Genomic DNA, 118,616 nt, shown 5'->3' with positions numbered 1-118,616 from the left:
GTGTACTCTGCCAACCTCTGCCACTGCACTTTGCCACTCATATCTGGTGTCACAATAGCGTGCCTTTAAAAAGAAAAAAAGATTTTGACTGTAATCTAATAGCAGTCAGTGTCCTTCAAACGGGTGTCAGGCCTGAAGACATAGTTGACTGGCTAACACAGGACACCCAATCTTCTACAGCTTCCGCTTGGACCCTTGACGCACCATCCTCCTCCAGCTTAGCTTCGGGCACTTCTCAAGTTACCACTCACCCGCCTGCCACCACCACCAACACTAGCACCACAGCCGCTTCACTTTATCTGTCAGAGGAGTTATTTACACATCTGTTTGAAGAAATGAGTGATGCGCAACCATTATTGCCAGAGGATGTAGATAACAGGGATATGTCTCAGTCAGGCAGCATTACACACATGGAGATACGGTGTGATGATGATGATGTTGTACCCGCTGCTGCTTCCTTTGCTGAGTTGTCAGATACAAGTGAAGCAGGTGATGATGACGATGCATCCCTGGATGTCACGTGGGTGCCCGCTCGGCAAGAAGAAGAACTGGGCGAAAGTTCAGATGGGGAGACAGAGAGGAGGAGGAGGAGACAAGTTGGAAGCAGGGGGAGGTCGTCGCAAGGAGCTGGTGGCACAGTCAGACAGCATGCATCGGCACCCGGAGTCAGCCCAACAGCACGCCAATCAACGCATGCTGTTGCCACCACCAGAATGCCGTCATTGCAGAGCTCAGCAGTGTGGAATTTGTTTGGGGTGTCTGCCTCTGACAACAGAGATGCCATTTGCAACCTGTGCCAAAAGAAACTGAGTGGTGGGAAGTCCAACACCCACCTAGGTACAACTGCTTTGCGTAGGCACATGATCGCACATCACAAACGCCTATGGGATCAACACATGAGTACAAGCAGCACAAAAAATCAAAGCCGCCATCCTCATCCTGGTCCAGCATCTTCAGCCACGTCAACCACTGCTGTCCTCCCTGCCCCCTCTCAACCATCCGCCACTCCGTCTCTCGCCTTGAGCAGTTCCCGCTCATCTGCCCACAGTCAGGTGTCTGTCAAGGACATGTTTGAGCGTAATAAGCCAATGTCAGAAAGTCACCCCCTTGCCCGGCGTCTGACAGCTGGCTTGTCTGAACTATTAGCCCGCCAGCTATTACCATGCAAGCTGGTGGAGTCTGAGGCGTTCAAAAAATTTGTAGCTATTGGGACACCGCAGTGGAAGGTACCCGGACTAAATTTCTTTTCACAAAAGGCAATCCCCAACCTGTACTCGATTGTGCAAAAGGAAGTAATGGCATGTCTGGCACACAGTGTTGGGGCAAGGGTCCATCTGACCACTGAAACCTGCTGACGGCTGACAAGCATGGAATGCGTGGCTCTGCAGAGGAGTTGGTGACACCGCCACGACTTGTAGGCAGGCCTCTACTCCTCCTACTCCATCCTCTTCCATAACCTCCTCGGCTGAGTCCTCTTCTGCTGCTGCATCTTGCTCCGCATCAACGGCACCCCCCCAGCACCCCAGGTACTATTCCACATCCCGGATATGGCAGTGTCACGCTGTCTTGGGTTTGACTTGCTTGAAAGCAGAGAGTCACACCGGACAAGCACTCCTGTCTGCCCTGAACGCACAGGTGGAAAAGTGGCTGACTCTGCAGCATCTGGAGATCGGCAAAGTGGTTTGTGACAACGGAACAAATTTGTTGGCGGCATTGAAGTTGGGCAAGTTGACACATGTGCCGTGCATGGCACATGTGTGTAATCTGATCGTACAACGCTTTGTGCATAAGTACACAGGTTTACAGGACGTCCTGAAGCAGGCCAGGAAGGTGTGTGGCCATTTCAGGCGTTCCTACACGGCCATGGCGCACTTTGCAGATATCCAGTGGCGAAACAACATGCCAGTGAGGCGCTTGATTTGCGACAGCCCGACATGTTGGAATTCAACACTCCTAATGTTCGACGGCCTGCTACAACAAGAAAAAGCCGTTAATGAATATTTGTATGACCGGGGTGCTAGGACAGCCTCTGGGGAGCTGGGATTTTTTTTGCCACGTTACTGGACGCTCCTGCGCAATGCCTGTAGGGTCATGCGTCCTTTTGAGGAGCTGACAAACCTAGTCAGTCGCACCGAAGGCACCATCAGCGACATCATACCATTTGTTTTCTGCCTGGAGTGTGCCCTGCGAAGAGTGTTGGATCAGACCGTAGATGAATGTGAAGAGGAAGAGGAAGAGTTGTGGTCACCATCACCACCAGAAACAGCCTTATCAGCATCGCAATGCTGGAAGAGGATTGTGAGGAAGAGGAGTCAGAGGAGGAATGTGGCTTTGAGGAGGAGGAGGAAGACCAAACACAGCAGGCGTTCCAGGGGGCAGGTTGTCACCTTTCGGGGACCCTTGGTGTTGTACGTGGCTGGGTGAAGGAAGAGACCTTCAATGACATCAGTGAGGACAAGGAACGGGACATGGCTAGCTTGGTATCCAACCTTGTGCAAATGGGGAGTTTGCGGTTGTGCAAATGGACTGTTTGCGGTTGTTTGCGCTGCGTTAAACGGGGAGTTTGGTCTGTCACTGTGAAGCGGGCGTAACCCTTACATTACCTGATTGATACAACATCATACAGTAGGTCCCCCCCCTCATTATTTTTATGGCCCCACCCACTGCTCACGGGTGGGGCCAGGGGGGAAAACAGTAGGTGTGTCCCCCATTGTGATTTATGGCCCCCACCCACCATGCAGGGGTGGGGGCCGGGGGGAGGACAGTAGGTCCCCCCCCTCTTATCCTTATTTACTGAATATTCCCCTGTATAACAATTTTTGCCATTTAGTGAATATTCCCTATTCTGCTCTGTGTCAGTGTGTATCAGGGTCCCTGAGGACAGGTGTCAATCCATATCTGCCAAGTGACCCTATGTAGGGGGAACAGTCTCTATTCTGCTCTGTGTCAGTGTGTATCAGGGTCCCTGAGGACAGGTGTCAATCCATATCTGCCAAGTGACCCTATGTAGGGGGAACAGTCACTATTCTGCTCTGTGTCAGTGTGTATCATGGTCTCTGAGGACAGGTGTCAATCCATATCTGCCAAGTGACCCTATGTAGGGGGAACAGTCTCTATTCTGCTCTGTGTCAGTGTGTATCAGGGTCCCTGAGGACAGGTGTAAATCCATATCTGCCAAGTGACCCTATGTAGGGGGAACAGTCCCTATTCTGCTCTGTGTCAGTGTGTATCAGGGTCTCTGAGGACAGGTGTCAATCCAAATCTGCTAAGTGACCCTATGTAGGGGGAACAGTCCCTATTCTGCTCTGTGTCAGTGTGTATCAGGGTCTCTGAGGACAGGTGTCAATTCATATGTCAAGGTGTCAATCCATATCCATTGTGATTTAGGAATGTTAGGTGATTTCTGCCCTTTATGGATTAAAACCAGACTCATCAACTGTGTAATTTTCCATGGGAGTTTTGCCATGGATCCCCCTCCGGCATGCCACAGTCCAGGTGTTAGTCCCCTTGAAACAACTTTTCCATCACTATTGTGGCCAGAAAGAGTCCCTGTGTGTTTTAAAATTAGCTTTTGAGGAACATTTGAGGAAGTTCGCGTTCGCCGTTCTCGAACCGAAAATTTTATGTTCGCGACATCACTAATTATATATATGCCCTACAACCCTGCCACACTCACCCTGTCACATTAAACCCCCTTAATCTTGTCACACTTCCTCCTCCAAATATAGCACATTCACCCCAAACCTGTGGTACACCTCCCAACTATGCCACACACCCTGTCACATTAACCCCCCTTAATCTTGACAACCTCTCTCCTCACAACCCCAATCATTCTCACCCTCCCAAACCTGTCTCATTTACCCCCCTTACCATGTCAAACTCACCCTGTCACACTCACCAACTGAAGACGTTATTCATTCGCACACACACAGACATGAAACATAGCTGTGCCATAACACAATGCACAAAGGCAGCCCCCATAAACACAACACACCACAAGCAACTACCCCACACACACAGGTCCCATACACATGCTCACAAAGACATACATTCACACACAAGGATACTTTCTGTCAGACATACACAGGTAGGCAATGTCAGACACACTCAGAAATACACACACCTGCACTTATGTAAACACGACTGCCAGGCTATGTAACCATACCCCACAATCGTGTATAAACGATTAGCATAATTGCTATTTAAATTTATTATAAATTATTTTGTTATACCATAACTTCAGTCAGAGAGCTCACAACGCAGCAGCACAGGGATCTGCAACACTGGAAGACTCTATTCAGTGCTACAAGTCCATCCTTCAATATAAATACAGCACCTTATACACACAGACAACAAACCCTATTTATTTTCACTTTGGGTGTTAGTGGGGGCCTCATGTTTGAGTTTTGCCTAAGGCTTCACAAAGTTTAGAGCCACCACTGCATAGGGATTTGGGATAGTATGCAGGTAACTTTTTCTTTGGCTTCTGTTATAAAATAGATCATATTTATGACTCTATCTAGTAAATCAAAACTGTCGTCATTTTACTTTTTCTTGACCTTGTTATAACAAGTTCTACACTGACAATTCACCTTGCTGCTTTCAGCTAAAAAATAAAATCTCTAATGAGACAAAGTGGGGTGTTTTTCTAAATCTCTACACACTTATTAATGCTTCATAGGCAACACATGGGCTGGGTGGAAGCACTAACATGGCTGTGTAATACAAAAGGCAAATAAAAACATTCAAAATTAATACAAGATATGCTTACTTACCTCTTCCCTGGAACTAAATAGCAGCTCAGCACACCAAAGAGATCATGTTCAGTTGACATCAGATGGGGAGAAACTCTTTACTACCCAAACAACTGGTTTTACTAGTTGGAAAAAAAAAGTAGCTACTTTTGAAACAAAAATTTTAATTGTCTTCTTGTCATTCCTTTTTCAAAACTTCTCATAATATGTTTTTTGGTTGATCAGCAACGGGTTAGTTTTTTTTTTTTAACTCTATACCTTATTTTTTAAGATTTAAAGGGACACTCAATTGCCAAAATAAATAAAAATACTGTTTAGTAGATTTGCCCCAAATGAAAACTTGCATACAATTAATTATACATTTTTTTTTATTGGCGTTACATCTACAAACAGCTTGCAAAACCTGCAGTTATCTTGTCTACTGCCTTTGTAAGCTCTCCCTTTCTTACCCCCCCATATTTTCTCTAGCTGTCCATTCACTCCCAATGTAGCTCAATGATAAGTCTTTTCAAGGCAGGTGCTCTGGGCAATTGCTGCATCTTGAGTTTAGCTCCACTGAGCTAACCAAACCAGGAAGTAGCAGGAAACATGGTCTGCTTGAAAGCCATGGTGTGTCACTAGGTCAATTTATAAAAGTGTCAATATCTATAGAAATCTGAACTTTTGCAAAACGAAAATATATGGTGCATTCTTCACACATAAAGTTCTTCAGCAAGTTAAATTGCTTTAGGGGTCTGGAGTGTCCCTTTAACAGAAAATTACACAGTCATATTTTGTGACCACAATGCAGCATTTACAAGAATTTCAATGAGGTGTGTTTTGAGTCTTTACTTTTTCCTGTGCTTTGGAGACTATGGGAAATTTCCCTCAACTAAATTGACAATAGTTCTTGCATGGTGATGAGTGCATTGTGATTGGCTACAAGTACCTTTAAATCAGAAAAATGTCACTTGAAGAGAGGAACGTTGTACACCGCAGTAGTTCCACCATTTGGAATTTGGAAATTCTTGGCATTGTATATATCTCAATTCACAGCATGTGGACTTGGCCAATTATAAAATATACTTTTACATTATTAATATAATTTCAAAGAGGCAGTGACTCGATCATTGAAACAAACCTCCACTTTGTGTTTGCAGAAGCTCCATTTTTGGAACAGTCGATAATAGTTTTCCACCCAGCCATGCATTCTATGAATTGAATGCAATATCAGTCTCTCTTTTCATTTACATCCATCTTGTATTTCACCTTGACCTTGCATTAATCATCTATGATTATCCTGGCCACCCCTATAGTTAGTAAAATATGTTTATTTATACATTCCTGGTACGTAAAAATTGCCATATAATTGTCTTATAAATAAATGCCATATATAATGGATTATTTTTTATAAATATATGGTATATGATGTTCTGATGTATGGACATATTGAATATAATAATGCTTGTGTGATCTTAGGACCATGGTTTTAAATACTGAAATTCAATGACAAAACAGATTTAAAAACAAAAAATTAAATGGTAAGATTTTTATTTCAAAATGTTTACAGGTAAGTAAAGAAAATGAACAACAAATGCAGCAATTTGGGCATAAACAAAACATGTTTTTTTTTTTTTTTTTTTTTATGGATAATTCGCCAAAACTTTCAATGTGCAGGATTGGAGAAAAGTTCCAAAACTCGTTCTTCTTTTCAAAGTTTTCCTCTTGCGATTTGTCATTGAAATGGTGTGAAAGATGTACAACTTGGTGAAGACTGGAGTTTGGTTATGTCTTCTTTACATTTGCACTAAATGTATCTTCTATGTGTAATAGAACATAACAAAAAGAATAGTTGTTGAAACTTGGAAGTTGTTAAAGCAATGCTATATTTAACTTGTGAAAATGTATCATTTTATTGTACTTTATTGACCTGTGTTTATTTTACTTAAGAGTTTTAATGAAGAATTACTATATTTTATTTTATAAATATTAGTACTGGTAGTTAAAAAATAAATAATTCTTTAAAGTCAAAATAAATATCACCACATGTACATAATATCATACCATTCATATCTCAGCAATGCAAAAAAAAAAATAAAAAAAAAATTGTGATACAGGGATTTAATAAGCAAGTCAGCATGTTTCACATTTCAACAAAAACTAATCTTACACATACATTAAGGGGCAGAACATTCCTATCAGCAGGGCCACATTTGAAATAAAACCACTGAGGCCGCGGGCTTGGCCGTTGGGGAGATCAAAGATGGGACCTAGCTAATAGGCAAAATCTCATGCAGAACTGCCTGGTGCTCAACTACAGGGGAGACTTTATTGTATCAGAACGTTGTCACAGGGTACAGCGAAAATGCTCTGATACAATTCTTCGGTGGGATTAATAGACAAAGATATAGGGTGACAATATGAATGGTAAAGTGGGAACAGGAAATAAAACTTATATAAAAAATATATGAAATACAGGTACCCTAAAAAAAAGGTAGCTGAAACAAAATAAGGTCTAAGTAATAGAGATAAGAAAAAGGTTTCTAGGTGCCTGGATAGGTTTCCTCCTTCTTCAAACCTAGTAGTTTGGTTTTAAAACCATTCTAGGCAGCAAAGAAATGGAGTGGGTTTTTTAATTTAAAAACTTTACTTCCCAATGGCCTTAATGCTGAGTTTGCTCTTTTTATTTTTTTTTATAATATTTATTGGTTTTATTTCCTGTACATGTATTTATGTCTCTATTTTACTTAAATTGTATATGAGTTTTATTTCCTTTCATTTAATTTTTTCTTCATTTTATTTTTCCTTTGTCTTTTTGTTTATGTTTATTTTATTTTACTATTTACCTTGTTATTTTTCACTCTTCACCCCCTTTTCTTTCTTCTACTATCATATTATTCCTAATTTTTGTAATTCAATCTTTATTTCTATTTAGATTTTAAATATTTCCTTGCTTTCTATTCTCTCTATTATTTTTGCCCTTCCTAATATGGCCACTTTTTCTCTCCTACTCCTTTCCCCTCCTAATATGGGCACCACTAGGGGTCATGTGACCCACGGCCCCCTATCATATCAGCCTGCTAGTATTTGCCCTTTTAGTTCCGATCCCACTCATAACATCGTCCTTTGGCCGATGTGGATGTGGCTCCTCTCTATATCATATTCCCTTTCCGGGATGCCCTCTTAATATTTAGACTATTTGTAATAGTCTCTCTCTTTCTGCTATCGCTCTGTTTTTTGGCTCCGCCCTCTTTTTAGCCCATTGGCCGCACAAGATTCTGCCTTCCCCCTCTTGCCTCCCTACTACATATCCCATAGTTCCCGGTTTAACGTTTTAAAACTTGTTTATTATTTATTTGACTTTAATCTGACTCTACATAATCATATCATCCACCAAGTATAATCTGTTTCTTATTTTAATCATTTGTAATTTCGGTCAGTATTATGACCACGTGACAATGACGTTATTTACCTGCCAAATTTTAAAATTATTATGTTTTACACCATATAAAAGACTGTAAATGCCAAGTATATGTTTGATAACCACTTGAGAAAGCCCTATTTGGGAGAAACATGTTGTGGATTGTTTTTATTATTATTTTTTATTATACTAATAAAGGTTAATTGGCTATTTTATCTTGGAATTGTGCCATATACCTTTTTATTGCTTCTATTTCTTTTCCATCCTGTTTTATTTCTCCAGTGAGAATGTCACCAAGAATTACAGGTGGGGATGATACCACCCACGTTGATTAAACTGAGCGGGTTATCTGCTCAGAAAATTGTGAGCACAGTTTATCTTTTATCACTCCTGGTCTATTACTTTTATACAGAGAGCACTATTGTTGCCTTTTATTTTTGTTTCTGGATTTATATACTCCCGGCTGCTACGACATCTGCTGACTGTACCTTTCATTGATATCCGATAAGTGGGGGATCAAAACTACTGCATGCACATCCCACTAGAGCTGGTCAAAGCACTATGATATGTGAGTAGAAAATCTGGAAGTCTTCCAAATATGTGCATTTTACTTTGGACTCTTTAAACTATTGGAGTCCTTTTTCTTTTCCTTTCATATATACCTCTGGACCCTGAGTCATGTCGGTAACTACCAAGTTTGAAGAAGGAGGATACCTATCCAGGCACCTAGAGACTTTTTCCTTATCTCTATTACTAGGACCTTATTTTGTTACAGCTGCTATTGTCTTAGGGTACCTGTATTTCATATATTTTTTTTATATTATTTCCTGTTCCCACTCTACCATTCACATTGTCCCCTGGCGCACCCTATATCTTTGTCTATTTTACTATTATTTAAGGGTTATTGGAGAGAATTTCCCTTGTTGCTGCCTTTTATTCTGTCATATAGCGCTGCCCCAATCTCTTTCTTTTTTAATCCTTCAGTGGGACCTGGGTTGGAAACAGCAAAATCTCTCACCAGGAATCAGGTTCCACCCTCTCTGGCCCAAGATAAGTATCAGGGAGAGTGGATTGTACTTAAGCAGGTCCTCAGACACAATCCCAGTCCTCCCACCATACATGTATACATTATACACATGTAATTCTATACAGACACTTTTTTCAATGTGTCATAACAAGATCACTAACATGACCCAAAGTAAAATGATGACAGTTTAGATTTACTATAAAGAGTCATAAATGTGATATATTTTATAACAAACCCAAATCCCAATGCACATTTCAATAATTGGAGGTTTTTTAGTATCACTTTAATGACCATTAAAGAGCAAGCTCTCCTGCCACGTCAAGGCACACCTCTTAGGTGAATCCTACACTAGGGAATTCATCTTGTTTGTTAAAAGGTAAAATCGTTAATCAGAGAGGGATATTTTTCTAAAACCTGCATGCTTATTAACCCTTACTAGGGAGTGCATTGGGTTGGCAACACCACTGTAACATGGCTGTGTAATATAAAAGCAAATACAAACGGACAAAGCCCTATGCTCAAACTCACACTACTCCTGTGTGGCAGCAATGAATACAAAAGGAATACAAAAGCAAATACAAACATACAAAAACAGTGTAGAACTCACCTAAGATGTTTTGTATTGGGGCTGATGTGTACTATGGCCATTGCTGCCATCCAGGAGTAGTCTGAACTAAATGTGCATTCAGAAAGATACATCGAAAAACAAGTACGCACAGTGTCACAAAGTCACTGTTGTGAAGAGAGTGGTCAACAGTGTCAAATGCATCAAAGAGGTTGAGGATAATTAAGAGAGAGTAATGATCTTTAGATTTAGAAGAAATTGAGTTATTAATCACTGGTAAGGGTAGTTTTAGAATGTAAGGGGTATAACCCAGATTGAAGAGGGCCAAGGAGAAAGTTAGCACTAAGAAAGTGAGTTACACATGTGAACACACCTCAGTCAACAGTCTAGTTTATTGAAGTATTGATATGAGACAGGATTTGGATGAGAAGTAGGTTCAAGGAACTGCTAGACAATTGCATATTTGAGGGAAAAGTAGAAGATGCTAGAAGTCAAACAGAGTTTGAAAATATGCATTAGGGACCAGAGATTTGATGAAGTGATAGCGAATCGTATCAAGAGGACAGGAGGTAGGGCGAGAGGATGGAAGTAGTTAACAGCTCTTTTTAGAAAAGGGCAGAATTTTAGGAGTGGAAAAAGAAACAGAATACAAGCTCAGTGTTGGAGGGGAAGAAGAATGAGGGAAGATTGCATTCTAACTTTAATTAATATTGTCAGTAAATTGATTAAAAAAAAAAAATTTGGGATCACAAGAGCAGGTGCAGATGAGGGAGGTAAAATACTCTTGCTTGGCAACGGAGACGATGGAAGTCTAGGAACTTTGCATGAATTTGTAATATAAGAAGTCAAGTGTGTTGAAAGATTATCTCCAGCAATATTCAGTAGTTTGGGAACATTGTTGAGATAGCAGGTGAATTTGCAGTATTAAGTTTGAATGTGTGGCTGGAATGTAGAGTGAACTTTAATCAGTGCAACCATGTCTAGAATGGTAGACAGGAAAGAATTGTAATATGAGTTACCTTGAGAAAGACAGGAGAAAGTCGAGAAAGGAAAATGTGGTGATTAGAGAGAGGAAGAGACATGATGCAGATCAAGTGATGCTTTGTGTTTATGTAGTGTCAGCATATTGCAATAGAGTGTTGTATTACAGTTGATTGAAGTGATTATGTGAAACTCAGGACAATATATACAGTCTAACTGAATGAAGAAGTAGAGAGTTATCTTAGCAAGTGGATATTTATACAACATTTTAAATTATTTGCTAAACTAGTCTACTATTAACATTTTGTGAACAGATCAAAGTTTGTGATATAAATTAAACAAATTATCCTACTATTTATAAGGGAGCCTTACTTTCCAGCACAGTATACAATGTCTCCATTCCTGCGTGGATGTGGTCTGCCACGTGACAGTGTAGTAGCCAAGTGCCCGGAACCTTTGCTACCATCTCAACTGTTTGAAATGTCCCAGGGAAAAGATCAAACACATCAGACCGAAATGTGCCATCTTTCTAGAACGTTAAACAAAATATTAAATCAGCAGCTAGCTATAAACAACTGTTTGATGGGTGTATTAATGTTTATCATATAATAATATTCTGTAGAGTGTTAACTTTTAAATGATCCTGTAGGTGTTTGAAATTAATGTGTACATTCTATTGACTCCTCCCATGCTTCCCACAATATGTTTCACCACTAGTTTTTACTTTATTGTGCTTATAAACAGAGTATACTAAAACTACTTTATGCTTCATGAACATCCCTGAAAAGCCCAAAATTAAAAATAAATAAAAATATTTATCAAATTTTAAACACATTACATGTAAGAATGATATTTGCTTCATTTTCTTTTTATTTTCCATGTTCGGTTTAGAAAAATAAATTGTTACCTGAAAATTAAAGCTGTGTGCATGGAAGTGCACCGTGTGTAGATCCACTTCGCCTCCCATTCCGATCAGGTGCCAGTTGACATGATCTCCAACTCGCATTGTAAGACCAAGTAGGTTTGCATACATTTTTCCATTTATAGCTAGAATAAGATGATTTGTCAGTCAGGTCAAAATATTTTTGGAGAGATGTAGATCAACCAGTGGTACTCTAGTTTTTCCCGAATACACCAGGACCAGATTTTACAATTCAGAAATGTAAAAAAAAAAACTGTCAATGTTTCACATGCCCCATCACAAGTACAGCACTTGTTAAAGGACCACTATAGGCACCCAGACCACTTCGGCTTAATTAAGTGGTCTGGGTGCCAGGTCCATCTAGGATTAACCCTTTCTTCTATAAACATAGCAGTTTCAGAGAAACTGCTATGTTTATATTAGGGTTAATCCAGCCTCTAGTGGCTGTCTCATTGACAGCCGCTAGAAGGCTTCCGCGCTTCTCACTGTGATTTTCACAGTGAGAAGACGCCAGCGTCCCTAGGAAAGCATCGTGAATGCTTTCCTATGGACTGGCTGAATGTGCGCGCGGCTCCTGCCGAGCATGCGCATTCAGCCGAAGAGGCGGAGAGGAGGCGGAGAGGAGGCGGAGAGGAGGCGGAGAGCTCCCCGCCTGGCGCTGGAGAAAGAGGTAAGTTTAACCCCTTCCTTTCCATCCAGCCCAGCGGGAGGGGGACCCTGAGGGTGGGGACACCCTCAGGACACTATAGTGCCAGGAAAACGAGTATGTTTTCCTGGCACTATAGTGGTCCTTTAAGACACCATGAGCAGAGAAATCATGGTATATACATATATGTTGATTAATTCTTTCCAATCATGTGATTTGACATATCTATATACATAATGCACTTGGTTCTATGTGTAGAGAAGAAATGTTACCTTATACTTATACATAGTCTTTCTGGGATTTTATTGTTTGAATGTTGAACAGTTGTAAAATGAATAACACAATGCTTTCCATTCATCACGTACCATGCATTTTATTACTTTCAATAAAATCTTCATCTTCTTTGTTAACCTTATCAGGAAGCTTGGAATACATTTTGATATTTTCATCCAAATACCAGGATTCATTTTCATCAAAAACCATAAAAAGGAGTGAAAATCTTTTAATTTTTGGCATGAATAGCTTTATTGGAAGAAGTGAGGACTTGCAAATTACAACAGGGCCAATCAATCCACTGTAAGTATCCTGAGATAAAAAATAGATACATGTTATTTTGTAGCTTATTTGTAGCTTATTTGAGGTTGGATACAATCAATTGATCTATAAAATTATATGTTTAAGAAAACTCCTCCCTAATCATATCAGCTGCAGACTAAATAAACCATTTTTTTTTTATTAAAAGGGGCATTGCTAGGGTAAAAAAAAAATGCCAGAGGCTTGAGCTAAAACAAAAGCCACATCACTGGCCCCTCCAAAACTCCATTCATCAAAGGAACACTCCACACCCATAGAGCACTACAGCTTGCTGAATAGCTATGTGCATGTGGAGTATCCCTTAAAATTCCACATTTATAAAAATGCCAATTTCATTGTGAAATTAGCACTTTTATATCTGAAAATACAAATGCATCTCCATCTGTCAATCAAACAGGAAGATTAACTGTTACCTGCCACGGCTTGGAAGGCTGAACTGTTCAGATTATTACGGTCTCAGACTGACTCTGAAAACCCTGGTACCAGTCATGAAGGGATAGTTCAACCCAGTTTGGCCGACCTTCACTCCTTAATCACTAATTTGACCTCCATTGCTACTAGGCTCAGGGTCTTGGAAGCTGCTACGATTGCTGGTACTTCCTCCTCGGCTGCCATTCCTCCTGTTATCCCCTTTGCGAGTGTAGGAGTGCAGGGTAATACTCTTTTGGTTTCTAACCAGCCCTCAGCCTCCATCAGTACCATAATCACGCCAGCCCATCTAGTTCCTCTGACACTGAGAAAGGACCTCTTGGAGGGATGGCAAAGATGGCAAAGATGTCAACCTGGTGTACTCATAGCTTCACAGGATGTCATCGACAACAAGTCTTACTCGTTTGGTGACTTGTCAGTCGTTATGAAAGCACGAGACCCTAGGCTTATAAAAAAACTTTCTATCCCGGAATTTGTTTTAGCTTTTGGGTTATTTAGGGACGTAATATGTTCAGTTGTTCCCCAAAGATGTGAAGATTTCGACATGTACTTGCACAAGCTGGTCGACTTCAGGCATAAGTACATTGGATTTGCATTTTTTGACTATCACAAGTCATTTTCAGCAAAAGCAGCCGCCGCACTTGCCCAGTTCAGCATTAAAACTGATTGGAGTTCTCTTGATACAGAATTATTTTGTGGGCATTTGACCAGTCTAAAAGTTCCAGCTTGTGCAGTCTGCTGATCTTCGACTCACGCAATAAATCTGTACCCTAACGACGCTGAGCTCCCATCCACCAGCCAAGCCCAAGTACCCAAGCTGCCAGGCCCATACAACAGGACCTTAAAGACAAGTTAGGGAGACCCATTGTCTTTTTGGGCAAATCTCAGATTTGCAAAAAATGTAACGCCGGCGGCTGCGGGTACAGCGCCTGCAGATTGCTGCATGTTTGCTCTCTGTGTTTCCGGGCACATGCTAAAACCATGTGCCCAAATAGATTGTTCTCTAGGCAATGACTGTCTCCAGTTAACGTCACCACTTTACAGTTCTGTCTGTTACATCACCCTTCACCTCACCTAATTAAATTTCTCACTGAAGGGTTCACTCACGGGTTCCACACAGGATTAGTCACAATCCCCTCACGAATGTGCCAATCTCCAATCTGCCTTGAGCAACCCACAAGCTGTGTCATTACTTATCTCTAAAGAACTCGAGCTAGGCTTCATGATTGGTCCTTTCACTCTGCCACCCTTCTCTAGATGGAGAACCAGCCCACTAGGCATCGCTACTGTAAAGTTTTCGAATAAACTACGCTTAATAATCGATTTTTCAACTACTCATTCCTCCATTACACCGAGTCTAAACTCACTAATCCCTTCCGAGGATTTTTCTCTTTAGTACGCTAGAGTGGACGATGCTATCGCTACCATCCTCAATGTTGGCAGGAGAGCTTGGTTATGTAAAACTGACATTGCTAATGCCTTCAAGCTCTTACCTATCCATCCCTCCCTGTGGCATCTGCATGGTGTTAAGTAGGAAGACCAGATCTATTTTGCTACAAAGCTTGTTGTTCGTGTCAGGATTACAGTATGATCCAGCACGTAGAATTGTGTAACACAGAGGACTGATAGGTAACGTATACTGGTTCTTAGAATGGCCAAACTAGTGTACCAAAGAATAGTCAGAAATAGCCGAGGTCAAGGGATACAGAAAGAGACACAACGATAAGGAAAAGCCAGGGGTCAGGGATGCCAGAAAACAGAGAAGTCAAAATCAATGCCAAAGTCAAATAACCAGAAAAACCAGAGTCAATAATGCTCTCTCGGACAACCACAAGGGAAACTACAACAGGGCACAGAGCAAGAGGAGAACTGGCCCTAAATACCACACCTGTGGATCTGATTGTTTGTAACTGGCCTTTGACCCCAAAGGCAGTTACCAGGTTCCTATTTGTATGATTGCTGCTCAGCACAAACCCTCCTGTGGATTGATTGCTGCTCAGCACAACTTTTCATGTCAGGACATTAAATGCCAATAATCACATTTTTATGTGCAGATGAATACGTGACATTACCCCCCACCTGAAGAACGCCCACCGGGCGGGCAGGACCAGGCTTGAGAGGAAACTTGGCATGAAAATAGCAAATCATGTGGCCAGCATGTTTATCAGACGCCAGAACCCAAGAATGGTCTGCTGGTCCACAACCTTTCCAATCCACCAAGTACCTTGTGCTGGCTGCTGCTTAACTACTGCAGATGCCCCAGAGCAATTCACTACCTAGACGATTTCCTGACCATCGAGGAACCTAACTCACCCCCCTGTCAGTCTACTACAGATGGTATATCTATTTCACACTCTGGGTGTACCAATCTCTGAAGCCAAGACTGACGGACCTGGTACAAAAATCACCTTCCTGGGGATTGTACTCTATTCTCAATCCCTGGAAGCTAGCTTTCCTGAAGAGAAAGTCTGCAGAATTCTGGAAGGTTTATCTGCTTGTTTGGATAGAGGTGTTTGCATTCGGAAAGAGCTGCAATCACTCTTAGGAACTTTTAATTTTGCCATGAGGATAATTCCCCAAGGTAGATCCTTTATCTCGCGGCTTTTAAGCATGCTGCATGGTTTTCCTGACGATGATAGCTTTATTGACATAGATGCCCAAGCAAAAGCTGACATTTCTATGTGACATTTATTTCTGTCATCATGGAACGGCAACTCTATGTTCAAACAGCCCATCTCAGATAAATCCCCTGTCATTTGGACTGATGCAGGTTATGCTGCAATCTTTGGGAATGAGTGGGTCCAGGTGCCATGGCCCCCTGAAACTAACCAATTACACAATTTCACTGACTCCTCTGCTCTGTTTGAAATTTTCCCAATGCTAGTCGCAGCCATCACTTGGGGGGTATCCTGGAGAGGTCAAGCTGTCAGGTGTTTTGTCGATAACCAGGCAGCTTGTGACATTCTCAACAAGCGTCACTCTGAATCATTGGTTATTATGAAACTGGTGAGGAGGCTGACCTGGCTAGCACCTACTCATCAGTTTTTTATTACTTGCACGCATGTTCCCAGTGTTCAAAATGCGGCTGCTGATGCTTTATCCCGCTTCAAATTTCAGGAGTTTTTCTGGCATCACCCCACAGCAAACAGACAAGCGACCAGGCCACCTCTTTTCGAAGAACTAATCCTGAATTAGAAGCTCTCCTAGCGCACAGTAAAAGATTGTCCTGAATGGGATTGTCTGTTAACACCAGGAAAACATGTGACAGAGCTTTCAGGTTATTTTCCAAATTAGTGGCAGACTTTCATATATTAAACTGCTTTTCTATTGAATCATTGGTCGCATTCGCTACCTTTTGCCATATTTCTTTAAAACTAGCACATAACACTATCAAGTTATACCTCACAGGTATTCCACACCAAATGCTTATCACATTCCCTAATTCACCTTCTCTGGTATCTTACACCATAAAGAGTGTTTTGAAAGGTATACAGAAGTTAAACTTCTCTCAAAACTCACAACGATTCCCAATTGACAGCTCTAAATTCCGAGACATTTCGAACCGACTAGACACTGCACCATTCGAACAACAAACAAACCTCATTATTAAAGCAGCCATTTACCTAGCTTTCTACTGTTTCCTCAGTCAAATGGGTACCGCAGTAGAGATCCCGTACTATCCAACACATTCACCCTGGTGCCTGGTCAAGGTTCTAGACGTACTTACCAGTACGCTTATAGGCTCATCAAAAGATGCACTTCCACTCAAATTACACGGTTAACCAATAACAACACACAAGTTCGTTCTGTACCATAGTACTCTGCTAGTTACGTTGGGGCTTAGTCCAACCTCTTACTCTGGTCATTCATTCCGCATAGGAGCAGCTTCAGTTGCATCCAGTCATAATGTTCCTACTCACATAATCAAAAAATAGGCCGCTGGAAATCAGTCATGTATTGCAGGTACATACCATGTCCAGAAAAGGAAATTAGAATTGCATTTAATACCATGGTTTTGCGAGTATCGTATCTGGTTTAATAAAGTTTTGCTTATCTTTTGCCCTCTTTATTACAGGCCTAACCACTCATCGGTTCTGGCACACCACCACTGACCTTTAGTATTATAATTTAACTCTTATTAGAATCTAGTATTTATCTAATTCACGATCGGCTATGGTTTCCGACCACAAATATATATATGTATATCTCAAAATCCAACTAGGTTATGGTGGGGAAAAATTGTGATTGAAAACCCCTTCTACCTGAAGTCTGTGGATAGTTAATACAATGTTAAACAAAAATCCGCAAACCAGTCAAGCCATAAGACTTGCTTTTCCCACAGAAATCACAAATCTGCAATGATGTTACTACCGCAAAGGATTCTGCTGATGATTTGCATTAACAATGAAACAGCTGACCATGAGTGGTTCACTGGCTTTGGATCTTTTCCTGAGTTGTGTTTCAAAGCTGTTGTATAAAGCAAACACAGACTCAAAGGAACCCATGTTTAAAATGGATTAAAGCAAAAATGTGATTGTTTGTTAAACTAATTTGCATACGCCCACCCAGAATTCATTGCGGTAGTAACATCACTGCAGATTTGTGATTTCTGTGGGAAAAGCAAGTCTTATGGCTTATGGCTCCTAATACTTATTCATCTGAAACAACTGGAAAAGGTTTAAAAAAACAAACAAACTCACCTTAATTTGATTCACATTAGAATAGTAAGCCCATGTCACACAATTTGCATCATGATTGTGACTAGGTCCTGACCTCTCAGGGATGTCCCAGATGTAAGTTTGTTTTTGCCCTGTGTATAATCAAGACACATTGTGTTTTATCAGTTTGGATATAACAAAATTATTTAACAATCTTAATAGATTATATATGTTTTTCTTTATTAGTACATTCAAGCCATTTTAAGTAATTATGTATTCTTCCAATTCGTTCTCTTTATTGCTTTGCCTCATTTTTAACGCTTGGCGTGCATTATCAGACAGTATTATTGTTACAGTGCTCATTGCATTAATGTACATCTTATAAGGAAACTGCTTTGGGAAATAATGGGGTGTGGCTAAGAGGATGAGGGTTTTACTGTAAAAAGCTACAAAACGTTTTTTTATTTTCTAGCAAAACTCAAGAGACTTGAATAGGAGGAAAAATACAGCATGCATATGATGCAAAAACCCATGAAATACACATAAATTGTATTGGTGCCCAGAGTGTCACTGGAATGTCCTTCTGATAAAAATCTATTTGATTTATTTCTTAAATATATTCAAGAACATAAACTTGACCAGGACAAAATTTAAGAGAATTGCCTGATTCAGACCAAAAAAGTTTTTTTTTTTTTTCTCCTTGTTATAATGTACTTTTGCTCAGGATTGCCCTGATTGTAATGAACACACCTTCTGTGGAAGAAAACTATATTTCAGACAGTTCTATACCAGTTAAATTAAATAGGTTCTAACCTTCTTTCCCGCTGCAGTTGCTGCTCCTCTATTGGCTGAGATCATACTTATGGGTGACCTTAGCCAATCTAATGCTTCACAACAGAGAAGTATTCAGGACTACAGTGCATGCGTGGTAATTCCCTTGCTGCACCAATTGCTTTTCCTCGTGAGGATGCAAAACCCCAATACATCTCTAATGGAATGTTTGATATCTTCATGCAGAGCAAATTTCGTTAGTATATAAAGACTGCAGGACCATGAAAGAAATTGTTTCTAAGATACATCTACTGGAGGTAGAAAGGCGCTATCGGCGATTGAGGTACTGCAGAGACCTTTCATGTCATCTGATACCATAAAGAGTGTTCTTAAAGGTATACAGAAGTTAAACCTGTCTCAAAACTCACAACAATTCCCAATTGACAGCTCTAAATTCCGAGAAATTTCGAACCGACTGGACACTGCACCTTATACCAAAACCACTATATGGTGGTATGCAACTTTTTTCAGTACACCCCCCCCCCCATGAAATCCCATTCAATAAATCATTTTAAATTAATGGCAACTCAAAGAAAAACTCAGGTCTTCGTAATGGGGACAAAACTGGCAGCAAGTTGAAATGTCCTGCTCTTTTATTAGGACTTTCATGGAGTGACAGGAAGATAGACAAGTAGATGTCAATTCTACTGAAGGTCCAAAGAAATGTATTGTTCTAATCTGTAATATAGTCACTAATAGCATAGACTATCTGTGAATTGCAGAAATGCAAAGTCAGTTTAAACATGTTCCTTAAGAATTAAATTTGTTACAGCAATTCCTACTCCCCAGTCCATCAAATACAATAATAGATAAATAGATAAATGACTCAAAGATAAATGATGTTGCTACTCCAGCACAGTAATGGTCTTTACCTGGTTCAGCAGGCTGGACTGAATCCCCTTCTGTTTTTACACCATGGGCATATATTGAATATGGTCTGCTTGCCTTGTTATAAAAGATGATTTTAACTTGACTTCCTACATTTGCTTTTATAAGCGGGCCTGTAAATGAAGGATGTGTGAGTATTCATTCAAATTAGGGAAAATAATATAATATTAGTGCTAAAATGTAAGTTTAGTAAAAAAAATAAAAATGTCCACAAAGACAGCATACAGGCAGTTGATTTCACTATTAAGTTTAAAATAAAAGATGTAATGTTAAATGTTTCCTTTAGAAAAACAATATTTCAATAATACACTTTTTGTTTGTTTTTCACACAATTTCAGTTCAGGTCTAATTACCTAAAATTTCCAAATGTTTTTGCTCTTGAGTCCTTGCTTTGGGTGTAGAAAATGTATTGTCTGTATATTCTCGATATACCGCTTTTTTATACTTAGAACCAATAAATGTATCACTTTTCTTTAAAAACGCATCTCCTAGACTAAAATACAAAGATAATTGGAAATTGGTTTACATCAGCATATAGTTTATAGAAAAACAAAAGCACATTTTATTAACAGAATTTAGAGGTAATTAGTCAAGATTACAATATCATGCATACACATCTTGCAGTACATCAAGAGCTGTTTTAGCATTATTTTTATTTATTTTTTAAAATCAGAACTGGTCAGAAAAACTTGCTATAAGTTTAAAGGGACACTATAGTCACCTGAACAACTTTAGCTTAATGAAGCAGTTTTGGTGTATAGAACATGCCTCTGCAGCCTTACTGCTCAATCATCTGCCATTTAGAAGTTAAATCCCTTTGTTTATGAACCCTAGTCACACCTCCCTGCATGTGACTTGCACAGCCTTCCACAAACACTTCCTGTAAAGAGAGCTCTATTTAGGCTTTCTTTATTGCAAGTTCTGTTTAATTAAGATTTTCTTATCCCCTGCTATGTTAATAGCTTGCTAGACCCTGCAAGAGCCTCCTGTATGTGATTAAAGTTCAATTTAGAGATTGAGATACAATTATTTAAGGTAAATTACATCTGTTTGAAAGTGAAACCAGTTTTTTTTTCATGCAGGCTCTGTCAATCATAGCCAGGGGAGGTGTGGCTAGGGCTGCATAAACAGAAACAAAGTGATTTAACTCCTAAATGGCAGTGAACTGAGCAGTGAAATTGCAAGGGAATGATCTATACACTAAAACTGCTTTATTTAGCTTAAGTAATTTAGGGGACTATAGTGTTCTTTTAAGAGAATTGGTAATTACATCTATCTAATTACCCATCATGAGCTTATATTATATCCAAGTTCTTTAGAAAATTTATTTGAGGAACACATTCGTTATATTGTAAAGCGCTGCGGAATTTGCTCTATAAATAATATAATAATAATAATAATACCCACATTACATTGTTACAAATACCAATAACAATGGCAAACTTTTATCTATTTCTGTCATACCTACTGCACAAGACGAACATTGTATCTCTGCACCTGTGCTAACATTTTAAATATCAATCTGTAAAACATATTATCCCACCACCACATTTTGTGCAGGCCGAGTAAATTTAAAAAAGCGTGTAAATTGACATAATTAGAATTGAGAATAGCATATACAAAGTAGACTTATTCAATACCTGTAGCAATATTTAAACATTTTAGAAAAGTCCTGGTCAGTAAAGTAACTGTGAAACCCCATCATATAAATACTAATTAAAATGTACTTCATCTACAGCATTGTTGATGGCCAGTTAATATTTTTTAAAGGAAACATTTTAATCATCTCAAATCAATTAATTTGTTGAAGGAACCCCATTGTCCATTCTTTCTGGAACTGATAATCTTCAGAGAGAATTCAGGCACTCATAAGATACTAAACAAATTAAAAGAACTTTGTGTGTAGGAAGGCACTTAGACAAACATACACTTAATATTAAATCTAGTGCTGCTACTAGACTCTAATGTATTTTTATTTTTTATTCCATATATTTTATTGGTTTACAATTATTATTATTATTAGCATTAACCCCTTAAAGGACCACTCTAGGCACCCAGATGACTTCAGCTTAATGAAGTGGTCTGGGTGCCAGGTACCTCTAGGATTAACCCTTTTATTTTATAAACATAGCAGTTTCAGAGAAACTGCTATGTTTATAATGAGGGTTAATCCAGCCTCCAAATCCTCTAATGGCTGTCTCATTGACAGCCGCTAGAGGCGCTTGCGTGCTTCTCACTGTGAAAATCACAGTGAGAGCACGCAAGCGTCCATAGGAAAGCATTGTAAATGCTTTCCTATGCGACCGGCTGAATGCGAGCGCGGCTCCTGCCGCGCATGCGCATTCAGCCGATGACGTCGCGATCAAGATGGAGAGGAGGAGGAAAGCTCCCCGCCCGGCGCTGGAAAAAGAGGTAAGTTTAACCCCTTCCTCTCTCCAGAGCCCGGCGGGAGGGGGTCCCTGAGGGTGGGGGCACCCTCAGGGTACTCTAGTGCCAGGAAAACGAGTATGTTTTCCTGGCACTAGAGTGGTCCTTTAAGGACTAAACCAATTCACCTCTTTCATATTAAATGCACCCACACTTATATATAATTTTGTTCATGAGAAATAGGGCTTTCATGTCACATCCAATATTTATATATAAAACATAATTTAATCTGAATAAAATATAAATAAATGTGAGAAATGAATAAATGTTATTTCTTTTTAGTTCTGCATGGCACTTTAAATGTGAATGTCATAATACCGTTAGCTGTTACTGCAATAAAGTACACATATTTGTACTCAGCGATGTCTTACGAGTAAAACAGTACCCGTCATGTACAGGTTTTATGGTGTTTTGGAAAATTACAGGGTCAAATATAGCATGTTACATTTTTCAGTATATACACATTTAAATTTGCAAGATTGGTTATGTTGCCTTTGAGACAATATGGAAGCCCAGGAATGAAAATTAACTCCATGATGGCATACCATTTGCAAAAGTAGACAACCCAAGGTATTATAAATGGGGTATGTCCTTTTTTAGCAGCCATTTAGTGACAACCACTGGCCAAAGTTAGTGTTCATATTTGTTTGTATGTGAAAAATGCAAAAAATTTAATTGAACGCTAATTACTTGCTTCACTCACGGCAGTGTGGATTCAGTCCTTTCCATGGTGACCCCTCTGTGCAATTGGTTATGTGGGAAAATCATAAGGCAAAATGGGGTATAATGCCCAGTGCCATTGTAGCTGGGCGGGGACACTCTGACTTGGTTTCCGCCTACGGTCTTTTTTCCGTCACTGCAATTGGCCGATGGATGAATGGGGCGGAGAACATTCTGTATGATGGAATATGCAGTCCACCTTCCCAAATCTAAATGTAGGGGGTGTGCCGAATGAACAAAGGCGTTCCCATCTTATGGATGTGAGAGCCGTTACGTCACAAGCCCACCCCCAAATTAACATAAGGGGAATAGACTCACGATTTAGCAAACCCCTGATATCATTTGATTGGTTTAAAATAATTAGAGGCTTGTTCAACTATTTAGCACCTTCCCTTCAAAAAGCAGGCTATGGGAGGTCATTCAACGCTAGCCCCAGATGAAGGCGCAACATCTTTAGCGCCGAAACGCGTCAGGCGTTTTTTTAAATTTAAATGTTTGACTTTGGTTATTTGTAGTTAGCATTATGATTTAGGCTTAATTATTTTTGGGAAGCACGAGGGTATGGGATTTATTTTGTTTAAATAGGTACTAAGAGGGAGCAATAGGAATCTAAAAAATAATGCAGGGTTAGAATCCGTATTGAAGAGATTGCAGCTCTATGTCTAACTGTCTTATTTGCTTATTTCTAATCGAGTTAATGTGGTATGTAGGGATCTTTTATCCCAAGGTATTAAGCAGTTATAGTATAATCTATGTTACCTAGAATTTAACTACATTAAAATACTCAAAAACTATCAATAATAACTTGTTTGTATATTATGTAGCGTTTTTAAAGGGTATTAGACGGTCATAGGTGAATCTATGCTACCTAGTATTTCACAATATTGAGTAACTCCATTTATTTTGTTGCTCCTTATGTAGCATTTCTAAAGGTTGTCTTTTTAAACCACTGATCTTCAAAGGACTCTCTCCCCCACCCTGCACTATACAAGAATCTTTATAATTTTTATATTAATGCAGTTTTCCTATCTTCCTCTCTCTTAGTCATTTAGTTAATAGACCACTTTACCATGCTCCAATACTTAATAAAGGATTTTCCCAAAATTATAGAGGCTTTATGTAGTTTTTTTTTTTTAAATCTCATATTTAATCTCATCCCTATAATATATTTTTTTTCATTTGCATACTTGGATCCTTTGTCCTAGCAATCAGTAGTTTAATTTGTTATGGGAATTTCCTCACTTTGGTTTCTCTCTCTATGTAGTTAGGGATTGTAGTTTGTATTTTTTGTTGTATATTACCCAGGGTTATGACCTAATTTGGAAATTTATCCCAGGAGAGACCTTACCTCTTTTCTTCCTTTGTACGTAAAGTGCCATTTGTGTGTGAAAAATGCAAATAATGACACTTTTACTGATGATATTATTGTTGTGATATCTTTTACTGTTTTAAAACACTAATATTTGTGTTCAGCAAAGTCTTCCAAGTAAAACAGTACCCCCCCTCGTCCAGGTTTTATAGTGTCTTGGAAAGTTACAGGGTTAAATATAGGACGTGCGGACCAAATTCTCTGGACTTTGTCTGGTTTGTCAGGCAAGTCCCTCAAATTGTAATTAATCAAATGACTTAATTATGTAAAAATATAATGTAAATATATATGTAGAATTTAAATATATATTGTGGCGAAAGTGACCTCGCCACTGGTTTTTGGAGAGGACTGTTTGCCAGCCTCCTGCCCTGCGACTATGACCCTGGGATGTATTGCCCTTCTAGGAACTGATTTGGGCATATTGTATTTTATTATGCTGTTGCTGGCCCTTTAAGAACCATCTGGGGACATACTGTGGAGTTACTGGGTGGCCACCATTTCATATATCAGAGGCACATGGTGAGAACAATGGATGAAGCACATGGTGAGAACAATGGATGGCGGCCATTTTAACTCACAGACACTGTTTTGACTTTTCTACATGGTGCCATCTCGCCGGTATTTGATGCACAAAGACATCGTTCAGTAGTTGTAAACTACAGAAAAGGGGACACAATTAACAGTAATTATTTTTCATATAGCCTGTACATGTTCTGCGGAATCTGCATTAAACCGTATCTTCCAAACTACTGAACGGATCTGGGTGAATTTTGGATATGTGGTTCACCCAGATCCCCCGGTTCCGAGGATATATTTTTATGGGGTTATTGCATGTTTTGGGGTCCCTGTGATATGTTTTATAATACTGTATTTCTCTGCCTGTGATAATTATATTAACCATTGTGTTCAGTAATCATGTCACAGGCAGAGGGGAGGATTTTGTGTGGGGGTGTCTGTGTGTAATATTTCTATAAAATATTTGACAAGAAGAGGAAGTAACCCGCCAATGTAAACATTGCATCTCCCACTTGACAAACATGCAAAGAAGTGAAACAGCCTAAGGGTGAACAAGCAGCCCTTTTGGGGATGTACCGTATTATATAACGTAATTAGGCTGACGGTTGCTTTTTCATCCTAAGGCTATTTTGCTTCTTTGCACTCATACGATCCTGTTTTTCTACTAGGAGTTATCAGACTTTGCTAAAGGGGCAGTCTAAATACCATGACTACATCATCACATTAAAGTGGTTATGGTACCTGTCATCTCTTAGCACCATCCCACAGATCAGTGTTAAACCCTTTCTGAATAGTTTAACACTGAATAATGTCTCTAAGCATTGGCAATATCTGCTAATAAGATAATTCTTCCACATTAGCCAGTGATAAGCAGAAAATGGCAGCTGAGCGCTCTCAACTGCGGCCTTTGCTGGTATGAACTGGTATGGCTAATGTGGAATGTTACTCTGCATTATATCTACCGCCAGTGGAGGGAGAATCATGGGCACGCTGGGACACTGAACTGTGGGATAGTGCAAGGAATGTCCACACACAATAACCACTTTAATGAGAGGTCATAGTGCCTACTGTGCTACTTTAATTTATATATCTGTCTTTTTCTCACCAAATGTTCATAATTTATTTAACAGAAAATTAGTTATAAATTGGCTACGAGAGTACTACTCCCTCACTTGGCACACTGGTATTCGAAAGCCGTATTTTATTATTTCATTATAGAGTCTATGAGGAGTACCTTTCGTCATGGTGTTTATGTCTCTCATGTTCCCAAGTGCGATTTGGAGAATAGTCCCATTCTACTTCTTCAGCTGCAATGTAATATGTCTGTCTAAATGGGATTACAATTTTAGACTTCTTCTGGCTGCTGCAATCTTTAACCCGATAATGTTGCTTCATGCCACCAGTAAAATGGTCCGTGGTCATGCACTTCACATCAAAAACACCTAAGGAAGAAGGCATTTCCATTACACATCTCTGGTACAATGTTTGTACATGTGTATCGCATGCAATTTAGACTTTAAAACAGGTGGCCTATGTTCTTGCCTTCCTCTGGATGTAACTATTTAAGTATTTTTTTTTATTTTGTTCACATTTGAAACACAGTACTCAACTAATCTCCATGTTAAGATGTCAATTGACATTTGCCTCTATGCATATTCATACTGCCTTCCCCTGCTTTCAATTCTTACTTTAATTAATTTCAGCCTTAGAGATGTAATTTGTTTTCTGTAACACGTCACAAATTGGGGTGTTGATTATTTGTTTAGTTGATGATTTTCACAATTATAATATGCAGAGTGTTGCATACTTAATTTATGTATGCATGTATATAAGTAAGTGTGTATGTATCTAAGTGCTTATTACATAAACGTTGCACAATATCTCAGTATGTTAGATAAACCTGCCAGCCCAACTTATTAATGAATTCTGGTAAAAAGAGTCTTCTTGATAACCTAAGATTTTTCCTACATGATTCAACACGTGATGTTTAGAAAAAGGAGAGTCTGCCAAATGTATCACTAGAGTACAGAACACCAAATTAAAGTGAATAGAAAACTGAATGGAAAAATGTCTGTAAAAAGTGAAGTTTTGGAAGTGCTTGGATGTTTTTATTTTAGCCTAAAATTTAGCAATTTGGTTTGACATTTATTAACAGTTCTAAGCTCAGTGAATAAACCTCACAATATCCTATAATTAAAAACAAATCCTGGTCAGGCAAGTTATACACATTACCCTATCAATCGTATACCATACCACCCAACTGTCATAGATTTGGGAGAATCATCCAAAATGCTGCCTCCTGTCCTACTGCCTCAGGTTCTCCTGCAGCTAGAGACATCCCAAACGCACTAGACAGGCTGCCAGTCTGGCTGAGCTACCACTTTTGGGCATTGCCAGTCATGCAAATGGTGTAACTGGCACACACCCGTAGGCCTACTGACCCCCTGCCCCAATTTAAAGAAATGTTCCAAGAACCATAACTACTGCAGCCCACTGTAGTGATCATGATGCCATGAATGCCTCCCAAGGTGAGTAGTCAAACTGTTTGTGCTGGTCAGCTCCTCTTATGCAGCCAGACGCTCTCTGCACGGAGCTGCCATGACAGTCCACAGAAGAGGCTGTGATTGGCACTGCCGTTGGACCATAGGTAAGTTGTCAAACTGCGTGTGCAAGGTTTGATTACTTACCCTGCACTCCTGGCACAGGCTGAGATGATTATGGCACTTGGAGCATTCCTTTAATACCTCTTAATGGAGAGGTATGTTATATAAACATTAAACACAATCTGCTATTGCCCCAATGTTACACTGCACCACTCTCTATATTACACAGTATTTAGCAGTTTAACAAAAATCTTCTCTTTGTGTTCTTTTACCTGCATTGTCAGGTCGCATGAAAGCTGAAATAGAAATGTGTGGGAAAACACTTGCTACATCTCTTCTTCCAGAATGGTGATCTGTAAAAGTGTTTCCAGTAAAGTGGATTCCGTGCATGTCTACCTCGCTCCCGATGCCCATCACATACCACAGAACTGAATTCCCTGTGCACATTTCCAGACCAGGCTGATTTCCATACATGTAACCATTGATAGCTGAACGCAGTATACAAAACAGAAAATTATTACCATTGAACTGTCCAACTGTGGCTTCAGAGAGTATGAAAGGGATAGAGTATGAATCAAATTATTGAAAGGAACGTTAGCGCATTAGGAGTAGAAATCTGTATTCCTAACGTTATAGTGTTTCTGTCCCTAGTAGTAATAGGCCTCCGCCCTTTGGTAGTAGTTGTTTGGTACACTCCCATAGCACTGCTCACCTCTCCTCCCCAGGCACCATCTTGAAGGAGGCAGGAACTCCTCTGGTGCAGTCCAAATAAAGCCTCCTCGTTGAGGAGCAATGGGGGACCTAATACACATGCACGACAAGTAGTGCAAGCACTACATATATTCAAACATTCCCATAGGAAAGCATTGAACCATGTTTTCCATGTCACATGACTGGGTTTTACTCGGTCTGTGCTGCAGAAGCTCCTCTAATGAGTGTCGGTATGACAACAACTAAAAGAGTCGAAAAAGGAAAATGAGCGTTTACTGTCCTAAAGATAATATAGGGTAGAAGTCTAAAAACATGTCATTTATCAGGTATTCGTTAAAAAAGGGAAAGACACTTCTTAAATAAACCAAAACAAAACTAAAATATGGGAAGACAAAGTGAACTCAAAAAGAATAAACTAGAGAATGGTTGCTGGGACACTCCAATGTCTAATATGAGGGTGTCTCGGACGCTCAAATGTGTAATATGAGGGCGTCGGTGTCTGTATCTACTGGTGACCCATACTAGATAATACAAAAGCAACAAAACACAAGGTGGCAACAGTGTATAAAAATATATCGACTAGAATCCCTGCAGAAGAGTGAACACCCAGTAAGTCAACATTAGAAACACTGTTGCGACAGTCTGAGTAAATTGAAAAGGTACACAGTAATCGAAAATCAGGAAGGGAACAAAAAAGGGGAATATAACCTAAATGGTCCCAATAAAAAGGGTGAATAGTAATGCAGATAGAATCTATATAGAAAACCCCAATTATTGAGCCGAACCTGGAAGTGGAGCAAAAATAAACACTCATATATCGTATAAACAGAGTCTAATGTGAGACTAAAGGTCAGCGACTACTATCTAGATTAGATCCCTAATCTGTGCCTTCGAGGGTACCTACGATTCTTGGATATAGGAGAACACTCTAGTTTAACTGTAAAACAACAAAAAATAAAAATAAAAGTGAAAGAAGGTTTAAGAAAATGGTAAGACGTAGAAATAAGCAAGCTAGTATAGACATACCTAGGTAGAAACTATACCGTCCAGTATTGGCACGAAATAACCGCCACAGTGTCCAAAATCGCAACACCCCAGCCTGCTAGAATTCTATAAATCTTATTTTAGCTAACATAATCAGCATTGCAAAAGTAATAGCCAAAGTCTCTCGAGTAAAGAGTAACTAATGCAGGATAGGGTGTCATACTGAGCCCCGACGCTCGTTTCGCCGGTAAGCAGTTCTTGAGGGGTATATATCCATACTATTTATTCATCACTTACCGGGTCTCATGTTATAACTATACTTATATTTATTTTTCCATATACGTATACATATATGTATAAATTCAGAATTGTCAGGAATTCAAAGTGAATTTTGTGTTTATCTCATGGCCAACTTTTAGCTGCCCATCATTTCTTTTTAATTAATAAATTAATATATATATATTTTTAATTGCTTACAGTGCATCATATTAGACTCTTGGAAGTCTGGATCTTCTTTGTTTACTTTGTCTGGACTGCTTGTAAATAAACGTATGTTTTCATCCAAAAGCCAGCTCTCGTTCTCATCAAATACAGCTGACAAAAGAAAATAGAGGTGATCTATGCCAACCTGCAAAGGTGGGAAAAGAATTTGCGATTGGAAAATAGACACACAACTTTTACATTTAGCATTTCAAAGTACTCACAGAAAATGGGAATAAAAAAAAAAAAAGTAATGCTTTATTTAAAGAAAGGGGGAAAAACAATTTCACAGCCAATGATTTCAAATTAAATCTGTATTACTAAATATAATAATGATGATGTCAACTAAACCATAGCCAATAAACCATATTGTTTAAGTCTTCATCTTTTACATCGGTTTCAAAGAAAGAAAAAAAAAACTCTTTAATTTGATGACTATCCTGCTCTGCAATCCTAGTATCAAGTGTAAATATCTTTCCACTTTTTCATTTATGAAATCACGTTGTTGTTGAGCTAAGAAAAGTCATTGTACGGCTTTATATATGGGCTTGAACTAAATAGGAGGTTTTGAGATATTATTCACAACATATTAAAAACAATGGTACAATCAGAGTTGCCTCTAGAAAAACAATTGCCTTTTCGTTTTCTGCAAAGAAACTGTAGATATGTACGAAACAAATGCTGTTTTTTGTCAACATTTTCTTGACACATTTCAAACTAATTATCTCAGTAATGTCACGGAATATTAATGGATCAGCTCCAGCCTCGATTAGTGTCTCTTAGGCTTTAGAAGGAGTGACAGGATCTACAAGTTCATCAAAATATTTATCTTTAGAAAATATATCTGACCATTATATATTATGGAACGACCTCCCGCACACTTTCAAATCTTCCCCAAGCCTAAAGTCCTTTAAGAGATCCCTCTCTACATACCCCAAAACAGAATGCACATGTTATGGTTGATTATATATTTGCTACCTGTTCTATGTTAAATTTTGTATATATTGTGTATTAATATTGTTTTTGTATTTTATTGTATCCTATTGTATCAATGCAATGTTTTGTGGACCCAGGACATACTTGAAAACGAGAGAAATCTCAATGTATCTTTCCTGGTAAAATATTTTATCAATAAATAAATAATATCTGACCATTAAAAAGCTACATATCTAATTAGACAATATATTTACATTTACAAGATGCTTACGTCTAGAGCTGCAAAAGCCTGTAGGCCCTCGGCCACCTTCAGTATATATAACAGAAACAATTCCAATCTTTGTTTATTAACGCATTATTTTTACCTGTTTGTCATTTTTAAGTGAGCGGCATACTAATAAAGGACCCACTAGTCCAGTATTGGTGTCTTTAATAGGATCCACAGATGAGAAGTACAGCCATGGTAAGCAGTTCCGGTCACGTGGGGTGGAACCAAAAGTGTCTGGTATATACCATTCGTATGTGAATGTATCCCCAGGTTCCACATGGGAAGCAGGTGTAGGAGACTTGTTCTCTATGGTGAAGGTGAACAAACAAAAATATATATTTTTTATTGGTATTAGTTTATATAGTTGCTGTAAATTACTGTATTTTTTTATCACATTTATTATCTGTCAGAATTAAGTGACCATTCCACTGCTGTAGCTATGGATGGTTTGTTATGGCCATACTGGCAACAAACATGTTTCAAACACCAAACAATCTGTTTCTTTAGAATTAAGCTGTCAAATTATGTGCCTCATGATACGTTTATGCGCTTGAAAACTGTAAAACATCAATGCTTTAGCAACATCCAAACCTAAGGCTTGGTTATCTGTTTGTATGCTTAACTAATTAATCGTAAAGCGCTGCGGAATCTGTTGGCACTTTATAAATACCAGAAATAAATAATAAATAAATAAATAAACTAAAAGAAAGAGAGGGGGCAGAGGATACAAACTACTATAATGGTAATGGAATACTGGAAAAAAGTATATATTTATATATACACTAAAACGTAACTTTTAATAAAAGTATAAATCCCTAAAAGGTCTCATAAGACAAAAAAGAACTACTACAACACAGAACTAATTGTACTAAATACACATGCACAAAAAACAAAAATTAAATAAAATGACAGAGGCTGGTCCATACTGCACCAAAAAAGTAAAAGATCCTTTAGACAGATATAGTGTAAATCACTAAATCATATGTCAGTTAAACTGTTTGGTAACAGAATATCAACTAACAAAAAAATGAATTATAGGTACTTACTGGGTGGCCACCAGGGATAATACTGATTCTATTAACAACTAAGTATCTCAGTCGCTATAGGGATGTATCCAAAATGTAACAAAAAATAGTAGCTATCAGCGTCTGTGAGATAGATATCTATTAAGGAAACTGACACTGAGGGTAGAAATCCCTATAGTTAACCGAATGTAAAGCAGGATAGGGTGGGGGGGGGGGGGGTGGGGGGGTGGGGGGGTGGGGGGGGGGAGAGGGAAGGAAAGGAATTAACACAATTACTGTCCCTATTGTGCCTTCAAGGGCACCCCTTATCCCACAAAAAAATGACCCTAATATTAGATAAAAATCCACTCCACCCCCTAGTGCAATCGGTGATGCACGCTAAATCTGCTCTGATGAGCTGATTTAGCGAAATGTAAGGACTGACAGAGGGGTGAGGTGTGAGAGGACTGACTAGAGAGGAAAATCAGTCTGGCGGCAGCATTCATTACAGATTGTAGCAGGGCAATACGGCTTTTGGGAAGACCAATTAGGAGTGGGTTACAATAATCCATGTAGGAAATTACTAGAGCATGAACAAGCTCCTTGGTAGCACATTGCGTAAGAAAGGGGAATCTACAGGATTTGGCAACATACTGGATGTGAGGCACAAAGGTGAGGCCAGAATAAAGTATGATGCCAAGAGAGCGCGCTTGCAAGGATGGACTTATATGGATACCACTAATTTGAAGGGAGGGCAAAAGAGGAGGATCATAATTAGGAGGAGGAAAGACAAGGAGCTCAGTTTTAGAGATTTAGTTTCAGAAAGTGGGAGGACATGCAGTCAGAGATGAAAGAAAGGCAAGCAGTGACACGTTGCAGGATGGCAGGGGAGAGGTCCGGGGAGGAGAGATATATCTGGGCGTCATCAGTGTACAGATGGTAGTGGAATCCAAATAAGGTAGTAAGTTTTGCCAAGAGAGGCGGTATAAAGAGATAATAGAACAGAGCCTTGGGAAACTCCATTGAGACAGGACGAGGGGAGGAGATATCATTAGAAAAGGAGACGCTGAATGAGAGGACAGAGTCACAGAGACCAAGTGATTGAAGAGTTTGAAGAAGGAGAGCATGATCAATGGTGTCAAAGGCAGCAGAGAGGTCAAGAAGAATTAGTATGTTGTAGTGGCCTTTGGATTTAGCTGTGATTAGGTCGTTAGTAACTTTGATAAGAGCAGTCTCAGTAGAGTGGAAAGGGCAGAAGCCAGACTGAAGAGAGTCAAGGAGAGACTTGGAATTGAGGAAGTGGGACATACGGATAAAGACAAGTCTTTCCAGTAGCTTTGAGGAGAAAGGGAGCAGGGATATGGGATGATTGTTAGAGGGGGAGGATGGGTCAAGAGATGTTTTTTTCAGGATAGGTACTACAGTGGCATGTTTAAGGTCAGCAGGGACAATGCCAGAAGAGAGAGAGCAGTTGAAGATGTGTGTTAAGGAAGACGCAAGACAAGGGGGAAGTGATCTGATAAGGTGAGATGGGATAGGATCGAGCGGACAAGTGGTGAGGCAAGAGGAAAGGAGAAGTGCAGCCACCTCTTGTTCAGCAGCCAGAGAGAAAGTCTGAAGGGTAGGAAAGGCATAATCTATGTGTGGTTGAGAAAGAGAAAGGCAAGGTGGGGAGAATTCTTTCCTTAGCTGTTCAATCTTGTCGGTAAAGTAACATGCAAAGCTATCGGCTCTAAGGTTAGTTTGAGGGGTGGCCACAGCAGGGCGAAGAAGAGAATTAAAGGTGTCAAAAGAATGCCTGGGATTGCGGAGCATTAACTAATGAGAGGATAAGTATGACTGTTTGGCGAGGGCAAGGACTGCGCTGTATGAACACAATATGAATCTATAGTGGAGAAAGTGTGACTGGGTGTGAAACTTCCTCCAGGAGCATTCAGCCCAACAGGTGCATCTTTGCAGGTAGCGTGTTGATTTAGTATGCCACGGTTGGGGGCATGCCCTCCTGAAGGTGCATGTTTGGAGCAGGGCTGCAGTGTTCAAGGCAGAGGTGAGGGTAGTGGTATATGTGGAGATGGTCAGTGAGGGACAGGAGAGGGAAGGGATGGATAGCAATTGTGAACCAATATCAGCTGACAGCTGCTGGAGGTCAATACAATTAAGGTTCCTCCTTAGTTGAGAGGGGTTAGGCTGTTGGGTGAGGGGGTACTCGATAGCAAACGATAAGAGGTGGTGATCAGATAGAGGAAATGGAGTGATACGGATATTAGATACTGTACATGCATAAGAGAAGATGAGGTATTGTCAGCTAGATGGGTGGGAGAATTAGCCCACTGCGATAGCCATAGGGAGGAAGTAACTGAAAGTAGTTTAGAGGCTGCTGAGGTCAAAGGTGGGCTAATGGGATTATTGAAGTCCCCGAGAATTAGGGATAGAATATTAGAAGAGAGGAAGTAGGGTAGCTAGGCAGCAAAGTGTTCAAGGAAGAGTAGAGGAGCACCAGGGGGGCGATAAATAACGGCAATGTTAGAGAAGAGTTTGTAAAGGTGAATTGAATGAATTTCGAATGATGTAAAAGAGAGCGAAGGGGGTGGTGAGTAGAGGTTTGAAGGAGCAGTGAGTAGTGAGAGGAGAAACCTTACACCACCACCTTTACATTCAGAGTGTCTTGGTTTGTGAGTAAGTTGAAGATCACCAAAGATAAAGATGCAGGGGTAGTAGTGTCAGAAGGGGAGAGTCATGTTTCTGTTAAGGGTAGTAAATCTAGGGAACGAGAGATGAAGAGGTCGTGGACAGCAGTGGATTTTGTAATATTGCAAACAGAGTGTGCATTCCAGGGGGCAGTATTGAAGGAGGATTTAGAGTAAGAGTAACATGAGATGGGTATGAGATTGGTGTGGTTTCTTGAGTTTGTATGTGGTGAGTTTGCTGAGATGGGACCAGGGTTTGGAGAGACATCGCTAGCTGCTAGGAGCAGAAAGATAGAAAGGAAGTAAAGGTGGGAGCAGGATTTGAACGTTTTGTAGGAGGGTATGTATATAGAGGATTTTGAGGAGTTAGAGGAGATAGGCTGGAAAGGTATATGTAGAGTGCATGGGAGGAATAGAAAGAGGAGGGGAGTAAAGTGTAAGTAATGAAGATGGTGTTGCCAGGGACAGGTGAGCAGAAGGATAGGGATATTTTAGTAATGAGTGAAGTTAGTGTGAAAGTGAAAAATAGAAGGGAGAACATTATTTAGAGAAAATATGTATAATCTTCATATCTATACAACAAAACACATGTATGTATTGTAACAATCCACCTCTTTTACAGGTAGGATTTTGTCACAGATCTTACAATAAACCACAGCCTTATAGGGTATACAAAGTCCAGGACACATTCAGTTCGGTTTTCCTTTTTTATTTGATAGGGAAAACCATCTGCTTTAAATAATAATAAACAAAGCAAAATTCCTTGCTCTTACTTGAGCTCTTACTAGACATAAATCACTATCTGTAATTGGGTGGCTTTCCCACTTACCAATTTTCCAAAAAAACAAAATAGCTTTGCAGTAAACACAATTGTTGTTCTCTCTCCTTTAGCTCTCCTAGCTGGCTTTTTCTCCCTCACTCTGCAGCAGACTGATCTCTTCTTTTAACCCCTTAAGGACCAAACTTCTGGAATAAAAGGGAATCATGACATGTCACACATATCGTGTGTCCTTAAGGGGTGAAAGGCCTGTCTGCTAATTGACCAGCTACAGGTGAGTGCCAATTAGTTAACTAAGTCAAATCCAAATTCTGGTCTGTTACACAGCAACTAGTGCTGTTGAAGCATTGGCCCACCCTGCTCTCCAAATGCTCCGCCCCAGGGACCCATGCCGTGCTTTGAGGAGCATCAGCAATGTATATTGCAAACTTTAACATCTCTCCCTGGGGCATTTAACTGAAAATTCTCTGGTTGCTGTTTTAGCAAATCAGGCCTGATGTATCTTCCATCAACCACTATTCCACTTTTTTGCTCACAGTATATAACCATAGGCATATATATACCTCTGAATGATTAAACCCACCACTACCATTGTAATCAGAATGGATATGATTTATTTGCAGAAAAGGATTAACCCTAAGGCAGCCACCAAGGGCCCAGGTGTTAGACAGGGGCCCCAGAATCATTAATTTGCTTGGCCCTTGTAACTATCTCTATGTGAAGAATAAACTGGGGCCCAAACTAGGGCCTCATGGGATCTTAGTCCTTCTCTGATGGTCAAATCATTTAAAGTGGGCAGTTTCGGTAAAATAACTGTACACACAATAAAATTAACTACTGGTACTTTGTATAATGTCTTGCATAGAATCTTTGCAGAAATAAAATAAAAACATCATTCACCTTCAGAAATATTGCTGGTTCTATAGGAAGCTCCTTCCATGTTTTTGGTGTAGCTCACTCCATGTGCTTGGATACTGTATGGTCTGCTTGCATTATTTCTAAATGTTACTTTGACAATATCTTTTACTTGTGCCAAGAGAATAGGTCCTGTTTGGTAAAAAAAAAAATACATGTTATCAAAGAAGAAGTTATTTATCAAATTAACTGAGCTATTACTGAGCTATTTTTAGGGTTATTTTTACTCACTGCTGTAGATGTCTGCTGTTAGTGCTCTGTTAGTGCTTTCAGGTAAATCAGTATAGAATTGCAGGTCTACCATCAAATATTGCAAATTGAAAGGTTTCAATAATATTCTAAAAGGTTCTAAAACCAATCTTGCGGTTCCAACTTCAACTTCGCTTGACTCTTAGTGAACTTTAGTCATGCAAATGACTCAAAATCATTCAGAGGTTAGTGAATATCAATACCGCAATTTTTATGTATCTTATGCTAATTTAAACAATGACATGGCTGCAGTCAGTCTCAGCTATTGCTCAATACAGTATTCTTTTACTAATGAAATAATCAACTTTTTTTTATTGTGTAGGTTTTTTCAGCCAACACAGTCTACTTTATTTAATATTGATCTCTCTATATATGTGATGACATGAAAAAAGTTTTACAATTGCTCCTATTCACCTTGTGGTGGTCAGAGCCAGATGGTACAGAGACTGCTCGAACTGTGGGGTAATATGTGTCTTCAAATGCACAATATAATAAAGATTTCTGACCAACAATCTCAGGGAAGTTATATACACGAAACTAAAACAAAAGTAAATTTCTTACTATGTCACCAAATCAGATGTTTTTTTGGGATGCTTATACTCTCTATTATTAGAAATATACATGAACATATGAATCTGGGGGCAATTTGTCCAGCACAATGTATAGGATACATAGATTGTCATCTTTAACATGAGAATTAAGGCTGTGGATTGTTCGTATTGTTGGCTATTTGATTCCTATTTTTCAAAAATATAATGATTGCAAAACATAATGTACACTAGTGTTACCAAGTAGTCCAAGATGCTCTTCTTCTTCAGACCTTTCTTTCCTTTTTGTAAAAGTTGCATCTGTGTACCCCACATAAAGAACCTTCTTGTAGGATCCTCCAATCCGTGCTTCATTTTGCTCAAAAAATGGCGCTGACTCACTGTTACATTTTGCAGATACAAAAATTTACTGATCAAATTTGTTGCACTCAATATAATGAACTTCTTCTAAAGTCAATCAGATGAAAAGGAAGTATAAAATGAATGAACTTTATAGTAAATCAATGAACAAACTGCACTATAGCAGCTAATTGCAGTGTATCTAGTGCCCTTCTTCACTTCAAAGTAACAATATATTGCTAGAAATAACTACATGCTACAAGTCTGATGGGTGCAGACCACTTGTAATGTTCCCTTCACCTAGTACTGCAGAATTTATATGATCTGCAGCAGAGGCATAACTAGAAACCACGGGGCCCAGGTGCGAAAATTGCTCTGGGCCCCACGCCCCATACTTCTCCCCTCCACCCCCTCCATGTGTCACATTCATGCCCCTTAGCTCCTCCATGTGTTTTATTCAACCCCCACAGGGTGAGTGTGGCATGGTTGGGGGGGAGATAAGTATGACAGAATTGGAGGGGTTCATGTGATAGGGTGAAATGGGTCAAGTGTGTCAGAGTAATGGAGAATGAGTGTGACAGTGCTAGAGAAGGCAGTGTGATAGGTTAATATGGCTGAGTGATATGAGGTGAGTATGGCATGGGTGAGTGACAGGATTGGGGAAGTTATTGTGAGTGTGGCAGGGTTAAGTGGGGGGTGACAATGTGTGTGTGCTGGAGTGACAGATAAACAGACAAGCACACACTGGCATACATGCAGATACACACCATATAACACATTTAGATACATACATGGACACACATGTAAATACACGGACACTTAATGACAAACATTCATATACAAATAGTATGACACTCATACAGATAGAAACAGTGACAGACATACGGAAACATAGGCAGACATTGACATACAGATATGCAGACATACAGAGACACATACACAGGCATACATACATACGGACACATACATACAGATACATACACATACAGATACATGCACATATACATACAGACACACACATATACATACATACACACACATACATACAGACACACACACACACATACACTCACACAAATACATACAGACACACAGACAGACACACACATACATACAAACACACAGACAGACACACATACATACATACATACAGGAATCTTGGTCATGCTATTAAAGCCCCGCTGTGCTGACCAGGCCCCCCGGAAATTCATTGCCATCGGTGGCCCCAACAGCATGGGCCACATGATCAATCCATTCAATGCGGCCCTGGTGGTAGTACCGTGCAGGACGTAGCTGCATTATATGGCTGGCGGACACCCCAGTCGCAGGGGTCCGCAGGGCGGTCAGGCCCCCTGTGCCCGCAGTAGTTTTGCCACTGATCTGTAGTCAGTGGGGGTGCATACGCCAGACTCCTTAGATCCCCCAGCTTTAGAGTAAATGGGTTGTTTGGTTGCTCTTCAATCTCACTTATGGCTTTTAGACCAACACTCAGCAGCAGCGGCCCTGCATGGGCCAACTGGGGAGTTCCTTTGATTTATCTGCCCAACCAGGAGGTATTTATCTTATTTGCCTGATGACCATTCATCCTTGCTACTAAAACAGAAGCATGGGGTTCCTATGGTGCATGCATGGCACAGGGCCGCCATCAGGGGGTGACAACCATGATGGTTGTCACGGGCTCAGCGGCCCTGGGGGGCCCGGACTGCTCTGGCAGTCCTGGGCCCCACTTTCTTTCTCTGCACACATAGATAGCGAATATCGCTATCTATGTGTGCAGCCGCGGGCCCCCGGCTCCCTGTTACCGCAGAGGGGGCCCAGGCAGCACACAGCCTCTTCTGTCTTCTCTCTTGTAATAACTCTCGCGAGACCCGGTTGCCATGGCAACGCTCCGCGGGTCTCGCAAGAATTATTGGAAGAGAGGAAAGAAGAGTAGAGGCAGTGTGCTGCCTGGGCCCCCTCTGCGGTAACAGGGAGCCGGGGGCCCCCCACCGGACCACCAGGGATAATGGAATCTCCCCCCTCCCTGGACAAAGGTAAGCAGGGAGGGGGGAGAAACATGTAATTAAATAAAAAAAATAAAAAAATTATGTAAAACTTTTTCCCCCGTTCTCTGAGTCCCACCGGGTGGCCCATGTACTTAGGGCCACCCGGAGGGCTTGAATCAGCAGGGGCCCGGTCGGGCGCTCTTTCCCTTTAACACCGCGACTGGGCCCCTTGCTTACCGGCAGCCGGCTGGGAGGAAGTGACAGCCGCAAGTCACTTCCTCCCATAAAGAGAGGAGCTGCATGGAAGGTGGCAGGAGGAGTCGCGAGGGAGAGAGGATGAGGCTGCAGTGAGGATGGGGGATCCTCACTCCCATCATCCTCAGGCACCACACTGGACCCCAGGGAATCCACCCTCCAGCAAAAGGTAGGAAACTGGAGGGTGGGTTTAAAAATGTACATTTTACATGTGTGTCAGTATGTCTGTGTGTCAGTATGTCTGTGTGTGTGTCAATATGTCTGTTTGTCTGTGTGTCAATATGTCTGTGTGTGTGTCAGTATGTCTGTTTGTCTGTGTGTCAATATATCTGTGTGTCAGTATGTCTGTTTGTCTGTATGTCAATATATCTGTCTGTGTGTCAATATGTATGTTTGTCTGTGTGTCTGTGTGTCAATATATCTGTGTGTGTCAGTAGGTCTGTCTGTGTGTCAATATATTTGTGTGTGTGTCAGTATGTCTATGTGTGTGTGTCAGTATGTCTGTCAGTGCATGTGCATGCATGTGTCAGTCTCTGTATGTGTCTGTGTGTCTGTCAGTATATCAGTCTGTGTGTGTCAGTATATGTGCCTGTATGTGTGTCAGTGTATATGGGTGTCAGTGTGTCTGTCAGTGTGTGTGTGTGTGTGTGTGTCAGTATCTCGGTCAGTGTATGTGCCTGTGTGTGTGTGTCAGTATGTCTGTATATGTGCCTGTGTGTCAGTATGTCTGTATATGAGCCTGTGTGTGTCTGTCAGTATGTCTACCAGTGTATGTGTCTGTGTGTGTCAATATATGTACCTGTGTGTCAGTATGTCTGTCAGTGTATGTGCCTGCTTATCTGTATGTAGTCAGTGTATGTATCTGTGTATCTGCTTGTGTGTCAGAGTATGTACCTGTGCATCTGAGCCGCAACTTTATATACAAATACACCCCTCCATTCAAACTTCAACACTACATACAAGCACACTCCTACATTCAAAAACAAACACTACACTTGAATGCACACTTGCATTCAAACTCCAGTACCACATACAAACACATTCACACAAACATACTTCATACAAACACATGCTTACATTCAAACACACAAAACAGTGCTAAATACAAACCTGCAAGCATGGGAAATTGGTAGAGCCCCTGCTGTCAAAGCATTGTTGGAGTTGCACGAAAGATGGGGTTCTACCTTTAGTCCAATCTTGCAATTAGGGGTCCCAATAAAATTTATTCTATTTTAGTGCCGCCACTGCATTGGGATGGATGCCGTGATTGCATACCAGGGAGTGAGGGGCGACGGCGGCAGGGCCCAGGGGGCCCAAGCAAACGCTTGCCCAGTGTCCAGTCGTTATTAAAGACGGCCCTGCACACACACACTGCATACACTGACACAACACACACACACTGCATACACTGACACAACACACACTCTGCATACACTAACACAACACACACTGCATACACTAACACAACACACTCTGCATACACTGACACAACACACACTGCATACACTAACACAACACACTCTGCATACACTGACACAACACACACTCTGCAAACACTGACATAACACACATTCTGCAAACACTGACACAACACACACTGCATACACGAATACAACACACACTGCATACACTAATACACTAATACAATACACACACTGCATTCACTAATACAACATGCACTCTGCACACACTACACACTAACACGCTCACTGCATCCACTATACTGACACACACTCTGCATTCACTACACTAACACACACTCTGCATCCGCTACACACTAACACACTCTCTGCATTCACTACACATTAATACTCTGCATTCACTACACTAACACACACTCTGCATCCGCTACACATTAACACACACTCTGCATTCACTACAAATTTACACACACTACATTCATTACACTGACACACTCTGCATTCACTACACCCTAACACACACTCTGCATTTATTACACACTAACACGCACTCTGCATTCACTAAACTATGCACACACTCTGGATTCACTATACTGACACACACTCTGCATTCACTATACTGACACACACTCTGCATTCACTACACTAACATACACTCTGCATTAACTGTACACACAGCATCCATTACACAAACATCCTTTATTCACAGTACACACACTACATTCAACACAAATTGAAACACTCTGCATTCACTATACACAGACACTGTGTCTAGTACACACACTACATCCTCTACAGACACTGCATCCACTAAACACATTGTATCTAGTACATACAAACACTACATCCACTACACAAAAACACACTACATCACTGTACACACACTACATCCACTACTCAAACACTCTCTGCATTCACTACACATTAACACTCTGCATTCACTACACTAACACACACTCTGCATCTGCTACACACTAACACACCCTCTGCATTCACTACACATTAACACACTCTGCATTCACTACACTAACACACACTCTGCATCCGCTACATACTAACACACCCTCTGCATTCACTACACATTAACACACTCTGCATTCACTACACTAACACACACACTCTGCATCCGCTACACACTAACACACTCTCTGCATTCACTGCACTAACACACACACCACATTCATTACACTGACACACTCTGCATTCACTACACACTAACACACACTCTGCATTCATTACACACTAACACACACTCTGCATTCACTAAACTATGCACACACTCTGCATTCACTAAACTATGCACACACTCTGGATTCAATATACTGACACACACTCTGCATTAACTGTACACACAGCATCCACTACACAAACATCCTGTATTCACAGTACACACACTACATCCACCATAAATTGAAACACTCTGCATTCACTATACACAGACACTGCGTCTAATACACACACTACATCCACTACAGACACTGCATCCACTAAACACATTTCATATAGTACATACAAACACTACATCCACGACACAAACACACACTACATCACTGTACACACACTACATCCACTACTCAAACACACTCTGCATTCACTATACACACTGCATCCGCTACACAAACACACACTCTGCATTCACTGCACAAACAGTATCTAATACACACAAACACTACATCCATTACACACATTCTAATTTACTTCCACCATACACACCACATTCAGTCCTGCATCATTGTCAGCGGACTAGGTGAGTCTACTTTTTTTACATTTTGGGGATTCTGCTTTCCCAAGAATCTTAGCAGTTTTCTTAAAGTGAACCTGTGAAAAATGTTCAATTTAACATGAAAAATCACCTAAACAAGAAAATCTATGCGTTAATATGAAGATAAAATATTTAACTACATTTTGGACAGTCATATTAATTCTCGCTCATTTTGTCTCCATGGTGCAGGCACCATAATCACACACTGCTCATTGTCAATCTGTTCTTGTACTCATCCAAATGTGCTTCTCAGAGTAACTGAATCATATGTTTTGTAGTTGCTGTGACAAAGTGCAGAAGAGCTGCTTGTTGGAGGCTCTCCTGCTCTCCTTTGTAGGCCAATCAGTAGCCTAGAGCTTCTTACCTTTGGCCTATGTTTTGATGAGAACTGATTGATGAGACTGACCCTGTTTTTACATGGCTTTTTCACTAAATCTGATCTCTACACTTTTTAAAAAAATTCTACTATATATATATATTATTGTGTAGATAACATGACAGACCTTAAAAATACAGATAAGTAAAGTACTTGTCCAAAAAATGTCAGCTACTATTAATAAAAATTAGTGTTCTTTTGATTTACAATTTGAGGCTGTTAACTTTTTTGCTACTGAGAGTTTAATCATCTTTTGCATACATATTTGGGACATGTATTTATATTATTACTTTAAATAGTATAAAGTTTTGCATTTAGATATTTTAGAATGTAATTGATTTTTTTTTCTGTACTCTCAGAGTGTGTGCTACATACCTCTCAGGATCATCTAAGTTCTGTCCTGTAAATTGATTTTTTAATGTTGGACCATAATTCCATATTACTTCTTCTGCTGCAATGTAATAGTGCCGAACTTTTCCCATTAGTTCACACTTTGGTTTTGTGCAGTTTCTCACTTCGTAAATTGCCTGCATGCCACCTAAGGATAAAAGTAATAATGTCTATATTACAACTCTATGGATAAAGAACATAACTATAATAATACAACTACATTTTCATTTCTCCATCCTTATTGCTAAACTAGGAATACAGCACACCATTTTGTAATGTAAAACTGTTAGAGCTTGAAAAATTAAATAAAAATAACTGAAAAAAGTATCTATCTATCTATCTGATAGATATGAGATAGATCTAGAAACTCTGCTTACTACGAACACTGAGTAAACCTGTATAACAATGCATAGTGTATATGACAAACAGAATGATAAAGTAGATATTAAAAGCCTCTTCAACAAGCTTATCTTTAAAAACAGTATTTGTAACGGCTACCCAGATAGAGAGAGGGTTTCTGCCGTTGAAGACGTCTTTTTTCCCTGCAAGCTGCTGTGGAGAAGTAGGCTGCTGTAATCCCATCCACGATATCCAGAGTGAGGAGCAGGTTCAGCTGTAAACAGGAGCAGAATAATATTCCCAAATAATCCCCTTCCAAGAACGAGACGAGGCTACGTTTTGAAGGGTCAAGAAGAACTGAGGACTGGAACACCCAGCCTGCTTTTTATTAGAAATAGATACACACAGAACACTCCCAGGGGGAGGATGAAAACAACCAATAATACAGATGGTAACACCCCCACGTCTCCTCCCCTCAGATAACTACATAACCCAATTAAAATGTCCACATTTTTCCACCAGTTCTGGATGTACCCCAAAAACAGGGGGTACAGCTTTAAATCCGGTAGCGCTGGATAGCTCTCCTTCAGGGGGACAATATATCCAAAAATCACCCCATTCGGATGTACAGTTCGGGAGATACAACGTTCCAAAGTTTTGACCGACCGCACAGACCAACTAGCCGAAATTAGTTCCATGAGTTTTGGCCTTGCGGTCGGTCTCCGTTCGCACGGTAAAAAGGTATGATACTCTGGCCATCCATGCGAATCGCGGGGTTCGCTGGAATCCCCATAGATGATTGCATATAACTACCGAACGAGGGGACGTTCGGTAGTTTCCGTACGAACTTATGGAGGTCTGGAGGATTCAGCGGTGTTCGCCTGTTTGCGTATCCGTTTTCAGTTCCATGCGGTTACAGGCAAACACCGCTGTTCGCACACAAGATGGCCGCGAACACGTGGAAAGTCCCGAAATGGCGGCCACCTCTGCATTACACGTGAAATTCGCACGGAACCAGACGAACAGAGGAATGGAACGAATGGATGTGTAAGTTGTAATCCCCTTGTTTGTTTCACATCCACCAGAGGTTGGTAGGGATCTGTTACACTGCTCCCCTTTTGTGGAACACTCCGGCAGACCCGGATTGATCCTTTTCGGGTCAACTTGGGGCTGTCCGGTCCTTTGTTAGGGCAATAGTTCTGTTTGTCTGGACAGACCGTCCGCGTTCCCATTAAACTTGCCAGGGCGGTATTGGATGGAGAAATTGTATGGCTGTAGTGCGAGACTCCATCTCAGTAAGCGTCCATTATCTCCAGCTACTCTGTTCAGCCATACAAGGGGGTTATGATCAGTAATTAAGGTGAATTCTTGACCATACAGATATGGGGTTAATTTCTTTAGGGCCCAGACCAGGGCTAAGCACTCTTTTTCCACTGCCGCGTAACTCACTTCTCTAGGTAACAGTTTTCTGCTGAGATACGCGACAGGGTGTTCGCCCCCATCTTCGCCGACCTGGCTTAGCACTGCCCCCAGTCCGTACATGGACGCATCTGTGTGGACGACAAATCTTTTGTTAGGGACGGGGGCAGATAAGACAGGTGCATTGATCAAGGCTTGTTTCAAGGTTTGGAATGCTGTTTCACAGGCGGGAGACCACAGGACTACTCTAGGTAAATTCTTCTTTGTTAAATCTGTCAAGGGTTTGGCGATGGCGCTGTAGTCAGGGACAAATCTCCTGTAGTACCCTGCCGTCCCTAAAAATGCTAACACTTGTGTCTTAGTGTGGGGTGTGGGCCAATTGGCTACGGCCTCTACTTTAGCGGGTTCTGGTCGTTGTTTCCCACACCCCACCCGGTGTCCCAAATACTGGACTTCAGCCATGCCAAAGTTACACTTCTCCGGCTTTAGAGTTAGGCCGGCGGCCCTAATCTGATCCAACACAGTCTCTATGTGTTGTAGGTGTTCCCCCCAAGTCTCGCTATAGATCGCAATGTCATCCAGGTATGCGCAAGCGAAGTCCTGGAAGCCATCAAGGAGGCGGTCCACTAAGCGCTGAAAAGTAGCTGGGGCGTTTTTCATCCCGAAAGGCATGACCTTAAACTGGTACCGGCCAAACGGGGTGACAAACGCCGACTTAGGGATAGCGTCCTTGGCCAGGGGAATCTGCCAGTACCCCTTGCACAAGTCAATGGTGGTCAGATAGCGTCCCCTGGCAATGCGATCCAATAGCTCGTCTACTCGGGGCATGGGGTATGCGTCTGTCACAGTTCGGTCGTTGAGGCGTCGGTAATCGACACAGAACCGGGTCGTCCCGTCCTTTTTGGGGACTAGGACGACGGGAGATGCCCAGGGACTGTCGGATGGCTCTATAACCCCTAGTTTTAACATCTCCTGAATCTCCTTCCTCATCTCTTCTTTTACAGCCTCGGGAATTCTATAGGGAGTTTGTCGGAGCGGGGCTTGGCCTGGGGTTTCTACGTAATGGGTCGCTACAGGTGTGTAACCTGGCTCCTGGGAAAAGGTTAATCTCTTTTCAACTAGTAGTTGCTGGAGTTGTTCTCGTTCTGTGGGAGTTAATCGCTCCCCTAGCTGTACTGTATTAAGCAGCGTTTTGGACTCGGGGTTGGCTAATAGATCAGGGATGGGGAGACTGTCAGGGTCCTCAGAGGCGGGGATGCATATGGCGGCTATGTCCTCGGGCCGTTCTTGGTATTCCTTTAATAGGTTTATATGAAAGGACTTCTGTATCTTTTCGTCCTTGCTACTGGCAATGATATAGGTGGTGTCACAGACCTGGGCTACTACTTTGTAGGGGCCTTGCCAGGAGGTCTGCAATTTATTTCCTCGAACGGGTTTAAGTACTAGAACTTTCTGTCCTACCTGGAATGTTCTCAGCCTAGCGTTCCGATCGTACCAATGTTTCTGCCGACCCTGGGCCGCATGGAGATGATCCCGGGCCATCCGGGCTAACTGTTCCATACGGTCCCGCATTTCTAGCACATATGGTACGATGGGGACACCTTCGTGTTCCGTCTCTCCCTCCCAGTGCTCTCGGATGAGGTCGAGAGGGCCTCGCACCCTCCGTCCATAGAGCAGTTCAAAGGGAGAGAACCCAGTGGACTCCTGCGGTACCTCCCGGTAAGCAAACAGGAGGTGTGGCAAAAATCGCTCCCAGTCTCTGTATTCCGCCGTAAAGGTCCGTAGCAATTGCTTTAGGGTACCATTAAAGCGTTCACAGAGACCGTTAGTCTGGGGGTGGTACGGTGAACTAAGTAGGGGCTTAATACCACAGACCTTCCACAACTGCTGGGTTAAGTCTGCGGTAAACTGGGTCCCTCTGTCCGACAAGATTTCCTGGGGAAATCCTACTCTGGTGAATATCCCGACTAGCGCACTGGCGACAGTGTCAGCCTGGATATTCGTCAGAGCGACGGCTTCTGGGTAGCGGGTGGCATAGTCCACCACGGTAAGAATGTATTTCTTACCAGAGGGACTGGGGTTAGGTAGGGGTCCTACTAGATCGACTGCCACCCTGCTAAATGGTTCCTCGATCACAGGCATAGGGGACAGTCGAGCTTTCGGATGATCCCCTCTCTTCCCCACCCTCTGGCATACATCACACGTGCTACAGTAACGGCGCACGTCCTTCGAGATTCCTGGCCAAAAGAAGGTCTGAGTGATTCTGTAGGTTGTGCGGTTACCCCCTAGATGTCCTGCTAACGGAATGTCGTGGCCAATTCGGAGAAGCTCCAATCGGTACTTTCTAGGTACCACTAATTGGCGCTTCTGCGAAGGAGCACAGCCTCTCTTCCTGCCTTCGGTTAATCTGTATAATCGGTCCCCCTCCCATATAAAACGTTCCCGCTCATCCCCTCTATTGTCAGCTAGTTCTCGGTACTTTCGGAGGGTGGGGTCCTGTCTAGTTTCCCTCCCAAACTCCTCTGGGGTGTCCCAAGCTAGCGGTCTATCTGTAGTGTCATTGCTAGGTGTCTGTCGGTGGCTTACCTGGGTCTCCCGACCTGTTGGCGGATCGTCCTCGATACGGGTCTGTGAGCGGGTGGTCACGGGGCAAGCCGCAGCAGTAGTGGGTAAAAAGGCCGAGGCTAGAGGGCCAATATCATTGCCCAACACGACCTCAGCGGGTAGGTTGTCCATAATGCCCACCGTGGTCTTTCCTGACCCGACTCCCCAATCCAAGTGTACCCGGGCGGTGGGTAAGCGAAAAACAGCCCCCCCTGCGACCCGAACAGCAACAGTACGGTTAGACACAAGCTCTGGTTTCACCAGATGCTTTTGTATTAAAGTGATGGTAGCGCCAGTGTCCCTTAGGCCTTGTGCTATCTGTCCATTTACACGCACCTCCTGACGGTGGTGCTGGCGATTATCTGGGGAAGCCGCTTGTATGGGGTTGGCCTCATATAATATTCCCAGGCATTCCTCAGGGCTCCCTTCAATTTCCAGGCAATGAGCAGCAGCGGGGCGTGAAGATGGGCTTTCGGTGTTAGATGTGCGCCTCCAATTATTATTGGCTGATCCCAACGGGCAAACACGGGCAATATGTCCCAGGTTGCCGCAGCGATGACACGTCACTCTGTAGGATTCCCGGGGCTGGTTGTTAGACCCTTGAGGACGTGGAGGTCCTGGGGGTACCGGGGCCCGGAATTCTGTGCGTGCAGCGTAGGTTGGGGTGCGGGCCTCTGTTCTAGGTGCTGGTCGCGTAGTACCTTGGCTCACTTTTCTCGTTTCCACATATTCGTCTGCTAGTCGTGCTGCCTCATTTAAGTTGGCTGGGCGGCGATCTCTCACCCAATCCTGTGTATCTGCCGCCAAATCTTGGAAGAAATGTTCCATCAAGAACAATTGTAGCACTTCTTCTCCGGTGTTAGCATTGCACCCTTGCATCCAATGTGATGCCACCCTTTGTAGCTTGTTTGCCCATTCCATGTGGGAGTCCGCTGCCTTCTTTTTGGACTCCCGGAAGCGACGGCGATACGCCTCTGGGGTGACTGCGTATCGGGTGAGTAGTGCGGCTTTCACCCGCTGATATTGTGTGATATCTTCGGCCGTGAGTGCCCGAAAAGCCTCATTTGCTTTTCCTGAAAGTTTCCCAGCCAGAATAGTAACCCATTGGTCTGGGGGTATCTGGTGCAGTGAGCACTGCCGCTCAAAATCTGCCAAATACCCATCAATCTCTTCCTCATTTTCTGCAAACGCTTTAAATGCAGTAAATGGTATTTTCCTCCCTGCAGCAACGGGAGGAGGAGTAGGAACTATATGTGTACTAGCTTGTTGCGCCAATACATGTTCCGTGTCTTGCCTCCTCTTAGTCTCGATCTCCTCTTTTGCGTTCTTGAACAGTCTGTCTAATAGCTCCGTGGTCTTTTCCGGATATAATGCTAATCTTCGCTGTACAATAGCAGTGAGTACATCGTTCTCGCTGACCGGTGCAATAGGTTCAGTTACCTCCATGGATCTATCCATTTCGTCCAGCTCCAGTAGGTCAGCTATCAGCTCTCTCCTTGGTCTGTTACTAGCACTCCTACCACGATTTTCCAATAGATCTTTCAGTGTGGGTCTTTTCAGCTTGGCATACTGAGACTCCATTCAGCACTTGCTCCTTGGGCAAAAGAACCATCCCACCGCTGCCACCAATGTAACGGCTACCCAGATAGAGAGAGGGTTTCTGCCGTTGAAGACGTCCTTTTTCCCTGCAAGCTGCTGTGGAGAAGTAGGCTGCTGTAATCCCATCCACGATATCCAGAGTGAGGAGCAGGTTCAGCTGTAAACAGGAGCAGAATAATATTCCCAAATAATCCCCTTCCAAGAACGAGACGAGGCTACGTTTTGAAGGGTCAAGAAGAACTGAGGACTGGAACACCCAGCCTGCTTTTTATTAGAAATAGATACACACAGAACACTCCCAGGGGGAGGATGAAAACAACCAATAATACAGATGGTAACACCCCCACGTCTCCTCCCCTCAGATAACTACATAACCCAATTAAAATGTCCACATTTTTCCACCAGTTCTGGATGTACCCCAAAAACAGGGGGTACAGCTTTAAATCCGGTAGCGCTGGATAGCTCTCCTTCAGGGGGACAATATATCCAAAAATCACCCCATTCGGATGTACAGTTCGGGAGATACAACGTTCCAAAGTTTTGACCGACCGCACAGACCAACTAGCCGAAATTAGTTCCATGAGTTTTGGCCTTGCGGTCGGTCTCCGTTCGCACGGTAAAAAGGTATGATACTCTGGCCATCCATGCGAATCGCGGGGTTCGCTGGAATCCCCATAGATGATTGCATATAACTACCGAACGAGGGGACGTTCGGTAGTTTCCGTACGAACTTATGGAGGTCTGGAGGATTCAGCGGTGTTCGCCTGTTTGCGTATCCGTTTTCAGTTCCATGCGGTTACAGGCAAACACCGCTGTTCGCACACAAGATGGCCGCGAACACGTGGAAAGTCCCGAAATGGCGGCCACCTCTGCATTACACGTGAAATTCGCACGGAACCAGACGAACAGAGGAATGGAACGAATGGATGTGTAAGTTGTAATCCCCTTGTTTGTTTCACATCCACCAGAGGTTGGTAGGGATCTGTTACAGTATTTTAAAAGCCAATCATGTCAGACAGAGGATGATGTCTAGATGAACAATTTCATAAATCAATACAGGACAGCTCTGTTTGAGAAATAGTATCCTTGCGTTAGTGAAATGATTTGTTAGAGTTCTTTAGGAGACACATGCATGTGTCATGTTTCTTATTAAAAAACATACTGCATGTGTCATATTTACTTTTACAACCAACACGAGTTAAACACAAAAAAATTATACTTATTGATACTAGTTAAATTATATATCCGATATAAACTATATACCAAATCACGTCCTACTAAACAGAACTTCTGTGCTGTTTCCAAGGGCAGTGGGCATACTGCTTTAATCTAATCAACTACAGAAAATCCCATATTCTGATTGGACCTGGTATTTACATTTTATTAAATGTAAGTTATTTAGTAAAAGTCTTGGAAAATATATTGGATTTGGAGTTTGAAATTTGCAATGCACTTCCACTGATAAACGGTTATATAGTTAAATATATGTCTTATATCTTGCTTTGAGTAAAATACATTTTGCTGTTTAGATAGTGATTCGTGTAACAATTCTACCCATGGTAGCAGTAGCGTTAAAATTAAGCAGTATACCTTCTAAGTGATCGTTAACTTGGCAGCTAAGAAGCCATTTTCCAATGTTGTTTGTTAACATTTCTCCCTGGACCATTGTTGCAGGAAACAAACTAATAGTATCTACACGGTAACGCTGTTGGGTTAAAACTTGTCCATGAAAGTACGCAGCATGAATATCTATTTCATTTCCCATGCCAAACAAATACCATTTAACTTGTTTGTTGTTACACATGGACAGCCCAGGGAGGTTCCCAAACATATATCCATTGATGCCTGTAAATATAGAAAAGAAAATAAGGAATTCATTTAAATTAAAGAATATTTGAAAATAACCTAAAACTCCTTTTGACCTTTTTTATGAGATGCTATGTTTTCTTAGCAAATGAGGAGGAGGAATAGAAACAATGTTCTATTCCTCCTCTTCCCTATACCCTTCCTCCATGCGAACTTCCATGTATAATGGACAGGTGTGAGGTGTGATTGACAGAGAGCTAAAATGTAGTCACCCAGGTACAGGATAAAGTGTCTATTTCTAAATACAATTTTATTTTTCACACCTCACAAATACATATTGCATATGCAGATTAATAAACATTATATTACAAATCCCGAGAAGTAACAGTTCTCCTTGAAAGATTTATCTAACAGGGTGTTTTGCACTCGCTGCTATCAATGATAAGTTGGAACATTAACAAACGGAAAAAAATCAGCTGATGGTTATCTCTGCCTACCTCATTTCTTGGGAGAAAGCATTCAATAACAGCATAGTGTCATAGAGTTTCAGGATCGATCATATGATTCTTTTTTAAAACATTTTTTTATTATCAATTATTAATTTGTAATTTGACAAAACTAATTGTGACCTTTGAGGTTTTAACAGACTATTTCTTTAACTTGTGTCTATTAGTGAGACACAGTACATATTGTGACTCTCAATGGACAACCAGGTACAGACTTCGAGCACCCCTGCCACCTAACCAGAAGAATAGTGATAAGTGCAGTGGCTAAAGGAGGCAGGGCAGTCAGGTGTTAGGAATACAAACATGTATTCCTAATAAGTTAATTACTAGATAGTATTAACATTTATACTAAACAGCAATATTTTAGATTGCAGGATTAAAACTAACAGGATGTGTCCTGGTGCTTTAAGTGGTACTTTAAACTGTTCAAATATGGTTGCTTCCCTTTAAGGTAAGGCAATGACTAAGAACTGCTCACCTCAAACAAGTTGCTTTGAGGAAGAGTGTCCTTTTAAATAATTTCCATCCTTAGTCCAATGCATGTCTTAATGAATCAAAGAGCACACATTTTAAAATACACATTTAAATGTAATCTTACAATGCATTTTATTGCTCTCCTTGAAGTCCTCATCTTCTTTATCAACTGAATCCGGTTCAGTACAAAATGTTTTAATGTTTTCATCCAAATACCAACTCAAATTCTCATCTATTACAGAAAACATTAGGATGAACTCATCAAAGTCTTTTTCATCTGCTTCCTTCATTTTACCTGAAATCAAATAAAGGAAATCACGTGATGACATGTAAAACACATCATGGTTGCAAGTGATCTCAAAGGTTACATAATATAGTTCTCTGGTCATGAAGCTCTGAGTTTTCCAACTTTGTCCTTGGTGGCAATGCTCATTTAATCATCAGTTTGTCATCATCTTGGGTAGTCAGACCACAAAATCCTGTTGACACATAAAGCGTTTTCCAAGCTGAACTTTGTAAGGTTCTTCAAAAATCAGAACCATGTCCAATGTTGGACTTTTTCTCCTTTTGGGTCGGTAACTTAGGCCATACATATTTAAAAGTTACAGTGGCAAAACAGTCATCAAACTCAGTTTGCTCAGAATGGTAACTAGAACTAGAACTAGAACTTCTAAAAGGTAAAGTAATCTATGAATTTATATAATAATGTAACAATTTGCATGAATCTAAATATTACACACCAATAAATAAGGTAGCATTCTTGCTATCTATTCTCTTTGCTGTATATATTTATTTGTCTTCATTTGTCATGTTGTGAATTCAGGACATGACTGCACTAGAGCTAAAAAATGTGTAAATCATTTCTGCTTGAAAAGTTCAACTTGGCACTCAATCCATTGAAACAGCACCAAAAACACATTACCTGTTTTGCATACGAGCATAGGCCCAACAAGACCAGAATAGACATCCATTGGTCCATCAACATGTGAATGATAGACTCTAGTCACACAAGCCTCGTTCTCAGCTGTTGGCCCTTGATCTGTCACAGCTTCCCAAGTGTAAGTGAAAGATTCCCCTGGCTTAACATCAGCACTTTTCTTCAATGAGTCTGGGTTATTATCTGGGTAGGAGGCACCTGTAGAGAACATTCACATTTTACTTTCACTTGATTTGATAATACAAATTTGAGTTCAGAGAATTCCCCCTCAAAAGTTAAATTTGTTAAAGAGTGCTGAGACTTAAACCCTCAAATTCTGATTAAATGAGCAAATATATTTTGATCTTGGTTTGTTCTTAAAATGGATGAAATGCAAAGACCCCATTATATGTTTTTCGCTCACTAGGTGGCAGATGACTTACTGCATCTATTTAATTGTTTTATTTACTACTCCATGTAACTTGACTTCATTGTCTAATTGATACTTTGGTCTTCTCTTAGACCAAACTGACTTCTCTCATATACTAGTTAGGTATTGATTTAAACACTTACAAATTTTGTAAAAACCTCACCTTTTTTAATGGTCGTAGTGGTGAAAACACCAACTGTTTAGTTCACCATTCTTAAAACATAATTGAGTGGGCAGGAATGGAAAAATCCATGGATGTGAATAGAATAAAAAGTGCAGGTTTTGCTTGAAGTCAAAGGGCCTGGTGGCCGATGGTTTGAGAGATAAATCATCTTGTGTTAGTTCTAAATTATGCTGGTATCTACCTACAAACTGACACTCTGTACATGGAAAGGAAAACAGTGATTCTGGCATTAGGCAGAATACAGGAACTTTGGGAGAAATATCTAAAAAGCTTAATTTCTCTACCAAGTGACTCCAAAATGGGAAGACGAGTTTGTGGTTGGTGGTGGAGTACCAATTACAAAATCATCCGATCTAATTAAATGTATATATTTAGTAAATATAATTTAAATTGATGATCATATTGATTTACCTTCATTCTCCTTTGTGTACTGAACCCCATGTGGGTGCAAACTGTATGTTCTAGAAGCAAAGTTTTTAAGATTGACAATAAGGGTGTCTCCAACCTCTGCCTTTATAATGGGGCCCAGAAATCCCAGCCAGTCTGGCTTCTTTACTTCTACTGTATAGGAGTCATCAGTGTATTGTTGATAAACAGCTTTCTTATAAATTCGGCCAATTCTGTTTGTGTCACGCAATAAAAATGTAGATGCATGTCTGAAATGAAGGAGAGACAGAAATCCTGAATGCAAGAAGAACAAAAACAACTCAGGGTTAGTTCATGTTCAAGATGAATAGCAGGCTGCTAGGGCCATATCACATGATTTCTGAATATCCAAACTGGCATGGAACAAGGAGACCTAGCTGGAGCTATTTTCCTTTTTGCTAAGGCATTTGACACAGTAGACCACGACATTCTACTGCACAAACTCAAAAACTCAGGTATTGGTGAACATTCGATAAACTGGTTTAGATCGTAAGTATCAGATCGCTCGCAATATGTGTCCATTTCTGACAGCGACTCCCGCCCTCTCCCACTCACGTGTGGTGTTCCCCAAGGTTCCATTCTCGCCCCCCTACTATTTACATTATTTATAAATGAGCTGCCTAATGTCTGCAAATCCTCAAACGTACACATGTACGCAGATGACACGGTAATCTATGCAAGCAATTCCGATCTACCGCAGCTTGAGGCTGTGCTCCAAGACCAGTTTACAGAGGTAGAAAAGTGCATCCCAAAAAACAAACTCTTCCTGAACACTGACAAAACTGTCACAATGATCTTTGGAACAGTACCTAAATTACACAAATTACACAATTCCCACCTATCCATCAAAACAATTTCAAATGGCACACTGACCGCAGTCGACTCTTTCAAATACTTGGGTATGATGTTAGACCCCAATCTATCTTTTGGCCTGAACATAGAAAAGCTTGCATCTAAACTTTATCCAAAACTAGGTGCCCTGTACAGAAACAAATCCTGCCTAAGCCTGACAGTAAAGGAAAAGATTGTACAGCAAATGCTGATGCCAATCATTGATTATGGGGATAGTATATGCATCTGCATCGCAATCCCACATTAATAAACTCAACACATTGTATAACTCGTTCTGCCGATTTGTGCTACAATGTAATTACAGGACCCACCATTGTGACATGCTAAAAGAACTAAACTGGCTGTCGCTGGAATCCAGATGCACCCTTCATCTTTCCAGCCTTGTGTTTAAGAGCTTTTCTCGGAAACTCCCACCCTACCTGAACACAATGCTTTCCCCAGCTGTTCCCACTTCCTATAACCTCCGATCCAGTACCAACACTTTACTTAGTCTACCTCAATACAAAAAGAAAGCAGCCCGATCCTCCTTCTCCTACAGAGCACCGCAATTGTGGAACAACCTCCCGCACAATTTAAAATCTTCCCTAAGCTTAAAGTCCTTTAAGAGATCCCTCTCTGCATACCTCAAAACAGAATGCACCTGTCATGGTTGATTATATATTTCCTACCTGTTCTTTGTTAAATTTTGTATATATTGTGTATCAATATTGTTTTTGTATTTTATTGTACACTAACTGTAACAATGCAATGATTTGTGGACCTAAGACATACTTGAAAACGAGAGAAATGTATCTTTCCTGGTAAAATATTTTATAAATAAATAAATATAACCAGAGTAGAAACAGTAAGTCTCCAGGAAACACAGCAATATCAATAGGTGAATGCATAATATTTTAGTTCTACCCTTGTGTTAGATTAGAGGATTTATGACCATGGAACTAATAATTAATCCTAATTAGAAAATTCAAATCAGTTTTTCTGGCCTGACCTCCATCTGAGTTTAGATTTCACAATAAATAAAAAAAAAAAAAAAAATCCACACATACATATTCAAAACTAGAAGCAAGCAATACAACCCATCTTTAGAAGAAGTCCGAGTCACAAAAAAATCACTAGGAAAGCAAATGGTGTAAGTGGTCACAGACTGTTCTGGGTTTCATGCGGCAGAAAGTAAACCATCCTGTGTGTCATGGGACACAGAATGTCTGTATGATATGAGTTTAGAGCAGAGAGCGCCAATCTTTATAAGCAAGGGGTCTAGGGCACATTTGGGCCCTCCAGTTGTTACCAAGGGCACAGATCAGATAAGGATTAGGATATACAGTGACAAAGCTAAATGTTTCCTCTGATCCTCAGTCAGGCCTTAGAAGATATGTATGGTCTTCTAAACAGAAGGTATGAGCATTATATTAAAATTGCAGGCCAAAAACAAAAAAACGTTACACAGTTTGTATTGGAATACATTGAAATGCATAGGCCTGGAGCTTCAGCTCCAATACAGCCTATGTTAATCTGGTTCTGGTCATACCTTTAAGTAGTGAAGAGCAAAAATATTTTAATCCAAAGAAATGGGACATCTTGGACAAGCCTACAGCTGGCAAAGGTATTACCAAATAACACACCTTATTGGATACAAATGTGGCAGAAAAAATAGGAGGAGAAACATATGTCTCCCATAAAGTTGTGTATTTATTTATCAATTTTATTAATTTATCTTTTTGTCTGATGCTTGCTTGCTAATTTCCCTTGTATGAAAACATTTTTTGTTTGCGGCATGATTTCTTGAAATTTATCCTTAAACAGGCAAGCTGATATAATTAAAAAGGCTGCAGTGGGGAAATAGGAGGCTAGCAGGTGTTAGTAGGGATAGAAAGATTATTTAAAAAAGTGGACATGAGAGAGGTCAAAGAAGGTTTACAAAAGTAGGAAATTAGAGAGTAGGGAAAGATGGAGAGAAAAAGACCAATAATAAATAATGAAAAAGCATAAAAGCTGATTCTAATTGGGTAAGGTGGCAAGCTATCCTTGAACAGTTCACCTGTGAAAAGGACCGTGGAAATGCCCAAATTAGGAGGGGAACAGAGAGGATCCAGGATGCAAAGAAAATAAACAAAAAAGGGTAAAAGGACTGTGGAACAAAATTTAAAAAAATAGTATGATAGATATAAAAAAGGCATACTCTATTGGGTCACATATCTAGAAAAATAGAATAACTATTTTGTGCTGTCTTATTTTGTACATCTGGTAAGGATATAACTATTTTGTATTCTGTAATTTATTCTCTCATTGGGGCTATTCAAATCCCAACATATAACAAAATAATGTGTCCATACTAGCAATGAAGAGCCTCCAAAGGTTCAAAGCTTTGAAGGCACTTCATTCCTAGTATGGAAGCAGGGTTTTGTTATTTGTTGGGATTTGAATAGCCTTAAGGGGTGACTAAAATATGTGGATTTTATATTTGTGGCTCTTCCTGTTTGACTTGTGTTATTATTGCCTGGGGATGCTTTTGCCCTTTAGAACTCGAGAACAGTGAGTACTTGAATGGTGCATTTGCTTCGGACAGAACTACTAAAAGGTGATTTAATTTGCATGCTGATGTTTTGTTTAACCTTGTATTGAAGGTGTTTTTTTTTGTATTAGTATCATCCAGGGTTATTCACTAAAGTGAAAATTCCATGTGAATTCAAAGCAAATGTCATTTCATTTTGTCATTCATATTTTATTGAGATGTAAGCATGGTACAAGACATAAGAATGAAGCAGTTTCAGAATATAGTAGCAAAATGTGGAGAGTTCACAACTTTTTCATGTCACATAGATTTGCTCAGTTGATAAATATGTCACTTTAAGGTTCTGTTAAACTAAGCACTGGTAGATAAAGACATCTCTTTTTTTTTGTAAAGTAAATGTTAGATAGTACATGGTCCAACTGAACTAAACTGAACTAAAACATGAGTGAGAGATGGACTGTGAAAGAATACAAGGGTTATTAACCACTGGGTCACGCAAAGACATTGTGAATAAACACAGTTCCGGGCTGTAGGAATTATAACCTACTACATGTAACATGCCAGGCAGAAAAGAGATGAGAGAAGACACGAGCGAGTAAACTACTAAAGTAGTGCATTGTACAATATAGCATAAATAAAAAAAGAACTAATCATATAACATCATCTGAAGGCTGATGTCCTGTAACCTCAGAGGAGCTCATAACTTACTTCTTCAAGTAGATAATAATAATAAATAACGCGTTTCGCCTAAAGAGGCTTCTTAAAGTAGTTAATAATAATAAATTATTATTATTATTATCTACTTGAAGAAGCCTCTTTAGGCGAAACGCGTTTAGATACTATGTTTTTAATAATTTGTAATAAAGGAATTATTTTGGCACCAAATATTTTGTTTGCCATATTCCTTTTTATTCTATATTTTATTTATTTGTCTTTCCCGGCTACACCAATATACCGTGAGTATATTTTTTATCTCTTTTTTACTGTTTATCCGCAAAACAGAGAGCACTATATTTTATTTCCTTTTAATTTTCGTCTGGGCCGGACCAATGCTGGACTTCTGACTCACACTACCTGCTGACCAGCGCTACTTCATACATCCTTGAGTGGGGATTATTCCACTTCACGTACTCAATATCAGAGCTGGATTTTAGCTCTGTAAAGTGTGAGTAATACTTATTACTACCATTTTATTATTTTACCCTGTTTACATACTGTACCATTGGGATCTTGTCTTCTGTTTTCTTTCTACATATCTCCACTGAACTACAAGTGTAAATCCGTGAAGACTACCTTCATTTCCAAGTACCCTCCATATTTTCGTGGATCACATTATTTTGGACTTATGATAAGGTTTTGGACTTATATGTATATTTTTATGTGATTTAGGCACACCCTTCCTTTCTGTTTTGTGTTTTTGTATTCTATACACTCTATTGTTTATCTAAAGTGCATAAGAATATGAGGGTCCCTCCTGGGAGACCAATTATTTCAGGTAACAACTGTCTAAAAGAGAGAGCAAGCAAATTTGTGGACAAGATCTTACATCCATATGTAATTGACCTACCATCTTACATACAGGATACCAAAGCCACTCTGCTAATTTTGGAAGGACTTCAGGTACTACCACATACCTTGCTTGCGAGCCTGGATGTTGTTTCTTTATATTCCAACATTCCGCACCAAGCAGGTTTACAGGCCTGCCGTTTCTTTCTTGAGTCCTCAAATTGCGTTCATTCTCGCCTTACTGGAATTTACATTGAACCATAATTACTTGACTTTCAATGGCAAATACTGCTTGCAGAAGACCGGTACTGCCATGGGTACAACTTGTTCCCCCACATTTGCAAATCTCTTTTTGGGTTGCTGGGAGCAACAAGTCTTAAAAGATCCACAATAGGGGCGTGGTTCCGGCTCCGTCCAAGATGGCCGCTTGAAGACAGAGCTCCGCTCCACCGTTCCCCGATTACAGCTATTAAGAGCGGCTAAGCTTACTTAATGGGGCGCACTAAACGCCCGGAGCATCCCCAGACCCCGGGGAATCCCCAGCAGGGTCCCCTGGACAATTATCTGCAGCAACAGCCCAGCGCGAGCGGCGACCCGGCTACTCCCAAGATGGCGCCTGCGCCGGAGCAGGGCCCAGCGCTCACCGCTCTGGAGCGAATTGAAAACTCCCTCAGGGACCTGACTGCTGCCATGGCCACTAAAACTGATCTACAGGTTATGGAGGCGAATATTCAGGAAGCTATGAGGAATGAAGTGGCAGGACTTCGCGCCGAGATCACAGCGCATACAGGCCGCATCACTACGCTTGAAGAAACAGGCGCGGCCCTGTCTACCCGCATGGCGTCCACGGACACCGCAGTTTCGAGACAGGGTGAACTGATCCTGGCTATGCGCCGTCATCTGGAGGATGTGGATAATAGGGGTAGACGATGCAACATACGTGTACGCGGGGTCCCAGAAACTGAGGGCCCCGAGGTGGCGACGGACATCCTCTTGGAGCTCTTCCATCTTATTATGCAATCATCCCCGCCTCCACAGATCCACTTTGAAAGGGCACATAGAGCTCTACGGCCCAGGAATGCGGATGACGGCCCGAGAGATCTTGTTTGCTGCCTCAGCTCATTCCCGGTGAAGAATGCCATCATGACGAAAGCCCGGGAGAGGCCATCCTGGCCCTTCAGAGGAGCCCAAGTTACACTCTTTAATGATTTGTCCCCCATCACTCTAGAGGCCAGACGAGCTCTCCGCCCTGTCACGACTGCGCTACGAGATCATAATGTGGTCTACAAATGGGGTTTTCCCTTTGCCCTGATGGCGAGACATCAAAACCGCTGGATCACTATGCGATGGCCGGAGGAAGTCCCACGTTTCATGGGAGAGCTGGGTCTTCCATCGCAGCCTATCACTAATTGGATTCTAGGCCCGCTGGGCCCACCGCCGAGAGCTCAAAGGGAACCCAGGCAACGACAATCCAGAGCTCCCTCTGCCCCCCGTACGGGAAGGTACCGGGATCCGACCTCACCAGAGGAATAACCGCCCCATCTCTCATAATTGATGCTGCACTCCCGCAGGATCTGGGCCTTGGAACTCAGCTTCAGATGGCGGACTCACCCCGACCACTGTGTGAGACGCACGTATTACGCTGCATACTCTAAGGTACTGTGGGGCATGTTTTTGGCACTTGGGAGGGGGATATTGGGCCCAGTTGGGTTTCCTTGGGGACTCCTACGCTTATGTTCACCATACCTGCTTTATGTACTACTATAATTTCCTCGATGACTCAACTGAGAACAGGCTACATATACATGTTTTTGGGGTTTGGGTGGGGGGGCTGGGGGGGGGGCGGATGTCTACGCTTGAATTGGGTCGTCCTCTGACAACGGAATTCTCCATGTTCTGGGACATTTGCTCGAGCGTTGGATCCTTTGTTGGGGCTTTGGGTGGGGGGTCCGGGGTTGGGGTGGGGGGGGGGGGTTTTGGGGAAGTACACCTACACATTGTTATTGCTGTTTACGGATGTTAGTGCCCGGTATACTGTATATTATTGTGTGTTTCATTGCCACCCTCTGAGGGCCTTGCTCGGTTACTTGCACACGTGGCACGTTGCGCCGTGTACACCTCCCTACTGTACTATGCAATCACTTCTTGACAAGCTTCTATGCCGGGTTACGACCAATCTAACCCTTTTCGTTGTGACCCGCCGCCCAGTTTGCTGCGGTCACATATTTCAATCAAAGGTGGGGCCCTCGTGGGTGGCAATCATCTGTGCATTTCCAGGTAGAGAACATATGCTTCTGTGTAGACAATCTAACCGAGCTCGCTTTTAATATAGGTACTGCTCTACATGAGGTCCGCTCTTCTCCCCCCCCCCCCCCCCCCCCCCCCCCATCGTGCCGCCTTCCCTCCCCTCCCCTCCCCCTCCCTCACCCGCGCTTGCCCATCCCGGGAGGAGTGTGCCCCCTAACTATGATGCAAGCCTAACCGCAGAATTTGATGGTATAAAATGTTTGTGCTGTTTATTAGTGTTTATCTGTCTGTTTAAATTTATGTGGAGACACAGGTATTGATACATGTAACCCTTTAGGGGAGATGGGTCTAAGGGGTCCCACGGGCCTTCCGGTACTGGGGGGCTGGAGAAGTAAACGTCACCCGCTGTCACGCCACGAGATAGAATGCTGCCCGTATGGGATCCTGATAGAGCGCCCTGCTGTGGGGTAATGCCCGGGGTGTGCCGGTTGTCTCTGGCAGTTACGTAATGACCCGACTTATCTGTATTTACTTTCCCTCTTGTTTCGATATCACAATCCATAAGCCTTGACCCCGCTGTCATTCTCCGGGGAATATTCATAGTCCTTTTACAACAGCCAAGGGGAACGGTTGGGAGTGGTTGCCAATTGTCCTTCGGAGAGGTAGTTTCCAGGCGGAGCTCGAGCTGTGCCTCCACTTTCTTACACTCGTGCTGTAGTCGTGGCCACATAGAGAGTGCTTGGGTTTCCTGGGCTGGTACCGGAACGAAGCACCTCTAGCGTTGGTCGCTGCACGGGAATACCCCCCTCCACTCGGGCGGGGGGCGTAGATTTGGGCTACCCCCAAATTCTGTGAGGGTATCGACGACAAGGATACATACCTCCTTTTAACTTCTTAACAGACACCTGACCCTGGTCCCCGGTCGCCTGTGGCTGACCCACCTTACGCCCACTACTCTTATCTCTAACTTCACTCTCATCCTTTCCCCCCCCCTCTCCCTCCCCCCCCACTCGCTACCCCCCCCTCCCCTTTTCTTCACTTAGCATTGGACTGACTGTCGCGCTCCCTGAGAGTTCTACGCAGCACCAAGGCAGCCCTTGTTTGTAGTGATATTACTCATCATGGCCTACCGCGAAGCACCCCTAAAGGTTCTCTCGCAGAACTGCAGAGGACTCAACATTCCTGAACGTAGATCGCACTTATTAAGGGAATTGAAAAGGAAACAAGTTGCGATCGCACTGCTACAGGAAACCCATTTTAGGGGAGAATCTCACCCCAAACTACGCAATCGACACTTCCCCACTAACTACTTCTGCAACCACCCTTCCGCACACAAAACTGGTGTGGCTATCCTACTGTCAGCTCACTTGGGATTTGAAGAACTAGATAGAGCGCAGGACTCATTGGGGAGATACCTCTTCCTTAAAGGAGTCATTGCAGATAAGATCTACACGATAGCCTCTATTTATGTCCCTAATAAGAGACAGGCACCGTTTCTCCGCAATGCACTTCAACAATTGGAGGAATTCTCAGATGGGACCCTGATTGTTGGTGGCGACTTTAATACCCCGCTGGATCCTATGCTGGACTCTTCCACAGGTCATAGCTGTATCCCACAACGTCACATCAGGTCCATCCGACAATCGCTGGACTCTCTGAGACTGGTGGACAGCTGGCGGGTGCTGAATCCTACGGTGAAAGATTACACCTATTTTTCTGCACTTCACAACCGATATTCGCGGATAGATTACCTTTTTATCACCCAAGAAGGACTCTCTCGCCTGTTGGGAGCCAACATTCTTCCGGCCACCTGGTCGGATCACGGATCAGTTGAAATGGAGTTGGCCTCCCCTCTCTACAAGCCGACTGGATGGACATGGAGACTTAATGAAGCCTTACTACTGGATCGGGAAGTTCAAGATCAGCTGCTCCGGGAGTTGGAGCAATATTTCCGGGAAAATGATACCCCGGACATATCCCCGATTTCTTTGTGGGAAGCGCATAAAAGCGTGATCCGCGGCATCTTTATCCGCATCGCCTCGCAAAAACGAAAAAAGTTCATGGCAGAAATGACCGAACTACATCGCACTATCTCCACGCTTGAGCGCAGTCATAAACGCTCTCAGCTAAATGCTGTCTATGGTGAACTGATGGAGCATCGGAGACGACTTAAAGCACTCCTCCTGAAAAGACACCTCAGGGCGGTGCAGCGAACCAAGGGCTTCTATTATGCCCACGCCAATAAAGGCGGTAAATACCTCGCCCGGCTACTAAAAGGCCCCATGCCTCACAGACAAATTCGCCAGCTAAAACTGACTTCAGGGGAAGTGTCTCCCTTCCCGGAATTGATAGCAGAAGAATTCCGACTCTACTATGAGAAACTTTATAATCTACAAGCACCGACCGGGGAGAGCGAAGCTATGAGACACCGCGAGAAAATCCGCGCCTATTTGTCAGACATGGAAGTGGATAAGTTGGACCGAGACTCCACGGGGCTCCTAAATACCCCAATTAGCGTGGATGAACTGGCCATGGCCTTAAAATCGTCCAAGACTGGGAAGGCCCCAGGCCCGGATGGCTTCTCTGTGGGATATTATAAAAAGTTTTCGGGGTTGCTTATACCTCGGCTCACCAACGCCATTAACGCGATCGGAGAAAGAGGTCCTTTGGGCCGAGAGTCAGTTGCTGCTACCATCACTGTACTCCTGAAGCCCGGGAAAGACCCGCTACATTGCGGCAGTTACCGCCCGATATCTCTGATTAATGTGGATTCCAAGCTATTTACCAAGGTGCTGGCGAATCGCCTCAAACACCTTCTACCCGGACTGGTTCATGCTGATCAGACGGGATTCATCCCGGGTAGGGAAGCCAGGGATAGCACCCTAAGACTATTTGCTGTCCAACACCATGCTCGGAGACAGGGGACCCGGCTAATGCTTCTTTCCACGGATGCGGAGAAGGCATTTGACCGGGTCAACTGGTCATACCTGCTGGAGATGCTACAATGGCAGGGATGCGGAGAGAGGTTCCTCACGTGGATCTCTGCCTTGTACACTGACCCTCGAGCAACGGTACGGGTCAATGGGGCCACGACCGCCGACTTCGCCATTCGAAACGGTACCAGGCAGGGATGTCCGCTCTCTCCTTTGTTATTCGCACTCCACCTGGAGCCACTTCTCCGAGCGATCAGACGGAATCCAGACATCCAGGGTTATGAATGGCATGGCACTCACCACAAAGTAGCGGCCTATGCCGACGACCTTCTCTTTTTTGTCCGCAATCCCAGGATTACACTACCTTGCCTCCTTTCGGAACTTGACAAATTCGGACAATTGTCCGGATTTAAACTTAACATCTCCAAATGCGAGGCGCTAAACATCACGCTCCCCTCGGAGGAATACCGATCACTGGAACCACAGTTTGCGTTCAACTGGCTATCTAGTAAAATGAAATACTTAGGGGTATGGGTGACCACGAACCCGGACGAAGTTTACGACTGCAATTTTTCACCTCTCCTTAAAAATATCCTGACGGACCTTTCCAAATGGTCCTATCCACATGTTACGTGGCATGGTAGAGTAGCAGTGCTTAAGATGAACATCCTTCCGAGGGTTCTCTACCTCCTACAGACTATACCCCTGGCTATTCCGATGAGCTTCTTTGCGGCCCTAAAATCAGGAGTGCTCAAATATATTTGGCATGGGGGCCGCCCCCGGCTTCGCCATGACCTCTTGTGCCGGCCGAGGACACAAGGCGGCCTAGCGCTCCCTGATTTCAAAAGGTATTATCAAGCCGCTATCCTACAGCGCGTTCTGGACTGGCACTCAACGTCGACCCCTAAACAATGGGTGGCCCTCGATAGAGGTCTCATAGGCCCAACGCTGGAGACGAGGGTCTGGGGATCCTCCAGGAGACGACCCACCCTGACGCCTAGCGAGGGGTTAGTCTCGCAGACCCTGCTTGGATGGCAATCCTTGAGGGAACAAGAACATGTGTCGCCGACGCCTAGCCCACTGCTACCGATTACTCACAATGCAGAAGTTGGAGGGGGGCTCCCGACTGAGGCATGGCCTATCGAGAGTGCACGTACATTCGTACCCATATACATGGTTCTTAGTGGTGGACGATTGCGGGACCTATCATCGCTCCTGGGGGATAGACCCCCTACCTTTCTCTCACACTTCCGCCACCTACAACTGAAACATTTTCTGGCCTCCATACCACACAATGCACGACTCCACAGGGAACTTACGTGGTATGAGCAGCTCTGTGATCAAGGTACCACCCTAGACCACGCAATCTCATCTCTATATATGCACTTACTCACCGGAGGCACCTCCACACGGATGGCATTCAAACGGCAATGGGAAGGACAACTAAGGAAGGATCTCACCGACCAACAATGGGAATCCGCGCTACTTTGGCAATGTAAGAGCTCCATGAGCTCTTATTATCAGGAGCTAAATTATAAGCTGATCTCCCTATGGTACAGGACACCGGTGTTGCTCCACCGCATCTTCCCTTCTACTCCCCCGACGTGCTGGAGATGTCAAGAGGAGCTCGGTACAGTGATACATATCTGGTGGGAGTGCAGGCTTATCATTCCCTACTGGGATATGATTAGAGAGGCGGTTCGGCTCATTCTAAGAGATCTACCAACGTGGGGTGCAGAACTGGCTTTATTACACATCTCCGCTCTACCCATACCAGTGTACAAGAAATCGATACTACGACACCTGCTTAACGCCGCAAAAGCTAACATTCCGGCACACTGGAAAACGGACGTGGTACCGACCAGAAGTGAGTGGATTAAAAGAGTGGAAGATATCCAGGGGGCAGAAGAAGCCCATGCTACCATCATGGGCCGGGTAGCCAGACACACTGAAATGTGGGCGCCATGGTTCTTCTACATTGCCAGCTGCCGACAGAACGGGGACAATCAGGGGCACGCAGCGCAGCTTCCAATGCCCCCCCCCCTCTAACCTCTTTTCCTACCCTCTTCTCTCTGAACTCTGGGCCACGGGGGATCTGGGCTCGGGACTGGCTAGACCATACACAGGACGGACAATTGACATCTCACGGTACATGACTGACCTGACTGCTGACTGAAGACTTTTCTGTGGACAACCTGGGGGTGGACGGTAGACCATGATCTCCGGGGACGCCCTCGGAGACCCTGGAGACCTAGATCACACTGGACACTTATCAAAATTGGACAACCACCGCTCTAGATCACCCCCTCAATGCCCCGGGGTGGCGCCCATACAAACTTATGCATTGAGAATTCGTGACCATTGACAAGGGTGATCAATTGACCCCTCTTTAAGTGGCTTAGTGGTCTGCTGGGTGTACTAGCTGGTGGATGTATCTCGAGCTCCGCTGTGGAACACTGTCTGGAGGGATAATTCCCACCACCGTAGAGTCTTAGATCCTGAATATTGGCCTTATCTGGGGATCCACTAGACAAAGGGGTTATGTATGGGAAGTGATGAGTAAGTACTCTATAGCGTCTTCACAGACCCAGAATTTTAACCTCTACGTTACTAACGGTTGACCCAATTTCCCTAACTCTGCTCTCATGGGATAGATCATGCCACCTGTTTCTACCCAACCTGAAACAACGTCACAACTAGAATAATCAGTGGTGCACTCATGCTAACACCTTGGGAATGTTCTGAGGTACTGTTCATTTACATATCTGAACCTGACAGTTGGGGAACTGCTACTGACCCACAAGATGAAGCTCGGATCTCCGGATCTGATACCGGTTAATAGTATTGCTCCTGTCTATGTTACAACTCACTAAATACTGAAACTTTGTATACATGTCTTACTCATGTCTTGAAAATATTGCTCAGATATCTGGCCTGCGAGCCACCTTTGTATTATTTATTATGCCTAAATAAACAGATTTACAAAAAAAAAAAAAAAAAAAAAAAAGATCCACAATATAGTCAGTACCATGGATATATTTTGAAGTGGTACAGATACATTGATGATATGCTCCTACTATGGACAACACTTTAAAGAATTTGTGGCTATACTAAACAACAACCAAGTAAATCTTACACTGACTCATGTCATCAATGAACATGAACTCGTCATTTTAGATCTCAAGATTTTACTAATGGAGGATGGGACTATTCAAACCGAATTATTTAGAAAACTGACATCTACCAATAGCCTCCTCCACTGGGATAGCCACCACCCATACAAATAGAAAGCATCAATACCATATGGACAATATTTAAGAGCTAGGAGGAACTGCTCTGAGCATTCTACATTCTATCAAGAATGTCAGATCCTAAAATCACGTTTTAAAACTTTGGGCTATCCGAACAAAGTTCTTAAGAGAGCTTTTCAATGTGCTAGTCAGACTAACAGAATAACTAGTCTCAAATCTACACGTACCCAATTCAATTCTCTGAATGGGGCTGGACAACAATTACACAGTCTCTTTCTAAACACTGGCCCGAATTACTGCAAAATGTTACACTCAAGCAGTCATTGCCTACTTACCCATCTCTTACGACCCGAAGATCCAAAAACCTAAAAGATCTTTGAGTGCACAGCTATTTGGCACCAATTCCATCCAAACCCAACTGGCTTACACGTACAAAGGGCATGTATAGATGTGACCATTGTAAGGCCTGCAACTATATTACTCCTTCTAAATCTACAACATCGACACAATCAAAGATTACGATTACAACCAATGCACTGGTGAACTGCAGCACTACTCAGGTACTATATCTAATTACGTGCAGCTGTGGGATCCAGTACATTGGGAAGACTTTTCAACAATTTCGCAATAGCATCCTTCTGTAGCGTTACTTACCTTATCCAGGGGCGGTCGCGGTCGCGGTCCTCTCTTCGAGCTGTGCACGGTCCTGCAGCACGAGCCGCACACGGCTCAATTAACGGCTTCACTAGTAAGGCGGGCAGTGACCGCGAGAAGCGGTCACGTGTCCCGCCTGAATCTAAGAGCGCACCGCGGGTCTCGGGCACGCTCTTAAAGAGACAGTGGGAGCCTAAATTGTCAAAAGGCTCCCATTGGCCCCTGTCATGCCACACTCCCCATACACTTACCTTCTGGGGGTGTGGATATGACAGGAGCCAATCAAATTAGTTTTGAAGCTATTTAATCTTACCTCTCCCTTTACTCCCTGCCCTATCGTGGTTTCTGTTTCAGTTCCCTTTAGCGCTCGTTGTGTTCAGTTGTGTTCCTTCGTATTGACCTTCGCTTTGTTTCTGACTACGTTATCTCTTTATCCTTATCTGTTCTGTTTGCTGGCTTACTGTTTTCTGTGTACCAGACCCCAGCTAGTCCTAGTTTACGCTGTCTCTCTGTGCCCTTGACCTCGGATTGTTCCTGACTCTGTCTCCTCTCATATACGTCGAGTCCGGCCATTCTAAGGTCCGGTAGACGTATCTCTCCTCTGTGTTGTCCTTTGTTTAGTTGAATCCTTTTTTTTTTTTTTTTTGATTGGGTAACTAAAATTATAGATCAGGGTGGTGCAGTAGACATTGCTTACCTAGATTTCAGTAAGGCTTTTGACACTGTTGCACATAGAAGGCTTATCAATAAACTACAATCTTTGAGTTTGGATTCCAATATTGTTGAATGGGTAAGGCAGTGGCTGAGTGACAGGCAACAGAGGGTTGTAGTCAATGGAGTATATTCGAAGCTTGGGCTTGTCACCAGTGGGGTACCTCAGGGATCTGTACTTGGACCCATTCTCTTTAATATTTTTATTAGTGATATTGCAGAAGGTCTTGATGGTAAGGTGTGTCTTTTTGCGGATGATACTAAGATATGTAACAGGGTTGATGTTCCAGGAGGGATAAGCCAAATGGAAAATGATTTAGGTAAACTAGAAAAATGGTCAGAGTTGTGGCAACTGACATTTAATGTGGATAAGTGCAAGATAATGCATCTTGGACGTAAAAACCCAAGGGTAGAGTACAAAATATTTGATAGAGTCCTAACCTCAACATCTGAGGAAAGGGATTTAGGGGTGATTATTTCTGATGACTTAAAGGTAGGCAGACAATGTAATAGAGCAGCAGGAAATGCTAGCAGAATGCTTGGTTGTATAGGGAGAGGTATTAGCAGTAGAAAGAGGGAAGTGCTCATGCCATTGTACAGAACACTGGTGAGACCTCACTTGGAGTACTGTACACAGTACTGGAGACCCTATCTTCAGAAGGATATTGATACCTTAGAGAGAGTTCAAAGAAGGGCTACTAAACTGGTTCATGGATTGCAGGATAAAACTTACCAGGAAAGGTTAAAGGATCTTAACATGTATAGCTTGGAGGAAAGACGAGACAGGGGGGATATGATAGAAACATTTAAATACATAAAGGGAATCAACACAGTAAAGGAGGAGACTATATTTAAAAGAAGAAAAACTACCACAACAAGAGGACATAGTCTTAAATTAGAGGGACAAAGGTTTAAAAATAATATCAGGAAGTATTACTTTACTGAGAGGGTAGTGGATGCATGGAATAGCCTTCCAGCTGAAGTGGTAGAGGTTAACACAGTAAAGGAGTTTAAGCATGTGTGGGATAGGCATAAGGCTATCCTAACTATAAGATAAGGCCAGGGACTAATGAAAGTATTTAGAAAACTGGGCAGACTAGATGGGCCGAATGGTTCTTATCTGCCGTCACATTCTATGTTTCTATGTTTCTATGTTTAATCCTGCGTGTTGGGGTATATATTCGTTACACCTTCAACATGTGGGTTCCACTAAAAATACTCTAACACCGACACCAGTAGCCAGACATATTGCGAACTTTCATCAAGGCAATATGGATTGAGATTCCAAGTAATTGAAAAACTTATACCAAATCCTAGCAAAGGCAACTTCAATCAGCAATTACTTCAAAAAGAATCCCAATGGATTTATTCTTTCAGGACCATGACCCCACAAGGACTCAATGAGGAGTTTAACTACACTCCGTTCATGCATTAAAATAGATGGATTTAATGAATTCATTAATCTGCTGGTTTTGTCTACATATTTTCATTTATATTTTTTTGTTTCTAATTGCCATATGGATTTACATCTCATATATACCAATTAATCATCATTAATCTACTTTCTATACCATTTTTATTTATTTATTTCTATATCTATTTACCTTTATTATTATTATTATTATTTTTTTTTAGACACTCTTATTAATGTTCTAATGTTGGATTTGATATCCAAAAATCATAATATGCAAATAATCTATAGCGCTCTTTTCTGCAATTTATTTTAATTTAATTTTATTTTATTTATTATTCATATTTAGTTTCAGTGGATTGCTACAAATCACAAGTTAATTACAAATACTTAACATGACTATAAGAATACTTATAATACTTTGTGGAATGGAACTTCATTCAATTCAATTTAATGATTGTCATAAAACCGTATGTTAAGTAAACTTTTAACATGTGTAAATTCTGAACATCAGTACAAATGTACTTACAATAATTTGTAAATTACAAAAACCTTTTTGGATTATGCTGACCACCATTCTACGTCAGACAGTAACTGGTGATGTCATTACTGATATTCACCAATCACGATCCAGAGCGCGTTATTTAAACTTAAACTGCCAGGATTTCTGTTCGACTTTGAAGAGCCGCTTACCAGCGAAACGCGCGTCGGGGCTTCAAACCTGACAGCCTCAGCCTCTCGATGTCTACTTTGACTAATCTCTCTTGGTTTATCTAAGTTAATTTATTTAAATACTTTGGGTGTGTAATGGAGCTTCCTGTACCCCGGTTGGGTACCTCCGCCGACGGATGCTCCAAGTGCTCACCGAGGCTCCGAAGCACTCCACCAGACACCATTAGCACCGCAGTCCCGACGTCCAGCGTTACAGCTCAGCTGGGAACTCGCCGTCTCCTACCCACCCTGGACCTACGACAAGGCTCCAGGTTCCAGTGGGTGAACCTCTCTTCCTCCAGAGAGTCAAGCAGGAACAGCTCTTAAAAGAGCTAAGTGATTATAATCCCAGGGGATTATAGTGATATAGCAATCCTCTGCGTCAGTGGTGTATTTTGGATTTGTGCTACCCGAGGCATGACTAAATTCAGGCACCCCCAAAATCTAAATTTGCCACCCCAATTCGTGTCAAGGCCACTTTTTTTGACTGACGGACACATGCCCTCATTGATACATGCACTGATATACACTCACTGACAGATACACAGTCATTGGCACACACATACAGTCATTGACACACACTGTTTAACCAACACACACTTTCACTGACAGGCACACACTCTCAGATCCACATAAAATTACATACACACACTGACACACACTCACAGGCACACCCCTTCTCACTGAAAAACACACACTTTCACTCACTCACAGACACACCCTGACAGCTACACTCACTCACTCACAGTAAGGTGGACAGCCCCAGAACATGAGGCAAACAAGGCCTGGGAGCTTGGGGTGGAAATTTTTGGTGCCCCCCCTAAAAGTGCCACCCTAGGCAAATGCCTTGTTTGCCTTGTAGTAAATACATCCCTGCCCTGGGTAGCTGCAGCCTTTTCCCCCACACATGAGACAGAGACTCTATGTTGAGGGTAAAACAGGAACTCAAGGTTTAATGGGACACACTGGCCTTTTATACAATTTTACCAACAAGGTTGAGGCCCAGGTGTACCTTGTTGGGCACAGGACACAAGATCAACAAGCCAGTAAAAACAGCGGTTTACATTCAGACACTCCCATACCGTGTACACAATTCCTCCCCCTAACTGTGATATAATTAACAAAGATAATGTATTAACTTAATTAACTCTAAGCAGAAAAAACATACATTTTTATAAAGTACCATAAGTACCCCAAAACATGTTACATCCCCTAATAGCCCTGATCTGGGTGAACAACATATCCAAAAGTTACCCAGATCAGATCAGGGGTTCAGAAATTTTATGGAAGTCATATTTGTGCCCAGGCGAACCCAGGATTTCATGCCCAAAACAGTTCCATAGATTCACGGCTAAGTGCCGCTGGAGGACCGACTGGAAACCGCAAGGTTTTCATGACGAAAATAGTTCCAGGGCATTCGTGGCTATGTCCCCCTGAATCCTGTTCGTGGTTTTAGTCCATGCGAACAAGATGGCCGCCACCAATGTTTAAAGTGCCAATAGGCACCATTAGGGTCTCTCAGCCAAAATAAATTAATGGGGCCATAGTCACAGGGCAGGAGGCTGGCAAACAGGCCCCTCCAAAAACCAGTGGCGAGGTCATTTTCGCCACTGGGTGGCTTGGGGCTCCGGTCTATTTAGCCGTCTGCAAACCACGGCGATTATATATACTGCCGTGTTAGAGATAATACTCAGTTGACCCACAGTCACATTTTGCAGGGGGCTTTAGTCTTAGGAAGCTAGTTTAGAGATTTATATCGATAGGTGCCCTCGAAGGCACAGATGAACTCCAATATATTTACCATAGGAATTCTTGGATCCTATCCTTAACATATACTAGCACTAACAGTATTTTAGATCTCCAGCATTTGTGCAACTTTGCAAATGCTTTGAGTTTGGAAACAGACCTGTGTAAACTCCTTTGTAAAGTTTCATTCTACTGGAAGGCATCTCACAGCATATATCGTCCAGGCAATAGTTATAACTGTTTAAGTGACATGGATGTATTGCTGGACTTATCCTTTAGATTTTCTTTAGATTTTAGTACTATTGCAACAGCTGCAAATGAACCTTTGTGTTCTGACTATCTGTACTTATGCTCTTCATGTTGCTACATGCATCTTGCTACTTTATTACTGCATCAATTAGTTACTAGTCTAAATCTATATTTTTCGTTCTACCATTTGAAACTTTAATTCACAGTGAGGACATGCCCTCTCACGGTCTGTGTACATTGATATCCTTTCAAATTTGCTTTTTATACATTTAGGTTTTTGTTTATAGTTGTTGACTATCCTATTAATTGTCTTTTTACATTTTTTTATATACATCTCAATATTAAAAGTTATATTTAAAGATACATTTAAACATAGGACAGTGCTCCTTCCTTTTCGACTTAAATTCCTCAACTAGGGATAACCCCTTCAATGCCCTAAGATTTGTTCTTCATTAGCTACCACTATTTCTAATTTAGCAAAAATGTATATAAGTGTATATACGTCTAACTCTATCCTGCACTTGTGGAGTAGTAGAAAACAATGCACAACATGCTCATATCATAGTAGTTGAACAATTACAGGATTATTAACTAAAATGAGAATTGTGAATTAAAAGTGAATTTCAAATTTAAAAGTCAAAGTAGCCAAAATAGAACCAAAGCTTGGAAAAATGTTTCGCTTTTGGCAAACTTGACCTTAAATTTAAATTTACTTTGAATTTCCAACTGTAAATATTTATTGCTATAGATAATTAGATGACAGATCAGTACATCAACATAATCTTCTCAAGAAAGAACATTATTAAAATTGATACTTACTCATCATCAGCTATAGTGTTACCAGAAATGATGTTCCTCTCAGAAGGAGCATAATCCCAAAGTATTTCCCTAATTGCAATGTAATATGTTCTCTTTCTTGCAGCTATACATCCAAGTCCTAAAAGAAGTAGCAGGCCTATTGGAAAGAGCTTCATCTTCTTCTAGATGGCCAAGCTGGACAATAGAGAACTAGCTCATTTCAACACCTCGGATCCTTTTTATGGCTAGGTTAACTGTGATTAGCAAATTTTTTTTACCAGAATTTCATTACAAAGTCCTCTTTAGTGATTTCCAAAGCAAACACAGGTGTTCCAGTAATCTCATATGTCAGTGTACTATTTGTACACTATTTGTATGTTGTACTATGTCAGTGTGCTTTGTTTTAACTCTATACATTATTTTATTTAATTGAGATACCAGTTGGATGCCTTCTTTCCTATAAGGAAAAATGCATTGTTTCACTTCCACTTTCCTTAAAGGAACACTATACCATTAGGAATACAATCATGGTATTCCTAATGCTATATCGATCCCCTACCTATGCAGATGTCCCTTTCTGAGGGTATAAAAGATGAGTATTACTTACTCTTCTTCCATCGTTGTGCTGGTCTTGAAATGGCTGCTCTGCCTCCCTGGCCAAGGTCATCAATAATCATGTTTATGATTGTTAGTATTTTTATAGCACTAACATATTTCGCATTGCATTACAATTATTGAATGGGAATATTTGAGAAGTACGTACAGAATAGATGTAGAAGACCCTGCTCAAATGAGCTTGCAATCTATGATCTATGATCTCAGCCAACCCAATCCTTCTCCAAAAGGAAGCACTGGGAGGCTAGTGTGCATGCACAGCAGGTTGGAACACTGCACCAATCGAATGCTATTCTACGAGTAGCATTTCTCACAGGAAAAAAGCATCTAGCGAGTGTCAGGAACATAGGTTCTAGATATGTGTTAAACCCCTAATGGAAACATTGCAGTTTCTATAAAATGTTTTACATTGCAGGGTTAAAATTAAAGGGCCACCGCAGCCAGACCACTCCAGTTAAATTAAATAGTCTGGGTACTTTTAATGGTCATGATCGGGTAGAATGTGCAAACCAACACATATACTTTTACACACATTAATATTACATTTGCATAATACATGTTCTACTTCAATAATTCATATAAACAATGTTATAATTCAATTTATTTAAAAAATAAAAGAGTAAACAATTTATAACTATCAACTATAAAGTTTCCCAACTCTGTTCTATGCACTAATGGTAACCTAGGGTGCAAAGTGGTTTGTAATTTGATTTACAGCCAGGCACCAAGATTCAGAATAAAATATCACTTCTGAATCCTACTGTTAGAACCTGAATACATGAAACAAAACAAGCTATCAGTATAAGTGTGTTCTACACTGATCAGCCGCATTAAAACCACCTGCCTAATATCGTTTAGATACCCCTCATGCTGCCAAAACAGCTCAGATGAGTCAAGGCATGGTCTCTACAAGATCTCTGAATAAGTCCTGTAGTATTAGCAGGAGATGTTTTAAATTCTGCAAGTTGTGAGGTGGGGCTTCCATGGAATGGATTTGTTATTCCAGCACAACTCACAGATGCCCAATCGGATTGAGATCAGGGAATTTGGATGCCAAAGCAACAACTCAAACTCTTTTTATATTCCTAAAAACCATTCCTGAACAATTGTACAGTGTGGCATGGTGTATTATCCTGCTGAAAGAGGCCACTATTCAGAAAACACCATTGCCAAGAAGGGGTCTGCAACAATCTCTAGGTAGATGATATGTGTCAAATTTACCTACACATGAATGACCAAGGTTTCTCAGCAGAACATTGCCCAGAGCATAATACTGCCTCTGCTGACATGCCATCTCCAATAGTTCATCCTGCATGCTATCTCTTTCCTGGGTAAATGACGCACACACACACACACGGCCATCACCTGATCTAAAAGAAAAGTCATTCATCAGACCAGGCAACCCTCTCCTAATTGGTCTTCCCAAAAGCCATATTGCCCTGCTACAGTCTCTAATGAATGCTGCCGCCACACTGATTTTCCTATCTAATCTGTCCTCTCACACCTCACCCCTCTCACAGTCATTACATTGACTTCCTGTATCCTACTGGAGTCAATTCAAAGTGCTAACCCATACCTATAAAGCACTGAACAATTCTAGCCCCTCTTATATCTCTTCACAGATCCATAGGTTTTGGTCTCTCCGCACTGCCCGTGACCTTCTCCTGTCCGCTGCTTGCACCCGTACAGCCAACTCACGCTTGCAGGACTTCTCGCAGGCAGCTCCCTCCTATGGAATAGCCTGCTTACTGCCATCAGACTCTCCCCTAGTCTTCAATCGTTTAAGAAGTGCCTTGAAATCCATCTCTTTAGGAAAGCTTATGCCTTCCCAGAATAACCACTACCTCACATACCTGCCTCTTGCTTTCTCATAAAGGGCAGCACTCTACTCTCTCCTCCAGAAAATGGCAATAATAATAATAATACTAACTGGGACTCAACATAGAAACTAACAACAAAAAAGAAAAAACATAGTACTATTGAAAATATTAAAGACATACACCTTAAATATATGTAATTGTGTGAAGCTATAATAGCCTACTACTACTACTAATAATAATAACAAAGTATTTAACCAGGAAAGGTACATTCAGATTACTCTGGTTTTCAAGTATGTACTGGGGATGTTACTTAAACCCAACATCGAGGGGTTGTTACTTAAAAGTTGTTTTCTGTCACCTTAATAAAATATTGGGGCACTCGAGTATGTGAGAATTATTGTCTCATAAATGGCAAACAACGTATCAATGGCGGTGCTAGAAATTTATAGCAATTGAACACACTTACACTAGCGAAACACAATAATTCTCACACATTCGTGTGTCCCAATATTTTATTAAGTTGTCAGAAAACAACTTTCATTAGTGGGCTATTGTAGCCTCACACAATTACGTATATTTTAAGGTGTATTTCTTTTTAATTTTTAATAGTACTATTTTTTTCTTTTTTGTTATCAGTTCCTATGTTGAGTCCCAGTTGGACCTTTTATCATGATTTATTAAATGTTAATATAGAGAATGTACTATAGCGTAATCTCAGAAGTGAAAATGTGCTATCACCAAGAGTGTACCTCACTCACTCAACATAAAATATACGAACAACAACCAATTAGCTAATACAGCTTAAAAAAGCAATACGAGCTAAAAAAGTGGGATAGCACACACAATATAGAGGATACAAAGTGGAAAATACAACCTGTATAACAGGACGTGGTCTTTAGCAAATCTAAAGGATAATAAATGGTATATAGTGAAGTATGTATGAGAAGGAATAATAACATCCAGGAGGTAGAGAACTTACAAGAAGTATTGATGGTCTGCGCTTATCTCCCCTTTAGGGGTATCTGAATGCAGAAACGAAATTCTCCTCAAGTCTGAAGTCCTCAAATGGATAAAAAGAAAAGATATACATAGAATAGTACGGTTAAAAAATTATAAATTTATTGCACTGATTGCACTTACATTCAGGTCGCAATCAGCAAGCATATCTCCACTTACAAGTGGACCAAGATGATAAATGGGTCTATGCAGAAGATGGAACAGAAGCTGATCACAACATACTAAGTGCTAGAAATAATAATAATACAATCATAAAATAAAATAGAAATAAAAAAATCTTTCTAAATACTCAATCCAACGCGTTTCGTCAGTATTGACTTCTTCAGGGATGTGAGTACAGTCCAAAATCTTTTCTTTATATATCTTCAAATGCAGATGTTCCTCATTAATCAAATTTTCCCGCGATGTTGAATACTTCCGGGGTGTGACGTCAGGTATCTTTCATTGGTCGCATCCATACAGACGTAATATGACCTGCAGCCGTCTGTGCAACTTCCGCGTTCCAGAGTGGAACGCACAACGGAACTTCCGCATAGCGCACATTACAGTGTTCCACAATGGAACGCATATCGGAGCAGAGATCGAAACAGCAATCAAGACGAGGGTGGGTGAAAGAACAACCCACTCTCATCTTTTGGACATATGTGTTCATGTGTCCACATATATCATCATACAAAATGTAAAAACCAGAAACAAATACAGAAAAAGAATATATATGCGGATACACCAGAGACCTAAACAATAAATGTGAAAAAAAAATATATATACATATAGAAAAATTATATATGCATAAGAGCTATATATAAGAAAACTATATATAAAAAGTACATATGAATGAAAAAATGAAAAAAATGCAAAAAATATATATAATAAATACAAATTAAATGTAGAATAAAATAAAAAACATGATAAAAATAATTAAATAAATATGAAATAATAAAAATGCATATAAAACAAAAAGAAGAAGAAAAAGAGAAAAAAAAGGGGGAAAAAGGAAAATACTATTCAAAAATTAGGTGTCATGTGAATCCGCTTATATGTACATATCAGCCACAATGATAATTCCACATCATATAGAAAATATATTCATTCAGAAGATATAGAGCTTTCTCAATCTTCTACAAAAAAGAAAAAACTAATTAGTATAAAATATATATATATACACATATTACTCGAAAATGTGGTCTAATGAACCCACCAAGTGAAAAATAGAAAACCAAAGAGGTGTATTTAATTATATCCAAAAAACCTTCTGTTAAGATAGTAACAAGAGTATCAAAGGAGTCCTACTAAATCAATGTCTTGATTTAGACCAGTTTTTAAAGTTTTTAAATTATATATCCACTGTGCCTCTTTTCTAGCTAGTTCAAGCATTTTATTTCCTCCTCTCCAATCTCTTTCAATGGAATCTATACCAATAACAATAAAGGTAGACCAGTTGAAAAGTGTACATGTGTTACAATGTTTTGGAACACTATGTTCCACTTTATTAGTTCTGATGTTATTAAAATGTTCTCGAAATCTGGTATGTAATGTCCTAGTGGTTCTGCCTATATATTGTGCTCCACATCCACATTGCAATAAATAAATTACATATGTGGATGTGCAGTGTATACATTTCTTAATAGTATACGTCTTATTAGTATAAGCGCCTGTAAAAGTAGTGGTCTTTTTCTTTTGGTAAGTGCATGTAGAGCAAGTACCACATTTATGAAATCCTGGAGTCTTATGAGAAAGTAAAAAATTATTATTATTAGAATTCGTAATCTGTATAGGTAAAAGGCTAGGTGCTAATTGATTTTTAAGATTATCAGCTTTTCTATAGATAACTGTCGTTTTTTCGGGAATAACATTCCCTAGGATTTCATCCTTTTTTAAGATAGCCCAATGTTTTTTAAGAATTTGTTCTATTTTCTTGGCATGTGTGTTATATTTGGTAATAAATGCAAATTCTGCATCAGTATTGTCTTGTTTGTTTTTAATCCATTATCACCTAAAAATTCTGAACGTTCTCTTCTCTTTATTTGTGTAATATCCCTGTCTATCTGTTCAGTATTGTACCCTTTTTCCAAATATCTGTTTTTTATTATTTTAGATTGTTCTTCAAATATTTGCATGTTAGAACAGTTTCTTCGCATACGGGTTATTTGTCCCCTAGGGACATTATTTAACCAAGTCGGATGGTGTAGACTGGTCTTTTTAATTGCCGTATTACAATCAGTTTTTTTAAAAAAGGTTTTGGTATTAAGCGATCCTCTTTCAACATATAGGGTCAAATCCAGAAAGTCAATCATTTCATTATGAATATTTGAAGTGAATTTTAAATTATATTGATTAGAATTGATATTTTCAATAAAAGCTTCCAGGCTGGTTTTATCACCCTCCCAAATAATAAGCACATCATCTATGTAGCGTTGCCAGAGGACGAGGCTCCCCCCCCAGCTGAGGTCCCAACTGTATGCACAGGGCCTTCCAATGAGACACATACAGATTGGCATCAGTGGTATCAATTCGTTGTCCTGCAATCTTTCAGAATACGTGGATTTTTTCCTAAAACCTTTTGTACCTTTATGCCCCTCTTTTATTAGAGATACAAAACATATTTTGCAAACTTTGGAGTCTTTTACTTGGAAATCTACTTATATTTTGGCCACTGTGAATGTTACTTCCCTGTACTCCAATATCCCTCATGATAAGGGTTTGGAGGTGATCAGAGATGTACTTGTTCAACAACAGACCATATATCTTACACAGATTGATTTTTTTATTGGCATGTATTCAATTTGTGTTAACTAAGAACTTCTTTTGGTTTAATTCTGCGTTCTTTTTACAGCTATGCGGTGTCGCCATGGGGACGAGGTTCGCTCCTAGTTTTGCCAATCTGTATGTGTCTCATTGTAACACATGTACACTTTTCAACTGGTCTACCTTTATTGTTATTGGTATAGATTCCATTGAAAGACATGGAGAGGAGGAAATAAAATGCTTGAACTAGCTAGAAAAGAGGCACAGTGGATATATAATTTAAAAACTTTAAAAACTGGTCTAAATCAAGACATTGATTTAGTAGGACTCCTTTGAAACTCTTGTTACTATCTTAACAGAAGTTTTTTTTGGATATAATTAAGAACTCTCACATATAATTTCATGATGCCAGACCTTATACTCGATTGATGCCAACTTGCAAAATAAAAGATATATCCTGTCTTCATTTATGGCAGGGGTGCCCAAACAGTAAACCCCCAGATGTTTTAAAACTATGGCTTCCATCCAGCTTTGTCATCCTAAAGGCATTTTAGAGGCCTGCAAAGAATCATGGGAGTTGTAGTTCTACAATATCTGGGGATCTACCTATTAGACAGGCCTGATTTATGGGATTGTTCTTGTTTGTTGAGTAGACTGTTTACAGATCATCTATTAATCTGCCTGTCTATCTATCTAACAGATAGATATTGAACTTTACTGTCTTCCCCATGTTGCACAATAATATTGTCCTATGTTGTAAATGGTAAATACTGGGCTTACTTCCAGTAAAGATTTGTATTTTGTGGTTGGGAATGGTGATTACAAACCTCTGGCAGTTTAAGAGAAAATATATTAATGATTATATTGGTTGCTGGAAGCATGTTACTAATCATTAAATTATATGTGCATGATAAAGAACAGCTGAGCAAAAGATCTTCAAAATCAAGCACTTTTTTTTTTATATATACTAATATTAGTATAGTTATTTGAAACCTGGGATGAATAACCAACTCATGCATAGTGGATAAAACGGCGATTCAGTAGAGATTTCTATTCAAAGATACATAAAATAAAGGCATTTGCATTTACAAAATTCCCATTTTTATTTATTTGTTCATCATTTACAGACATTTTGAAGGATGTAACAGTACGAACCTTAATAGCTTGATTTACTGGATCCCAGCATGGTAAAAAGTCATCATAGAATAAAAATTATGCAAAAATGGTATTTAACTGCATGTGTATATCATCCACTACACTAGTGAAAAATCTCTCAGAGGGAGAAGCAAAACTCTTATAGAGATGAACTGAACTTGCAATGCCAATTCCTATTTACATATACTCGTGGAAAAATGAAACAATTACACTGCAAATCCTACGTATGCTCTAGGCAGACATAGGATACTGTGAGTCCAGTAAATCACTTGTGTAGCAGGTGTCAGATGAACGTGACATATAACTAATATAAATAACCCCTGATACACCAAATTTAACTAAGATAAATCCCCCCTGATACACCAAATTTAACTAATATTAATAACCCCTGATACACCAAATTTAACTAATATAAATAACCCCTGATACACCAAATTTAACTAATATAAATAACCCCTGATACACCAAATGTAACTAATGTAAATCACCCTTGATACACCAATTTTAACATATGGCCTTTATTAACTAAACAGTATGGTGAAACTAATAGCAAAGCTGTCACTATAGTTATTATTATTATTATTATTATTATTTCATTATTTATATAGCGCCAACAAATTCCGTAGCGCTGTACAATGGGTGGACTAACAGACACATAATTGAGATCAGACCACTGGACGTACAGGAACAGAGGGGGTTGAGGGCCCTGCTCAATGAGCTTACATGCTAGAGGGATATATATATATATATATATATATATATATATATATATATATATATATATATATATTAAATCATGATGGCCTCAAGGTTGCCAAATGGCTTTCTAATAAAAAAATAAATAAATCTGATTTTAGTGAATAAATCCCACTTTTCAATAATTAACACTGACAAACCAACATTCCATTTTACTGAAATACACCTCATCATCCTCAGATGAATCATATCCTATATGATTACAGTGGTAGTAATTGGTGCTGCAGTAAGTTTTGCCTAAAGAATCACGTGTAAAACATCGTATACAAATATATACCAACAAAAAATAATTTTATAACTCATTATTGGTAAATTATGATGGAGTTAAGAATTTTATGGTTTAACTACATTGCCAATAATAGACTATATTTGTATGCGAGAATTCTCACCCCCATCAGATTTTACTTGAGATATTTTTTTCACTGATCCTTGGACTTATTCTTTAATAGGATATTGGATGTCTTAGTTATTACACTGAAACACTTGTTTCTGTGCAGGACCTGGATTCTCACAAGAAATATTCACAAGACTTTAGCAAGTAGAACAAAACAATGCCACGAGTGAATTATAATTTGGAAAAATTAAATTCACAGTCCAATTTATGAGTTCTGCACGGGACAAGCACACCATATTATCCTTCATATATACATATAATCTAAATCAAACCTGCACACTCGGTAATAAACTGGGTCCCTGTCACATGGTGTAATGATTGGTAAAGGTATGAAAACAGGAGGATAGTTAAATATGTAAATAGTGACTTGTGCATGTATCAGTGTGTGTGTTTGTGTGTGTATCTGTCCGTGTGTATGTGTATCTGTATCAGTATGTGTGTATACGTGTGTGCCAGGGTGTATATGTATCTGTATCAGTATGTGTGTATCTGTGTATGTGTCCGTTTCCATGTTTGTCTGTGTCAGTATGTGTACATCGTTGTGTGTCAGTGAGTATGCATATCTATGACAGTATATCTGTGCAATTATGTCAGTATCAGTGTGTGGCAATGTGTCACACTGCTCACAAATACAACCCTGCAAGGATGGGGAAATGGTAGTTCCCCAGCTGGCAAAGCATTGTGGGTGTTGCACAATAGTTAAAGATCTACACTTTTGCCATCCTTGCACCAGGACCCTCTCTATATTAATTCTGCTACTGCACAGGAGTATCTAATTTTTAGGCAGTTTAGGAGGCAATAAACATGACAATCGGTTGCACCGGAGCTGTCAAGTTATGCTAGTTTGTTTTACCATCAGTCAGTTCTTTTAGAAGAAATACATGTATTTTTTTTGCTTATGCTGCTTTGCTTGTAGGATATCACAGGCTGAAATATTAGAATAGAAGCACGAATACCACTTTTGGCTTCGGAGGTACCACCTTACAGATCGAGTGTTGAGACATGGTGGCAGTTTCTTCTCACGGCCCTAAGTCCGCAAATGACGATATTTTACAACTACAGGAAACTGGCTGATAGGTCAGCTTGCCAGCTCATGGACCGACTGCTAGGAAACAGGTTGCAACACCACGTACAATGGATCTATCAGCGGATTGAGATGCTTCGTCGGCTGGCATCTTCATTGATCCCTCTTCTGTCGTTTATAGCAGTTGGCAAGTCCAATTAGGATTTCTCTGATATCTCCTGACATAGGTATCAGCGACACAAACAGCGTTGGATTGGTGAACTGAGCGTTGAAACAGCAAATACTAGCCTCCTGTCATGTTATAAAAATTGTAGATTATGCTAGCTTTAGTGTACCTATAATCTTAATTTTATTAATGACAGGAGGCGAGTATTTCCCACCCATTCTTATCCCTCCCTTGTTTAATTTATAGTTTAGATTAATCAGGTACATATGCAACTCTGCTTGTTGTCTCTGCTACCTGTCGCTTGTTTTCTTATGTCTGTTTTTCATAAGTAGGGTTGGGATATCTACATATTAAGGTAAATTTGGTTGCTATATTGGGTACCTACATGTTTATTCAGAGTACATTTCGTTGGATAATCAACCTGTTTGATTCTGTTTTTTCTCTCGTTTCAGTTTACAGTCCATCAACGTTATCTGGTTTGGTAGTTCCTCTCGGCTGGTGGACATTGTTGTATTTGTTGTATCTAGGACTTCATTTCTTCCCCATTATGTTTTCTGCCTTTTATTCTGTTTTTTGTCGCAGTTTGAAAGAGGAAATGATGCATGGGGAGGGGAGTTTTATAGTACCTAACTTTTTTCTGATTTTTCTGTGCTGCTGTGGAGTTCTAGTAAAGAGAGACTTAAGCAAATACTCGCCTCCTGTCATTAATAAAATTAAGATTATAGGTACACTAAAGCTAGCATAATCTACAATACTTGTATAACCTGGCAAGGCCAGAGAATCATGGCATTGCTATCTCCTCATTTAATGGGAATCAGTATAATTAACAACTTGGAGTAACACAATTATAGATAGCATCATGCAAGTCAGAAACTTGAAATAAATTATCCCATTAGTATCATTATATCGATAATCAGCCACTGAAGATACACTAAACAATATATTACACAGTAATATTTTGCTTATTACACTGTAATGTATTTTTGAGGAAGCCAAATTAGGCCAATAATGCAAATAATAATTAGCTATTGAAAAGAATGAATAAAAGTTCTATTAATTAAGACCTCTGCAATACTGATCGGTATAATGAAAATGTACAGGCAGTTAACAAAAGACCATTAATTGCCAGGAGTGCACAGATTGTTTTGTATTGTTTTAGTACAGTTGTTCCACATAATGTGGCTTTCTGTAGCTGCTCCCAGAAGAATTTGATGAAGGTGGTTGTCTGGGTATATGATGTATCATAGAAACATAGAATGTGACGGCAGATAAGAACCATTTGGCCCATCTAGTCTGCCCAATATTTCAAAATACTTTTAATTAGTCCCTGGCCTAATGTAGTCGCATAGTTGTAGAATTGCTCCTCACAAGAGACAGATGTATGAAGTCAAACAGGTGTTATTTTGGATGCAAAGTACTGACTGTTGAGAGATGTACTATTGGTTTCCATGGTGATTGCTCCTTGTTTAGCACTTTGTCCCAGAATAGCCTTGATAAGTCTCCCCCGTAATGTAATCCCTAGTCAGTCTCAAAAACTTATGTTTCCCATATTATTATATATCTTCTGCCTGAAAAAATAAAAAAGAAAGTTAATAGAGTATGCAATTCTTCCCTGACAGATGATATCATTACAGTCATAATATAAAGTGCCTTGCATAACGCCTGTTATGTAGAAAGAGTTTAGGAGTTTGATATAAACAGGATTCCTCATCTGTTGGATGAATGGTATAAACATGTATTGAAATATTAGATAGTATAAGCAGACTTGTCCATTGACACCAGGTGTCTGGTTTCAAATAAATAAATAAAACAAATTGCCTTCCCTGTTACTATTACAATGCTATGTTAAATATTTTGTAATGCCCAGATGGTAGTACGTGGGTAAATGGAAGCCCAGGAGCAAGGAGGAGCACTACATTAAGGGGCAACTGTAAAAGTGCATCTTAATAATAACACATGGCACAGTAAGGGCAATGGTAATCCAATAAATGTAGATAGGCAAGTCAAAATGTCAAGACAAACGGCGCAGGATCAACTAATCAAGGCTTGGGTAACAGGAGATTTAAAACCATGGAATAAGGAACATAAAAAAAAAAGGGATGAAAAAGTACAATGGAGAGATAAGTAGAAAATGCTTGCTTATAAACATTGAAGTTCTGGAATGGTTAACCATTGCTGTAGTCCCCCATATAGAGCAGTGACTATTTTTGGCCTGTAACTGTGTAACCAATGTTTTCCATGTTGGTACGCCCATCTTTCTGGTCGAGTAAAGTCTATTGATATCAGTGCTTGCCTGCTTGTGTTTTTAATACACAAGCCCTCAAGGCCAGTCAATGTGAGTAATATTATTTCGAACTGAGTGCCTCTAATTCAGTTTACAAATACAATAATGATAAAGCAGTACTGAATTATCTCATCTACAAAAATAATGGTATCACAAATAGCTACATCTAAATAAATTAATTATGTATGATAAAAAACACATATCTATAATATAGGTGCAATTACCATTTTTTTTTTACAAGACATGTGGAGGGCACATTGTTCTGTTTAGACTCTGCATTAAAACAACTATTAGAAAAACAATTACAACCTGTTAAACACATGTTGAGGTTTCAACTGATTAAGCTCTTCATAACACTTCCCTTATCTACTTGTTCTCACTAGCGATGTCGAGAACACGAAATTTTCGATTCGCGAACGGCGAGCGGGAACTTCCGCAAACGTTCGCGAACCGGGCGAAACGCCATTGACATCAATGGGCAGGCGAATTTTAAAACCCACAGGGACTCTTTCTGGCCACAAAAGTGATGGAAAAGTTGTTTCAATGGGACTAGCACCTGGACTGTGGCATGCCGGAGGGGGATCCATGGCAAAACTCACATGGAAAATTACACAGTTGATGCAGAGTCTGGTTTTAATCCATAAAGGGCAGAAATCACCTAACATTCCTAAATCATAATGGATATGGATTGACACCTGACATGACATATTGACACCTTGACATATGGATTGACACCTGTCCTCAGAGACCCTGATACACACTGACACAGAGCAGAACAGGGACTATTCCTCCTACATAGGGTCACTTGGCAGATATGGATTATTTTTATGGCCCCCACCCACAACGCAGGGGTGGGGGCGGGGGGAGGAAGGACAGTAGGTCCCCCCCAGTGTGTATCAGGGTCCCTGAGGACAGGTGTCAATCCATATCTGCCAAGTGACCCTATGTAGGGGGAACAGTCCCTATTCTGCTCTGTGTCAGTGTGTATCAGGGATCCTTAGGATAGGTTTCAATCCATATCTGCCAAGTGACCCTATGTAGGGGGAACAGTCCCTATTCTGCTCTGTGTCAGTGTGTATCAGGGATCCTTAGGATAGGTGTCAATCCATATCTGCCAAGTGACCCTATGTAGGGGGAACAGTCCCTATTGTGCTCTGTGTCAGTGTGTATCAGGGATCCTTAGGATAGGTGTCAATCCATATCTGCCAAGTGACCCTATGTAGGGGGAACAGTCCCTATTGTGCTCTGTGTCAGTGTGTATCAGGGATCCTTAGGATAGGTGTCAATCCATATCTGCCAAGTGACCCTATGTAGGGGGAACAGTCCCTATTCTGCTCTGTGTCAGTGTGTATCAGGGATCCTTAGGATAGGTGTCAATCCATATCTGCCAAGTGACCCTATGTAGGGGGAACAGTCCCTATTCTGCTCTGTGTCAGTGTGTATCAGGGATCCTTAGGATAGGTGTCAATCCATATCTGCCAAGTGCCCCTATGTAGGGGGAACAGTCCCTATTCTGCTCTGTGTCACTGTCTGGGGGGAGTATCTGCAGTAATACAGAGTGTCTGGAGGGAGTATCTACAGTAACACAGGGTGTCTGGAGGGAGTATCTGCAGTAACACAGGGTGTCTGGAGGGAGTATCTACAGTAACACAGTGTGTCTGGGGGGAGTATCTGCAGTAACACATGGTGTCTGGGGGGAGTATCTGCAGCAACACAGGGTGTCTGGAGGGAGTATCTGCAGTAACACAGAGTGTCTGGAGGGAGTATCTACAGTAACACAGGGTGTCTGGAGGGAGTATCTGCAGTAACACAGGGTGTCTGGAGGGAGTATCTGCAGTAACACAGAGTGTCTGGAGGGAGTATCTGCAGTAACACAGGGTGTCTGGAGGGAGTATCTGCAGTAACACAGAGTGTCTGGAGGGAGTATCTGCAGTAACACAGTGTCTGGAGGGAGTATCTGCAGTAACACAGAGTGTCTGGAGGGAGTATCTGCAGTAACACAGGGTGTCTGGAGGGAGTATCTGCAGTTACACAGAGTGTCTGGAGGGAGTGTGGCGAAACCGACCTCGCCACGTGTCCTTGGAGGGGGCTGATTGCCCGCCTCTTGCCTTTGGACTATGGACCAGACTTTATGGGAATGTGATACCCCAGATAGCCATACCATGGAGCCTATTCATATAATGAAAGACTATGGGAAAGACTTTAGCTCCATGGCAATTGTACTGTGTGAGTAGGATCTGCGCGCTATTCGGTAGTTTTGTGCGTGCAGATCCCAGCTATCTGGGGATAGGTGAAATGTCTGTGTGTTATGTGTAAATGTGACTTTATGTATTTTAAAGTGTTTTATGTTGTTTTGCAACCATGTGGTTAATGGAGTCTGCCTTTAGTCCTGGGTAATTGGATTACTTCTCCAATTAACTCCAGGGCAGAAGGGAGGAAACCAGGGTGCATTGTGGGGATGTTTTTCTGCCAGCCAGAAAGGAACAAAAGATACTTTTAGTAACTTTTGAACCCCTGGTCGGATTCATGCCATTTTTAATATGTTGTTCCCCTGAATGGATTGATTGTGGATATGTATTTTTATGTGAATGTGATGTATGGTTTTAAAGTTATGAAAGTTGTGTAAAAGTATATTTTACACTGTATGCATAATGGGATTATGTGTCACACTAAGGGGAGGGGATGTGTGGGAGGTAACATCTATGTCATTGGTTCTTTTATGCCTCCCCCTGGGTGTGGCCTGTATGTGTGAGTTGGAAATAAAAGCCAGGCTGGATGAGCCAGTCCAGAGTTCCTGTTTTACCCTCAAAGTGATGTGTCGTCTCATTATTGGGGGGAAGGATTTATTGCATGCTGTTCCAGTTGACTGCTAGGAGTACAAGCCTATTCGTATGGTTCCTATTCAATGGTCTACAGCATTCATATGCTTGGGAGAATTTAAAAGGTTTCTCGGATTCGGTGATTGTGGTGTCTGCCAGAGTGCTTGGAGTCCTCAGGAAGCACTAGGAGCATCCATTAACGGAGGTACCAAGTCGGGGTGCCAGGCGATCCGTTACAGGGAGTATCTGCAGTAACACAGAGTGTCTGGAAGGAGTATGTGCAGTAACACAGAGTGTCTGGAGGGAGTATGTGCAGTAATACAGAGTGTCTGGGGGGATTATGTACAGTAATACAGAGTGTCTGGGGAGAGTATCTGCAGTAATACAGAGTGTCTGCGGGGAGTATCTGCTTGTAACATTTATATGCACTAAAAAAAAAAATGGTTGCAGCTTCCGAATTAATCTAAAATTGATGCTGTCCAGTAGGCGGGAGGGTCTGCTAGGGAGGGTGTGCTGCTGATTGGCTGGAATGTGTCTGCTGACTGTGAGGTACAGGGTCAAAGTTTACTCAATGATAAAGAATAGGGGGCGGACCGAACATCGCATGTGTTCGCCCGCGGTGGCGGACGCGAACATGCTATGTTCGCCAGGAACTATTCGCCAGCGAACCGTTCGGGACATCACTAGTTCTCACCAATCAATAAATATGTCCTATGTGGGCCCTTCTGCTCTGAAAAAGACCTGAACGTGTCCTCATTTAACCTATAGAACTCACGTATTATCAATAAAATGTGTAGATTTTATTTTTACCTGAATCATGACTGTGTGTGTTCCACAGCAGATGGTATTAATATCATATATTGCTTTATATAAGCAGAGGATTATTTGTAGACCACTGAGTGCAATCAGGATAGAGAATAAGATAACATTCCATTCTACCACATAGGCTGGCTCCAAACATTGAGACCACGTGGAGTATTCTGTGAGATACCTGTTGTAAAGCAAAAAAAACTAGTAAAACTAAATTACCATGTATAAATTTATCTAAAGATTTCGTGTATGGAAAAAATTATTTTTTATTTACTAGGTTAGAGGTTGTTATTGGTACCAAATGAATTGAAGATTTGCTAATATTTTTTTTCTTTTTTGTTTTTATTATTGTTGTATGCATATTCTACATGCAGAATACTGACTCTTAACGTTGATGCTAAAAATAGCTGGGTAGCTTATTAAATAAATGCATACAGTTGCAGGCTGACTTGTTTTTATTAATCTTTATATTAATTCCTCAAATTTGTATTATACTTGGGTTTTTTTTTCATTTCATTTTTTTTTTCATTTGGCTTTACTATAATTGTTTTCTATTAGGCTATTTTTGTTTATTGGCGGTGCGATTAAGGCACAATAATTTCCTTTCTTGATTTGTTGAGTGAGGGCTAATTCTCTGACCCAATGTTTGAGCATCCCAGCAGGTAACAGCATAGTATACCTTATATAAGGTGCTAGGATGCATGAAGCGCGTTAGGTGACTGCATTGGAGAAATACTTCTTTTTTATTTATATAGTTTTTTTTGACTAAATTTTTATATTTTTGGAATAAATGTTATGTTTTAATAACTATTATGTACATATTTCTTTACGCTTATACGAATGCCACTAGAAAGTATTAACAGGCGCATCCACCTTTTTGTTCAAATAACCACCGTTAGCTATTATTTTAACTGGCTATAATGTCTTTTGGTCTTTTCTCTAATTTTGTTATAAGATTTATTCTTCAGAGAATCTTTTCTAAAGTAATCGGAATCTATTATTAATATGTCATACCCTCCTGCTGTATTCTGAAAAGGATACGTCCAGCCAGTCGCTGTTTGGCAATATGGACCTTGTACTAATCCCAAAGATGAGATGATCAAAGAATATCCTGCAAACATGACCCCTAGAATGGCAAACACAGGTGATCCCAGTCTCTGAAAGCAAGAATGTTAGGAAACAAATGAGAAACATTGACCTGCATTCCTGTTTTTCAATAGTTAAATGACAACTCGGTGTGAACACAGATGGTAAAACACCAAGGTATTTCATACAAATCTATTTCCTATAGACGACCGCCTCTAGTTTTTAAGGGTACAACAAAAGCTATCTCATTGTGACAAAATAAAACCCCTCTAAGATAACTCATGTACCCTGCACAATTTTACCTATGCTCTGTCTAGAGCGGTTACTCCATTTTATATGTTTTTCGCAGTTTTTTTTCAAAGTGAGAATTCAATGCACTTTTCCAGGATTCTTAGGGATAGGACACTGACTGGCTAACTCAGACAACTCTGTGAAGTGGGTGTGGAAAGCATAAAACAGAAGAAGGAGGCAAACATAAAAAAATAAAAAAAATCATATTTACCTGCTTTTTACAGCCTGCAAAGTGAGGCAACTCTCTCATTCAAAGCTAAAGCTTTTGAATGTGACAGTTGTCTCAAAGTGATGCATATCTATTTAAATGTAAAACTGAACTTGAACTCTGGCTTTGGTAAAAAAAAAAAAACCTTGTCTAGTGCTGCAAGGCTGTAAATAGTTATTGCTTTAAGTGGAGGACAATACGTTAAGGGTTATTTATTAAAGTGAGAAATGTCAAGAATTCAAAATGAAATTCAAAATTTGAACCACAATTGATGAACTGAAAGCAAAGCTAACTTATTGAATTTTTCCAATCAGCTATTTTGTCCTTAAATTTGAAAATCACTTTAAATTGACTAAATCCCTAATTCTCACTTTAGTAAATATCAATGTGTGTTTTGTTTCACATTACTTTTTATTATACGTGTGTGAATATTAGAAAATGTTATTCCAAGTATGTTAAGAAAAAAACCTTCTGTTTTTTTTTCTGAACTTCAAAATCTCATATAATACACTTTTCTCTGTCTATTTGCATTGTTCTGTGTTCTATAGAAGACGTTCCCTCTGTCACCTTCCAATCTTTTATAGTCATTTTTAGTGATCTTTGGTTGAAATAATTTTTAACCAACACTCAATGTTTAGGTGATATTACCCCTAACAACATAAAGTGCAAGTGCAGCACTTTAACCAATCGGAAATCACCCCTCACACAAATTATTGAACATAAACTAGAAACATATAAAATAGATATATAGTGCAATATTGTGAAAACCGAAAAGATTGATAAAAGTGAGTGAAAATGAACTCACATAGATCAGAGCCTTTTCAGGATATAGGCTCTAAACACAAGGGTATTTTTGCCTTAAGGTGGCATACACGACCTCTCTTCAATGGATCAATCACTCCCAATGGAATATGTTGAAAGAATAAACACAGACAAGAAACTTATTGGTGCAGTATTTGACACTTCCCCTAACAGGAACTTGAAGGAATAATCCAGGAGAAGGGTGAGTAAAAAAAATATATACATTTTATTACCTTAAAAAACAAATATGCATATAAAAATAAAAAGCAAAACAAAATAAAAAACAGGTGCTTTAATCTCCCTCTCACTAAAGGTGATAAAAGGTATATTTTATTTGACTTACCCTTCTCCTGTTCCTGTTAGCTGAAGTGTCTATCCCACAAAATAGACACAAAGCTATTCAACATGGAGCCAGTTCCCAAAAGGCTCCAAATCGGGTGATCAGTTCTGATTTTGTTGTACTACTTTCTTCACCTATATATCAAATACTGCACCAAGAAGAGAACTTGCATGACCTGTTATTGCCGAATGCACAGTGTACAGCTGAGCAGCATTTTGTTGCACGAAGTGATTTATATCTTACACTCTTTTGTGTCTAGGGTCTTATGGAGCTTCTGGGAGTCCTAAATTCCTTGTTTTACTTGCAATGCATTAGAAGATGTGGAAATCGTACTTACTGAACAGTTAACCTTGTGTCTTTCTTTCCCAGCACAGGACGGTGTGCAGCACTGATAATAATCCACCAGCAGTACAATCGTGGCAACAATGAGCATCTGGATTAAAACAAGTGTATTATATATTATCATGTGTCACTGACATTAACATTGAATTCATTCTTAGACATGTTAAACGTTTATGTCCAGTCGGTGTACAATATCCACATATTAAATATTGAACAACATGGCTGTAATTTTGATGGTGACATACGCACATATACAGGTATATACCCTCTGGTTTCTGAAAACGCTGTTACTTTCACAACTTTTTGGACTTATTGCTTCTTTTCTATACTTTCTATTTTATTTTGGCTTATGTTAAGAAGGGGAGGATCCCAGTATTGGGACTCTTACCTGAATGTTCTAACCTTTGAGTTTTTCTCCACTGAAGAATGCAATTGTATTTTATTCTCAAAGAGGTTTAGGTTTATCTATCTTATATGGTCTATATCGCCACGTTTTAGATTCAATTACACACCCTATTCTTTTCTGTTTTATTCTCATTCTCTTTCTTCAGTAACATTGTGTATCTCAATCCCTGTATTTATTCCACCGCGAGTTGAAAGGCATTGTTTCCCATCTGCCCATTAACTGGAGGCGCTTCCTGGGGCAGTGCTGCACACGCTCTGCATGGAGACACTGAACTTTCCTCATAGAGATGCATTTCAATGCTGATTGGCCAAGCTGACATGTGGCTCCACCTCCATCCCACCTCTTTGCTGATTCCCGCCACTCCATTAGGAAAGCATTGGATTAAGAGGGCGGGGGGGGGGGGGGGGGGGGGGAGAAAGCCACCTAAATGGTGATTTTAACATGATAGGGTCAGGAATGCATGTTTGTATTCCTAACCCTATAGTGTTCCTTTAATTCTAAAATTAACTAGTCTTGAAAGTCAAACACCTAATATACCCTAATGCTAAATTTAACACCACTAAAACACTAAACCGAATAATCCTAAATACCCCTTATACCACAACTGTAACTCCTCTCAATTGATCTATGTAATCTAACTCTGAAATTAGCCTATTGCTAGCTGTAAACTGCCCGTTACCCTAACCATTTCTAACATTATCATTGACCCTGCATGTATTTACACAGCTGCTAACACTCACTGTATTCACAGATTCAAACACAACAATGAACTACAAGCAGTAATAGGTACATACATGTAAACATATGCAATTATTAAAACATACATATATATATATATTATTTGAAGGGAGAAACGGTAGGCTGCTTTATTGTACACTTTTTTTTTCTCAATGAATTTGTTTTTATGTCACAAGTTTGTCATTTTCCTTACAAAGTCATGTAAAGACCACAACTAGTATAAAGATCAATTTTCTAGGAGATCACTATGATAAAAAAATAAAGCATTCCTATAAAAAATGGAAACATTTTAGATGCAATGCACATTTGTAATACAGAATACTTATTTGATGGAAATCCATCACTGGTTGCCTCACATAACCCTTAAATGAGTAGACTTAATGGAAACTTGCAGCAGGTGGCAGTACTGAGCAAAGCATTATTACCTAAAGAAAATGAATGTTGCAACTGCTGTAACAGTCATGTAAAGTGAAATTCTATTTTTCTTTCAAATTTAGTTTGAACAAAGCAACAGAGTTACAAACATATTGTAGTGTGATCAGTGTAAAGTTGTTCTGTATCTATGTAGGTGCACTTTGCTTTATTTTGAAAAATGTATAATAGCTGATCAGACTACAAGTGTTCACACAGTTCCATATGCACCAGCAGCCAGTCAAGTATACATCAGCATGATTTATAAAAAGGGGAGTTGTATTGATGATAGAAGGAAAGAAGCCTTGGTTCGTACTACTTCAGTACTTTAAAGGGACGCTGTAGGCACCCAGGCCACTTCACCTAATTGAAGTGGTCTGCGTGCAGTGTCCCTATTGCCCTTAGTGATGCAATGTTAAACATTGCAGTTCCATATAAACTGCAATGTTTACATTGCAGCACTATGTATGCTTCCAATTTCTGTCTACCAGTCAGCAACTAGAGCGCATCCTGGTTTGAAACAGACCTTTGGTCCGATATCTGACGCTGGATGTCCTCACGCTCTGCATGAGGACTTTCAGCGTGAGATTTTTCCCCATAGGAAAGCATTGATTCAATGCTTTCCTACGGGAAGGTCTAATGCGCACGCAGCATCTGCCACGCATGCGCATTAGAGCATGCTAGTCACAGGACTGAGGAGGAGTAAGTAAATACACAGGACTCAGGTAAGTAAAGAGGTTTTTTTAACCCTTTGTTCACTGGGGAGGGGGGTGGCACAGGGAGGGATAGTGCCAGGAATACAGCTTTGTATTACTGGCACTATAGTGTCCCTTTAAAATTTGTGAAGTGTGAAATAAAAAGATCAACAGGGTTCACCAAATTCCACTCAAATAGTTCTTCAAATGATCGGTTCACTTGCAATAAGCAAATAAATGATCATTTGCAAAGCATACATCCTGCTGGATGCATTCAGTTTATCTTTGGCCGTCATGTGGTTGTAGATACATCTTCAATTTCTGTGATTTAAATTAGTTTGGATGCAGATATTACTGATTTTTCAAACACACCTTAAATGGATTTTACGGAATAGGTCGCTCTGACCATATCAGGACTGCATTTGGCTTTAGTAAATCTGGGAATTGCCAATGCGGTGTTTAGAGGATAACCCTGCTAATCTATCTGTTATTCAGTGAGAGTTTGGAATTCAAAGTGACTTTCTAATTTAGTGCCAAAACAGCCAAATTGGAAAAAGTCAACTTTATTTCTGATTCAGCTACCGACAGTTGTAACTTTAGAAATAAAAAAAACAATATATATATAAAAACGGTCTTTATCAAGATGCTGTACGTACAAAAATACAGAGTATATATAACACATAAAGTTAAGGGCAATAAGCTTACCAGTGTACAAGGTGCACGAGACCCAGTCCCACACGGCGATCAGCCGATCGGACCACCCTTAACATGCTCAATGACGTGCTCAGAATGACGCAATGCGAACGGGGGCTGAGAATGACGCGATACGACTGAGAAAGACCCGAATAGGTCGAAACGTCGATCGGATTTGATGTAGTACCTCTTTATGGAATAAATTCTAATTTATTTATTTAACTAAGTCCTAAGAGTGCATCTCTTACTCATTCCGATATATCACATAACGTGGGATTGCACCTAGGCATAATTATTGTTACTGAATTGGAGTAAGGGTGAGTTCCAAGTTACCTACTTTTTTGTATATATATATATATTATATAAAGTTTATTATCTCTGGTCCTAATAATAAGTGTCAGGGTATATATATATATCTAGGCTGAGTATAATTTGGCTGTACGTCACATGAAATGAAATTACTTATGTTGACAATTTCTGGTAATGGGCAAGATAAACATGATTTGGATGTGACTTGTATGCAACTAGTTTTTTTTTTCAAACTGCTCCTTGAAAACACTGTGGTTGTCCTTTTAGAATGCTGTCTTTACTTGCTGCTTGACGGGTTGGCGCATACTTAAAAAAATGTGTAAAATGATTAAAGATATACATTTTAATTGAATATTTTATAATAATGTTTAATGTGTGAATAATAAGTAAATCTGATTTTAAATGGGCAGAGTATCATGGGAAATATATTCCACGCTAAACTGCCGTGCTTGAGCCCACGTTTAGCTAGTGTTATAATAGATATATTAAATCCTGTCTACGTATTATTGTTACTTTGTGATACACGTAGCTCTGTAGAATGTTAGCTCCTAAAACCAAATTGATATACAGTACCACACAGTGATTGTAACATTACAGGAACATTTGGCGTATCTTATACTCACCATAATACCCCCAAAACAGATCCCTTCAAAATACCACACATAATTAGTGAGCTGGTTGTTGGCTGCATAGGTGGAATCGCCATTTGGAAAATATAACAGGATGTTAACAACAATGCTCCACAAAGCAAGTGGGATCAATGAGAGACTGACGTAATCTGAACAGCTCTTCAGAAACATAATATGACTGTAAAAATATGAATCGCGGACCCAATCTGTATTATTAGTATGAATCCAACGAATCTCTGTGGAAGTTGCTACGTGTCCTACAATGTGGCTTTCTGCTTGAGAAGTTGGTTGCCAGGATATGCTGTAAACCAAACAATTAATGAATCTTTCCCTGGCATGAAAACAAAGTGAAACTGTAACCAGTTATACGTGTCCTGCTCAGAATTTCAAATCAGTAATTGTACTCTTTTTGTTTCCCAGCAGCATGCAATGCGTTTGGTTTAACAGGAAAAAAAAAAAAAAACAAGTCAGATTGCTACTCTGGAGTACAACAGAAAAAAAACCATTCAGATATTCAGGGTACCTGCTTGGCCCAGACTTGCCTCTAGGGTTATTTACTAAAGTGAGAATTTAAAGTGAATTCAAAGTAAATTTCAAATTTAAGGTAAAAATGGCCAAATTTGGAAAAATTCTCTAAATTACACTTGAGGCAATTTGAGAAACTGCAATGATTACATTGCAGGACTAAGACTGCCTCTAGTGTCTGTCAATCTGACAGCCACTAGAGGTACTTCCTGGTGGTTAACCAATATTTGGATGCCTAATTTGTTTATAAGAGCATTGGGAATATATATATAATGCTTAATTAGTAGGATACATGTAATTTTAAAATATCCAGACCAGTTTCTCTTTGGGGTTAAGCACCCCACCCAGCCCCCGAGCTTCAGAGGCACCTTTTGGAGGTAACTATATTATCATTTTCATTGAGCACATATATTTTGCATTGTGAGTATCACTTTAATTGTTTAGTTTAAATCATCTTACAAGCAGATTATTTACATACACTTCAGATACACTTCAGCTTATTTAGCCCTAGCACTATTTAATTTGTCTCTCATGCTAGATTTGGTGTAGGACCCACCAATATTGCGGTACAGTGAAGTAGTTGTCTACTTAACACAATATGGCCATATGATGGAACTGAATCCCCATATTTTTGTTGCTGGGATAGGTGATTTTAAGTAGCCTCATAAAATTTTACAATGTATTTTATGAATAAGATTGTTATTTATCGTAAAGGCAAGCATTCGATGTAACACTCGTGGACACGCAGGTCCAAATCAGTAATTATTCATATGTCGCGTAGGACCAACATAACCAACTTGTCAGGACGCGCAGGTCCATAGCGAACAATTTAAGAATGTCTAGTATAGTGTAGTACATATAGTACATGTCATCCTTCCATGTTTCAGGTGTGAAGTTGTACTGGTTAGAGATAAGCTTAAATAGTTTATGCGCCCCACCCTCCCCCTATCCCCTCGCCTGTCCATCCTGAGCTGATACGGACATGTCGTTATTACCCCCTTGGACCCACCTGAGAGGAGTTCATGGATCGTACCATGGTCAGCAACAATACCCTCTCAAGGGAGGTGTCTCAACCTGAGGGGCGAGAAGTCAGAGGTAGGGAAGAGCATCGTACCTTTGTTCTGCTAGGACAACGCTTAAAAATTAATTTTAATGTGCGCGCTGTTTCTTAATCTATATTATGTATGAATTTTGGTCACTACAGCAGCCCATTCCTGCAAGATGCATGTTACAGGTGTGCCCCCAATTCCTTTTTGTCATTACTAATTATATGCATGCACATTTTCATTTTGGGTATATCTAATAAAGAGTGATTTTTATTTATTTTGTATTTTGGGCAGTGAAGTGTCACACTATATAAGCATTTAAGGATGAAAAAGTATAAACAGGCGTATGTTGTTTGTTTCTGTGTCTATTTCACAAGATATAGACAACAAAGACATTTTGATGGACACAGAGGAATCGGGGAGAATGTGAAGCTTGCAGTCATGTAATAGTGACAATTACAGAGGGTTACATGAGCAGGAAAGAGAAAGAGCCTTTTCAGTGAGAGATATATATAGAGATACAGTACATTTATTTGGTTCACTTTGATAGAATTAATTCAGTATCTCTACTGCCACCTTGAGTATGTGATTTTTGGCCTTTTACCGTAATTCTACCTTCCACAGAGGTTATCGAATACAGTACAGTGATTTAATGTAATATATTTTATTTCCACAGTGTATATATATCAATTATTGTGAGGTACAGCTACTGTATCTTCATATGTATGTATATGTACTTTTTATGTGTATAACAGGCCCCCATGTAAAAGATGACCCCTATTTTTTTAGCCCAAAATTAAGAAATACATATTTTAAACATCAAATAGAACAACTTTGATATTTTAGAAGTGACTTCATAGAAGAACAACACACTTCTGATTCTCATGCCTCCCCTGTGCTATGGTACTCTGTGAAGTTAATGACTCCATAGTGCAAGTTGGGAGACTACAGCTCCCACAATACAGCAGGTGGTGTGAGGGCATGCTGGGACATCACAGCAGTATTCCCTCTGCCTCCATCGTGACACATCCCTGTCAAATATTGATATAAACTAATTTGCACCTGTCAATTACCATAGAGAACGCTTACAAAAAGAAGAGGAGTGTAATTCAATAAACACCAGATTTTGACCATCCAGTGGAAATAGCTGAATTCCTGAATGATAATTCTCATATTTACTGAAGCCAAATCTCGTCGGAATTCAGTCGGTCCAACCAGATTTGCAGCAATCACCTGGATATATTCAGTGTCTCAATATAAATCAGTGCTTTCACATCGAAAACCCTACACAAAATTTAGGATTTGGAAGATTCACAAATCAGACTCAGGATTGTAGAGTAAAAAAAAATCTTTATTAAAATAAATTGATTTATTTTAAGAAAGAAGATTTTTTTTTACTCTACAATCTTGAGTCTGATTCGTCATCTTCAGAACTAGAGGAGCGGCTTTACCCCCCATCTACATCAAGGGAGGCACCCTTGGGCAATTTTCTTTCATCCTTTTAGTGAGTGATATTCTACATAGCGCATTTATACACATTTAACAGAGTTACACTATTATATGTTTTTTATTCATATTAGGCATGTGCATGGGAAAAAATTTCGGTTCGGTTCGGCATTCCGAAATTCGGGACTTCAGCACTTCGGTTCGGTTCGGCACTTCGACACGTCGGAACTTCGGCACTTCGGCACTTCTGAACTACGGCAACTTCGCCACTTCGGAACTTCAACACTTCGGAACTTCGGAATTTCGGGACTTTGGCACTTCTGGACTTCTCTTGCAGCCACTTAGTAGATAACTCCCTAATTCCCATGGTATTAGGGAGCTATCTACTAAAAGGCCGTAAAGACCTATACCGCGAGTAGAGGCATGTCTATTAAGGGGCTATAGGGGCTATACTGTGAGTAGGGGCATGTCTATTAAACAGTGAGCAGCCACCCTCCCAAGCCCCCACCTGTGCCGTGCGAGTGGGGGCTTTTAAACTAAAGGGGGGACCTATCGCCCCCCAACGGCCACCACCCCCAAGCGGCGGGTGGGGCTCTAAAGTAAATTAATAGGGGGGGACCTATTGTCCTCCCACCCGGCCCCCACCCCTAAGCAGTGGGTGGGAGCCCAAAATACCAATAAGGGGGGGACCTATTGTCCTCCTCCCTTGCCCCCACCCCTGAGTGGTGGGTGGGGGGCACTAAATTAGAATAAAGGGGGGACCTAATGTCCTCCTCCTTGCCCCCACCCCTGAGCGGTGAAGGGGACCCTAAATTAGAATAAGGTGGGGACCTAATGTCCCCCCCTGGCCCCCACCCCGGAGTGGTGGGTTGGGGCCCTAAAGTAAAATAATAGGGGGGGCATATTGTACTCCCCCCCAGGCCCCACCCCTGAGCGGCGTGTGGGGGCCCTAAATACCAATAAGGGGGGGACCTATTTTCCTCCCCCCTGGCCTACACCCCTGAGCGGCGGGTGGAGGACCTAAATTAGAATAAGGGGGACACACCTAATGTCCTCCCCCCTGGCCCCCACTCCTGAGCGATGGGTGGGGGCCCTAAAAAACAGTTAGGGGGGGACCTAATGTCCTCCCCACTGGTCCCCACCCCTGAGCGGTGAGTGGGGGCCCTAAATACCAATTGGGGGACCTAATGTTCTCCCCCCTGGCCCCCAACCCTGAGCGGTGGGTGGGGGCACTAAATACCAATAAGGGGGGGACCTAATGTCCTCTTCTCTGGCCTCCACCCCTGAGCGGTGGGTGGGGGCCCTAAATACCAATTGGGAGGACCTAATGTCCTTCCCCCCTAGCCCCCACCCCTGAGCGGTGGGTGGAGGCCCTAAATACCAATTGGGGGAGACCTAATGTGCTCCCCCCTGGCCCCCACCCCTGAGCGTCAGATGGGGCCCCTAAATTAGAATAAGGGGGGACCTATTGTCCTGCCCCCCAGCCCCTACCCCTGAGCGGTGGGTCGGACCCTAAATACAAATAAGGGGGGACCTATTGTCCTCCCCCCTGGCCCCCACCCCTGATCGTGGGTGGGGGCCCTAAATCAGAACAAGGGGGGACCTAATGTCCTCCCCCCTGTCCCCACCCCTGAGCGGATGGTGGGGGCCCTAAATACCAATTAGGAGGGACCTAATGTGTTCCCCCCTGGCCTCCACCCCTGAGCGACAGGTGGGGCCCTAAAGTAAAATAATAGGGGGGGGCTATTGTCCTGCCCCCCGGCCCCCACCCCTGAGTGGTGGGTTGGGGCCCTAAACACCAATAAGAGGGGGACCTATTGTCCTCCCCTCTGGCCCCCACCCCTGAGCACAGGTGGGGGCCCTAAATTAGAGCAAGGGGGGACGTAATGTTCTCCCCCTGGCCCCCACCCCTGAGCTGTGGGTGGGGGCCCTAAATACCAATTGGGGGGGACCTAATGTCCTCCCCTCTGGACCCCACCCCTGAGCAGTGGGTGGGGGCCCTTAATAGCAAAAAGGGGGGACCTAATGTACTCTTCCCTGGCCCCCACCCCTGAGCGGTTGGTTGGGTCCCTAAATACCAATTGGGGGGGACCTAATGTCCTCCCCCCTGGCCCCCACCCCTGAGCGGTGAGTGGGGGCCCTTAATACCAATAAGGGGGAAATACCTAATGTCCTCCCCCCTGGCACCCACCCCTGAGCGGTGGGTGGAGGCCCTAAATACCAATTAAGGGGGGACACCTAATGTCCTCCCCCCTGGCCCCCACACGTGAGCGGTGGGTGGAGGCCCTAAATACCAATAAGGGGGAGTACCTTATGTCCTCTTCCCTGGCCCCCACCTGTGAGCGGTGGGTGGGGGCCCTAAATACCAATTGGGGAAGACCTAGCGTGCTCCCCCTGGCCCCCACCCCTGAGCAGTGGGTGGGGCTCTAAATAAAAATGTAGCCCCCCCCAGGTTACTAGGGGTCCCCAAACCCCCAGTCACCCCCTCCCCCCAAAAAATAACCCCTTCCTACCCCCTTCACCCTAAACATAATGAGGTGGGACAATTAACTAAGTACCTGTAAAAATAAAAATAAAATAAAACTTACCATTTGATGTTTTCTTTCTTCTAAAATCTTCTTTTTTCAGCCCCAAAAAAGGCCAAATAAAAATCCATAATAACCGACGCACTTTAAAAAAAATAAAAAAGGCTGATAAACCCTTGCCCACCCTGCAATTAGGCTCAGAGCACTCTGATTGGTCTCTACATTTACCTGTCAGAGCACTCTGATTGGTTAGCTTGAAATCCACCTATCAGAGTGCTCTGTGTCATTTTACACAGTGTGGGAAAGTTCTTTGGAATATTCCCACGCTGTGTGATTTGACTCATAACAACAATCTAATTTGTGGTTTGAAAGTAACCATCTACTGAAGAATACTAGAGAAGCTTCACATATGCTTGAGTGGGGATTGTTCCACTTTGTGCCTTTTAAACCAGAGCTGGATTTAAGCTCTGGATATTGTGAGTAATTATTTTTCTATACACACAATATTTCATATTACGACATACTGTACCATTGAATTCCTTTTTTTTTTTGTCAATCTTTCTTTTATTGAAGCATGCAAAATGGGATACAAAATAAAGAGGGGGAAACGTAAAAACGGTTTACAATACAGGGGTAGTACATCGTTGGCATTGAGAAATTACATTTCCTGAATAGTGATGCCTCATTTCTTTTTTGTGTCATGTCGAATAGCAATAACAAAGTATAACCAGGAGCAATGCCTGTCTAGGTAGACCTTTAAAGGAGTAACGGTAGACCATGCAATATCGTAGCATGAATAGAGTATGCCCTTTCCTTTAAACTTATAACGTGCTGAGTAACCTAGGTAAAGCGTGAGTGATTAACTGAGAGAACACGCAGTGATTAAAACTATGCTAAGTAAAATGTGATGAGACTAAGGCATGTTGTGATATTTGCAAGTCAGGCTCATTGGTGGTAAAGATAAAATTTCTACAGATTAGAGTTCTCGTTTTAGCGTGAGTAAGTTAGTGAGGTATACATGCTCTTTTTTTTTAGGGTAAGGTAACATTGCAGGTTAAACTGCCTGTCAGCTGCAATGCATTGTCTAGTTGTAGGGTGTTGACAGGCTAATCAGGGATTACTCTAGCTGTGCTCAAGCTGTGTGCTTTAATACAAGTTGTGAACATACAATTATAGTGGAGTGAACACATATAACACGTTCGTAGCAGCTATCTAGGTCAGGGTGCAACTATGCCATTGGTGTGTTGGGCTTGCAGCAAAGCAGGTTAAGTGCTCCGAGTAACATAACGAGAGACTGCCCCCATTTGATAATGATTAAAAATATGCAGACCGGCTAAACTTTAACTGTATAATACTGTAGTGAGGGATTACTGCTTTTACGCTAAAACAGGTGTGGGGAAAAAACAGGTAAAGTGTTAAGCGATTAAGCCCAATTAAACTTACTGGTAGACTGCATAGGTGTCTAGGAAGCAATGTCCCGGCGTGAGTAGCCAGTAAAGTTTGTTAAACATGTTGAGGTACATGCTTGGTTACCCACAAACCCTCCGGAGCCAATCCCATGCGCTCTGAGCAAGAAGACCGCAGAGTAAACGTGGCTGCTCGGTGGGAGCTCAATTAATTGTATCCACATGGACAGTCCAGGCTGTGCCCCAAAGTGTTCTCTGATGTGGGCGGCGTGAAGTGGGGCTGCGGGCCGGTGGACCATCTATCAGCCGATGCCCCTGCTGGGGAGGCTGGTATCTCGAGCTGATCGAGTCGGCAAGAGTTTGGTAGGCTATTGGTATAAGGAGGGAGAACTCCAGCCCCAGGCCGGTATGAAGGCCAGCACCTGCGGGCCACAGACACGTTTTCTCGTAGTTGAGGCGGGGTCTACCCTCTGTTGGGCGCCTTGGAGAGCCCGGGTGTTTTACCGTCGCCTGCGACGGTTGGGCTTCCGGCGGTGGTGCCGGTGCCGTGGAGGTTTTCTCTGGGGGGCCTTCGGCCCAGGAAGGTGTGTGGGGTGGTCAGTGATAGCAGCTCTGTGAGGATTACCTGTTGGAGGTCTCTCCCCGCTCCGCACCTCGTTCCTCATCATTGTTCCCACCGGGTCAGGCTGCTCCTGCCTGCAGCCTTGCTCCAAGCGCTCCCAGAACTTTTGAAAGATCCTGTCCAGTCGCTCGGTGTACTGCTCCTCTAGGTGAGTGCTTGTTGGGTTGGCGCGGGTTCCCGCCATTGAGCCGCGGACGCCATCTTGTGTGGCCCACTGGCCGTGTCGTTCAGGCTGCAAGGTATAGCCGGGGCCTTCGGTGTCTGTTGCCCTGGTTTGGTGGGGACCGGGATGGCCCCCGCCGGTTCATAGGGGGGGGGGGGGGGGGGACTCATGCCATGATTGTAGCTTGGTAAGGTCCCAGGAGAGCGGACGTCTCTCCCGCGGTCCCTCAGTTTGTCTCGTTGCGTATTAGGCCGCGCTGCTAGGCCCCGGTTTTTGCGGGCGCAGCTTCAAGATTCGAGCACCGGTGCCGCTTTGGTTGCAGGTTAGTCCCCTCTATCTGGTTTGCTGTTTCTGACTCAGGGGTGGGGGCTCAGGCGTGGGGGCTCAGGGATGGGGGCTCAGGGGTGGGGGCGTAGGTCCCCCCTTATTCTAGTAGAACGGTTCTGGTGTACCTAATGTACCACACAGGAGAGAGGAAGACGGACTAGCACTAAGCTGCTCGAAAACTGGTAATGATAGGGATTCACTAAAAACCTATATAGAGCAAGGGAAAATAACTCTCTAGAAGAGTGGGAATACCAGGAGCTCGCTCGGTGACTAATGGCTAAAATACTACTAAATAGAGAATAAAAATATAAAAATATAAATATGTGGTACTATGCCTTTAAATCTGGAATAGACAAAGTATCCCTATAAATGTGCAAAAATGTGAATAAAGGTGCTATGAGTGGAGATCTCAAATAAACGTAATATCCCTTTAAATGTGCAAAAATACAAAGAGAATGCTGCTATACCTTTAAATATCCTTTAAGAATGTGCAAACATGCAAAGCAGTGCTATATAGGGGGGTGATAAATAGAAAAAAATCATATATATATATATATATATATATATATATATATATATATATATATATAAATAGATACAAAAATACAAAAAGGAAAAAATGAGAGACCAAATTCTCTGCTGGATGACCAACAAATATGTATGAAACTGGTGTCTATATCCCAAACAACATGAGGGATAAATGATACCTGTTGCAAATAATATACTTAGTAAAAGATAGAAGTAACAAATAAGCTATACAGTACAAGGAACTGTTAGCTTTAGGCAATAAAAATGGAAACAATATATCGCTGGAAAACTGAAGCATAAAACTGGATCACTTCATATAAAAAATGCCAGTTTATTGAATATATTAAAATAACTTGGAAAAAGTTAAATATAATAAAAATACAGGTCACACTAGATTCAGAAGTGCATTACCAGACTGATGCATAGAAAAATAACAGCAAGGACCTTCGGATTGTTAAGGATGGATACGGATTGTGATGATTCAATATACAGCTGCCGGTGAGGATGGCTTGTGTCTGTGAGCACGTCCCGAGCAGGGATTGTTGGTCATCCAGCAGAGAATTTATATAATATATATATAATTTTTTTCTATTTATCACCCCCCTATATAGCACTGCTTTGCATGTTTGCACATTCTTAAAGGATATTTAAAGGTATAGCAGCATTCTCTTTGTATTTTTGCACATTTAAAGGGATATTACGTTTATTTGAGATCTCCACTCATAGCACCTTTATTCACATTTTTGCACATTTATAGGGATACTTTGTCTATTCCAGATTTAAAGGCATAGTACCACATATTTATATTTTTATATTTTTATTCTCTATTTAGTAGTATTTTAGCCATTAGTCACCGAGCCAGCTCCTGGCATTCCCACTCTTCTAGAGAGTTATTTTCCCCCCCTTATTCTAATTTAGGGCCCCCACTCGCCGCTCAGGGGTTGGGGGTCAGGGGGGAGGACAATAGGTCCCCCTCTTATTGGTATTTAGGGCCCACACCCACCGCTCAGGGGTGAGGGCCAGAGGGGAGGACATTAGGTCCCCCCCTAATTGGTATTTAGGGCCCCCATCCACCGCTCAGGGGTGTGGGCCCATGGGGAGGTCATTAGGTCCCCCCCTTTTTATAATTTAGGGCCCCCACCCACCGCTCATGGGTGGGGGCCAGGGGGGAGGACAGTAGGTCCCCCCTTATTTTGATTTAGTGCCCCCACCCACCGCTCATGGGTGGGGGCCTGGGGGTGGACAATAGGTCCACACCCCCATTATTTTACTTTAGGGCCCTTACCTGCCGCTCAGTTTTTTTCAACTAAGAATTTTTATGTTGGGTCCATACCCCACTTTGGACTTTTTTTTAGTAAGTTTATTATTCCAACTACCCCATAAAGGCATACCATTTCTTAAAGAAGACACCCTAGAGTATTTCAAAAGACATATTTTAAACCTTTGCATGAAATAATTTTTTGACTAGCTTGTACCAAGTGTAGTGGTAATAAGCATTTTTTTTCTGCCTTTTTGACACACATAATGAGTTTGTACTCTATATTTTGCAAACCTTATGTGTGCTACGGGCCTCGGCTATATAATACTTTCTATCTTGCTCAGCTATGTCGTCTGAGCACAGCAATACCCCCATATGTACCTTTGCCAGGTATATGTGGACATTGAAGAGGCACATTTGAGACACAGCCATTTAAGTTTGAATTTGTATACTGGGTCCATGCCCCACTTTGGAATTTTTTTTGGTAGGTTGTGTTTTCCAATTACTTCATAAAGGCATACCCCAGGGTGTTTCAAAAGGCATATTTTAAACCTTAGCGTGGTATAATTTTTTCGCTAGCCTGTACTAAGTGTAGAGGTAATACACATTTTTTCCCTTTTTTAACCTTTTTGTTTTACTTTTTAAAAGTTTTTTTTTTAACTTTTAAAAAGTTTTTTTTAGCTTTTAACAACGCTCTTTACTATTTTAAAACTTTGTTTAAACTTTTTAAAAGATTTTTTTTGCTTTTTTAAAAAAGTGTTTTTTTTACTATTAACCCCTAACTAGCCTAACAGTTAATTCCCCAATTTCCACACTAACATCTACACACCCTAGCTAAATAAATAAATATTTTACAAATATTTAAGTAACTAACTAAATAAATTTAACCCCTGAGGATTACAAAACAATAAAAGTTAACCATCAGGGGTTAAAAAAAAATAGTGCAATACTGTTATCTGTATTTTAAACACTGCAGACAGTGATCAAAGGACAGGGAAGGTGTTACATTTTATTTGAAAGGGGTGAGGGGAGGGGGTGGAATTTTATAACTAACAGTTGTTTTTTATTTACAGTGAGAGATAGATCAGCACCGATCTGTCTCTCTGCACTTCATAGCTCACTGATAACGGAGAAACTGACGGAAGCCAAGCACAGAGAGATGGACACAGGTTTCTTCAGGAAGGAAGAGATCTTTATTCGATTCACCGACCGGGACTCAGAGGGACTAATGTCACCAAAAACAGCTAAAATCTGAGCCCTGATCGTACAGTGTAGGCACCTTATATAGACATATAGCTCCTCCTATAATCAGTTCCACCTACACGTACTCTTACCCAATCAACAGAATAGAGACTAAATTCCTGTTTGACCACTTGGCTTGCCCAGCACAATGGAGGAGGGGAATACTTGTATATCCTGTATTCCTACACATGCTCCTTACACTACTGATTGTATCGTTGCCACGTGCAACCAACCGACCGATACATCAGCATATGCACGTGCACATACCACATGGCAATCTCGGCCTACTAAATTTATTTTTACCGAGATTCCACCACATTCCCCCCTTTGATGCCTCTGATATTTCATAATTCCAGATGCATCACTTAATCGGGGTTTGCTTACACCTCAAGTTGCCATAAACCAGACTAGACTTTGCGACTCTCTAGAGATACGAACCCCTCAGCATTCCTCTTCCTGTACGTGTTCTCCTTGATTTAGAGCCTCGTACCTGCAAACAGCCATTATCTGTGCAGCAGCCTTTCTCTCTGCTATATTCTCTATAATGCTCTGCACAGACCTAACTACCAAAGGAATCAAACACGGCAGGAGGAGGCACAGCATCAAGATTAGCATGACTCCACCTACCAGTGTCTTGAGTCCTCCAAGCTGCTCGTACCAGTTACCAAACCAACTACTCGGATTATACCCTTTCCATACTTGAGTAGGCACATGTGCTAGTTTAACCATATGGCTAGTAAGCTCAGCTATTGCTTGCCCTTCATCATCTATTTGAAGACAACAATTGCTTAGATTAAAATTCCCACATACACCTCCCTCTACTGCCAATAGGTAATCCAAGGCTAATCTATTCTGGTAGACGGCTGTCCTCATCCTAGTGTTATGCTTTGCTAGGAGATTAAGCGCTTGTGATGTTTCATTGGTAATTATCGCAACCACTGCCTGTAATCTTATGATATGGTTGACCATGTATATTGGGGATCTGTATCCATAAGTACCATCCTCTGCCCACGTAGCTGGCCCATAATAATCTATAATACGCTGGGGAGGCCTCATTATCTTCCCAGGTACCTATCTCTAGGGGTCCCCTTTTCTTTCTATGATTTACATCATACACTTTAACTCCCAAAGTCTCTCCTGTTTCAATTGGCAAGAAGAAGAAGGATGGTTTGAGCATACCTAATACACATGCCCCTTCCCAGTCCTGTGGTAACTCCGAATAGGCTTTCTTACCACAGATCCAGTACAAATTTGCTGGGGCTTTCCAACTAGATGTAGCAGATAGGTCAAACCACACATCCTTTAAATTGGTATAAATTGCAAACGGATTAGGTGGTTCTGAGACATTTAAAGCTGACCACCAAGTTGTATCTTTTGTACTATCATTATAAGCTTTTTGCCCTAGACAAGTCAATTCTCCTACAGATGTATTAAACATTATTCCTTTCCTTGCTATGCAAACATAACCTATAATGGAGGTCTTTAATCGCCACTCAGATTTACCTCTAACACTCACTTGATAATCAGTTTGAGAAGATATTAACTGTTCAACTGTCTCAGAACCGGAATACATTATCTCCTTTGCTTCCCATGGCCATTGGTCTCCCATATTAGTACCTCCACACACATAGCACTTGGTTACATTAAGACTACCAGCAATGCTTTTGGCTAGATCTATAAATACGTTTTTTGCATTATGGGGGATCTTATTTTCCACACTCATCTCCTCATAGAAGGAATGAAAGACCTGATGACTCTGGGTTGCCACAGTATCGGTCTCTATTCCTATAAATAATTTTGTTCCAGGATCCAAACCTGTTCCATATATCTGGAACCCAAATAAGATCCCAAACCTATCTATGAATCGTTCTGGGTCATTGATAAGTATATGGACTGGGTTACACTCCCTAGACTTACAATATGGCTTGGTAGGCAACTTAGTGACGATCATATCCTTATCTACTGTCTGTCCCCAGGTTGCCCACCCCACACAGGACCAATACGGACAATAATTGTATTCTTTATTTGGGCATTTTGAATCTATATATTTATACTCACTACTGGGGCAAATATACTTATCATTAGACCCATACGTTCTTTCCCATTTAAGATCACCACATACATTCCACGGTTTTCTACCACCTGATATCGCCTTACATGCATCAAATAGCAAAACACCTGGAGAATGTACGGTTTCTAGTATGGTCTTATTTATCAGGGTCCCCTGTGAGTCTCCATTCTGAATAGTCAACCAAATTGTACGGGGTTGATACTCAGGGCTAAAACACTTAGGTTCTCCTGCTCCTAAATGGCATACACTATAATCTATGCCTAAATATCTACACTTAGATACCTTAGATGTCCTTTACACTCATACTGGGAATGCCAAATAAGGGTCTGGGAAATGCGATTGCCGGTTTTCGTAGTCTTAATGCAAACCTCACAGCCTGGTGTGTTGGTACCTCTACCTTCCTGAATTATTAAAAACACACATATACACATTATTAAACACATCACTCCTGACATCTTCTTCCTAACTCTTCGACCGTGCGATGGCACCTCAGCTTCCAGGATGTGAGGGCTGCAGGGAATGGAGTCCTTCTGATCCTCACTTTCCTTCACAGAGATCCCTTCAAGACACTCTGACTATGTAACGTAGGCAGGTGGTCAGGCTTCAAAACACCTACTTGTAGATTCTTGTTGATGTTCCCTTGTAACAAAACTCTTCGCAAAAATCACTTTCAATCCAACTGGGTCACTCTCTTCAACCGGATCTTGCAGGGATTCTCAGGATCTGGTGTAACTTGCCAGGAATCTGCTGCTGCTGGTTTAACCCTGGAGTGATGAATCCACGGAGTCACTTCGGCCACCTTTATAGCTGTTGGGGTAGACAAAAGAACAACATAAGGACCCCTCCACTTTGGCCCCAACGGTACACTGTTCCACTCCTTTATCCAAACTTGGTCTCCTGGATGATAAGAATGGACAGGTGGATAAATATTCACAGGTAACCTATCCTGTACCCATTTCTGTACCTCCTCCATACCTCCTCCATAGTTTTACTCCACAACCTGCCGCCGGGTAATTCCTTCTCCCAACTGACTCAAATCCTCCCTTAAGTTACTAAGTACGGGAGGTGGACGCCCATACATAATTTCAAAAGGTGAGAGACCCATCCTTCTGGTAGGTGTACTACGAATGCGCAACAGAGCCAGGGGCGGACTGAGAACCCTCAGGGCCCCCGGGCAAAATAAATCAAGGGCCCCCTTACAGGCCCCACCCATACTCCGCAGCAAGCGCCACCCATGTCCCGCCTCCATGCACCGCCTCCAGCCACACCCTACACAATCTTTATACACAAGGAACAAAAGTGCAATAATCCCTTCAAGGCCCCAGTAGAGACTACAATTGAGGGCTAATGGGCCATGGAGGGGGGGGAGCATTCTAGCAGAGGCTATCTCAGTGTCCTTTAGAGAGTGTGTTAGAAAGAATTTCCTCCAGGTTCCATTAGTGACTACAATGGAGTCTAATGGGGCCTGGAGGGGGTCTCTCAAACACTCTGGTTCCTATTCACAATATAGCAACACAACATAGCCTGCTGATACCTAGGCCAAGTTGGCTCCTCTTACCTTAATTACTGTTGCTGGCTGGCAGTCTGTGGGCTTGCTGGAAGGCAGTTGGCTTATTGGCTGCGGCTGGCAGGCTGTGGGCTTGCTGGCTACTGCCGGCAGGCTGTGGGCTTGCTGACTGCGGCTGGCAGGCTGTTGGCTTGCTGGCTGCGGCTGGCAGGCTGTGGCTTGCTGGCTGTGGCTTGCTGGCTGGCAGGCTGTGGCTTGCTGGCTGCGGTTAGCAGGCTGTGGGCTTGCTGGCTGTAAGCCTAACTGGTGGCCTGTGGGCTGGCTGGCTGGCTACTGGCCAGCCTGTGGGCTGGCTGGCTGGCTGGCCGGCCTGTGGGCTGGCTGGCTTGCTGGCTACTGGGGCACTTGTAGATTATTTAAAGAAATAATCCATGCACAATAACCACTACTGCTCTGTGTAGTCGTTATGGTGCCAGGAGGGCCGGGCCCCCCTCCCAGAGTAAGTATTCAAACCATTTAAGAACAGTTTGACAACTTACCTGGGGTCTGCTGGGATATGAGGCTGTAGTAGGGTATAGGAGCAGTGGTGCAATGTGTAAGGGGTGCAGTGTGTGTGAAAGGTTCAGTGTGTGTGAGTGGGTGTAGTGTGTGAATGTGTAGGGTGTGTGGGGCAATGTGTGTATGAGGGGGCTGTGTATGTGTGTGGCAATGTTAGTATGGGGGGCTGTGTGTGTATGGGTGGGCAGTGTATGTGTGTGTGTGTGAGGCAATGTGTGTAAATGTGTATGGTGTGTGTGTGTATGGGGGGCAGTGTGTGAATGTGTATGGTGTGTGGGGGCAGTGTGTTTATGGGGCTAGAGTTCACTCTCACCACTGCGACCACCAGGAATCCCTGGTGGTCACAGTGTTGAGAGTGAACTCTAGCCCGTAGTTTACTCTCGCCAGAGCCGTAACGTTGCCGTGGTAACCGCGGTAACGATCTGTGCTTGCGCAAGAAGGACCCAGAGGAGCTGCAGGCTGAGCTCCCGGGTCCTCTCTTCCTCCCTACCCTGCCGGCTGCCCGCACGGTGCCTGTGGACAGGGGAGGGGGCAATTGCTCTCCTCTTACTCCCCCTCCCCCTCTTCTTACCCCCTCCCCCTCTTCTTACCCCCTTCTTACTCCCACCCTCTTCTTACTCCCCCCTCACTCTCTTCTTACCCCCTTCTTACTCTCCCCCTCTTCTTACTCCCCCCTCCCCCTCTTCTTACTCCCCCTCCCCCTCTTCTTACTCCCACCTCCCCCTCTTCTTACTCCCACCTCTTCTAACTCCTCCCTCTTCTTACCCCCTCCCCCTCTACTTACCTCCCTCCCCCTCTTCTTAGCCCCCTCTTCTTACCCCGCTACCCCCTCTTCTTACTCCCCTCTTCCTCTTTGTACTCCCCCTCCCCCTCTTCTTACCCCCCTCTTCTTACTCCCCCCTCTTCTTACCCCCCTCCCCCCTCTTTTTACTCCCCCCTCCCTCCTCTTCTTACCCCCCTCCCCCCTCTTCTTACTCTTCCCTCCCCCCTCTTCTTACTCCCCCCTCCCCCTCTTCTTACTCCCCCCTCCCCCCTCCCCCCTCCCCCTCTTCTTACTCCCCCTTCCTCTTTTTGCTCCCCCTCCCCCTCTTCTTACCCCCTTCTTACCCCCCTCTTCTTACCCCCTTGTTACTCTCCCCCTCTCTTCTTACTACCCCCTCCTCTCTTCTTACCCCCCTCCCCCCTCTTCTTACTATTCCCTCCCCCCTCTACTTACTCCCCCTCACCCTCTTCTTACTCCCCCCTCCCCCTCTTCTTACCCCCTTCTTACTCCCCCCTCTTCTTACCCCCTTCTTACTCTCCCCCTCTCTTCTTACTCCCCCCTCCTCTCTTCTTACCCCCTCCATCTATTTTTACCCCCTCTCTCTTTTTACCCCCCTCCCTCTCTCTTTCCCCCTCCCTCACCCCCCTCCCTCTCTTTACCCCCTCCCTCTCTTTACCCCCTCTCTCTTTTTACCCCCACTCTCTTTTTACCCCCTCCCACTCTCTTTTTACCCCCTCTCTCTTTTTACCCCCCTCCCACTCTCTTTTTACCCCCCTACCACTCTCTTTTTACCCCCCACTCTCTTTTTACCCCACTCTCTTTTTACCCCCCACTCTCTTTTTACCCCCTCCCCTCCCACTCTCTTTTTACCCCCTCCCACTCTCTTTTTACCCCCTCCCACTCTCTTTTTACCCCCCCATCCACTCTCTTTTTACCCCCCCTCCCACTCTCTTTGTTTGACAACTTACCTGGGGTCTGCTGGGATATGAGGCTGTAGTAGGGTATAGGAGCAGTGGTGCAATGTGTAAGGGGTGCAGTGTGTGTGAAAGGTTCAGTGTGTGTGAATGTGTAGGGTGTGTGGGGCAATGTGTGTATGAGGGGGCTGTGTATGTGTGTGGCAATGTTAGTATGGGGGGCTGTGTGTGTATGGGTGGGCAGTGTATGTGTGTGTGTGTGAGGCAATGTGTGTAAATGTGTATGGTGTGTGTGTGTATGGGGGGCAGTGTGTGAATGTGTATGGTGTGTGGGGGCAGTGTGTTTATGGGGCTAGAGTACACTCTCACCACTGCGACCACCAGGAATCCCTGGTGGTCACAGTGTTGAGAGTGAACTCTAGCCCGTAGTTTACTCTCGCCAGAGCCGTAACGTTGCCGTGGTAACCGCGGTAACGATCTGTGCTTGCGCAAGAAGGACCCAGAGGAGCTGCAGGCTGAGCTCCCGGGTCCTCTCTTCCTCCCTACCCTGCCGGCTGCCCGCACGGTGCCCCTCTTCTTACTCCCCCCTCCCCCTCTTCTTACTCCCACCTCTTCTAACTCCTCCCTCTTCTTACCCCCTCCCCCTCTACTTACCTCCCTCCCCCTCTTCTTAGCCCCCTCTTCTTACCCCGCTACCCCCTCTTCTTACTCCCCTCTTCCTCTTTGTACTCCCCCTCCCCCTCTTCTTACCCCCCCTCTTCTTACTCCCCCCTCTTCTTACCCCCCTCCCCCCTCTTTTTACTCCCCCCTCCCTCCTCTTCTTACCCCCCTCCCCCCTCTTCTTACTCTTCCCTCCCCCTCTTCTTACTCCCCCCTCCCCCTCTTCTTACTCCCCCCTCCCCCCTCCCCCTCTTCTTACTCCCCCTTCCTCTTTTTGCTCCCCCTCCCCCTCTTCTTACCCCCTTCTTACCCCCCTCTTCTTACTCCCTTCTTACTCTCCCCCTCTCTTCTTACTACCCCCTCCTCTCTTCTTATCCCCCCCCCCTCTTCTTACTATTCCCTCCCCCCTCTACTTACTCCCCCTCACCCTCTTCTTACTCCCCCCTCCCCCTCTTCTTACCCCCTTCTTACTCCCCCCCTCTTCTTACCCCCTTCTTACTCTCCCCCTCTCTTCTTACTCCCCCCTCCTCTCTTCTTACCCCCTCCATCTATTTTTACCCCCTCTCTCTTTTTACCCCTCCCTCTCCCCCCTCCCTCTCTTTACCCCCTCCCTCTCTTTACCCCCTCTCTCTTTTTACCCCCACTCTCTTTTTACCCCCTCCCACTCTCTTTTTACCCCCTCTCTCTTTTTACCCCCCTCCCACTCTCTTTTTACCCCCCTACCACTCTCTTTTTACCCCCCACTCTCTTTTTACCCCACTCTCTTTTTACCCCCCCACTCTCTTTTTACCCCCTCCCCTCCCACTCTCTTTTTACCCCCTCCCACTCTCTTTTTACCCCCTCCCACTCTCTTTTTACCCCCCATCCACTCTCTTTTTACCCCCCCTCCCACTCTCTTTTTACCCCCACTCTATTTTTACCCCCCGTCTCTTTTTACCCCACTCTCTTTTTACACCCCCCACTCTCTTTTTACCTCCTCCCTATCCACTCTCTTTTTACCCCCCTCCCAGTCTCTTTTTACCCCCTCCCCTCCCACTCTCTTTTTATCCCCTCCCCTCCCCTCCCAATCTCTTTTTACCCCCTCCCCTCCCAATCTCTTTTTAACCCCTCCCCTCCCCTCCCAATCTCTTTTTACCCCCTCCCCTCCCAATCTCTTTTTACCCCCTCCCCTCCCCTCCCAATCTCTTTTTACCCCCTCCCCTCCCAATCTCTTTTTACCCCCTCCCCTCCCCACCTAATCTCTTTTTACCCCCTCCCCTCCCAATCTCTTTTTACCCCCTCCCCTCCCAATCTCTTTTTACCCCCTCCCCTCCCAATCTCTTTTTACCCCCGCCCCTCCCAATCTCTTTTTACCCCCTCCCCTCCCCTCCCCATCTCTTTTTACCCCCTCCCCTCCCCTCCCAATCTCTTTTTACCCCCTCCCCTCCCAATCTCTTTTTACCCCCTCCCCTCCCCTACCAATCTCTTTTTACCCCCTCCCCTCCCAATCTCTGTTTACCCCCTCCCTTGTAGCGTGGCCGAGCTGCACTCCGGTCCGCGGTGCCCGGCCGGAGTGATAGGAAGGTGCACACTGAGTGTGCACCTTCCTGTCAGTCCGGCCGGGTACAGGAAACCCGCGCGGAACAGGAGTTTCTGTTTACTGTTCCCGGCCGGACTGACAGGAAGGTGCACACTCCGGCCGGGCACCGCGGACTGGAGTGCAGCTCGGCCACGCTACAAGGGAGGGGAGGTGAGAAGCTGCAGCCGCCTGAGGCTCTTAAGAGAGTGCTCAGGCGGCTGCAGCATTTAAAGGGTGGGCGGGCCCCCTGATGGCGGACCCCCCTCCCGGCCGGGCCCTCGGACCATGTCCAAAGTGCCCGACCGGTCAGTCCGCCCCTGAACAGAGCTATTGGCAAAAGAACATTCCACTTGAGTTGAGTTTCTTGACACATTTTTGCCAATTGGCTCTTAATAGTTCTGTTCATCCTTTCCACTTTCCCAGAACTCTGAGGCCTATGTGCCGTATGAAGTTTCCACTTAATACCAAGCATATGAGTCAGTTGTTGTAGGCACTGGTGAACAAAGGCTGGACCATTATCTGATCCTATAGAACATGGTAGTCCATATCGGGGTATTATTTCCCGCAACAGAAATCGCACAACGTCTCCTGCTTTCTCTGTACGAGTGGGACATGCTTCTACCCAACCTGAGTAGGTGCACACAGCTACTAGTAGGTAACGATGTCCACTGGATTTAGGCATTACCGTGTAGTCTATTTGGAGATCGGACATAGGGAGCCCTCCCATGTACTGGACTCCCGGTGGTTTCACTGGACCTTGCCTTGCGTTGTTTTTGGCACATAACACACATCTTCATACAATGGCTTGAGTCAAGTTGGACAATCTTGGTATGTAGAAATGCTTCCTAAGAGATTCTTCCATACTATCTCTCCCGGAATGTGTCCCATTGTGATAATTCTGGACAATTTCTACAGCTAGCGATGCTGGAATAACTATCCTTCCATCTTCTAACTGATACCAATTATTCTCCAAATATTTTCCAGCTTCAGTCTTTAACCACTCTTCTTCTTGAGCTGTATAAACTGGAGTCCACTGAGACAGAGGGGTCGGTATGAGAGCAGCTATTCCACATATTCCTGTTGTCCCGATTCAGCGGCACGCTTGGCTGCATTATCTGCCATCCGATTTCCTTTCACACATCACCATGACCTTTCAGATGCGCTCGACAATGTATGATACCAACTTCTTTCGGCTCCCATACGGCTTCCAATAGTTGTAATATCTCAGCTGCGTACTTGATTTCTTTACCCTCTGAGTTCAGTAGTCCTCTTTCTTTATACAAGGCTCCATGGGCATGAGTGGTTAAAAAGGCATACTTTGAGTCCGTATAGATGTTTACCCTCAATCCTTCAGCCAATTGTAATGCTCGTGTGAGTGCGATTAATTCTGCCTTCTGTGCCGATGTTCCTTTTGACAATGGCCGAGCTTCTATCACCTTGTCTATGGTTGTCACTGCGTATCCTGCGTAGCGAATCTCTTCTTTCACGTAACTACTGCCATCTGTATAATACGGGGTTCTGGATGGGAAAATCACGAAGGTTCGGTCTGCTTGAGAACACTTCGTCCATCACCTCCAGGCAATCATGTTGACTCTCAGTAGGTTGTGGCAAAAGGGTAGCTGGATTCAAGGTATTGACAGTCCCAAGATGCACTCTCGGGTTCTGACATAACATGGCTTGATACTTAGTCATACGACTATTGCTAAACCAATGATTGCCTTTATAGTCTAGCAACGTCTGTACTGTGTGCGGGACTCGCACGTAGAGTTCCTGACCCAGAGTGAGCTTGTCAGCTTCGGCTACCAGCAGGGCGGCGGCAGCTACGGCTCTTAGACAAGGTGGAAGACCACTGGCCACTGCATCCAATTGTTTAGACATATATGCAACAGGTCATTGCCATGATCCCAAGTACTGTGTCAGTACTCCCACAGCCATCCTTCTTTGCTCGTGTACATATAAGTAGAATGGACATGTATGATCAGGTAGACCTAATGCTGGGGCGCTCATCAATGCTTTCTTAACATCCTCAATTGCCTTCTGCTGTTCGATGGACCACAGGAAGGGATCGTGTTCTGTGCCTTTTATGGCTGCATAGAGGGGTTTCGCCAATATCGCATAACTGGGAATCCATATCCTGCAGAAGCCTGCTGCCCCCAAGAACTCTTGCACTTGTCTTCTATTCTTGGGTGTTGGTATTTGGCATACAGCTTCTTTTCTCTCAGGCCCCATTATCCTTTGACCTTCAGAGATATAGAATCCCAGATACTTGACAGTTGGCTGACACAACTGAGCTTTTTTCCTGGACACCTTGTATCCTGCCTTCCAAAGAATGTGCAGTAAATCATATGTTGCTTGCTGACATATCTCTTTTGTAACTGCCGCTATCAACAAATCATCTACGCATTGTAGTAGTACACATTCTCCTGGGATGGACTTGAAGTCTAGTAAGTCCTGACTTAATGCTGATCCAAATAGGGTAGGTGAATTTTTAAACCCTTGGGGCAATCTTGTCCAAGTCATCTGGCGTTTCGAGCCCGTTACAGCATTTTCCCATTGGAATGCAAAGATACACTGGCTTTCTGTAGCAATTCGTGGGCAAAAGAAGGCATCTTTAAGGTCCAAAACTGTGAAGTAAGTAGCCCCACCCGGAATTAAGGCAAGCAGGTTATATGGATTGGGCACAACTGGATGTATACTTACTACCGCATCATTGACTGCTCTCAAGTCCTGCACAGGGCGATACTCATCTGTCCCAGGCTTTTGAACAGGCAACAATGGGGTGTTTCAGGGGGAAGTACAGAATTTTAGGATACCATACCTTATGAACTTATCCAAATAAGACTGTATGTTCTTCTTTGCCTTTTGGGGAATATGGTATTGTCTTAGGCTCACTGGATCAACCCCAAGTTTTAGTTCAATCCGTATAGGTGGGATATTGCGAGCAAGTCCTGGTGGGTTACTCTCTGCCCACACTCCTGGTATATTAAACAAGGATTCATCACTCTTAGGGTTTTGGTTGGTCAACACTGTATAAAGTCGCCACTCTTCTTCCTTCGGTATTGATAATGTCATTATACCTGAGGGTCCATTAAACTTCAAGGATGTTGTTCCGTTAGGCAGAAATGTTATCTGTGCTTGTAACTTCGACAACAAATCTTGTCCTAGAAGTTGGACTGGATATTCAGGCATATAAAGGAACTGATGTTTTACTACGTGGCCTCCCAGTGTACAGAGTCGACTT

General features: G+C 41.9%; 2 protein-coding genes across 2 annotated transcripts; both read right to left on the bottom strand.

Moving 5' to 3' along the window:
* Nucleotides 1–6,267: 6,267 nt before the first annotated feature.
* Nucleotides 6,268–73,955, bottom strand: LOC134586721 (ceruloplasmin-like). The gene is made up of 19 exons (XM_063442476.1): nt 73,724–73,955; nt 54,107–54,351; nt 53,088–53,300; nt 52,290–52,460; nt 50,970–51,224; nt 43,404–43,566; nt 37,131–37,270; nt 36,079–36,225; nt 30,807–31,015; nt 29,503–29,653; nt 27,603–27,818; nt 25,962–26,169; nt 20,049–20,188; nt 19,680–19,808; nt 18,019–18,128; nt 12,661–12,880; nt 11,635–11,774; nt 11,100–11,256; nt 6,268–6,553 (listed from the first exon to the last, which is right to left on the bottom strand). The coding sequence occupies exons 1-19, from the start codon at nt 73,876–73,878 to the stop codon at nt 6,519–6,521; spliced, it is 3,204 nt and encodes a 1,067-aa protein (XP_063298546.1). The 5' UTR covers nt 73,879–73,955; the 3' UTR covers nt 6,268–6,518.
* A 10,730-nt stretch (nt 73,956–84,685) lies between these two features.
* On the bottom strand, nt 84,686–96,511 carry TM4SF18 (transmembrane 4 L six family member 18). Its single transcript, XM_063440999.1, has 5 exons — nt 96,251–96,511; nt 92,371–92,466; nt 90,322–90,464; nt 89,308–89,488; nt 84,686–84,962 (listed from the first exon to the last, which is right to left on the bottom strand). The coding sequence occupies exons 1-5, from the start codon at nt 96,425–96,427 to the stop codon at nt 84,948–84,950; spliced, it is 612 nt and encodes a 203-aa protein (XP_063297069.1). The 5' UTR covers nt 96,428–96,511; the 3' UTR covers nt 84,686–84,947.
* Nucleotides 96,512–118,616: the final 22,105 nt, after the last annotated feature.

Source organism: Pelobates fuscus, chromosome 2 (assembly GCF_036172605.1).
Source record: "Pelobates fuscus isolate aPelFus1 chromosome 2, aPelFus1.pri, whole genome shotgun sequence".
Lineage (NCBI taxonomy): Eukaryota > Metazoa > Chordata > Amphibia > Anura > Pelobatidae > Pelobates > Pelobates fuscus.
Note: the sequence above shows the minus strand (reverse complement) of the source record. Positions and strands in the feature narration are given on the sequence as shown.

Coding starts and splice junctions, on each gene's coding strand:
- TM4SF18 (XM_063440999.1), bottom strand. CDS start 96,427: ATGTTTCTGAAGAGCTGTTCAGATTACGTCAGTCTCTCATTGATCCCA. Junction 90,465..92,370: donor GACACAAGGTTAACTGTTCA/GTAAGTACGATT, acceptor TCTTGCTTTCAG/AGACTGGGATCACCTGTGTT. Junction 89,489..90,321: donor TTTCAGAATACAGCAGGAGG/GTATGACATATT, acceptor GCTTTACAACAG/GTATCTCACAGAATACTCCA.
- LOC134586721 (XM_063442476.1), bottom strand. CDS start 73,878: ATGAAGCTCTTTCCAATAGGCCTGCTACTTCTTTTAGGACTTGGATGT. Junction 18,129..19,679: donor AGTCCAGCCTGCTGAACCAG/GTAAAGACCATT, acceptor GATTATACACAG/GGCAAAAACAAACTTACATC. Junction 11,257..11,634: donor CACACAGCTTTAATTTTCAG/GTAACAATTTAT, acceptor TTAACGTTCTAG/AAAGATGGCACATTTCGGTC.